Here is a 144,179-nt window from a genome sequence, read left to right as displayed (position 1 = left end):
ATTTACCTGTCAGTTGTCAGACCTTTAGTAGACATCCGGGGATGCCTGTGTACATGCATGCACCACTTTCCGCCCAGAAACTGGCTGACATTCCATTAGGAAGCTAAATACGTTTTGCCTGTTGGGTTCGAACTGGTGGTAGAAGAACAAAAAGGTATCAAACATATACCTGTATGAATGTTCCCTAGTAAAGGAGAGAGACACACTGTTACTAATGTTAATTGCACGTGTTTACTGGACATTATAAGTGTAGTCATGGTGACTTTCCTAGTATTTACTGATTAGCGAGCTTGTGTCGAAACAATATTCCTTCTGTGCGAGATGTGTTTCAGATAGTATGGTCTGTGTTTGTCATGGAAAATATGATTTGTAACAATTGGGATTCAGCTCAGATTTATTTGATAGGAAATGGTATATCAAATCGTACAAAACTTTAACTGGAAGTGACTTAAAATATACATGAGAATGTACAATATTACTTGCTCACTTTTAATATAATTTACAAAGTGCTCAATGTTCAAAATCAAAATCTACTACCCTATCATTAGCAGTAAACAATAGAGGGCAACATGTTGTGCAGTCCCCTGAGAACATTGTGTTTGTCATCCATCAGCTGTCTGCATTTTCAACAACACGATATAAGACTACATTTTCGTCAATAAAATGCCGTATTGCCTCAGTTACTGCAGTCAACTGGGAGGAATTACAACCATGCGCTACCTTTGTTGCCCGCTTGCCTCGGGTTGACTGCTGCTGCAGCTAACATTAACACCATCAGCCCTCACTTGCACTGCAACACCCACTAAAGTGACATATAATCAAATATATCCGGTAACAAGTTCTACGCCAGCACAGTAGGAGTGTGTGGTTATGATTCGAAAGAACACACAGCTTCAAGCTTCACTAAGAAATGCCGTTGATTAGGATTGTTCACATGAAAAAGTAAAGAGAAAAGGAGCAAAAATAGAGACACAGAAATTGTGCGGAAAGTCACTCAGAAAGACGTATTAAAGCACAACGTTTCAAGAATTTGTTTTAGAACATCCACAAATTGAACACTTTGAAACACCTGCCAGCGATTCAGAACTTCTGCCTGGGGGAATCAGACTCGGAGTCTGGAGCTGTATTTCTGACATTAAGAGGCTGTGTTCGACATTGTGCACTGGCAGCACAGGCAGACTCGTGAAGGCAAGGAGTAGCGCGGGCAACAAACAGTGTGATGTACAAAAAGCAGCTTGTTGACACATGTACAGCCTCAACCTGAGGCATGTTTATCAGCGGGTACAAAAGTAAGTTGTCACGACGGGATTAATTAGCATTTCTTTGCCGCATGTCATGTTTTTTTTACTTTCTGCATAGAAGCTGACGCCCGAACCCACCGCACACTGTAAACCGATGTTTTCAAGTGGAGCATATACCGCTAGGGCGCTTATTTTCAGCTGTTATGAATGAGTTATTAACTAAGTTTGGAGCCATGCCTCTCTATATGATTGAGATCCTCCGGCCCTGTGCATTCTGTGGGAAGCGGGGCATCATGGGGCTGCCTCGACAGGCTCATCTATCAGCACAGCATGTTGCAGTCCCCATCAAAAGCCCTGCACCGCTCCATAAAGTGGAGGCGGAGACGTGTCACTCCCTAAACAGGATATATGGTCTCTCACTGAGACACAAATTAGACAGTAAATACATTACAGTGGAAGTAGCCTCTCCCCCGCCAACATGTTTGCACTGCCGCTGTGCCAGAATCAACACTGCCAGGGATTTGAGAGGAGGCTGCTCGGCTGCCAACGAGACGTACACATTTGCGCAAATATTTGCGTTAGAATACCTGGGCATCACACTCACGTCAGACTAGCGCATTGACGTAGTGACAGCTTTAACGGGAGTCCAACATAAACTCGTGATTCAATTATTTGCATTTCATATTCAAATTCAGTCCACATATTATTACCACCGTGACATTCAAATAAAATGTGTATTACATTTTTGTTTGGTAGCATAATTATCATCACTTTCAACCTTAACTGACCATTATTCAAAGCATGTTATACTGGAGACACAGGTGGAATACAGCCCAGTCACACATTTTGATTTGGCACGCACATGGCACAAATCCGTGTCCGTTCATTCTGGCACTTCTCTTTGGAATAGTTGTCCCACTCATATAGCACAGTGCACAAAGACCGAGCTGTGACTCTGTCCAACAGACTTAATTAATTTTCCCTCCCTCTGTTTTTGTGCTTCCCAGTTTGGTGTGTCCAACTCCCAGCAGCTCCCTCCCCTGTTGGCCGTGAGAGGAGGTCACTTTTTGGACAACAAGGACGTTACACCTCCTTGTCGAAGAGCATTTTGCGAGAAACAAAAACATAAGAAGAAATATGTGTCTCCCCGTAACAATGTAAAAAGTACATCTGTTGCCGGATATTGATAATTGGCACGGCGCATGAGAAAGGAGAGCATGGAGAAGTCAGCTTTGGGATGACAAGCAAAGCTCAGATACTGTGGAGATGTGTGAGGAAATTACTAGTTTCACAGGCGGCAAGAGAATGTTGTTGTAGAGCTTGAGGATGAAAACGGAGGTGACTCGTCTTTGCTGTGTGAGTATTCCAACGCGCCGAATGACTGAATGTGAAACTGCAAGGACACAAACCAGGCATTCATGAATATGCATGCTGCGGTAAGAGGCAATTCAAAGAAATATGCATTCACTTGGCATGCCGTAATGCAACAGGAAAAGTAAAAATTTAGGACAAGCGTTACGATTCACACAAAGAGAGTTTTAAAAGTTACACAAATACATTCGCAGTTTGATGCGGGGACTTTTCCAACATACTGACACATAGAGCTGAATTAATTACAGTGGATCCGCCGACAGAGGGCCAAGTTGGAATCTCTAGAGGCAAAAAGAGTTTGCCCCTTTCATCTCAGACACAATTGCACAACTCCGCCTTGAGGCTGCCTGTGCGCCAAATATGTTTGGAAGCATTTATTTCTGTAAACAAATGCTCTCCGCGATGCGGCACAACGATCATCTCACAAGCCAACCTCACAAAAGAGGAAGAGGTGTCTGTTTGTATTTTTTTTCTTTTCAAAGTCTTGTGCCGTCAGACGAACATGGATATTATTTCAGAAACAAGCTTTCCAAATTTCTTGGCTTTTGTCTACAAATGAGTGATCACAGTCTAGTTCCCCGCAATCAAACTAGAAGGGCAGCTGCATAATGACTATCAAAACAATCAGAAAGAGTGTTTGTATCAAAGATAGAAGGAGACCATCACAAAAAAAGGCAGGCAGTCTTTTTGAATTGATGCAGATTGGATAATGCCGTACAGCGAGAGAGGCTTTGTGGGGCTTAATTTGCAAAGAAATATACAGAGCTGTACAAATTAAACAAAATATTGACATTATGAGGCCTCTGTCTGTCAGAATGTGTGGAATGATGGAAAGGTCAAAAACATGATTTGGTTGTACATGTTCGACAAAAGGTTAGTGACTGTGTCAGAATGGTTACTGGCTGTCAGTCTATAACAAAGGAAATGTCAAAAGCAGATTTTATTACCCACTGAGATGAAAAATGTGCACTCTGTGAATCTAAAATATAGGCTACATTACAGTATATATATATATATATATATATATATATATACACACACACATATATAATATACATTTTGACTATACAAGTAGATTTTTCATGATATATTCAGTTGATAGTACATCGTTTGACAGTACTTTCTGGTCTGGTGTGTCAGTCGAGTCTAACATGAATATTCTGAACAATCAGGATGACAGTGTGTCTCATCATTCAAAGCAGCTGGAAAGAAACAAGCATAGCCATATGAAGACAAATTAAAAACGTCCAAGCGCATGTAAAACATAGGACACTACAACCTCTTTCACTCGTTCATTTGTCATTCATCCATTCAACGGTTTACGAATGGACACATTGAATGTGTTCACGAAACGCATTTATAAAGAAATCCACTTTGTTGCAGCAAAAACCAGAGAACCTCTGTCTTTTTAATGCATCCTTGTTCCTGGAAGAAAAAAAAGCTCAACTGCCGCCTACGATCCCCACCATTTTGGATGAGGAGTGGGCTACACAGGTCGGGTAAGGCCTTTCTATTCTAACTCCTTCACGCCATTTTTAATTTTTTGTAATCTTCAAACTTCATTCAAATCACTTGAATTGTTTTTCCGACTTCTCTGGACTCATTGCAGACTTGAACCATTCTCACCGTTAACACAGAAACAGCGTGGTCCTGAAACAGCAGCTCGGTTCCCCTTTAACCCTTGTGTTGCCTTCGGGTCAATTTGACCCGATTCAATGTTTCACCCTCCTGTCGCCTTCGGGTCAATATGACCCGATTCAATGTTTAACCCTCCTGTTACCTATATATTTACTAACATATTTTACCCTCGAGGTCAATATGACCCCAGCTATTCAAATCTCCAGAAAATTATTAGAATTAATATTCTTTTCCAAGTTTAAGTGTGAGGTACTTTATGTTTGTTTGTTGACTCCCGAAAGAACACCGACATTAAACATTGAATCGGGTCAAATTGACCCGAAGGCGACAGGAGGGTTAAATATTGAATCGGGTCAAAATGACCCGAAGGCAACACAAGGGTTAAGTCGGGTGGACAGGAGTACTGGGCTTTTCTTTCCCTGACCTGCTCTTCACCTGGTAACCTGGAGCGAGGACCGCCGACACAGCAACACAAGGAGCATAATTGAAGCATATACAGGACTGTCTCAGAAAATTAGAATATTGTGATGAAGTTCTTTATTTTCTGTAATGCAATTAAAAAAACAAAAATGTCATGCATTCTGGATTCATTACAAATCAACTGAAATATTGCAAGCCTTTTATTCTGATTTATTGCTGATTATGGCTTACAGCTTAAGAAAACTCAAATATCCTATCTCTAAATATTAGAATATCATGAAAAAGTATACTAGTAGGGTATTAAACAAATCACTTGAATTGTCTAATTAACTCGAAACACCTGCAAGGGTTTCCTGAGCCTTGACAAACACTCAGCTGTTATAAATCTTTTTTTTTACTTGGTCTGAGGAAATATTAAAATTTTATGAGATAGGATTTTAGAGTTTTCTTAAGCTGTAAGCCATAATCAGCAATATTAAAAGAATAAAAGGCTTGCAATATTTCAGTTGATTTGTAATGAATCCAGAATGCATGACATTTTTGTTTTTTTAATTGCATTACAGAAAATAAAGAACTTTATCACAATATTCTAATTTTCTGAGACAGTCCTGTACACACAAAAGGAGAGGCAGACGCAAATAGAGAGGCTGAATTTTCCAAGACGGCCGATGGTCCAGCACAGAGAAGAGAATAATTGATAACCATATGATAACAACATCCAAAATCCTGATCCTAAGGGACAAAGGCATGACCTTCTGACCTATGAGCATTTACTGTATGTCGATGTTTTTTCTTGAAGATAATTCAGTTTTAAATCCAACATCTACGATTGAAAGGATTTTAGTGATCACCTTCTCTCTTTTTTTAGGGCTTATGAGGTCTTTGCTACTTGATCATAAGTTTGACAGGCCAGCGGGGAGAATTGGAAATTAAAGTGACAAACTGCATGACAGTCTGATTGAAAAGAGAATAGACTGTAACTTCATTAGTGCCACCCATCAATCAAATCGAGCAAAGTGTTACAGGCATATTTATGAGAGAACAGACATCATGATCTTACTTTGATGATTCACTAGACTGGACTATGTGCAGCTGGACTTTTTTACACAGGACACTTTCATCAGTCTCATTGCTCATGAAGAAAGGTGATAAGACCTTCACCCTCCAAGGGCTTTTTTTCAATTTTATATAATTTCTTAAATTCACTTTTTAAAAAGGCACTTGTCTTTAATACATATCTGTGTGTGTTACATAACAAATTGCAGAACAAACTCAGCTATCTATATTATGAAGCACCATTGTCTTTCGGAACAATGTAAAGCGGTAATTTGTGTGAAATGACTTCATACTACAGATCAAGTACCATCGGATGTATGCAAATAAATAATTACCCTTACAACAGTTTTGATTTTCAAACATAATATTTACTAAATATTTTAGTCTGTTTTTCAACAATTTTCCAAACAAGAATGTGTCCTATGAATAAAAACAAACGACTTACTGAATGAAAACGGCAATGTTTTTCAAAGCGTAAGGTGTGTAGGTTCTTAGTGATTTACTAAGTGTTAATTGGTTAGTTTCTCACAGAATATTGATGGATACAATTCCACAATTCACGCTGCAGGGTGGAGCTCGACACAAACATCACACACAACCAAGCGCTCGGCTCGCTGTGTGAATCACGTACAATTGTGTGAGAAGAAGGAGACAAAAGTAAAACGCAGATATATACATATGAATATAAGCAACACGTAAACACCGAAGGACGTGTCCAGGGACTCCAGAGTTTTTTAACACATACATGACATCAATAGATTAACACGTCTTTCTTTTTAATCTCTTAAAACTCATTTAAACATACATTAGAACTATAGCATGGCACATCATCATATATATGTAATGTAACTATAGCACAAATATGGTATGAAATAACAAATTTTCGCTGCTGTGAAATAGTTGTGTAAACTCAAAATGCATTAATGGGAATATGTCAAAAATGCTTGGCATAAGAGGGAAGTTTCAGTTGGTTGCAATCTGCAACCTCGCCACTAGGTGGTGCCAAATCTGTCGCATGTCACCAATAAGGTGAGGTGGAGACCGTCTCTCTCCAATGGCTTCTAAGCGACGACTTACTGATCGAAATATTTAGCAGTCTTCAGTTAATCATATTAGTAATCAAACAATACCTGAAAATTACATTTAAAAAAGTAAGAATTTAGAAATGTGTTTATTTAGCAGAAATGTGTTTGCCCTTTAATGATGAATATTAGTGGCAGGTAAAAACGCAGAGTATGACATGAGTCTATGTGTATGGGAATTAATTATGTCTCATGCACCCAATGAAACTCTACACCTGTGTAATATTGTTTTGTCTGTGGTCTGAAGACATGACTAATAAAACTGATCAGAGGTTGGATCACTGGTACACAGGAGAACAGCAAGACCAAGGAGCTGGGACTACAGGAAGCGGAGGAAAAACGCCTGTATTTCATCCTCAGAACATTCTCCAGTACCATCGAGAGTGTTCTGACAGGTTGCATCACCCCAAACGGATGCTGAAAGACAATAACCCGTATCAAGTTCAGTCAGGCCATCAGGCTGCTGAACAAGGACTGAGACCCATTAACACTACAGAACATATTCTGTGAATATTTATATATATATATATATATATATTATATATATATATATAGTCTCAAAAAGTATATTTTATATATATATATTGTCATGATGTATATTCTATTATAGTTTATTCTCATTCTTATTCTTTTTTAGTCTGCTACTGCTGTCGGGTGTTTTGCACATAAGAATTTCACGAACCGATTATACTTGTATAAAAGGGGATGTGACAATAAAAACTTGAAACTTGAAACTTGAATCATGTCAGAACGGTGGCTCCGTTACCATACAAGTGTGTTCTGCTCGGCAGTAGAAAAAATGTAAAGAGCGAACCTAAAAAACTCTGAAATATAGAGAAGGCGACGTATACATTGTAAGATAATATGAATGGACATTGGTGGACAGCTAATTTGTATTTGTATAGAAGGCCATCAAGACCTAAACATGAATACATGATATGTTCTGTTGGCTGGTATGTGAGCTCACTTGTTTCAAGACATAAGGAGCCCACCTGTTACGAATAACTAGAGTTTCTGAAGATAACCTTTCAGTGCAGAAAATAAGTGGTAAAGAGATGATTAGAAGAACAAATATGTTGAAGCACTTGTCAAGAGGGTTGTGATTTTGTTCCACTTATTTTCCCTTACATGTGCTATTGATTTTCTTTCTTCCTGTTTGAGCATCTGTATATTTTTTTCTTTCTTTTGGCAGTGAGATCAGTCCCATCGAGGCCTGTTATCTTGTATTATATATATATATATAAATATATATACACACCACTTAAGGCAAAGCATATCATTCAATATGTGTTCAGCAGTACAGCACCTGTATCTATTAAAACAAGATCGTAGTAAAATGTACACACTATAAAGTCAGTTCTCAGACTCAATGTCATACTATCAAACAAATAAGCATATGTTAAGAAACATTATCTGTAAAGAATAATTTGTTTATTTATTTGCCACTTACTAATTGAAAAATCAAGTATTCATTGTGTACTTTGATCTTACCAGAGCAATTATCCACCTTTTAGAAGACAATTTCATCTTGGGAGCACTTTGACATCAGTAAATTGTTTGAGGCACAGCCATAATTTTCTTAACACAACCATGAGAGGCTGTTTGCTGATGATATGCAACCTGCTCTGCCTCCTCTTTTCTTTCACTGCATCCCCTCTGGCTACTTCCATAACACACCTCCACACACAAATGGGAAAGGGCCATTTTAACTTGAACCCTCTGACAAAGACCTTGAAGTAGAACATTTCATTACGACGCAAAGAGGATTATTTGTCCAACTGCTTGTAGAAATGTAAAACAAGTGAATCAATGTAGTCAAGGATATGCTTTAATATCACTTAAATATATTGATAACATTTATGATTGATGTAAGTTAATACCTAAATAAACAACGATATTAACAACATTTACATAATTTGTTTTTATCTCTGTGTTAAATGAGTGGATCCTGCAGGAATAGGTAACTTTTCCCAGATAAATGGAACATCTTTTTCTTGGTCGTTTTCTTCACATTATGATCGCAGTTAACTGGCACAAATACATATTATTTAACATTTTTGTGGATATTTTCGTACTACTCAGCGCTGCCTTTTCAGAAAGCAGCTATTCACTCTTGATATGAATATCATTTTGGCAGAGACGCAGCACAGCTTTGCATGATTGGCTGTATTGCGGTCCTCTCACACTCCCACAGACATGCATTTGATTTGTCACCAGCATCCAAAGTCTTATCTAAACACTGCGAAGAATCTGTGAGTAAATGTTCCCCGTTGGCACACTTCAGCAGCACAGAAACAAGCTATTCTAGAAAAGGATCTTCTCAGTACCTTTTTCTTTTGTTTTTTTTCTACAAAGGGAGATTAGAATGCACTGCTAAATAAACAGAATAAATTATGTGAAGATTACTTGGCACATAAAAACATGCAGGCCATGGTACATTATTACCAGATGATAAGAGGTCTGTAGGAAGTTTGCATTCAATCCTTTCTCATGAGAGGAGAATGAAAGAAAACAGGCCAAACTTAAGTAATTGGCTTCAGAAGTTGCAGCACTCTCATCCTCCATTGCTGGGCTGAGAGGGAGAAACCTGCCATGCTTGTCAAATCTTCTTGACTGCTACTGTGATGGCAAAAGAGAGTATAAATGACATCCATCTAGGAAGAGTAAGGGGGAAATATAGGTTTAGTGATGTGTAAAAGAACGTTTTGTTATGAAAGTGAAATATGTCATATTGGCAGATACCAAATGGACATTTTTAAGATTATATTTTTTATTTCACTACACTGTTAAACAATTGAGAACTTTTAAGATCACTAATTATTGCAACCAAGAAGAGTTGGACATCAGAACGTGCATCTGTGCCAAGGGCTTGCATTACGACTTGTTTCAACACTGCCGTATTAAGACCATTGGAGGTAAAAAATATATAACATCATTTAGGAGACTGGAAAGATGGTAATATTCTGTGAAATTTTTCAGAATAAAGTCATTATAATTATGAGGAACAAAGACTTGGCTATTCTAAATTCAAGGATATTATAAAGTCATGACTTTACAAGAAAACAACATGGTGCAAAACCGTGGTGATGAAACAAATAGTGTGAGATTTTCTTAAGAAACAACATTACTTTGTCTTTGCAAGGTTGGATCAACCTCATCACACCTCATCTAACAGGTAACGTGAGCCGCCGAGTGAAAACACATTATATTGTATCGTACTCTCCGTCCATCCATCCTCATGCACTTAACTGGGTGTGGGAGCACCCAGACGTCCCTCTCCCCAGCAAACTGAAACATAATTCACTATAATCTGTGGTTCAACACCAGCAGTTATGTTATGTGCCTTTTCTGTGTCGTTTTCCCTTCACACTGAAACAGTGACAGTTGGGTTGGTCCCTTAAATGTGTGTAACTATGGTAACGCAGTGTGTTCTAAATAGCATCTTCACAATGTTTTTTTTGTGTGTGTTCGTTATAGCTGTGCTGAAATAAGAGACAAGTCTTTGTGTCGTCAATGTTTTTTCTCTTTACTTTCATGTGACTTACCTACTATACTAGTATAACATAAAGAATATGAAATGATTCAGATGTGTGTGTATCATTCATGACCTTCGTCTGGCTCAGAGACCATGCTTACCATAACAACAACGACATTCAGACGGCTGGCGTTTGAAAGGGTTTTTATTCATACATAAAATGCCCATAATATGACATTTTCAAACCTTTGCAAAGGACATTATTGACGATACAGTACTGCCTCAAGGTGCTTTTATAATACGGTTGCATGCAGCACTATGAATAGTAAGTAAATAGTAAGCTGCCTTTCAGCACAAATTAGTTGTCGCCACCACACGTTGTGTATCACATTTCACTTCACATGTTTGGTAACTGTCAAGCTTGAACTATCTAACTAACGTTACGGTTATTTTGAGTGCGCACTGATATGGAACGCTCAGATAAATGCAAACAGCTGTAGGACATTATGGCTGAATAAAGTACACCTCGTGACTCACTGTCAGCCAATCAGAATGCTTGATCTCACCTACCCATATTATAAATGTATGTAAAGGAAACAGCACCAGGTGGCAATTCAAGAGTGGGCATTCTGTATTGCTAGAAAATGTGTAGTCTCCTATAGATCATCTTTCTGATTTAATGTTAATTTCTACATTCTCACTTCAGACCTCTTTTGTGTCTTTTGTATGGAAAAGAAATGCCTTTAAATGTGCATGTGGCACACATCCACATTCATGATTAATTAATTAATCCCAATTGATTTATAAACCGTTTGGACTTCAATAGCTCACTTACGCTTCAGCAAGACTCCTGCTTAAAACCTTCTGCAAATTCAATCCCACATATACCGTGTTGACTGAGAATTTGAGAATAAAGTCATACTATTTCAAGAAGCGATCTACCTGCCTGGATCCTGCAGTGCATCACGTTATTGCACTGCTGTTATTTTTGTATCCCCTTCAGACTGTCTGACAGACGCACAGAACCCTGTTTGGGACTTGGATCTCTAGATGAGACAACATTTTGTGCGCTGCTGTTCAAAAATAATAATCTAACTGAAAAAAAAAACTTCTGATGAGGCGTCTATCAGCTTCAAAACGCATATCGTCCACACAAATGCTCCAACTTCACCACCTCCGATAAAGTGCCACCCCATGCGTTTCAGGGGAATCCACCTGGAATAGGGAGACACTCCCAGACAGAGCAAGGGTGTGTCATATAACTCTCAGGAGAAGCTATATGACTCGCACATATGACTCAAAGCAAAATATTCTTAATCAAAATTTACTTTCAAGATATCATGTTTAATTTTTCTCATCATATTATGTCTCGTTTCTCAAAAAGTCAGATTATACCAGTGTTCTATTTCAGCATCAGACTGGAATTCCTACGTTTGGTTGACCTTGTTTTTCCTCTCACTGATGTGTGGTTTATTTAGAGCAGTTTTGCCGTGTTACTGTTTACTAAATGCAAGTGTTCTAAATATTGAAGGGGATATTTCCTCTGAGTCTCCCCACAGTAACCTACGCCTATATGATCTGTGCGGTAATTTTTCTTAACTCCCCGTCACAGATGATGTAATACAACAACCTGTCAGGCAATAATGTTTGTAATGTCGCCTGTCGCCTGTCTGTCTGATATTGGTACTGGTAATAATCTCATGTGGCATCCATGTATCAGGATGTAATGTATGATCCGACAACTCTAGATTTAGTGCTTTCACTGGTTTGAGATATGATCACAATGACCTCTATAGAAACAGTAATGAGCTATTATCTATTTTTTGCTCTTTCTTGTTTTTCTCTCAAGGATAAGAAGACCTTCCATGGGGTGGAGAGCCACAGGAGTTAAATGTTCAATTTCTCTGTGATGCTTTCGAGTGGCAGTGCAAAAACCCAAACCAGCAGACATCAATACATCATACATGTGGTAGCATACTGTGCAAACATGTGTTTATATGTGAAACAGCTGGACTCTCTCTAATGTATTGGCACCTTTTACTTCTACATAGGACACACTGGCTTGTGTTGGTGTGCATTCTTCTTTCCTGGCATATTTAATACAATATGTACACAACAGAATTTCTGTGGCTTGGAGGCACAAGAGTGCATCTGAGGACCTTTAACGAAATAAATGCATTTCTCAGCATTATTTATTCTGATAAAAAAAAATACTTGAGGAAAGATTTCTTGACGCCAAAACAAAAATAAATAAAATACAGTTCCCAATGACTCCAGATGAAGTCAGATTATCTTCTTATTTTTTTACAGCAAATTACCAAATACTATATCGTCTTTCAAATATATTTCTAGTTGTGTCTCCCGAATTCTCAGTGCAGGAAACTTGCTTTCTCTCAGAGCATCTGTTGGCATTTATAGACGTTTTGCTCATTTCACCAAGTTTCATGCAGGATAAGAACACAAGTGAATCCAGACAGCAAGCTGTAATCCCAGCAAACAAAAGCAGGTATTGTGTTGAAATCTCTTTAACTAAACTCACACTTTATCACTGTTTTTAAGATGGTCTCAAATACTGTGTAATGAGTTGTGATCATTGAATTGCACCGTTGCCAAGTACACACAACTTCAAAATTCTGATCTGCATTCCCAGAGATACTTGTAATCAAAGAGTCCTGATTTCCCAAAACTGATTTGCTGTTGCCTTTCAGTATTTGGCAAGCACCGTCTCCAACTGTTCGACTGTCAGTGCTGTGGCTCGTAATGACGGTTTTTGTGAGTTTGGCTTCAGACATATCATACCAAATGTTGTTTTAAAGAAAGTTATCACACCAAGTTATCCTTGGTGAGATAGGCAGCTCAAAGACACAAGCAGGAACAATGTTTGTCTCATCAGGCGACAACAAATCAAGCCTTCTTCAGAGTTCAATACCTCCTGTGGGTCCAGATGTGAAGTTAAACTCTGCACTTGGCATTCAGATAGACTACATCATGTTCCTGAGATAGGCTCCGTGCTGCTCGGTAGGAGATAAACAGCCAAGCTAGAGGACATGAGCAGGTGCTGCAGCCTAACTAACATCCCGCCCCCTACCATGCGCCCTACACCCCCTCAGCATGGAGGACAGACTTTGAGTGATTGATGTCATCTCTCAAATAAACAACCAAAACTAAGAAAGAAAAAAAAAAACTCAGATAAGTCTTTGAATAGGTTTTCAAGGCTTGGTCAGAGGTGTGCACCTATTACAGTATCAATAAAGATACGACTTATTTCATGTCAACCAACACAATAATAAACCTTGTGTGTCATAGTATTTTGTTTTTTTCCACAGTAGCAGGCAAATTCTCTACATAATATTAGATAAATATATTCCATATATGTGGAACCTATTATTGTCAATGATAATTAATCTATAAACCCCATGACTATAAAAGCTCACATGGATTTCAGCAGGATTTCTGCTCATGCTCAAAGCTCTGATTCAAAACATACCACGATATTTTGCAAAGAACAAGTTTGAACCCAATGAGGAAAAAGTTCCTGATTTCTATATGTCTTTCAGATAGTTTGCTGTTGTGCAGACATTAGGAGAAGTGTTGTCTGTGTCTGTCTGTCAGTAGAGACAATGATGTCCTCCCCAACATGTTATTAGGGACATGTCTCTCCGGTCCATATGCAAAGCCATATCCTTGTTCACAGCCCTGGTATAGCAGCACACCACTATTTGCTAAGTAAAGATATAGTGGACTAATGTCTATAGAGAACTAATTCACTCTCCCTCTGTGTGTGTTGTCATCAAAGTGTTTCCGTGCTTTGCTTACATAGCCGGGCAGGCCGTGAGTGCTTTTGGTGCACCAACGTGAACGTTCACCAGCGGCTAGCTCCCGCACTCAGCTCATCTGCCGTTCAGACCCATAGCATCGTCACCCTGCTTACCCCCTCAGGTAAACACTGTTAGCTCTGTCAGAGCTGTTGTCCTTGTTTCCCCTGTTAGCACCGTTAGCTGCCGGCTCAGCCGTAGCCATGTTGATAGTTGTCTGACATGCCCTGAATGTCATACTTCAAGTGTTTTAGCAGTAGCAAGTTTGTTCCATACTATTTTCATATGTATACACGCGACATGAAACATTAAGCAAATGAAAAAAGTTAATTTCCATAACCCCACTGCCAAACATCATTTCACAACAAATAGTAGGCTCTGGGAAGAACAATGCATTCTGCATTCATTCTTTCATTCTTTTGTTGTGCAGGCTGTACAACAGGGGTAGAGGGGAGGGGGACTATGGAGGAGATCAAATGTGCTTCAGCTTCCCTCATTGAACATATTTGCATCCCATATGTCAAGGGCAACAAGAGAGAAGCTCCTGAGAGGCAACCACAACCTTCAGAAGTAATACAGGAAACAGATGAGATGTTTGGATGTTAAAGATGTAAAAGAATGGGCTCAAATCGAAGACAAGAGCTTTAGAGGTGCACGGAGGAACTCTTTTGCCAGAGAATAGAGGTGAGGGGTGTGCTGAGAGAGCAGGCAGAATGCTTGAAGCCAAAGGATGGAGACAGCGTTATTCAGTTCGGGATTTTCTAATATACTAAAGACGTGAATTCAGAGGGAAAGAAGAGTGAGTTTATTTAGTTGGTAGCGGAAAGAAAAGGGAAAGAGTGAGACCTTTGTCTGACGGGTAGCAGACACACGAGGTGAGGGGGAGAATGAGAGACTTTTAATTAGACAAGATCGACAGTGAGAGGTTGTGAAGTCTAATTAGGTGTATTTGAAAAAAACCGTTTTGAAAGCGAGGTCGCTCAACTGAACGAGAGACTTAATTATAGCCGAACGAAAGCGAGAGATGGACGATGTATTTTTTAAAACTCTATGGGCGACATTTCAGATAACAAGTGCTTAGTTCTTTTGTCTGTTTCATTTGCGAATGAATTTCCTGTCAATTAAATGTTCATGATACAGAGGGCTCTCATTTTGTACCAGAGCAGATCAAGCTCAGTGACCTTGTAAGTGATAGTCTCATTGGGCACGAGCAGGTATTTTCCTGCCTGCCCCCATTTGGTAATTTCATGGCTCTCCGTGACATCAGCTGGGAGCAGACTACGGGGAAATGAATATAAAAGGCAATTTGGCAATTAATATTTTGCTTTCCAATGTCTTAGCACAATGGCTGCCGATCTGTGATGTTTCCTCAGATTTAACTGTCTAAAAACCGGCCACACTCAGTCATCAAAAAGGTTTTTACTGATTATTTTATCCATTGAAAGTTTAAGTTTTCTCGAGTTGAATAAACATCAAACTACCTCTCATCTCCTCTAATCATGATAGCCTATAAATGCATATCATTGAGCTTTTCCGATGAAGTATTCATTTAAAAAAAGAAAGGCTAATGACAGTACTAGAGGAATCGCAGCGGTTCATCAAATCCTTTTTGTTCATAAACAATCAGCAGTTAATTATCTTGTTCGGAATTGCCCTCGGCGTATACTTTTTACAATTATTTTTCGATTTTATTCACAGTGTGTAATTCATAACTTGAAACAATCAATACCATCATTGAGGAGGTTGGTGTGATTTACCTACAATGATGTATTTTCTCGGACAGTAACAAGCTGTGAACACAGTTTGGACATATTAATACATTTTAGGGTGATCACAGCAGCAAATATGGAGCAAGATAAGCTTTCAATTGAGTTCATTTATATTTCTCACCACCTGATGATTTTTAACAGCAATATCCACCCACCGTTTTCCGCTTCGTTTTTGGTCTCCAATAACTCCTGAGGGAAATATCTGGCTCTTTAGCATCTAAATGTTTCACTATGTTCACCAATCGGGCCTGGTGACATGGAAAATAATCCGATATCACAATATCTTTCACCAAATACCTTTATATTGATATTGTAGGGTTGAGAATTGGTGCTTTGGCAAAATATTTCAACAATGAGATTTCAGATACAGTACATCATCAACAGAATATAATGAGATAATGATAAGTGAGAATGCCCTTCAAATAACAGGTATTTTCAAAAAATGACATCACTTGACTGTGATGCAGCCATTAAAAAAAGTAAAAGACAACACTTATGCCATATTCCACATCTACTGCAGTTAGATATCTAATCTCATTTCACAATATCAATATAATAATAAATAGCCGCTAACTGTTTGCCACACAGGTAGCATCCAGTGGGTTTTAGACCTTTTTACAGAGCACCTTTTTGCAGACTATGAGAGTGGTGAGCATTCAACTTCACAGCAAAGTTGTGGACGAGAAAACCAAAATAATGAGCTGAAGGGTGTTTCTCAGCAATAAAGGGAAGTGCTGTCTGGTGATAATTCTCTATCCAATTACACAGTCATAAGATCTAATATTCTTTTAAAGATATTGATATTAGCCACTTTAATGTCCAACTGACCATAAGTGCTGTCCGACCTCTGATGTGTCTGAAGTACTGAGGGGTCGGGTTACTAAACCCACAAAGAAACTGGATGAGTAGTCTGGATATTTGACACCAGCAGTTCCAACCATCTCAAAATGGTAAATAAAACCCTTATCAGAATACTATCACAGACAGAATGAGCCAAAGTACCTTCCTCACTTGGGGATTCTTCTCTCTTAAATTAAATCTAGATAGTTTTGAGGGATTACAATAGAACTGGTTAATGATTGTAAAGTGAATGAACGTTGTCCTTATCTCCATAAGAAACCATTTGGGAATTCTCATAAACTGAACCAATCATTATCTGTGAATAAAACATGGGAAATTAAAGCGGTAGGTTTAATAAACGTGTCTACTGAAAGAGAGCAATACAATATCTAGGTAGCCGTTGATCAATATTTATTTTCTCATGCAGAAGCACCCTAAATGTATTTTCTTGAAGACTGCCTTATTAGGAGTCACCTCCATCCCTGACCAACCAGCAGTTTGTATTCTTGGCAAGGACTCTCAAAAGACCTCAAGGTACAGCTGTCATATAGATCTCATATCTTTTTTCACCAGAGACATCAACCCCATCTCCAGTCAATATGTTAATAGTTACTATTTACTCTTTCTGCATTTATAGAGCTGAATCATCCTGTAACACTAGCTCTCTGCTCCCATGGCTCCATTCAACATGGTGCAAGGTGTCACACACACACACACACACACACACACACACTGCAACAACATTTCATATACATTCAACTTTTATATTTAGATTTCACACGTCTTATGCGGGCAGGAAGTTGAAGGGGCTCGCTCTGTTCAAGGAGGACATCGACATGCACATTTTCTGGCATGAGAGCAATAAAGGCACATAAATGTGAATTGGCACACACTAGGATATCACCCGTATAGCACCATCCTTTTTCAGGCAAAGGAGCAGAGTGGCGTTGAGTTGTTAAACTTGTGTCTTGAGTTTCCCTTTGCAAAGTAAATACATTTGATCCAATTTCAACAATGTGCGTTTGAAGGATACATCCAGGATGTCAAAATGATTCAGAACCATAAACAGGTTAAAAAGATAAAAGACAGAAGCTAAAGCCTTCAGATCAAAGTAAACCTCCACATAAACTTGCAATGGAGACTGATAATGACGAATTTAGGGAATATTTAGGTTCCTTTATGTCTGGGTAGTTCCATGGTGCACAGCTGATTCGTTGTCAGGCCCTGGTCGAAGCTGGCTGATGCTACGCGATAATTGAACAATCTGAGGCTAAACAAAACATGTATTTGTGAAGTCAAACACGTTCAACATTGACCACTGTCGAGGTCAATGATTCACCCAGGAGTACGGCGGAATCAGACGAAGAGAGGAGCTTCTAAGTTTAAACACAATACGTTTATTCAACAACAAATAGAATATAGTAAAACAAGCTATTACAAGCTGATCATGCTCGGTACTCTTAGGGAGTCGGAGCCGAAAAGGGTGCCGGAGCTACCTGAAGCAGCGGCGTAAATAGTTCTGGAGAGTTCTGATTGGCTGACTATTGTAGGAGGCGGCGCTTGGTTTAGACTTTGTGCGAGCCTCATTGGAGCACTGGGAAGTCCTTCCCTCTTATGGCTCACGGGTTCCTCCTCTCGTCCGTAATTCAGCGTGGGCGATATGTGCGCGCAAGCGATAGCTACCGTTAGGGCAAGTTTGTATCATGCAGCTGATAATCAGGAACTAGGAGGTTGCATCATTGTTCCCCTTTTCTGGCTCATGTTCCTCTAATGTAAAGAATGACCCCGTATCTTACTCAACTAGCCCCTCGGTACCTTTCATTTATGGACCTGTCAGATCTTAGCCCCTATGTGCCCTCCATGTATGGACCCTGACCCTTACGTCCTTCTTCCTTCCCTGACCCACTTCCCATCCGCCCTTCCACTCCATAGATAGACTCGGAACGGGCGTCGGATCGTCGGAAATGCACACACGCCGCGCGATCGGGAATAGATGCGCTGCGCTGTATATTGGCGGAACGGGGGCGCGGAGCGGGATCGCCCCGTATCCGCCAATAATACGCACTAAGCGGCTCATTTGGCAGATCAAGCTAACAAATATGCATCAATGCAGGGGGCGTACAGTAGCACGCCCCCTGGAGCTACCGGTCTGCTGCCAGGTTGAACCACCGATGGGGGTGCTTTAGAACCTGGGTCGTCAGTGGGCGCATGTGTTGAGTCTCTGTGGAGACCGAGACCGATGTGCCGCCTTCCAGAGAAGGCAGCGGGTGAACAGGATGAACAGTCCCACACCACTGCGTGGGGCCTTGCGGTCCTTGGCTGTGCAGCTCCCACATGAAATCAAATTGTTTTCATTATATATGAGTTACTACGCAGGAGCAAAGTCTTGGGCGTCATTAGTGAACATGATGCGAGGATGTTCCATGCACGCTTTTTACATCATGTCCTCGATTTGTTCCCAGGAGGAAATCTAAAATGGATAGAAAATAGATTTTAATGAGCTCGTGAGATTCTTAACTTGTGTGTGTGTTAGGTCATTTTGACCGAAATCAATATACCACCTCCCCGCCTTAGGATTAATTTGACCCCATTCAATGTTTAATGTGGTGTTTCTTCGGTAGTCAACAATGACCCTAGGCAACACAAGGGTTAAAAACAACAACTCACCACTCTCCTTCATTATAGCGTTGGCTGGATCTTTGAGCTGTTGTCGAAAAAAGGAAAAAGGTAACCATTAAGAGATTTTACATCAAATATGGAAACATCAATGTCTCGTATCCAATTTACCATCGTTAACATTGTAAAGAAAATGTATTATTTGTCATACTATAACATTGTTCTTCGGCACGGACCGCCTTGTCCACCCTTTCATCCCTGTAATAACCAAAACGCAGCCACCACCGAACTTGAAAACAATTAATAAAAACACTACGCTATACATTAATTCTCTCTCATGTGTGTCTTTAAGTTGCTGAAAACTTCCTCCAAAAGACATATCTTTTTTTATTAGCTACGCGCTAGCCTTATTAGTTATTTAGCTCTGCTTAGCTCTTATTATTAGCCTCGCTGCTAAGCGCTCTCGTTATTGCTCTAGCTTATTAGCCTCCTGCTTATTGCCGCCCCAGCTTCAGCTGGAGCTGTTGTTGCTAAGTAAGTATACTAGTAGCTCCACCAACCCAAACTAAAATTCAGCGCTAGCTGCAGAAGAGATCACACCCTAAACCTAACCTTAGATATAGAAAAAAGCCATATAATTCGACAGCAACACAACAATTCAACACCTAAGTAATATGTCTGGCGCGAAGAGCTGCAGGTTTGAAAATTCCAGTTTGAAAGTTTGGGAAGGAAGAAGCAGAACGAGGAGCAAACAATTTAGAACACCGCCCGTGTGAACGGATGCAGATGCGGGTGTGGATGACATCATGACCAAACCGGCAGTAGGCGGGGCGAGCGAGCGACCTGCGGATCGCGGCGACCATGGCGATGGCGACTGAGGAGATCTAGCGACCTGAGGGCGATCCGCCCGGAATTATTTCTCAGAAGAGGATGTACTCTCCTTTCACATCCTTCTTTCTCAGAAGAGGCCCTCTTTTCACACCTACAAGTTGTGAACACCTTATTGCAACCATAAGCAAAATGTAAGCATTTTAGACACACATTATTAACACCACTCTTTATTACAATATTTAAAAAAACAGTGGGGATAGGAATTGTGGTCCTTGAATAATAAGCCATATTTTGAGTGGTGCCTCTTATCTTTAGCCACATTTAAGGGTGCTAAATTGAAAATGCAGAGTATATTTACAATTTGAGGGATTGCCTCCACATAGCTCTCAACAGGAAGGCAGCAGAGCCGGCTGCTCGCAGCTAATAGTGCGACTAGTGCTAATAGCACGAACAGTGCAAACACCGTTAACATAGCTGGCAGAGCTAACGGTGATCACCTGGGGAGGAACCGGAGGGTGGGCATGACGACGCCGTGGGTCGGGACAGCAGTAACTGCCATAGGCTACTAGTGCGGTTCAGGGCGGCGGCAATTAGCTAGTCAGTGGGACACACACACACACACACACACACACTGGCAGTAACTCTTTGCTGCTTTACTAATATTCACAGACAGTTACCATCCCCGTGGCAGCCTTTGCAGGTGGGGACAAACAGCTGATTTGAATTGTGCTAATTAGATTGATCCCTGTGGCGTTTACTGACCACTTAACACAGGTGTTACATTTCAACAACTTTAACTGTAACTACCGTTTAACTTCTCTCATTACTAAAAACAAGTTAGAGTTTGAGTTCCGACTCTCGTGTTCAATTCTATTAATGTGGATTAATAACTGAAATCACACACACAAATGGAAAAAGCGAGTCAAAAAAACACTAAAAGATCAAATTTGATGAAATTCACACACACACACACACACACACATCATAATGTTGGGAGGCAACTGCTTTAACTTTTTGTGATCTATAGGGAAAGCTGCTATCGCTGTGTCATGTATACATGGTTCCAACCAAGCACACACAGATTTGCCAACGAAAACCCAGCAGATGAGAACAGGAGCTTTGGCGTCGGCTAGATTTTCAAAATAATAAAAAACAGACGCAAGAAAGACCTTATTGGGGACATAAAATAAGATGGATTTTCACAATTTAAGCTCCAAACGGTAACGTGAGCTTATGATAGGCTTCATGAGCACTTTCAAAATAAGAACTCTGGTGACTTTTCTTTTTCTTTTCACACACACACAGATAGAAAATCCTTCAAGTGCATGACAGTCTTTATGGGGTTTAGACCTCAGCTGATGGTTTAACCTTCCATCTAGACACTTATGACACCTCAACTGCTCCATATACTGAAGCTCATAAGGACTAACACTATGAGACTAGATTCAATACATTCCTTGATTTTTACAAAATACATTATATTGTGCCCCTCATTTTTCCTTTTTTATCCAGACTCTGCCTCTTCCTTCAGCTGCTCCTTCATACAGTTAAGCCAACAATGCAGTTTAGCTCCCAGACATTTATCAAGCAAGGCTGTGCAGCTCCCAGCTATACATGAAGCAATGTACTCCAGCTTGCACACAATGCAGTCCCTCTGCAATATCCCCAGAAATGTCCTTTTCTAGTCACTCTCTTACTCCCTCCATCAATCTCTCACACAAGACTATACGACCAAAACACAATGTTTCCACTGCATTAAATATGTCTAAAGCCAATTAATGAAATCAGGAAGAAAATGGCTGCAGCACTGCGGTTCTACTATAACGTCCTTGAAACCAGTCATAAACCACTGACCTCGGCACCAGAAATACATTTCTGATCACAGGACCAGAAGTAAACAGCTGACTACACAAATGGAAACAAACAAGCGGCAATGAGACCAGAAATAAATGACTGACCCACGGAGCTGGAACTAAACTGGTGATCACAGGAGAGTAGATAGATGACCAATTATCATGCGGTGAACAGGCAAAGCTCCAAGGGGTTTGACATCCACAGGCTGTGTGCGTATCCCCCTCAACAAGCCGGTGCCCTTTTGGCAGCCTCTTATGAGACTTGGTCGCTGTGAATTTACACTGACTGTCCCTGAGGAGATGGGCCACCAGTTCCTCCTAAAGGTTACATTATGTCACTTCAGGGGAGAGGGTCAGCCTTTTGAGGATTACAATACACTAGTGATTACTGTATAGTAAGTGTGTGTGTGTGTAGGTATGTGTGTGTTCAAGGTTCAAGGTTCAAGGTTTTTTATTTGCCATCTGTGCCTAGACCAGCAGTCCAGCACATCAGAATTATTTTTGCAGGGTTCTCCGAGTCAAGAGGTGCAAAACAAACACACTATAATAACAATAACAGTAACCGTAATAATAATAGAAATATGAAACGTATCTAAAAAAACACCGTACAAAAAACACACTGTATATAGTGTGGTAAAGTGTATGCAATATTCACAGTACTAACAGTAATTGTGTGTGCTTGTGTGCGTGTGTGTGTGTGTGTGTGTATAGAGTGATAGACCAGAGAGAAACATCTGAATTATATATAAAAATACATCAATATGTTTATGTGCTGACTGCTCTTTTGGGTTAAAGTGTACTGTAAAAAGTAAGCAAATAGAGAGGTTTCGAATAAATTCATGACATGGGCTTACACTGCGCTACTATTTAATATTGATCCCCACTGAAAGCACGCCAGCAAACATCGGGCTTGTCGATACTTTTTGGACTGCGGTTGGTAAAAGGCTCAAAAACTGTGAAATACAGAGTGGCTCTTGGACATTTAATCCAGCCTAAAATAACTAGGTATTTGAATACAACGTTAAAATGTGTCACTTTTAAACTCATCTTTGGATAATGAGCAAAATCAGCAGTCTTTAAACAGTGCAGTGTGTTATTTATGAGATTGGTAAGCGCTCACAAAACGACATGCCATAAAACATTGCTGCAACCACATAATGTAAAGTTTCACGCAGAGATAATACGCCACTCGGAGGATAAGTCAATCAATTATTTGGTCAAGTGACAGTTGGCTGTGATTATTCAGCAAAGTCAACGGCCACAAAACATCTCTGGCTCTTTCTCTTTGGCACAAGATTTCACCGTCACCTCAAACTAAGTACTCTCAGAGCGAGAAAGAAACTAAAAGGAAGTACAACATCTCCCTCCTGGAAGACAGTGAACCACAACCAATTATTCTATCACCTCGAGGCCTCGATAAAAGGTTGACGGATTGTATAAGACAGGTGATTAGTTTGGAGTGTCAGATGATTGGGTTGTGAACTCTGCACTTAACTATTACAAGGACTAATGGAAGTGAAGCTAATGTGCCTCCGAAAAACTCCCTAACAAGCTTCCTTACTTTTTTGGTTAAACCTGATTAAACCACCTCAAATGTTGAAATAGCTCTCTTTGTCAAATACCTAGCAAGCCTTTCACCTTACAGTCGATGCGCCAGGCACGATGAGCAGTGAAGGAGGGAGAACCATAGTAATTATTTTACTATAGTAAATAAGATTGACATTAAAACTAGCATTTGAAGTTACAGAAGATTACCCTGATGCTATGAATTCCTAAAGATTCAGGTAATCAGACTTAATATTTAACTACAAATCACGGCCTGTAAATTATAATAAGCCAAGACTATCTTCCAACAACAGGCTGTAAAGACCTCAGGCATTCCACACATTGTTCTTGTTTAACATTTAATTTGCTCTTATGACGAGATGCGTCATGCCATTTCACTTGTTGGTAAATCTGGAATCTTAATGAATGAACACGTTGATACTGTGACCTATTTATGTCGTTGTTATTTTTTTCTCTCATTCTCTTATCCCCATTTTTGTTGTTGTAAAAAAGCAATCATGCTTTCTTTAGCATCATTTATGGATAATATTTGTTGTATTTATCTTATTGTTTCATCTTTATTGGCGTCTTGTGTTCTTTTTTTTCTACATCTCTTTTAGTTCAGGACAAACATGCATATTTCATGGCCCCCGTCTGCCGCCGTTTGCATTGAGTTTCCGAGGAGCCTATTCTAGACCTTTTTGTGGTTCTTTACAGCAGCTTGTATTACTGGGAGCATAACGGGCCAAACACACAGCTCTTCCAATCCATCCTCCAATCATTTAGGTTTGCTTTCCGTTCCAATCTCCACCTGGTTTGAACTAGGTAACATCAGTCTCAAAAATGTTTTTTCCCTGTAATCGTACTTGACAAACAGCCAGCTGGCCCGAGTGACTGTTTAGTCTCTCTACAGATTGCTGCTGCTCCTCACGGTGCGGTGCCACCGTCGTCGTTTGAGAGGCACAAGGTGCCGGCTTGCACCCATTCCCACGCAGGTGCCACAGTGTGTAAATGTAATGATGCATTTCAAACGTGTGGACGGCTGAAGGGGAATGCCGGTGGTTATACAAACTGTCCCATAACCACAGGATCCAAACTTCTCTCCCTGCAGCTTTTCAATGGGCAAGATGCTATTTGCTCTCTCATCGCTCACATAAACTATGCCCCTCTGGCAGCACCCGCAGCTAAAAAAAGACCTGTAATAAAAAGATGAAGAGAATAGGTACTTGGGTGTGCAGTGTGTGCTCTTGCGTGCCCGTCGTCTCCAGAATAGTCCAGTTGTATGAGGCATATGATTGATATGCGCATTCATGTTTTTGGACATGTATTCACATTTAAGTCCAAATTCATGTCTCAATGAAACACCGTGTATTTTATAACATCGTATGCTTGTTTGTAATTGATTTCACTGGGGTTCTAGCGGTACATCTAAAATTCAAGTGGGCACTTGAGAGAGAAAAGGAAAATCCCATCATGACCTCCGCCTTCATGGGTTATTGCAGAGAGAAGTAGATATTGTAAATGCCCAGCTTAATGGGAATGAGCATTAGAGAAGGGAGAAACTGCTAATATATTTAGACATCTGAAGACATCTATGTATATGCTGAATGCATCTTAGACGAATGCAAACTGTGTTAATTCCATTTGGACCTGTACCGGTGGCTTATTAGATTAGTGCTTGAATGTCATGTTTGTCAGGTTTAGAGATGTAAATGGAAAGTATTAAACATATCTTTTAAGGCTACAAAGGGGTACCAAAAAAGCTCTCACGAATTTGAGGCCGATATTATCTAATAGGGATCGCTATTGGTTCGCATGGCATTGAGTGTGCGGGTGGTTTACATTCAAATGAATATGTGGTTCCACAGTCAGCCTAGAGAGTATTTGGATAACGAAATACTGTTTGATATTGCGGCTCCATTGTCTCTCTACTTCATGTGTTCAACGAAATAATGCTAATGAGGTTAGTTGGTTTTAATTTTTAGAGTGTCTTCAGATTCATATTCATATTCAATGAAGCGCTTGGTCTTTTCTTTTTTTGTTCTTTTTTTATTCCACTGTTAAGAGTCATTATGTGCATGCGCGGTCGTCTGGAGATACAAGTGGCTCTCAGTGAACAAGGGGCTTGTTGTGAACAGAGGCCAGCAGTGCTCACCTGCTCTGCTCCGGCCTGCCAAGCTACACCACAACCAGCTGGTGGCAATCTTCAATTACAACACCTGTGCCGCATTAACTCGTCAGCCTCGACTCTGAGAGCCAGCAGGTGCGAGAGGGAGAGGTACAGAGGGCTCGCTGGTACCTGCGGACATGCCTTGGCTCATGTCAAAGGAAATACAAGATGTTTTATTAATTTGCTGCAGTGTCGATGTCTCTTCCCTTTATGTGGCGATTGCACATTTCTGGTGAATAATGGAGCTACTGGTACCTGTAGTGTAGTATAGGTGCCTTTAATGTAGTGGTTAGCATCGGAGTGTCAAAAATAGAATACAAGATTATATTTGTGTTGAGCCCTCTTTTGAAACTGTTCCCATCTAACCCTTCATTTCACGTTTCACGAATTTGACGTTTATGCTATACTGATAATTTGTACATGTTGTTGCAGAAATGTAATACAATACAATACTTATAAGTATGATACTTAGAATTGTTGTGTTTTCATGACCTTAGAATAAGCCGTGTGTATCTATACACTTCACAAAGGGCTGCCCTGTTTCTACAGTAGCCCAGAACGGACAAACTAAACACGAGGGCCGTTCGCGAGAAGATGGAGCAAAGATTGTGTGTGTGTGTGTTTGTGTGTGTGTAAAAAAATCTTCCAAATGAGCAGCCATGTATCACGTACCACCTTCTAGTAACCAAAAGCCAAAGATTAATTCCCATAAGAATTATTTGAAAAGCAACACGCTTGGGGTTCCACAGCTGAGTAATTGCACAAGAAGATTTCTGACTTGTTATCTGACTAATTACTTTTGACATAATTAAATGTAGCCAGCCACTGTGTACTGCAGACATGTTTTCTTTTTTTAAATATATTATCCTTGATTAAAGTAGACCTTCTGTCCTCTCATCTCAAAGTCTTATGTCTTTTACTTGTAAAACAAATCATGACAACAAACCAAAATTCAATCTCACTCAGTGCCATCGCATCATAACAAGCCCTCGATCTCGGCGGCAGTGCGCCTCATTGTGTGAATTAATTCTGAAACACTCTCCGCCACTGGCTCTATTGAGACAACGATTTACTCAGGTGAAGATATTAGCACTGAAACGTATTTGTTGATATTTTTCGAGAGTAGCAGAGTGAAAGCTAAATCTGAGTATTGAGTGGAACTGTTAACTCTTTTTTCGCCTGTGCGGCAGATTTGGCTGGAGTTAAATCTGAATTCTGGTTACGACAAATAAATGTAGTCACTCGATAGCGACAGTTGGTCAACCTCTTCAACTGATAGGCGGAGTTAATTATCTCTAAGATTGATCTTATGATACTGTTATACAATAAACTCCTTCATTAAACTGTTCTGAAATCAGCAATCATGCTTGACCCGACTCCGTTGGAGGGCTAGTCCCTCGAGGACAAGCGGTCTGTCAATGCAGAAGAATAGCTTGTAGGTAATTCAGTAATGACAGAGCGTGTGCTCAGGTGGTAGGTCATGGAATGTTGAATGAGTAGTGCACAGCATGCTTTCAATGCAGGTTGATGCACATACAGTATGTTCCTTGCAACTCTTTTGTATGTGTGAAAGCGACCGACGGGCAATATTAAATTAATGATGATGTTGCATACGAAACATACCAAGTGCACTCCTCAAGTACTTATTCACTTAGAGCAAATGTCCTGTAATGATGATTCACTTACATTTACTTCATCAATTTTAATGCCGTAATAACATCGTCAGTTAATCAAAGTAAAAATGTCGGGCAGTAATATAAATTGCTGAGTGTGATCAGACTTAAAGACTTGTAGCCGCCATTCCTTCCACTCATATTTCTGATATTAATCATTTATATAGAAATGGCCTTGAACGGATGAGCAAAAGAAGAAAAAAAAAACGCTCAGATTTTCCTTTTAAATTGCAGTGCACAGACAAGGATGCAGATTTGGATTGATCACTGAGGCATTTTTCTCCACCTTTGGAAATAACCGTGACAATGTCTGGAACATTGTTTTGCTGTTTCGAGCGCAGAGCGAGCTTGAAAAAGCATCGGTGTAACAAGGCATTGTCTGATCCGCGTTGCATGTGTATTCACGTAACTAAAAGACATGAATGTTAAAGTCGTTCATCGGTATTTGAAACTATAGTGCAGGCTTTTGGAAGCATAGCTCCAAGGTGCATGTTGGATTATATAGAGAGCAGATGCAGTTTGAAAAAACACTGCGGTTTGAAAGTGTGTAATTGCAGACTGCATTTCCAGACAGCCTTCCCTGCCGCTGGTTTTATTCTAATTGCCAGCAGCAACGCACTTAATGAAGCGAGTGGTGAAGAGTGTGGGGTAAAAGAGTGAGAGTGACCAGGTTTCCACGGCAACAGCAGCAGTAGCCGAGTAGTGTTTTCATCTTAAGGAAAAGGCTACAGGAGAGCAGTATTTCCCTGCAGTGGTTTCTGGAGCTCTAATATGAGCTGTAGCGTCAGCGTGACTCATCGGACGAAGACTCGGAGGACAAAGACATAGGAGTCTTGCGTTGGAGTCTTCGTGGGTGGCTGAGTATTTCACCATTTGTGAATATGTGTGTATTTTCCATACCTGTGCATATCTCTACTCGTAGTTACTATAGGACTCGTTCATTCATGGACCGGAACCCCTCCTCTGTTATCCTTCCTACCCGTTCTACTCACACCCAGCACCTTGTCACAGGAGGCCTCTGGAACTGTCAGTCAGCCAACCGCAAGGCCGGTTTCATCTCTGGCTTTGCTATGGAGCAGTCGCTTGACTTCCTGGCTCTCACTGAGACCTGGATCACAGCAGACAACACGTCTACCCCGGCTGCTCTCTCCTCGGCCTTCTCCTTTAGCCACACACCCAGACCCTCTGGTCGGGGTGGAGGTGCAGGTTTACTCATCTCACCCACATGGTGTTTCTGTCCCTACCCGCTTCCACTCTTTATCCCACTGACTTTTGAGTTTCATGCTGTGACGGTTACTCATCCGGTTCAACGACACATTGTTGTTCTCTACCGTCCCCCTGGTTCTTTGGGAGATTTCTTGGAAGAGCTTGACGTCCTCCTATCGAACTTCTCGGAACACGGTCCCCCGCTCCTCCTCCTGGGTGACTTCAACATCCAGACAGAGAAGTCATGTGATCTTTTACTCTTACTGTCTTCCTTTAACCTCTCCCTCAGTCCGTCCCCTCCCACTCACAAAGCCGGCAACCACCTTGACTATATTTTCACTAGAACCTGCTCTACCTCTAACCTCACTGTAACTCCTCTCCATGTCTCTGATCACTTCTTCATCTCTTACTCTCTCTCACTCTCTGGTACTGATGACCCACACATATCTACAGATTCTGCACCTGTACGCCGCAACATTCGCACACTCTGTCCCTCCTCCCTGGCCTCCTCTGTCCTATCTGCTCTCCCCTCGACTGACTGCTTCTCACTCATGCAGCCTAACTCTGCCACAGACACTCTCCTCTCTTCCCTGTCTTCATCTCTTGATTCTCTTTGTCCTTTTAAGACACGACCGGTTCGGAAATCCTCTCCGGCTCCGTGGTTGTCGGACTCGGTGCGCGCCGAGAGAGCCACCCTGCGAGCGACGGAAAGGAAATGGCGCAAATCGAATCAAGCGGAAGACCTGCTCTTCTATCAATCTCTCCTCTCCTCATTCTCTACCTATATCTCTGCAGCCAAAAGCTCGTTCTACCTGACCAAAATTCAGTCTTCCTTCTCTAACCCCAAAAAACTCTTCTCGATCTTTTCCAACCTCCTTGATCCCCCCTGTCCCCCTCCTCCTTCCACCCTTTTGCCGAGCCACTTTGTCGACTACTTTACAAACAAGATAGACGACATACGCTCCTCCTTTACTAATCCATCTACTATCACCTCACCAACACGAACTTCTTCATCCCCCTCTCTTTCCTCTTTCACCCCCCTGTCTCCAAATCAAGTTCTTAGCTTGGTGACCTCCGCTCGACCGACCACCTGCGCCCTTGACCCCGTCCCGTCTCCCATTCTCCAGGCTATTGCTCCTGACCTTCTGACCTTTCTCACCCATCTTATTAACAGCTCCCTCTCAACTGGCTGTTTCCCCAACTCTCTGAAGGAGGCGAGAGTCAACCCTCTTCTGAAGAAACCCACGCTCGACCCGTCTGAAGTCAGCAACTACAGACCGGTCTCTCTTCTTCCTTTTCTCTCCAAAACTCTGGAGCGAGCTATCTTTAACCAAGTGTCCTCCTATCTCCACAGTAACAACCTTCTTGACCCTCACCAGTCTGGATTCAAGGCCGGCCACTCAACAGAGACTGCCCTCCTTGCTGTCTCTGAGCAGCTTCACACTGCTAGAGCAGCCTCTCTCTCCTCTGTCCTTATCCTTCTAGACCTTTCTGCAGCATTTGACACCGTGAACTAGGGCTGCAACTAACGATTATTTTGATAATCGATTAATCGGTTGATTATTCTATCGATTAATCGATTAACCCTCCTGTTGCCTTAGGGGCATTTTGACCCGATTAAATATGTAACCCTCCTACTGCCTTAGGGTCATTTTGACCCGATTCAATGTTTCACCCTCCTGTTACCTTTATATTTACTAACATATTTTACCCTTTGGGTTAAATTTGACGCCAGCAATTAAAACCTCCAGAAAATTATTAGAATTAATATTGTTTTCCAAGTTTAAGTGTGAGGCACTTTATGTTTGTTTGTTGACTACCAAAAGAACACTGACATTAAACATTGAATTAACCCTAAGGCGGCAGGAGGGTGTAATATTTATTCGGGTCAAATTGACCCTAAGGCAACACAAGGGTTAATCGGATAAAAAAACAAAACAACTTTAATTTTCAACCCTTTATTCAAAACAGGGTCCGTAAGGTCATGGAAAACCTGGAAAAGTCATGGAATTTTTAAATGGCTATTAGCAGGCCTAGAAAAGTAATTGAAAAAAATAAAATCCCAAAATATTTGGAAAAGTAATGCAAATTTGTTTTATTCCAATTTTAATTTACACGGTATATATACGGTATGCTTCGGAATTCTCATTGTTAGTTTAAATACTACATCTTCTTTTACTTGTCGAGACAGAGTTTTCACAAATGTTTATTCATTATAATATGGCGGGCTGTGCATAGACGCCCGAGGAAGCTCCGATGGAGATTGATTATTTTTTTTTTTTTTTTTTTTTTTTTTTTTTTTTTTTTTGCACAACTCACACAGCATACTTAAGCACTAGCACACACACACTTTTGACATAAAACTTTGCAAAAAAAGGGTTTTTGTTTTTTTCCATCGATCCAGCGCGTGTCGGTAGAGATCACGACGAGCGAACCACAACAACAACAGTGGAGCCGCTACTACGGAGAGTTTTCACAAAACATCGAGGGAAACGGAGCTGGAATTCGGAACAGACTGAGAGTTCAAGCCCACCGTCCACCTCTGCCCAGCATCCTTCTTGCTAACGTCCAGTCTCTGGAAAATAAGATGGATGATGTTTAGCAAGGATCAGATTCCAACGGGACATGAGGGACTGTAACATCTTTTGTCTGACGGAAACATGGCTGACCCGCTGGTGCCGGATCGAGTCATATGCCCAACCGAGTCCTTCTCTGTTTTCCGTGCAGACAGAACGGAAGAGTCTGGTAAATCTAAGGGTGGAGGGGTTTGCTTCATGACTAACAACAAGTGGTGCGACCCCAAGGACATTAAGACTCTTTCTCGGTCCTGCTCGAACCTGGAACATCTGACGATCTCATGCCGTCCATTCTACCTTCCCCGGGAGTTCAGCTCGGTCATCACCACAGCCGTCTACATACCACCACAAGCGGACACCGACGTAGCACTATCGGACCTACATGATGTGTTATGTCGGCATCAGAACAAGTATCCCGACGCGGCTGTGGTGGTGGCTGGGCGGCTGTGGTGGTGGCTGGGCAAACCTAAAAAAAGTCATGCCGAACTTTCACCAGCACATTACGTGTGCTACCAGAGGGGAAAGAACGTTGGACCACTGCTATACGCCATTCAAGAGAGGCTACAAGGCTGTCTCTCTCCCTCCGTTAGGGAAATCGGACCATGCCGCCATTTTCTTGCTTCCGGAGTACCGGCAAAAGATCGCGCGGGAAGCGGTAGTGACGAGGAACGTAAAGCGGTGGTCTGACCAATCAGAAGCTAAACTAAAGGACGCTCTGCGTGTCGTCGACAGGGACATGATCCAATCCAGTTCCAGTGACGTCAGCGAGTTTTGGAAGTAGCAATGAGCCTCATAGCAACGCTAGCGGACACCATCGTCCCCACGGTAAAAGTTAGGGTCTTTCCTAACCAAAAGCCGTGGGTTGATAGATCCATCCGTGAAGCTGTGAACGCCCGCATTGCTGCCTATAACTCCGGTCTTGTATCCGCAACATGGACGAGTACAAGGCAGCGGTCTATGGACTGAGGAGGGCGTGAAGGAAGCCAAGAGGAGGTACCGAGACAGAGTGGAATCACAGATGGAGCAGCGCGACACCAGGCGCCTATGGCAGGGGCTACGGACTATCACAGACTACCAGAGCAGACCCCGCAATGGTGAGTGCCGACGCATCCCTAGCGGATGACCTGAACTCATTTTATGCACGGTTTGAGGCTAGCAACAACAGCGCTAGCTCGCCGCTAACAACAACACCGTTAGCGTAGCCGAGGTGAGTTCTACCGCTGGGATGAACACACACTCTCTGTGACCGAGCACAGTGTGAGGAGGGCTCTGTTGAGGGTGAACACCAGGAAAGCTGCAGGTCCAGATGGCATATCTGGGCGAGTACTGAAGACCTGTGCTAACCAGCTAGCTCCAGTGTTCACCACAATATTCAACCTCTCCTGGCTGAGTCCGTGGTCCCCGCCTGCTTCAAGAGATCCACTATTGTCCCTGTGCCCAAGAATGCTTCTCCAGCATGTATGAATGACTACCGACCGTGGCCCTCACCTCGGTGGTCATGAAATGCTGAGAGGCTGATAAAGGACTACATCTGCGCCTTCCTCCTTCCTCCATGGACCCGCTGCAGTTTGCTTATCGCCCAAACAGATCCACGGATGATGCTGTCTCCCAGGTACTGCACACCACACTCTCTCATCTGGACAGCCAGAGGGGGCTATGTGAGACTGCTGTTCATTGATTATAGTTCAGCTTTCAACACCATAGTCCCTCCAGACTGGCCGGCAAGCTGATTGAGCTGGGACTGAACACCCCTGTGTGCTTGGATCCTGGACTTCCTGACCGCCAGGCCACAGGTGGTCAGGGTGGGCAGACACACCTCCAAACCCCTCACCCTGAACACAGGATCCCCCCAGGGTTGCGTCCTCAGCCCCCTACTGTACTCCCTGTACACACATGACTGTGTGGCCAGGTTCAGCTCCAACACCATCATCAAGTTTGTGGATGACACAGTGGTGGTGGGCCTGATCTCCGACAACGACGAGAAGGCCTACCTGGAGGAAGTTGCTGATCTGTCACTCTGGTGCCGGGCAACAGCCTCATCATGAATGTCACCAAAACTAAGGAGCTGATTGTGGACTTTAGGAGGGTACAACAACAGAGGACGACTCACCACTGGGGATTAACGGGACTACTGTGGAGAGGGTGAGCGGGTATAAATACCTGGGAGTCCACATCACCGAGGATCTGACATGGTCAACGAACACAGACACTCTGGTGAGAAAGGCAAGGCAGCGCCTCTACCACCTCAGGCAGCTGAGGAAATTTAAAGTTTCCCAGAGGATCCTTCAGTCCTTCTACTCTGGAGCTGTAGAGAGCGTCCTGACAGGAAGCATCACAGCCTGGTTTGGCAACTGCTCCGCTCAGGACAGGAAGGCTCTGCAGAGAGTAGTGCGTCGGCTGAACGCACTATTGAACTACACTCCCCACCCTGCAGGACTTGTACACCAGGAGGTGCAGAACCAGAGCCGGCAGGATCATGAAGGATCCTCACCACCCCAACAACAGACTGTTTCAGCTGCTGCGGTCAGGCAGGCGCCTCCGTAGTCACGCTGCAAGAACAGAGAGACTGAGACGGAGTTTCTTTCCTCAGGCCATCAGGACTGTGAACTCCGACCTCACCAGGACCCCCACATAGACCCACACAACTGCCCCTCTTAGGCACACACACACACACACACACACACACACACACACACACACACACACACACACTTACTGTAAATATTGTGTTGTTTTTTATTGTAAATAGTGTGTACTTGTTGCCCTTGCACATTCCTGCTGAGCATTGCCACTTTCATTTCACTGCACACCCTGTGTGTGTATGTGACAAATAAAACATCTTGAATCTTGAATCTTGAATCTTGAATTTGGTTCAAAGTCATGGAAAGGTCCTGGAGATCCACTGGTCAGCATGTGGATGAACCCGTCACAAACAGACTGACAGCTTTCCTCTCCTGAGCAGTGGTCCCCATGTGGACCGGCACCCTGAACAATATCAGAGACGCGTTCCGATTTATTATTTTTTTCACCTGGCCCGCTGCCGTTGAGATTGCAGTGAGACGCGGAAAAAATGTGAAGTGGTGCTCTTCGCAATAAAACATCTTTGATGGGACGTGTCGCGTCTCGGCCAATCAGCGTTCAGATGTCGACAGCGTTTGGGAAGTTAGGTTAGTTTGAATGTTAGTCCGCTACATCTGCTGCTGTCTGCATGGTGTAGCGATACTAACAAAGTACCCGTACGTTAAAAACGATGTGATTTAGCAGATTTTTAGTATCGATACTTCATTAAAAGAGCGATCAGAGCTCACGCGCTGCTCCGCTCCGTTAAATGTTGTCTGCACGCGCAGTGCAGCGCTCACAGCGAGTCGTGGCTAATCTCCGTTGCCTTTCTCCATGGAAAAATATGTTCCGCTATTCACCACGGAATAAATAACCACGTTTTCTACGTTATACTCTTGTGGAAATGCCACACACGTCGTGACATGTAGCGCCCTGGTGTCTGGGGTCATAACGTCACCCGGAGGCGCACTTCGCTCCGTGAATGTCTCCGACGACGTGAAGGACTTCCGCATCCAGCGCCAGGTGAGCAGCAGCAGCCAATTAGATTCATCAACAGAGGAGCAGCTCAGCGCTGATTGGCTCTCACAACGCAGCGTTCAGTCTCTCCTCTCCCTCTCGCTCCGCTCTTGTTTCTCCTGCGCCGCTCTGCGCTCAACTCAACTTTGTTTATACTCCGTGACTTATTGAGCGCCGTAATAATCGCGCGACACAACGAATCGATAATGAAATTCGTTGCCAACTATTTTAATAATCGATTTTTATCGATTTTATCGATTCGTTGTTGCAGCCCTACCGTGAACCACCAGATCCTTATCTCTTCTCTTCAGGACCTGGGGATCTCAGGCACTGCACTCGCTCTTTTCTCTTCCTACCTTAACGATCGCACTTACCGGGTAATTTGGAGAGGATCTGTGTCTGATCCTTGTCCTCTCACTACTGGGGTTCCTCAAGGCTCTGTCCTGGGTCCCCTCCTCTTCTCTCTGTACACAAATTCTCTCGGCTCTGTCATTCGTTCGCATGGCTTCTCCTACCATAGCTATGCTGATGACACCCAACTGATCTTCTCGTTTCCACCGTCCGAAACACAGGTGGCGGCGCGAATCTCTGCCTGTCTGACCGACATCTCTCAGTGGATGTCTGCTCACCACCTGAAAATCAACCCTGACAAGACCGAACTACTATTCCTTCCAGGGAAAGGCTCCCCCACCCATGACCTGACTACCACCTTCAACAGCTCAGTGTTGGCCCCTACCCTGACTGTCAGGAACCTCGGGGTGACACTAGACAGTCAACTCTCCCTGACGGCCAACATCACTGCGACGACGTGTTCCTGTAGGTACATGCTGCACAACATCAGGAGAATACGGCCTCTTCTTACTCAGAAGGCGGCACAGGTTCTGGTCCAGGCTCTGGTCATTTCACGCCTTGACTACTGCAACTCCCTCCTGGCTGGTCTACCCGCTAAGGCCATCCGACCTCTGCAGCTCATCCAGAATGCAGCCGCTCGACTGGTCTTCAGTCTCCCAAAATTCACCCACACCACTCCGCTCCTCCGCTCTCTTCACTGGTTACCGGTGGCTGCTCGCATCCGCTTCAAAACACTGGTTCTGGCGTACCGTGCTCTGAACGGATCGGGCCCCGTCTACATCCGGGATATGGTCACACCGTACACCCCGGCACGTTCGCTCCGCTCGGCAAAAGCCAATCGACTTGTGACTCCTCCACCTCGAGCTAACCACTCGAAATCCAGACTGTTTGCTCTCCTGGCTCCTCAGTGGTGGAATGAGCTCTCCACTGACATCAGGACAGCAGAAAGTCTCTACATCTTCCGCCGGAGACTGAAAACACACCTTTTCCGACTATATCTGGATTAAAACACAGATTTGCACTTCAGTGGCACTTAAATAGCACTTACTTATGGTACTTTTGTAGTTTGACTATGCTGAGGAAATGTTACTTCCTGTATTCTTGTTGTTCTTAGTTTGTACTCTAGGTTGAAATGCACTTATTGTAAGTCGCTTTGGATAAAAGCGTCTGCTAAATGACATGTAATGTAATGTAATGTAATATGAACTATACGGTAAAAGATATATTGGTGGTAATGCTGCAAAATGGAGCTGAGCAATGTACGCGAACCTGTAGAGCAGGGCCTCTGTTTCCCCACCAAACCTTAGGGTCAGACTTGTTTAGGCACAGTGCACCACCTTTTAAAATAACTCTGCAGGGGGACAGCTTTGCAAAGTTTTCTGTCTTAAGATCCGAACGAAGAAACCGGTTAATAATTATTTTCCCTCCTTTTCTTTCAGGTATATTATCAATGAAAGTTTTTAGAAATCCAGAGTGTGTCTATTTGCACTACTTTAACCACAGGTGCCCACGATGGATCATCATTATTAGCAATTCATTATGTGCAGACTCGATTGCTCCAACAAAATATCATGTTTGGGGTTTCATCGGCGCTCTCCAGCCTCGGGTCGAGTTCAGGTTTGGTTATTTTCACATTTTTCAGGGAATCGCTCTCTCTTTCATTTTGCCAATGGTCTGCATCTATGTGTGTCATGTGTTCCAAGTAGGACACACTATGCCCAGCAGGAAAAGAGAGAGAAAGGGGCAGAGCGTAGCCGATGTGTTGCATTAGCCTAACGGTCAGTAATGGATGAAATAAAGCAAAAGCGTAGCTAAAGGGAGTGTTTCAAAGTCCCCAATGATTCAGGGAAGGCTTCTTTACTGTTGGAACATCATGACCCGGCATGATCCACGATGTATGACGATGCCCAGAACTATCAGGTCCAGCTGGAGAAGAGGAAACAAGTTTGGATTGGGAAAAGGCAATATGGAGCTTGTTCTCAAACTTGCCTTATAATTGTCATTCAGTCTGTTTTTTTTGCCACTTCCTTCCTAATACTCAGTGGATTGTATGAATTTAGTCAATAAATCATTTGTCACAACATTATTGAGTTCAAGATGCTTCTCATTACTGGTAGTGTCAACCTCTGAAGGGATTCCACAGATGCATCCAGCTCGTTGAGTAAGTCGTAGCATTTAAACAGTCAATCATTTAACAATTCGTCCATCTTTCACCATATTATCTCATTTTTAGCTGTGATGAAAAAACACATTTCTTCATCGTTTTTGTGTTCAATGCTTATTTTTTATTGTAGTTTTCATGTCACGGTTTTGGCCGTAATAAAGGTCTTCAATACGTATTATTCCTTGTAGTTTCTATTGAAATTAACATCCTGAAGAATCCTTGAAAAGCCTGAGTATAATATTCACATTTTGAAAACTTTAAAACAAGCTCAAATGTAACCACAGTTGATGCCAACCTACTGTACGGCACTCTAAAACATATATGATCCGTAAAACTGAATTATAAGTCAGGCTGCTCATGAGATATTTACGGAGTGATTGATTCAATTTAACATCTTAAATTCATCATCTTCCCGGCCCATCTTTATTGCATTGTCAATTACCACATTGTCTCTCTTGCCCAATTCTAGATGACTCCCCTGAATAGCAAAACACTTCCATGAGTCAAAAAGCAGATAATAACCATAATACTGAGACAGCATATCCCTCAAGTAAGAGGGTCTCCAGCAGAACATCGAGACATTAATAATTGATAGACAGAAAGCCAGGCCGACACGGCAATTCTGTGAAGCCCAGTGCCTGCCACAGGAGAAATTTCCAGCAGCAAATAGGTCTTGAAGGTGCCAGTTATGTCATCTTTCACTACAACAGTAAAGTGCAATGCCGAGCAGGTCTAATAGAGTAATAAATTAGAAAATGTATCCCCATACCCTTAGTTAAAATTCACTGGAGAGCAGGAATGCGGAAATACCTCAGTACCAATCTAACCAGTGTTACAGAGTAACAAGATAACTGTCAATTCTAATAATAAAAAAAATAATAAAAAGTTCTGACAAAAGCTTTTAAAACTTGGGTACTTTAACAGTTAAGCCTTTCAGAAGGTGTCCAGGTTATGTCTCGGGTTACATGCGATTGATAATATCGGCTTCCTCTCGCTGCCTGTGAGGCAGGGGAGGCTCAAACTAGCAGCACATTAAGCATCGGAGCTGATAAAGTAAAGTTACTCATGCAGGTTCCCTTTGCAAGACGGGATTTGGAAGAAAGCCTTGGAGCGGACACTGATTTGGGATGACGTGTCTCTTCAAGCTCTTGAAATTCTTGAACCTCCGCTCTGCTTTTTGGATTGAGAGCGAAATACACTAATTATGTGAGCTGAGCTTTCTTGAAGTGATTATTATTAGTGAGTAATCGGCAGAAAGGAACAGTGATGATGGATAGAGTTGTCCTGGCAGCACATACAAACAACTTTAGAACCAAAGTATGTGGTGTATTTTGAAAACAACCTAGAATACTGTACTCAAGTATAATATAGATAAGAATATCTTGAGGTTACAAATAGATTGCCTTAGGTATCAACATATACACAAGTGGATTTATCTATATAGATAGATGGGTGTCATCCTTTATTTGGTTGAGCTCGAAGTGGCCCCGGCTCGTAAAGTCGCCGGCCCCTGAACGCAAACCGTACTAACGTTTCCTTTCCGGAGTGACACCCCTTCGCCTACGATCTACGGCATCACCTGGCCGGACGTGGATGCATCCTTTCTCCTGTCTCATTCTAACAGCGAGGGGAGTGGTTGGCAGAACAACACATACACAGAAATAAGAAAAATAATGTGTCCACATATACACACATACATAAAGCAACTGTAAATTGAGAACATTCATTGCTGGCCTATGCTGTATTTCAAAGTTGATAATGTGTTCATGGTTTTTTTTCTTGGTTGAACAGTTCTGTGATAGTGTTTATGAATCATTGTTGACATTTTATGGAGGTCCTGATGAATGTCAACTGTATGATATCTAGTTCTCTGCATTGTTGTCATATTTAACAACAATCTATTCAAAGGGATTGTGTCGTAGCTGCTGAAGTAAAAATCAATTGCAGTCTATTCTAATTAATATCTCCTCAGTTTGTTTCTGATTTTCTTCTGTAGCATAAGTATTTTCTCACCGTTTGATTTCCAGTTCCAAGTTTCAATATATTGAATTCTTCAAATTCTTTTTTTCTTCTTTTGAAATGTGACGTTATTTTCTCCCTGCAATCCTGTTGTTGCAGTTCCTCCAAGTACTGTTGGAGAGCTGTTCAAGACAGAATGCCCACTTACCTGAAGGACCTGTCAAAGTGTGGATCTCTGAGGAGGGAAACATTGCAGCGCCATCTGGAAGTCTGCACTGTGGAGAACTGAGGGGATGGCCACTATTACAATTGAAGGGATCGGTGTACCAGTGATGTCCTGTAAAACTCACTTGCTAGTGAGGGGAAAGTCAATGCTGGAGAATAAATGAAGTGGCAGTGAAAATTATAATATTCATCTCCTGTTGGATTATTTAAATGCCAACTGTCTGTCGCCATGTCCTAACTCCTCCCTGTACTGGTTTATTGTCTTGGTAGATTGCAATTTCCTGCTAGTAGCTGTTTATCTGTCCATTGTTTGGTTAAGAAATGTGTCCAAATCTCCTCCAGTGATCATTTTAAACTCTGTGAAAAGGATGTGAATAAAATCTGCTCATGTTAGGTCGAAGAAATATTTGCAGTGGTGTTGTTAAAGACAATGAATATGCCCTCTGGGTCCGCAGCGGGTGTAATCCCAGTGACTTATCTCTAGTTGTTGGGGCTTGTAGTGTGAGTTCCTTGAAGTAGGGATCTATCAGGGTTACATTTCTTTTACTGGATAAATATTATATATATTTTAGTATGGGAGCCAATCCCATGCATGATACATTTTAGGAATGTAAGTGGGGCAATGATTGCGGGTGTTTGGGATGACGTGTCCTGGTGAGTATTTGCCATGAGTAATATGTGTCTGTGTCTGATTATGCATGCTTACTATGTTGTAAGTCTGTGTGTGAGTGTGTGTGTTTGTTTGTTTGAGGTTTAACATTTCTTACTTTAACAAGCTGTCACCAATTATCATAATGACAGCTGAAAGCAACAGACAGAATACCAGCGACTAAAACCAATCAAACATGGACAGCAAACAGTGCATGAACGCAGATACGAATTTGAAGGGTTGCCGTACACATGGAAGGCTGCCTTGTCAGTCACTGATGGGTAGGCGTAACACGTAAGAGAAGCCAGACTTTGGTACACATGCTGTCACAGGAAAGCGTTCCTTCAATATATCATTTGTGCACAATTACATTTGAGTGTTGGTTGATTATAAGCTGCTTTTTCTTGAGGGAGTGCAGAACGTTGTATTGATTGCTTGTTTCAAATGGGAATTAGTCAGTGAGTCCATATTTACTGTAGTACCTTCCTGTTGTTTTGTTGAGTTTGGCATATTGTGACAAGCCGATCCAGTCTGTTGCTGGCAGATTTAAGGACACTGACGGGTTGTCAGCAGATCGCTTGTGTCTGTGGATGACATCGTCTTCTGTTTGTTTGGGATGAATGAAGTTTTGCGGTGTGTGTGTGTGACACACCCTATTATGTGTACTATTTCCTCCGAAATGCGTTAAAAGTGTTCGTAGTATATCGAAACAGTGAAATGCCCTAATTGTTCTCAAAAGTTGATCAATTAGGAATTGTTCGAAAAATGGTAAATCTCAATGCTCAACTAGTTTGAATTTGAATTGAATTGTGTCATGGTTACATATGTGTGAGTACCGCAACAGATCTGCTGGTATGAGGCAGACTTTTTAAGTGTGTGTGTTTGTGTGTGTGTGTGCGTATAATTCTTTCAAATATACTTCCGATACACTTTTTTTCAAAGGTCTTGCTTAAACAATTTGTTCAGCTTTAATCAGTGCACCCTAGTGACTAAGTGGCAGCATTGGAAAATCCAGTCCATCCACATATTTAAATATAACGTATATTTCTGCTTACATTGACACATGTGTTGGTGTTTAGAGATGAATTCCTGTTGCAGTGGTGATTGCTCGTCTCGACATCATGTAGGAGGGCGAGCGACCGTTGCTCTCTTGGTCCGCCCAGGTCACAAACTCATCAGACTGGATGGAGTTGTGACAAGCTCAGGCAGAACAATAAAAGCAAAGGGGGCTGGGGGGTCTCTCTTAGCTCCAGGGTGGTCCACTCAGATGCTTTTCACCCCAGAAAAACATACATCATAATTATGCCCCACGCTCGCCAAGCATGTTATGTGAACCGACCAGGTGCGCGGCCGGGCGATGGCCTTTCCCGGACTTGTGTGGAGGAGATCGAGGTCGGCATCCTCCAAAGTCTCTTTTTAAAGTCGGTTTTGAACTCTGGTTCGAGTGACCTATAGGCCTTTTCTTCCTGCTGGCCTATCCTCACGTGACTGGATCTGATGTTGAGCTGAATGTGAGATTGCATTTGGCATGTATTCCCTTCGTATTGAAAATCTTAACAAGATCCAATTAACGGTGTTAAGCCAATTCTTGTGAAACCCTTTTATACCCAATGCCACTTTATGCCACTGTTCACTGAGTTAATTCAAAACAAGTATTGACCTCACAGGCATCTTTATGTAACAAAGACATACATTGACTGGAGTCTCATCCGTAATGCTCACTGGCAGCCATGGCTGAGGACAATGTGCCTAATGAGTGCAGATTAACAGGGAGATTGTTACCTTTATCCATGTCCAGAAGAATAAATAGCGTTTACTCTGTATACCACAGCACTGTTGGCCAGTCCCGTTGCTTCAGGGTGCCGATAGCATATAATAATAATAATAATAATAATATTAACAATAATAATAATAAAATATAAATAATAATTAATAAATAATTAATAATGCATTTAATTTATAGAAAACTTTTCAAGGACAGACAATTTACATAACATTTTTAAAACATCCTAAAAGCTATACAGTGAAAATAACTACAATTACAATAAAAACAATATAATAAATGAAAACAATAACAACATAGAGCAGACAATCACACATTAAAAGCACAGAACAGGTGGGTTTTGATTTGTGATTTGAATATTGAAAGGTCAGTGCATATGTTTGATCTTTGAACTACATAGGATGTAGTTACAGAAGGCTGGTCCAATGTTTACAGGGCAGTGAAAGGCAATGTCAGTGTCCTCCGTGCTGCATATCCAACAATTTTAAAATATCTCTCCCTCCATAGCTGCAGGAATGGCAGTTTGTGTCAGTTGGTGGATCCGCCACTCCTCCAGATAGAAAAACAGCCATCAGGTGGATTGCCCTGTAATTTTGTACGTTGATTCATGGTGTCCAGAAGATGGATCCTGGTGACATTGACTATCGCCTGACAATTTCTCTCTGGCATCACCATTGTATCAGAGTGACATTTTTACTTGACTATTGGTCAAGATATTAACCGTTGTTGTGAACCCTGCTGATCCTCTGACTTTTGATCTATAGCACTATTATGGCTTCAAAATGTACTTTTGTACATACAGTGGGTACGTAAAGTATTCAGACCCCTTTACATTTTTCACTCTTTGTTTCATTGCAGCCATAGCTAAAATCAAAAAAGTTCTTTTTTTTCCTCAATTAATGTACACTCAGTACTCCATCTTGACAGAAAAATACAGAAATATAGACATTTTTGCACATTTATTAAAAAATAAAAACTGAAATATCACATGGTCTTTTGACTTTTGGGATTTTAACAAATGGCTGCAATGAAACAAAGAGTGAACATTTTGAAGGGGTCTGAATACTTTCTGTACCCACTGTGTGTATATACAGGACTGTCTCAGAAAATTAGAATATTGTGATAAAGTTCTTTATTTTCTGTAATGCAATTAAAAAAACAAAAATGTCATGCATTCTGGATTCATTACAAATCAACTGAAATATTGCAAGCCTTTTATTCTTTTAATATTGCTGATTATGGCTTACAGCTTAAGAAAACTCTAAAATCCTATCTCATAAAATTTTAATATTTCCTCAGACCAAGTAAAAAAAAAGATTTATAACAGCTGAGTGTTTGTCAAGGCTCAGGAAACCCTTGCAGGTGTTTCGAGTTAATTAGACAATTCAAGTGATTTGTTTAATACCCTACTAGTATACTTTTTCATGATATTCTAATATTTAGAGATAGGATATTTGAGTTTTCTTAAGCTGTAAGCCATAATCAGCAATATTAAAAGAATAAAAGGCTTGCAATATTTCAGTTGATTTGTAATGAATCCAGAATGCATGACATTTTTGTTTTTTTAATTGCATTACAGAAAATAAAGAACTTCATCACAATATTCTAATTTTCTGAGACAGTCCTGTATATATACAAAAAACAAAAGGTAAAAACTCTATTTTTTTCATCTTTCTGATTCATTCTACACACCTTTGCTCACCTAACACTAGATATGATATCTGAAAATCTCACAAGTGACTCGACATGATGACCTTTCTTCTTGCATTTCCTCTTGTCATCTTCACACCGGATTTTGGAAGTGACCATATACTCGGAGTTCTGTCCACCTTAGTGACTTTAACCTTGACTGATATATCTTTTAGGGTTTAAGAAATGCCATTTTGATAATCCTAGAGGACAAGGTATTTCATGCCAGTTGTATACCCCAAGTGTGTATAAACCGAGTGGCGGCTTAAAATCCCAACTCCTGCAGAAACTGCAAGCAGCCAGGAGTAAAAGACATCGTAGCAGATCGCACTGTATTGTCTCTGGTCATAGAAAAGAGAATATATTGTAGGACATAATTACCAAAGAGTGACTCAAGACCCGGTCTTGGATAGTGTTTGTGAAAGAGGACTGGAAATGCGTAATCACTCATGTTACATGAAGGTAGTTCACACATTATTAAATAATATACCATCAGTGCAACAATGATTACGTCAATTAAGTTCACAGCTTATGCGCTAATGATCAAACACATAAGAGACGCATAGAGTGTGAACATCAGACATAGAAAGAGTTTCGCTTTCACCGAACGCCTCCGACCGTGGATCATCGTCCAATAAATATATTCTATTCTCCCTTTAAGAAAAGGCTCACAGGCACATCAAAATTAACATCACAAGACAGCAGTCTTGTAAGCCGGGCTGTAAATGTGTAGCAATGGGCAGCTCATCAATGCTTTAAAGAACGGTTCTGTATTAAGCTAAGTACACGATGGGGATGTGTACTTTTCTGGTTGAAGGAGTGAACACAGGTCTCGCGACTCTCCTACTTGGAGCCGTGGGATGCTTTCCTCTCAACATTCTGGGGCTTCCCGGCTGAGAAATGAGGCGCCCGTCTCCACATGACAAGAATACTAGTTCTACATAATGAGCTTCGGTCCTAGAGTGAAACGCATTATACACAATGTAGCTCCAAGGCAGCAAAACCTCTTATAAAAATGTAACAGCCAAATCCTTGTTTAACACTTTAAAAGCGAGAAATAATAATAGAAGGCAAAGAAAACACTGACAGCATTCACTTTTTCCCTGAAGTGATTTTATTACAAAGTTCATGAGGACTTACAGTATTACAAGAGAATTTGTCAACATGCGAAAACAGAACGAAGCAGAACACAGGAGTTTAACAAACTGGTAAGATAAGACGATCCACTGTTCACGATAAACATAAAAACTGATTAAGTCCTCAGGAGGTGGGAGCCGGTGAATGACTACAGTGTAGGCATAGAACAGCCACATCCACACTGACTCAGCAAAGGTCAATCCATCCAAGGCAAGATGTGCACATCTCAAGAAAACATGGTACAATTTTTATATGCCATCGGCTTTTCTCAGAACTTTTAGAAAGCTTCACTTGTATGTACATAAAACTGTACAAAAACATGGCATCACAAGCATTTTTATCCTATATAAATATACCAACAATTAGGATAACAACTAGATTCTCTCTCTTGTAAAGACGTATTTTCAAGGCAATTGTCTTTGTTCTAGATGAACGGTGAGAAAACGTGAAATGTTCAGTTAATTTTGGTTCCTGTTGGGAGAGGGCCTTTTTGAATATGAACCAGCACTGATATTTCAGAAAGTAAAAGAGTAAACAGTGTCCACCAATTATCTTTGGAATTCATGCTAAAATCACCGCCTGCTTGACAGCAGACCCAGGGTTGTGGAGATCTATGTACACTACACCACCAAAAGGATTTTTTGTGTCTTTTTTTTCTTCCGCACAACCAGTCAAGAGTCTTTGATTAGTAAGAAAAGAAATCCCTTGCCTTTTTCAGTACAGTAATTTGTACATCTGTCCACAGAATTGATCACCATACAATACACACTACAGAGAGGCAAAAGATACTTAAGTGAATTCAACATTAAATCAATGTTAAGTACAAATCAAACATTATTCCACATACTTTTAAGTGTATCTAGGTGCTTCATGATGTCCTCGCATTATAATCAAGGAGAATCATTCTGTGTTTGAGAGAGAAGTAAACACAGTTCATTCAGCATGAGTTCAAAAGAAAGATCAAACCTGGTGATAAATTGTTCCAGGGGTGAGTAGCAGGAGGTCATTTTTGGCTGGAGTGAAAAAGTCCAACTCATTAAAAAAAGGGCGTGGGGGGGGGGGGAGGAGAATAGGAGCAGGCTTGTTCTCATTATTTTGCAGGGGACTTAAATCAAACTCCTGTCATTCCGCTCGGAGCAACAACAGATGATCACGACTTATCTGCTGAGAGTTACCCAATTTATTTCACGTATTGGTGATCAAAGAGACAAATCCAAAGACAGCAGATTCACTAAAGCGATAAGTGTACTTAGGCTGCAATCTGGCTAGATTTAACCCGAGAGATAAATCTGGATGCAAAGCAGTTGTGAATCTGAAGCGAGTCAAAGCGTTTCGATAGATAAAGTTGTGATTGAGGAGATGTGACACTGGTTCCGTCACTCATTGCTTCCTCACTTGTCATTAATTCCAGGTCAGTGATCTTACCCACTGCTTTGAGTTTGTGAGGCTAGCAGCAGCTCTGAGAGGGGTGTGTGGGGGTTTAATCACAGTGTGTCATGGCTGTTGTTTGAAATTTTATTTCAGTCGCTAAATGGCTTTGAAAACGGCATAATGTGCTTTCTCCCCCTCAAGGCAGGATAATCGCGAACCCTATTTAATCATGGCCATGTCCAGTAATTTCCATATGTTTTCAGTTTAATTATTTTAAACGCAGTTTCCAATGGCAGCACGATGAGGTAAGTGCTGATAAAAATACCCCTTTTAACTGATTGTAGCTCTGCGGGTGGATTTGCATTATCTAGTGGATGCCTTGTCCTGGGGGGGTGCTCATACATGCCCTCGCTCAAGACTCATTGCTCACCCTAATTAGGAAATGTCCATTCAAGGCTCTTCCACTCTTACTCAGACACACAATCTCACTATGGAAATACTCTGCAGGGGTGAAAGGTATCTTCAAATCAATGTTAAAATCAAAGACACCAGCCAGCTCTGCAATGTTGTAAGGCAGGCTAGTGTTGTCATCATTAACACCCAATTACTGACTAAAACACAGTGTCCTTCAGACGTATCCTTCAAATTCACTTGGAAATTCTTTGTAAAGATAAATGAAGCCCACGGGCATGCCCTAATTTTTGATTCTCTGTTCAGTAGCCAGAAGAGGAAAATGCTTAATAATTTATTAAGCATGTTGTCCTCAATATAGGGGAAACTATAATTAGCAGGAGTTGCAGTCCTACTATCTGAACCTATGTTTAAACTCAACAATAATCTGCATCTGCAGATATTGATCAATGACATGACATTAAATATTCCTTTTAAATTCCTCATGCTATTGACAATAATGCTTAAACTGCATCTCTTCGATAGAACTTTAAGGTCCACACTGTGCATTGAATTCCCCTCTGAAGAAGTTTATATCTAGTGAGAACTGCGACATAAACAAAAAAGAAAGAAAGTACATCGAGCACTCGTGTAGAACACGAATGCGATATTAACTTCCACGCCCGTGTGCTCAATAGCTCCCGCGGTTCTCCTCGCTCAAGTGCCCTTTAATATAAATACCTCTTTATGCATCCATTAGATCTACAGATCTTCTTATAGATCATGAGGGGAGAGGACTATGAGCTTCAGGGGAAAAGATTGTGAGAGCTTGTCTGATTGTCACGACAGAGAGGAGCTTTTTAAACTGGTCCGCTGGTGTTATTTCATCAACAGAGGGTCTCACAAGGCTTGATATGAGAAAGCCAATCAGACTGTGCCGAGCGATTGCTCTGCATTCGGTCATTGTTACTCCGGGGTACTGCGGCCAAGTCAACCGTTTTCATGATGAACCATAGGTCAGTGTTGAAACTCAGTGGAGCATGATGTCAGTTTAAATGTTGGCACACGGCTTTCTCCACCAGTGGCAGAGGTCTACAGGGAGCGGAGGTAAAGGCCATTCTCCTATGATTATGGGTCGAAGGGGTGTGTGTGTGTGTGTGTGTGTGAGATTGTGAAGAGCAGATAAATGCCTTCCACAAAATCTATAGCTCAACTTCTGGAGATGGAGATGGTTTCGATCAAGTATAAACAGCAGCAGCAACAAAGAAAAGCTCAAATATGTAAAAATTCAGAGGCCTTTTTTTTCTTTTCATCTTATGCCAGACAAAAATATATGTAGAACACACCATTGAAATGTATTTACAGCACTGTACATTAAGATAGACCGTTTCATTTGATTGTTAGTCAAAAGTGTTATGCCTTCTGATAGGGCCTGACTAGCTGTCTATTAAATGATATCTAATAATGGCACAAGAGCACTGACATCACAACTTTCAAATTCAAGAGATCACTTCACAGAATGGGACTTGGCTAACTACAACAATAATTAGTCACTACTAAAGTAGCAATTACCATCTGCATTTCCTTTTGATCTGTTAGAATCCTATCCTTCAGGATTTTGTATAAATAAATGAGTGAGTGCATCAATTAACTTTGTGGAATTCTCAATAAATATGCTAATAAATTAATAATTTAAGAAGGAAATGACATAAAGCAAGTGTTCATGCCAGTGGTTGAATGAGTCACAGCCTATTGTTACCTACAAAACGGGCATTGGCTTGAGCATGTGGACAGCCTGTTCCTCCTCCTGAAGTGGGTGTAACTTTCCTTCCTTCAGATGACGATATTCCTCACAGGTAGATTTCTCTTTTTGGAGTGTGGGCTGAAGGGGAGGTGGGCGGGAACTCCGAGGCTACGCTCAGGGGCATCTCCTCTAGGGGGCAGTCCTGACTGGCGTCATGACCGCTGTTGGAATAGGCACTGCGGGAGGGCGGAAGGCGCGACCGGTGCTCCTCGCCACCCGGCCTGGCGCTCCCGTTAGCCAGGCGACCCAGGCTCCCTCTCTCCTGGTAAGGCACGAAGGTGGAGAGTTGCGGGGGGTTCCTGGTCTTGCGTATGGGGGAGGGGTGCCCGGGCATCCAGCAGGCGTCCGAGTGGCCCAATTCGCAGCACTCGGTTGTACAGTTTCCGGTCATTGCCACATCAGGGAGGGAGCGGATATCTGTGGGCAGGAGAGAGCAAACGGCATCATCAGAGAGGGCTTCAGTCATAAACATCAACATTCATCCAAACAAATCAAAAATAAGTTTTAAAAAGGCATTTTTTAACACAAATTGTGTCATCCGAAACACGCCATGAGAGCCCCCCTCCTCCTCCTTGATGTCTTTGCAGCTGTTGCTAAGCAGTCAGCAGCAGTTGCTATGTAGCTGTTGCTATGCACTGTGTAATGAGCACTACTGTGTGTGTAGTCCACTCGCTGATGTGATGCATTCGGGAGATGGCGTCCTGTGTCTATGTCGTTTACTGCAGTGTGTCATAAATCCCTCTATTGTTAACACGTTCAATCCAGTAATTGTATTTACCTCCTATAACGTGCAATTTGTACGCCGTAAATGATGCTTCTGGTATGTGTCGACATTAAAAAAAGACGGTGAGAATGAAGAGATCCGACAGACACACATGCTCTAGACAAACAGTGTTTGGTTAAAAGGGTGATGGCTAAACTCTGAACTGAAGTCATTGATTGACAGCGCTGAAATGAGTTATATGCCCTTGATTATCATCCATTTTTTATTCAACTGTCCCTAATTAAATTAATGGGTCCACGACCCAGTGACCTCATTTAAATGTACACGCTGTGAAAGCTCTGAAATGAGTTTGCTTCAATGATCAGTCAAGAGTAGGACACGCTCTCTGAGAGCAAAGCGGCGCTGAAGAACCCATGCATTTGTTTACCAGAAATGTGCAGCTGGCAGCTAATGGACTTGTTAAGCAGCCCACCTGTTGACAAGCTAAACACACATCCCGGATTTAATGGAAATACCACTCAATTCATCTTAGTTATCCCTTCAGACTCAGACGAGGACAGACGAATCAATGTCCGTGAGGAGGACAGCAGACAGCGGAGATCTGTGAGTCTGAGACGTCAACCCTCGTGTAAACCTTTGATTGCCGTGATGACTGCATTACTGTAAAGCCCCGAAGAGCACGTCCATCACGGACGTCTAGTGTTCCCGTTGCTACGGGACGACGTGCCCGAAGACAGTGAATGTATTGGTGGTGAAATCGAAGGGCCCGGTGCTGCACACGCAGCCAGCAGGGAGGACGTGGCTGCATGCGAATGATGCGATGACTTATCGGAGGCTGTAGTGAGGGTTCACAACGAGTGGAGCGACTGCCACCTTGACGGTAAGCTGATGAGACACAGCGTCGTCTGTATTGTCCTCGTGACCAGTGGCTATAGATAATTATGCCACAAAATGTCAGACCTCTGATGCCTGGAAAAATAATTGTGCGATGGCGAGCTATGATTTAACGTTTTTAAAACACGATAATAAGAAACAGTGCAAGGTATTTGCTCTCATTTCATTTTCCTTATTTATGTCTAGAATGTTCATTTCTCGTGGGTAATCCACACACAATTTCCGCATTGTTTCTCAAACAACTCATAGCTCAATCTATTGTTGCCGTTAATCTCATTGTTCCAATAATCTGAAATTGCGAGATGTTTAGGGTTAATGTGTTTAATTTACAGTTGAGGAACACTCTGCCTTTATCTTGCAAAATTATATGATTATGCTTAAGTGGCAAATGTCTCTCTCTATTTACAATACCAACGTCAATGATTCTTTTCAAATGAATGAACAACACTTTTATGCCTGAAACCGAACGAAACCGAATTTGCAAATCAAAGAAAAAGCCCAGGCAAGAGTGTGCCTGTGTGCGCTACCTCATGCATGATGATTGGAGTTTCATTTCCTTCGCTCCGCTAAGAGCGCTGTCTGTATGCATCGCTGCAGCGAAGTGGACTCTTGATACAAAAGATGTTCATGGGAAGAGAGTTGGGGGAGAGCGTTGAGGAGTACACTTCTGAGCACAAGCACAGCCGTGCAGGCATCTACTCCAAAAGGATTTCACACTTGATTAAAACCTCTCCACAGCTTCCAGGAGGTTTATGCCACACCAAGCGCCCCAGTGGAAGAGTCTGCGTAGCTCCACGACTAACTGTGTGCGGGGGAGGGAGGAAAAGTAAAGGGTACATTTACACATGTTTTCTAAGAGACTTGTCGTCCCACAGCTGGGCATTTTTATAAATAAGACATTGCGAGTACGTGTGCAAACGAAAGGGCTTTTGCACAGAGTACATACAAGAGTTAGACAGCATTGTCCCACGCTTTGCCCATTTAATGTGTCATCTCTCTTTTAACTCAATAAAAACAATCTCACAAAAGGCGGGATGCGAGACAAAGAGGTTAATACTGGTTGCCACATCCTCACGGACTGTCAGGTTGGTAATTGACTTTGGGGCAACTGTGTTTTGAGAAAATATCTTTGGGACTTAATGTAATGAAATGGCGAATGAAATAAAGCATGTAATGCAAAATGATGCAGTGCACCACTGACAGGAGTTAAAGCACATTCTGAACCATGCTCATCATCATTAGGGGCCAGAAAATCAACAATGACAGCTGAATACGCCTTCGAGCAAAAAGTCTGCCATTTTCTTCCGACAGCGCCAAAGAGCCTATCGCTCGTCATCAACCGAGAACATAGATGCTCTAATGTCAGCTATTTGAGTAGGCCATTACCTTGTCTGTTGGTGTTTCATCAAAAGGTTATATGGTTTTATTTATAAAGTAGCTCTAACATATTGTCTGTTCTGAATACACAAGTTGTAACACCCGGTTCCGCGTCTCTTGTTCCGTGTCCTTTTCCCGTCGTCCTGTCTGTGTTCCTGATCCTGCCTGCTTCGATCCTGCTTGCCTGCCTGCCCGATCCGACCCTGCCTGCCCTGACCGATGATCCTCTGCCTGCCCCTTTTGGACCTTGTTTATTTTTCAACTGTTTTGCCTCATTAAAGAGCGCCTTTTTGTTACTTATATTTCGTCCAGCCTGTCTCTCTGCGCCTGAGCCTCACCCCGTTACACTCCCCGTGACAGAACAATCGGACCATGATTGGCTCAGCAGAGGACAGTGTGCGCTCAGCTCTCCAGACGCAAGAGGAGCGTCTTTTAAGAATTGAGCGGTTAATCTCTGGAAAGTACAAGCAGCTCCACGACCAACAGAGTTCCTTGACCGTACAGCTGAGGGATCTGCAACTCTCAAGCGAGCCGGGTCGGGCCGGCTGCGGTTCCCGGTCGCCTGATGGGTCGGCGCCGCCAGCCCTGTCTGGCTACCAGCCCAAGCCCCAGCAGCCCTCGCCGTGCCTGTCGGAGCCCCGGCCGTTCTCCACTGCCCCCTGGCAGCCGCCGGCGTTCCTGTCCGGCATTCCCTGTGTCCCGCCGGCTCCCGCTGTCGCCTCGGTGCCGCAGCCCCCGACGGTTCCCGCTGCCGCCTCGGTGCCGCAGTCGCCACCGGTTCCCACTGCCGCCTCCGCCGTGCTGCAGTCCCGGCCGATCCGACCTCCCCATGCCCAGTCCCGGTCGGCGCTAGTTCCTCCTGCCCCGTCTCCATCCCGGCCGGCCCCAGTTCTCCGTGCTCTATCTCTGTCCTGGCCGGCCCCAGTTCCCTGTGCCCCGTCTTTGCCCCGGCCGGCTCTCGTCCCTCCTGTTCCTATTCCGTCCCCTTCCCGCCTGGTGGTAGTTCCCTGTGTCCCGGCTCCTCGTGTTCCACTGCTGTCCCGGCCGTTTCCCCCGTCCCACTCTAGACTGTCCCGTCGCCGTCCCCCCCTTGCCCGCTTCCGGTTCCCAGTGTCCCGTCGCCATCTCATCCTGCTCCAGTTCCCAGTGTCCCGTCACCATCCCAGCTGGCTCCAGACCCCGGCCTCTCCTGTGCCCGGTACCCCAGCTACCCATCCCGGTACTCCGGCCCGCCCTCCGGCGCGCCTTTCGCCTGGTGATCGCCCGCCGGCCCACCCCCCGGACTGCTTCTGCCATGCCCTTGGTCCCTCCGCCGGCTCCCCTCCACCCACCCTTGTTGATCCTTTGGGACGTCTGGTATCCGTCCCTTAAGAAGGGGGTACTGTAACACCCGGTTCCGCGTCTCTTGTTCCGTGTCCTTTTCCCGTCGTCCTGTCTGTGTTCCTGATCCTGCCTGCTTCGATCCTGCTTGCCTGCTTGCCCTGGCCGATCCGACGCTGCCTGCCCTGACCGATGATCCTCTGCCTGCTCCTTTTGGACCTTGTTTATTTTTCAACTGTTTTGCCTCATTAAAGAGCGCCTTTTTGTTACTTATATTTCGTCCAGCCTGTCTCTCTGCGCCTGAGCCTCACCCCGTTACACTCCCCGTGACACAAGTTAAAAAATGAGAGGTCTATATTCAACCGCAACTTGCTAGATTAATTGTTGCTGCATGCTGTCGTTAGCGTTTCGTAGTGCATGTCATTTACAGTAATTTCCAGTCCCACAAGTCAACTCACACAAACATACAATAGTGATGAATTGGTTGTCGCGTGGCACGTGATGGGCTGTATCATTTGAGAAAGCGCATGTTTTTACATTGGCTCACACTAGAAATCAAGACTGACAAATTATACTTTTGTGTCTGCCTTTAGCCGTGGCTATGCTGTAGCTGTAGAGCCCACTGACAGTGGGGCCTAATGCAGTCTGCTCTGCACATTCAAAACGCACTCCCACATTCAGCTGAAATGACCATTGTGTGAACATTTGGTTGGACAGGAGGAAGCAAGATAAGTCAACACCGGGGTGAAAAGCAGCAGCCAAAGACACGGTGGGAAAATTGGTATTTTCTCACCCATTCAAGCCCGCTTTCTCCTGTAATGTACCAATACCTGAAATAAGTCTGCTCACAGTCTGGAACAAACCCTTTAGAGACTATAGTCGTGTATGTCATGGATGGACAGCCACAGTGGACAATGGAGGAAAGATGGGGAAACCACAGCACTATTATGCCAGTGGCTGGAAAAGGCTGACTGGATATAGAAAGCTTGTGATTTGGTTTTGAAGAGCAGTGAATCAAATACTTTTATGACTCTCTGCACAGCAGAATTCCCTTCCACTAGACTTGGAGATAGTTTGCACCTGTAGCTTTCTTTCTATATAGGGTCAGACCCATCTGCTTGCTTTAAGCAATAACCTGACAAAAAGGCGGTGTCAAATAAAAAAAATAAGTGTTATAAAAAAAAACTTCTGCCACCCTTTAATACCACATCAATGACTCACAGTGAACCTTAGCACAGCTCCACTGCAATAGCATAACATGCCCTCCACAGTGCGGTTACAGAGTCGGGGTACACACAGAGGTTAACCCAGCTGACAGATACATGTGAGGGGTGGGTTTGCGTGCTGCTTGCATCAGGGTGCCAGTGGGAGGTGTCGAGTGTTTGAGGCAGGCTTCCTGATCGTCTGATCCCCTGCCCACGGGCATGGGGGAAGCTGCCTCTTCCTGAGATTTCACACTGCTCCTCTCTGTTTGATTGCAAATGCTGCCTCTCCAGCGCGCCACGGCGCTATGATCGATGGCGAACAAATATATGAGAGACCCACAACTCATAGAGTTGGTAAAAACAGCTACTGTTGTTTGGGAGCGCTTGAGTGATATTAATGGTTTCTTTCAGCTCTCTGCAAACAGTGTATGTGGTAAATGACAAAAATGTTCCAAGAAACCAAAAGGAAAAAGAGGAAAAATCCCACATCTGAGCAGACATTAGCATCTGGTGCTGACTATCAGTGTAATAACCGGGTGTGAATGCATTCGGTGGCTGTCGCATTGTGTGAAGAAAAACAACAAGAAACCGGGATATTGTATTGCATTCCTTTAGCTACGACATGTGTTATTCAAGTCTTCTGAACAGTTTCTCACAGTAAGCAGAAGCTACCAAAAAAAATAAAAACTGTCTTTTTTTGTTTTCCTCCAGAGGGGAGCATTTTTAACACAGGGAAACTTTGCTACAAGCACGCTAACAGAGTGTCGACGTGCACATTTCCTTGCTCATTGTTATGGAAAGCAAAAGAACAATGGCGAAGCTTGTAACCTCCGACGTGCTCCTTCACATCTCACGAGCAACATTAGAATGCCTCGGCTCGGAGAATTCATCACCTCGCCTATAGAGGAAGGGACATAAGAGATAAGGCTGCACTTACAATACTGCGGCGGGATTCTGTCGATGATTGGTGCGCATGTATTTAATGCAGCGTGCTTTGAGTATGGTTCATACACAGCATCATCTGTTTTGTTGGGAAAGTTTATTTTCAACGATTAGAAGAAAAAAAACAGCCTCGCTTTGCAGCGCCACGGGGAATCATTTTGTCTCTGTCTGGTCTCTAAGTATTAATGGTTAAATGTTTCGGTTTATCAGGTTATTCAGCTCTTGTGTCCACCGAAGGCGATGCCAAGATGAGAATTGCTGCTGTGAGTTTAAGGCCCGTGTCTGCTTTTACAGATTCTGTGAGGTCTGAATCCCGGCAACTTCGTCAGCAGCGAGCCTCTGACGGACAAAGGCCGGCGAGCGGACATGTCGGCCTTCAGGAGGTGCGGCTGTCGATGGTTCAGTGGGTGACGGCACACCTCCTGTCAGTTCTCTTACCGTCCACCATATTTGTCTTACAGTTCCTTTATTTGAAGACTGCCTTTTGTACCACTGCATTTGACAAAGCCTTAGCACCTGCTGACAGATCACGTTATGCACCACCTCCTCTAATTGAGAAGTTGATATGCAGTGTGATATGTCAACCAACACTAAGGCTTTGTCAAACGGTGAGATGCAAAAGGCATCTCCAGATAAAATGGATGTAACACCTTGGTTGCAGGACAGGCAGAAAACGGCTCGCAATGATGATGATGGCGTTGCTTTTGTAAGTAATATAATCGTTCCTCCGCTGGTGCACAGAGGTGTTTGTGAAATGCTTGTGTGGAGAACAGCTTCATGCCTCTGCCCACAACAATATGTTTGGCTTGCTGGCCAATTACTGGCTGGAAATTGCATTCTGAACCTTGACAACACAATATTGATCTCCAGCAGCTGCCAATGCAAACACAAAATATATATATATATATAAAATATATATATATATAAATAAAACAATATATATAACGCACACATAATTGATTCAGGTTCATGATTATTACTCCAGTTTTTCGAGTATTCTTCAGCCTCCATATTTTAAATGGTAACTCTTTCTGGGATGGCCATGTCTCTAATTCCTCATATATGTCTTTATAATCTGCTCAAAGATATAGTTATTAGTACTTACATATTCATAATGCTTTATAACAGTAATCATAACAGATTACAAAGTATAATGATTACCTATAATGTAAAATATTACAATCATTTATAACTGCTGGAAACTAAGATTTATTTTGGAAGGATCAGAGTGTATTTGAACCCCCACAGTTGGAATGCATCATAATGTAATTAAACTTACTCCAAGTTGAAATTGTTTGCTTTCAGAAAAGTTAAAACAGTTTTATTACTTAAAGCAAACAATGACCACTTATAACATTATAATGCATTCTAACAGAGATTAGAATTTATAACAGCTCAGAGAAATATTAATAATAATACACTCTTTTAACCCTTGTGTTGCCTTAGGGTCATTTTGACCCGAATCAATATTACACCCTCCCCCCGCTTTAGGATTAATTTGACCCCATTCAATGTTTAATGTCGGTGTTCTTTCGGTAGTCAACAAACAAACATAAAGTGCCTCACACTTAAACTTGGAAAACAATATTAATTCTAATAATTTTCTGGAGGTTTTAATTGCTGGCGTCAAATTGAACCCAAAGGGTAAAATATGTTAGTAAATATAAAGGTAACAGGATGGTGAAACATTGAATCGGGTCAAAATGACCCAAAGGCGGGGGGAGGGTGTAATATTGATTCGGGTCAAAATGACCCTAAGGCAACACAAGGGTTAAAAAAATATCGTGGAGAGACCATCAATTATAAAGTAGTAAGATACTTGATCTTAAAAGTCATTATAAAATGCTTAAAGGTGTGTTATGATTAATGTGTACATGTGCTAATAATGTGTATAATTATACAGCGCTCTAAGCAGATAATAATGCATACTAAGTATAAGCAGTTTAGTTTTTGCAGTCAGTAAATGGAACCGCACATTGACTAATACATGGAGGGTTGCACCGATCCATTGCATTGCAACATGACACAACCTACGGCCCAGCATGTCTTCAACAGAGACGCATTGTTACTCAAGTCAATGTCGCCTTGAGAAGAAACGCTGCCTGCATCGTTTTGCTTGAATCTTTTATTCGAGCAGTCAGCCTGGATAATAAATAGCAGTACTCTATATGCTCTATTCAATCTCATATTCATGCCGAGAAGACTTCAGGGGAAGCACAATGTGCATGTTGAGTTTGAAAGACATTAGTTAGACATCATTGCTTCAATTTAAAAATGTGCATTTGTACTTGAGGCCAATGCAGGTATTTTATTGCTGCTCATTTGAATCTTCATTGCGGGCATCTCTGTCGTTGATTTAGGGTTTACTACTAAACACAGGGATGCTGATTAGGATTAAAATACAGACCCACTCCTCCTTACACGTGTACAGTAGGATGTAAATACAATGGAAAATGTAGTTGTTATATCATAACAACATGTAGGCGTGAATATTGAGAGATATACTGCATCGACACTTCAGCCGACAGAGGTAAAGGGTTACGAAATTCTATAATCTTATCATATGTGATCACCTGCCTGCATAATTACATTTACGCCCACTCTGCTCCCTCTTCTCTTTCTCTCACTCCTGAAATGGGAAACGACACATTTCCCATTCAGTTTTCTGTGCAATTTAATTATAAAAGCTCAAAGAAATATAGACCAAATCCCTGTGGCATGGGGGTTGTGACTGGACGCTCAATAGGGTGATGTTCTTTCTTTCTCTTCGGTGCACCAAAGTGTAACTCCATTACAAATTCTGCACAGGTCAAGGAAGCTTAACCAAAATGTTAAGAACACATTTCCAGCTTGAACGTCTTGATTGACTCTGCTCCCGCTCACCCAGGAGTCGGGCTTCTGGAGCAGATTAGTTAATAAACGTGCAAGACTTTATTTGGCTTGATGATTGGCGACAGTGCTGAGGTGGGAAGTAAAGACGCAGCTTGAGAGAAGACAAAAAAAGAATACCCAAAATAGTTTTTTTGTGAAGTTTACGACGGATTTAATGAAAACTATTGTCACGATAATTAGCCGGACCGTTTTATTGCCCAACACTCCTCTGATTACCCTGTGACATTCATTTGAAGAGTTACTTGTCTATTCCTGTCTCACACCCAAACGCTCTTTCTTCTCCATGTCTGAAAGTCTCTTTCTTGGTGCCATCCTTTGAAGTTTTCTTCCGGCTTTAGGCTTTCACATGTGCGCTCTCTGGCCTCTTCCGAGCACAGTGGCAGCGCTTCATGGCCTCGTACCGGCAGGTAGGCGATGTTTCAATTTGCAACAGCAGAAAAGGAAACACTCAGTCTTACTGTTAAAATGTCCGTTGTATTTAAACTGTTTATTTCCTTGAACCGTATTTTCCACGAAACACTTACTGTAATGGACATTTCTTCTCAGGTCGCAATATGTTACTGTTGTGTTTTATCTTTATTTGTCACCCACACAACAACCAGCCTGTAAGAGCCTCCATTTCACACACTACAGATTGGCTTTCTTTCTTGACTTTCATAGAAAGTGCTTTTTTATTTTGTATTAAGACCAGGAGAGAAGTGAGAAATGCCCCAATAAGTTCACTGAATTGAACTTTTTCTATGTTGACATAATAATTCATCTGCAATTTCCTTTTCATCAATCTGCAATTTCCTTTTCATCAATACTAAAATCAAGGTCTTTCTTGAATGTGATGTACAGCTCTGTTTATTAAAGAGGGAATTGTTTTCCTCGCAGGACAGCTGGAGTTAATTCCTATGCACCACTTTGATGTTCACTATCTTTCACTCATTAAACTCATTGACATGTAAAACAGATGTCTTCCATGATCCATTTGTAGTTGTTTTCCTTCCCCTTTCGATCAAGATGCTATCTCCTCGCTAATTCGGCCTTTGATTTCCAAAGTCAGTGTGCAATCAGAGTGCAATGCAGTCTGGGTGCATTCCAGGCAAAATGCATATATCAGCCCACATGATATGAAGAGATAACTGTATTATTTCAACCTGTGTTTAGTATTATCGCAGTTACAGAAGGCACATCGTTTTAATGCCAAGAATGGACAAACACTGTAGTAATCTCACCAAAATCGGGTCTTTAGAATCATATAAGCGGTTAAATAACAACCTTGGAGAGGCAGAGCATTATTAAAGCATATATTGTAGCTGGAGAGTCGCTGCATGACTGACAATTATCTGGAAAAGTCAAAATACTAAACCAGTCGGACAGAAAGCCCTGAACCCGCAAGTCTCTGAACAATACAGCCATGGGTTCGGAGCAGGACAATTAGAATTCGATAACATAATGAATTATGAAAATTGCCTTTTGTGTAGTAGAGGCAAAACGGAAAAGAACAGCAGCAATTTCCCAACGCTGCTCTAGTCTAAACCCTCTGCCAGGCGGTAGCTCCTCTGAGAAGGCTCTGATAAAGGCAAGTGAGGGGAAAAAAATAAAAAAATCACACACTGAATCAAGAACTTGATTGTTTATATAATTATTAAAGGAAACTGCACACGGTCTTTACATTACATTACATGTCATTTAGCAGATGCTTTTATCCAAAGTGACTTACAATAAGTGCATTCAACCACGAGTACAAACTCAGAACAACTAGAATCAAAAAGTAACATTTCTTCAAGAAAGCCAAGTAAGTGCCATTCAAGTAAGAGCCATAATCTGTTTTTATTCAAGGTATACTCAGAAAAGATGTGTTTTTAGTTTCTGGCGGAAGATGTAGAGACTTTCTGATGTCCTGATGTCAGTGGGGAGCTTGTTCCACCACTGAGGAGCCAGGACAGCAAACCGTCTTGATTTTGTTGAGTGATGAGCTCGAAGGCTTTAAATATGGACTTGAAGAGAAACCCCAAAACACCCAAGGCAGCAGGGGGTCATCATATCAGCTCTTAAGCCCAGCGTGAGTCCATCTCCCCTGTTGTTCCTCACTGATCCATTGCGTCCTGCTGCATGTGTTTGATTGACTTTTACAAGCTTCGACATGGCGAAGACGAGTCAATAGTTCATGTCCTTTGATGTTGTTGAACCCCTGCAACCAAAATAACAACCCATGCAAGAACACAGTTGACGCAATATTTGCTCGGTTGTGGGATTACGTGTGGGGGAGAGGCGGGGCCACTTGAGCACTGACTGGGATGCCAAGTATTTTTGGTTTATCAAACAAAGACCTGGTGTATCAAAGGGACACAGTTATCACATTTAAAATAACTTAAACAGACGGACATCCACTACATTATGGTCTAATAAAATAAAAATTTAATGAATGGGCAAATTGGGTCAAGTAAACATTGCAGCAGCCTGGGTTTTTGACCCTGGGTGTGCATGTGAAAAGTGGAGACTTCTCAATGAGATTTATTTATTAGAGTCAGGCATAGCCGCCATGCCTTTTGTGTATTGTGAATGTGGCTTGTGGCAAACCAAATTGGGGCTATCAAGTGCAGAGGAGCCATAGCAATAACAACAATAAAGTGGGAAAGCAGGAAGAGGAGGACAAAAAAAGAGACACCAGCCAAATGCACAACAAGAGTAAACATTGCTGTCGCTTTCTTTTATTAAAGTGGCTGCACTCGCCATCTGTTTTTTTCAGTGCCTGTGGTGGCTGCTTGTTTGATGGGTACCTCATCTCCAGGCTAGATACTGTTTCAAAGCAGACAGCTCATCAAGATGAGTGACAAGTGTTGGGACCTTGCGACATGGCCGGCTATCTGAGAGGAATATAGCCACAGGGAAAGTGAATTACATCGTATAATTGCTTAAAATAAAATGGACCTTTGGTGGTGGCCAAGGAGTTGCATTAAGACCTGTATGTCTCTGTTGTAGCTCCATAGTTTGGAACAAGCAAAGCAATCGGTCACAGTGGTACAATGACCGCCTTACAGCACGCTCTAATTAGAGCGGAGATCCTGCAGTGATGATGGAAACAAGCTCCATCATCGGGCTAAATTCTGTCACAATTACTTTTGTCTTGAGATGAGGGATGGAGAAAGCTTGTGCCAGGAAATGACATTTAAAGTGACTTTTGAAAGCCAAATGTATGTTTGTACATGTGCATGTTATGCTGGATGTCGCATGCAAAACACAGTTACATGCTTGGCCCTGAGGTTAAGCAAGACAAATTCAAGTAATTTATTTTTTAGCTGAAGGCATGTAGAATATTGACTGCATGATACACACCATGTTAACACAAAACTGCAAATTAAGAATTGATCCTTACACCTGGAGGATATTTCAATTCGTGAAAAAAAAAGAACTGCTGTTTTCCATTCAGAGCAGACATGACTTCTTCACAGTTTCTCTGGATGTAGTCCTCATTGGGTTTGCAAGGTCCTTGAACTGCAGTGAATCCTGAGATATCCTCAACTGACAGTGAGGACGCCTCAAAGCGAGCGCGACTCCATTCCTCTGTAACTCACTGGAAATAAGGAAATGCATGTCAGACCCATACAGTACAATTCCAGTACCTCAAGTGCCATCCATCATTGAAGGGCAGAACACTAGTTAGAGGGAGGTTCAGCGGCTCTCGGTCCCCATCACACTACGATGGAGCGATGACCCCCGGGGCCTTTCTCTGATGCCGACTTGAGCTGCCCGACCAACTGAGGTTGAAGTGGATCTGGCCCCGAGCCAGCATCCCCTCCCCGATGCACAGCCCTCTACCTGCTCTACGAATCACATCTGGGGTGAGACCCACCGAGAGCAACAGAGCTCTACTGCCACCTTTCTATTTCTGCCTCCGTAATTATCCTTAAAAAGTTTCAACTCAGGGTCCCGTGGACCTGCCAGTGGCACCTCAGCTAAAAGGAGTGTCTCCTATAGCCACAAGCTACACCAGGCTAATTAAGATATTTTTCTCTATGTGTCTTTATAAACTTGTACTTTCAAGCCTGCGTTCATACACAAACACACACACACACACAAACATGCACACGCACACGCAACCACCCCCAAACCTGCTGCTTCAGCATGCTGTTGCCGAGACACATTGAAGCAGGCGGCGTGCTATCCAATTTTTGCCTAAGTACAGAGAGCCATCCACTTTTGTTAGAGTAATACATGAGCACATCTAAAGCTTTGGGATACTGGCTTAGGCATACTGGCTCACTCATTCATTTTAGAAGCTTAGTGCTAAAACCGGACATTTTCAGCGGCAGCATGGTGTTAAAAGCACTATTTATTAAACCTAATGTGTGCTTGTATGCGTGGACATTTCTTTCTGCGCAGCATTCAGAACACCGATCTGTTTTTTTCATCCATGTTATATAGGCTACATGTGGATAAGAGCTGAGTAGCTTGTGCAGATCTCACTTCAAATGAAGAGGACCAGGAATCCGTTCAGAGAAAATGTTGCAGAAGTCTTCTACTAAATCACATATGATTATGGATTTCTTGTTCTTTATTATTCAAACAACATTTAGATTAACATTTGTAATATTTAAACATCAATTTCTCAGTTTTTCAGTATACAGTTTTGTTTAGTGTCATAAGTCGACCAGTTCAAATATCTCAGGTGGACACAGTGATGAAACTACAGATAAATCACTTCTATGTGTAAAAGAAGATAGTATGAAATAAAATGCAAGCGGTAGATTGATTGGAATAATGGGACTTGGATTTCACGTGTAGCTGCAATAATGAATAATATGTCAAGTTCACTCTAAAAGATATGAAGTCAATCGCATACTTTGCTAGAGTTAATGGTCAGCGCTGTGATACCATGTCCTTTCTCTCGCGTGGCCCCCCCGTTCAAAGGTCTGGCCTGTCTGCAGTCATTTGACGAACACCGTCGTGCGTCGGCCTCATTATTAGTGACCACACGGGCGAAAGCACATTTTCAGATTCAAATTGGGCGAAGGGAAATCTAGACACATTGAAAACTGTGACGGGTTGACACATCATCAGTTCCATTTTGTATTCAGCTGCATGCTCCCGTAAAGACATTCGTTAAAGGGCTGCAGTTAACTATTGTCCACAGTGTCATGGAATTTAATTCTGCTCCAGTTAGGCTCTTCCAATGACCCATTTGCTCTGAAATAGAATTACAAACAATTGTGCTATTGGAGTTAAAAAATAGCGGCGGCTGATGTGTGCTGAGCATAATGCGTGTGCTAAAGTGAGTTTGGGATTCTAAGCGTATAACTCATGACAATTTGCCTCGGGGGACAAACTTGCGCGACCCCCCCAAAGAAGCTTCCACGAAACTGCCAGTCCCATGACCTGTTCCTGCTCGGGGGTTGGTAATTCAAGCCGTGGCTGGCATAGGCCACTGTGCTGGTACAGGCAGAAATGCTCTGCTTCACTCTGTAGTACAACCGGCAGGGACTCTGACAGGGCACGATGACATCTGTCGGAGGAAACCCACACCCCTGCTTCAGCACTACTGGCACTCGGGCAGGGGCCCAAACTGACACTGACGAGACAAACCAGCCCCATCATGCTGACAATCTGCCTCGCTGTCTGTACATCGTCTTCCTCCACATCTGTCTTTGATCAAAATGTTTCCTTTGCTTTGTACACTTGCAAAGCCACACACCGGATATTCACAGGGAGCTTGTGATGTCAAAGCAGGAATGGCTAAACCTGTATGATACTGATATGGCAAGGACTGACGGGAGTTCAAAAAGAACAAATATGCGGCGCCACATGCATCAGAGGAGAGATCTAAAGACGGAAAATCAGACAGCATTACTAAAGAACCATCATGCAAACGCCTTTTTTTGTATTTGATCTCAGCCCTCAATAGCCCATATGGCAGCGAGTCCACCTAGGGGAGAATACCCAGGAAGACCTCACGCTGGGCAACCGGCCACATTACAATTCCTCCATCTGTGGTCAATGAGTTATTGTTGTGTGTGTGTGTGTGTGTGTGCTTGCTTTCGCGTGCTGGTCTTCAATCCACCTGTGTCCTATCGGTGTTAACCCTCATATCACAGCCAACATGCCTAACCACTGATCCAAGGAAGACTGATTATTGTCTAGGTTGGACTGGACATGACGGGATTGCCGGTCAAACTTGTGTCCCAGAGAGAAGAGGCCTATCGAGGGTCCAGGATGACGCACGCCTAGGGCTCTTGGGCAGGTGGAGGTCAAAGAATTCTATTTATGTAGCTCCAGGTGTGTGCTGGGGCTCAGAATGCGCTCAATGGCTTGGGTTGATGTAGATACGCAAATACATAAACTGACAATGTTTATGTTTGTTATCATGTATAATTGATGCAATGATGTGAGAGACAATGTGAAACAAAATCTGACAAAGTTAACTCAAGAATTAAAGAAAATACATTCAGCGTCAGCTAATTGGATATAAAGTAATGTTGATTGACTGTTTAATACAGTGATTGACCCTCGAGACATATCTTAAAAAAAAGAAGTATTTATAACTTGCCATTGGCAAACTAAAATATCTGAATAATGAACTGCAACGCATGAACAAGGCAGGGGGGGACCTCCCACCGGGTTTCAGGCACACTTTCAACCACGAATCAAAATCTGATCAGCAGTGTCTGAGACACGACGGAGGGACAGATGGGACAGACAGACAGAGACCAGTCCTCTGATTTCACTCCGGAGGACAAATCCGAATCCTGCACACTAGACGAGCAGTTCTCAAGACGTCTGAAGCAATCAATTTAAAAAGAATTAAAGCGCTCAGTGATTATGATGAGAGTCTATTAAAGTAAAATAGCACTGTAATCAAAGTGATTTAGAGATGGGGGGGTGTCGCCCCCCCCCCCCCCATGCAAAAAAATATACATGCACGTACGTACAGCCGATGGATAAACATCTCTGATGACATAAACCAACAGTCGAGCGATGTGCACGCCGCGCGCGAACATAAGAGTGGGAAATACACGGGGAAACGGAAATGGAGTGCACTCTAACACAGCCTGAAGACAAGAATTAGAAGAGAAAAAAAAAACGGAGCAGCTGCTCAAGCATACGGAATAAGGAACTCAAGAAATTAGTCGCTGCAGATCATAATAGCATCCACATCGTATATTAGAAATGTTAGTACCGGAGTTTGAATCTTCTCTTAATTCCAAATACTAGAACCACCAAGGAACATGTTGATGTCTACCTCGCTGAACCTGAGATGGTTACAGACAACACACTCTACTTCCTCTCTGTCACCCAATCCAATCGAGGTCATATTACTTCAGTACTCACGGATTTCCAAAAGATATAGAAAAAACATTATATATAATATAGTCAACTAGGTTAAGCAATTATTTGCTGATACACAATCGCTGGCATCAATATCCTTAATTTGAACATGTCTTAAACACAGAATATATATATAAGATATGTTGTGAAGTCACCCATTTGGCCGTCGCCATCTTGGATGGCAGCCGTCGCCATCTTGTTTTTATGCAACCCGTGAGATGATAATAACTGCTTGGACTGCAGAGGGGTGACGTAGAGATGCCATACATGGCTCTGGTAGTGACCCGTCAATATCAAGGTAGGCCCACCCTAAAGACTACCCTGCCGTATAATTTATTTTTCTCTAAATGAGACCATCATTTACACAATTAACATCATGCTGAATGGAAGAAGATTTTTGAAAACGAGCAATTGAAACCATTAAACTCATGTTCAACATTTTTACTGAGAGAATAAATCATGTGAGAAGCAGCATAATTTTCTCATAAACTTCCTGGACCATCGGTCTCCTTTTTTTAATCCAGACGTGTCGCCCCCTGCTGGCTAGGAGAGGGAACGCAGGTTTAAGACACTTCTTTCTTGGCTTCACTTTTCAGAACAGGAGGTCTGGTCTTGAGTGAAGGAACTGCATGGACTGAGTCAAGCCCAAACCAACACAAAACACATTCAGTAAAGGTGTGAGTGACACCATCATTTCCAAAAGTGGATCTAAAAATAAATCAGGAACTACGTCATTCTCCACCGCAGATCGTTGACACTATCTCGCAAGGAAGATTCCCCACTGTCAAAGTTCAACTTGTACAACAAAACACACAACCATGTTAATATTTCTGGGGCCCAGCGGTGCAAAGACAGACGGTCGTTGGGTTTGTATATTTCATTTTATCCTACTTAAATGGAGTGATACGTCATTGCAACTCCCCATTTTTAGCCTGTCAGTCATCTATGCTGCAATGAACAAAGCTCTGCACCAGTACAACCTGACATGTTGTCACTCAAATGCTTTGAAAAAAGACTTCACGCCACCATCCAGGTGGAGATAGGGAGGAATTCCTCTGTCTCGTTAGATTTTTTTTCTGTCTAATCCTTCATTTTATGTGGGCTCTCTGTTATCTCCCTGAAGTGGGAATCACATTTTAATTAGGTCTATCCTCTGTTAGCAGTTCATCTTCGCATCTCCCTGGCCTATGTGCTCATCCGATGGGCTTTGCCTCCTTGTCAGACACTGTTAGTTTCCGCTCCCTGCCACAATCTAACATCTCCCCCATCCTGTGCCATCTTTTCATTCTTTAGCTGCTCCATCTCAACTCACAATCTTGCTCTCCTGCTGCTCGCAACAAAGAACACCCTGTCTGACAAAAAAGTTTTTTTCCTGCAGACGGAGAAAGACAATAATCAGCGACAACAACAGAAAAAAAAGAAAAGAAAATGCACATATTACACATTTAAAGTGCAAAGACCAAACGGGAATAGTCAACTGTTTGGCACATGGGCTGTAAATAGCCAGCCTGTATATGGGTGACTAATTATACGTCTTAACCGGGATGCTAAGCAATCTCTGACCTCTGCAGAGCCGGAGGGAACTGCACGATACCCCCCCCCCCCCTCCTTGAATAATGGTGTCACTAATTGACATAAATAAACAATAAACATTTGCAATACAGATGAATAAGCCAGCTAATGAGATTCAACACGATTGTCAAGTTGTAGGAGGCAAGGCATCACAACGCAACTGCACTCCAACACTAAAAATAGAACTTTGTCATCTGCTGTTTTGGCTTGACGGTGACACATTTTAGCCTTTGATCCTGCAACGTTTTTCAACCCAGGAGTGCTTGAGATTGAAATAGTTTCTTTTCATTGTTTAAAAAAAAAAAAAATAATAATAATAATCTTTCTCCCTTCTGAGGATGTACAGCCCCATTGATAAAAGGCACATCTGTGTCTTTTTCCCTGACACTGTGACAAAGTGCCTGTCAATGCTGATCAACAGCTCTATCAAGTCTTTGCCGATAGATGTCTTACAAGGAGAAGGCCGAGGCCATCGCCATAAAAAAGTCTCTAATCCAGCGAGCGGTGCAATGCAAAACACTACAATGTCTGGAAACACACCATGTCAATAACTTATCATAGAGTATTACAGGAAATGGATTATGTTATGCAGCTTAAGGTGGCAAAATTAATTTACCGATACACAGCTCAGAAAATATCAGTGACAGCATTGGTTATGACTTTCTTTTTTTCTTATTTAGACCTATGCTGAGACCATCGCTGTTCAGCCTGTGGATTAATTACTGTGCCTCGAAGCGATGGCTCCTGCACACCTACAGTGAGCTGCAGTGTAACATGGGTCCAGCTCGCGGCAAGGAAAAGGCTTTGAGTAAACACAGTGTTGTCTGCACTGATGTCATGGTTCAGATTTATTTAGAGGGCAAATGCTCCATTAGTTGGGCTTTTTAATTAGCACACTTGTGAGAGTGGGTCATTAAGGATGTCAGACAGTGGACCTGCTGATGAGGAGGATGGAGGCACTGCTAACACACACACACACACACACACACACACACAGACACACTCGAATGTATGCCCACACACCCGCCTACACAAGCACAGGTCTGCACAACTGCTTAAAAACCAATAACATTTCACACAGTCATCGACAAACAAAGCAAGCCACAGTATTTCCACTTTAAAATGGCTACAGAGCAACAACAACAAATCTACCACAAATGTCTCCATCGCACAAAAAAAACCAAAAACACACACACACACACAACCACACAAAAAAAGCCTATTAAGAGTAATTTACATTGAAATGCATATTCATAGAGAAGGCGACGGAACAGAGGGGCATTGTCAGCGTACCATTTTCAGGGTGCTCGGTCTCTCCAATGCTGCCATCTGGAGTGGTCCTCTCGTAGTGGTCCTCAGGCAGGGTCAGGGGTCCAATGCGAGGACCAGAAGATGATTTACTGCTGGGAGTCTCCGATTCCTCCAAGCCGCTGTCATAGTAGCTGTGCTGAGAGGCGTCCTGCAGGTCCTGCACAGGGTTGGCGGTGGAGAAAGTCACTCGCCGATGGGGTTGCTAAAAAAACAGGGAGAAGACAGCGAATGAATATCTTCAATGCAAGTAAAGTATTTTTTCAACTCCACTCCTCCTCTGTCGTTTGATGATTCCATGGAGACACTCAGCAGGTTGTATGGAAACAGTTACAGCTCACAACATTACCATTTGAAACTCCTGTCTGAATTGTGCTGGCCTCATAAAGTTCACTGTTCAAAAGTCGAGAAAATAGCATTAAATATTAAACACTCTTCAATATTAAACAGTCTTTTGCACTTGTATTATTCTGCAGATTATATAAGGTAGAAATATATGAACAGAGTGAGGTTACAGACGTATAATGAGTGTGGAAATTAGCAGCAGCTGAATAAATACAGAATACATACACTTTTGAGATACATCATACTATACCGCAGTTTAAATATCTAAATTTATGACATGTAATTAAATATGCTATATGATGCTTTCCTGTAATTGCCTAAAATAATAAATAAGATGATATACTTTTCTAGAATTAGATTGCATGTTCTACCAAATCGCCTTTTTGCATGTTAATATTGATCGTGATGTAAAACTCGTCATCAAAGAATATTAAATAGCGTAGATTTAGACCCATGGTTCTCATTGTGAAGAATTGTGTTGTTATACATGTTGCCCTTCATAACAAGAGCTCATCATTGAGGTGTGGCACAGTATGTACAGAAATAAATCAACGATGGACAAATAACATGAATCATTGTCAACCATTTATATAATCTGACTCAGAACCTTTATAGATAATCCACCTCTGTCCATGTAGAGATATACAAAAGGGATTATGTGTCTATGGAGACGTTAGAATCACATATTCTGCACATGCTATGAAAAGTGTCATCCATTGTCATGGAGATTCAATGTGAAAATAATTCGTATTGCTGTTGTTGTTATTATTATTAGACAAAAGTTTAATTTTTTCAAATCTTCCACTGCCAAATTATTCTGATGACAATGATTGGTACACTAATCAGTAACCCCAGTGAGCTACTTTCTATCTCCATATTTTAATATTGATGTTTAACCGTGTAGAAAGACGCATACTATTTCTGCAGTTTAACTGAAAAAGGAATCACAAGAAGATATAAACACGGCTAACAAAAAGACCAAAACAGAGCTTTGGAAACACAGCCACTGTTTCGCCAGCGTTGGAATATATCATTGGATCGACATGCGTTGTTATCCTGATGAGATATTATGGAAAGAACAATAGCGTGGATGAAGGAATAAAAATCCTGATAAAATCCAAAATTCGATAGCTTGAAGAGGAGCAGAGCAGCAAATCGTAAATCATTCAACATCACACCTTTTATCAAATTGAATGGCTTGTAAATACAGTTAGGAGACCATTAAATTTCCTCTTCCAAAGATCAGTTTACTAATGGCTACTTGCCACCGATCCAAAACAGAAAGATGACTCCTTATGGTGCACGTGCAAGCGTACCACCCGTCCCCTCCCCTCCACCACCACCGCACACAAACACCTCTCGTAAAAGTCAGGAAAGCACTGATACAGCAGAATGGGGCTGCACGAGTCAGCCAGGATCAATACCACGGGTCTGTGCTTTCTACCATTCAACCACTTTTTTGGCAAACAAATCCATGCTGGAAATCATTCGAACCATCAGCCTTTTAGTACATACCCACCAGATATTGAGAGGTGCTTTTAGGGCCTAGGTAAGTGCTATCAACACTGTTCTTCATGCAGTTAGTGGGCTTCACAATGTTTCCAGAAACCTGTTCATCTCCCCGTCACATTTCTCTACTTCACAGATGCATCTCTTGGGCTTTCATCTAATATAACGATTGTTTTAAGCGGAGGGGTGCATCATATCTTTTTTTTTCTCCCCACAGTGCTACTACATCGCTACGTCAATAAATCATACATCGAATGCTTTAAGGAATCTGATTTGGATTTTTTTTTTTTATTGCTAACGTTTAATGGAAACTAAACAAAAATATGAGAACATAAAGACTTTCCACGTCTTTTATCTGTGATAGTAATTGCTTTGCTTGGTGCACAAATGGATAAAAAGAGGGCAATGAGAGCTTTTGGGTGATGAAAACATTGCACTTGTTTACTTTCTATTACACATGCTCTTTGATTGGTGAATCTAAACTGTGTGGGTAAATAACAACAAACTGTTTTGTTTCCGCTTCTCACAAAGAATGTAAATAACATTGATTCATCTGATTAAAATTCTTACAATACAACAGTACAAAGTGTGAAAGTCGACCATATGTAACAAGAAGTTTGGAGAGCGAGTTATTCTGCTATTGTTTCTGTGACTCTTCTTTGAACTTGCTATTGACTCATGTGGCTGTACCACCGGCTTGATATATTTCAATGGTGCATTCTTAAAATATAATTCGGGGTCGCTGAGGCTACACGGCTATTTCAATGTTTGGGGGTATTCAGTGTTTAAATACTGATTCTTGCTTGAACTTCTCCTTAAGGCATCACTCTGGAGAGTCAGCATGTTTTCTGGGTATGATAACTAGCTCAGGCTGCAGAGATGGGGAAATAGATTCTCCTTTTAGTCAGAGCACAAATCCTTTGCCAGGCCTTGGGGGCTGCAGGGATGCGGCAAGACAGAAGCACGGAAGGGGAGCCTGAGCAGGAGTGGGGAGTCGGTCAGGCAGACACGAACGGCGCTTTGGCTGGAGGGGACAAGCAGAAGGATTAGATTCTGGGAGACTGGAGGCGGGAGATGGAGATTGTTTGGGCATTGTCGTCGGAGTAAGAAGCTATGGGGCTGAGAATAAGAGAGGGGACATTTACGATGACATCTGAATTCATAGCCCCATTTAGATTGGACTAAAATGGCCTCATTTATATGCCTTATATTACAATCCCAATGCAGATGGAAAGATACAGCAAGTTTCTGTCTTTACAAGGCTACCAGGACACATTTCAAAGTAGCAGTACACAGCAATCATCCACTCCCTACCGAGAGCTCCGTTAACCCTTTGGAGACACTTTTTTCCTCTGTCAGCTGGCCAGAAATATTATATACAACCTACTGCCACAGAATAATTCCAAGCCCCATATGAATACAGATGAATATTTCCATCGCTGATATGCCAAAAAAGGCAGAAAGAGAAGCTGCCAGTGAGACAACACTGTCATTACTTTTGTATGAATGATATGACGAGGTACAGTGATTCACCGTCAAGTGTAAAATGAAAAGTGATCACGTACAGCAGGGGTGCTCACACTTTTTCAGCATGCGAGCTACTTATTATGTGACCAAGTCAAGGCGATCGACCGGGGGGCAGAGGACTTTTTCGCGCAAACCGGTGTCGGGAGCTCCGCGGCGCACGAGACAGCGGGCAGAGGACTGTTAACGCTACACGTAGAGACAGAAATGACATGCTTCTGCTGTAATGTGACGCTATAGAGGAAGTGACAGGGGGGCGGGCCAATTTTTTTTTATGTCATGCGATCTACCAATATTACGCCGCGATCGACTGGCAGGTCGCCGCGATCGACCGGTCGATCGCGATCGACGTATTGAGCACCCCTGACGTACAGTGTTTCGATCCATAAATTGCATCAATTCCCCTTCGTACAATTGCACATCAGCTGTCTTCAACTACATTATATATCGTAAAAGTGAGAGTGGCAGCTGCTGTATGGCCGCTTCTTTGCCTCGAGCTATTCAAAACCATAGATCTTCCGCTTATGTACACACCATCTACCCCATCACCTTAGAGCTGCCATATCGTTGCTTTACTGTCTGGAACATAACGCACATGACAAGAGAGAGCGCTGTTCCCCCAAACCGAATGACAACCTGCGCCTTTGTTTCCTGACTGCAACCTCGCGGTTACACAACAGTGATATTTTAAAAACACGGATCAGTACCTAGGCCAGTCGACTTGCAATGACGTACCACTTGCGAATCACATTTATAAACAGTTTGCATGTACACACCTTTAATATGTATGCCTCACAGACCAAAGGAAAAAAATTGTGCCGCATAAAAAAAAAAACTTCTAGTTTGGGTATTGTATTGTTTGGTATTAAAGTTTCAACCATTTAAAGTAATTTGTATCTTTTTTTTTCAAAGGTGCTGTATAAATATAAACATTCCTTATTACTCCATTCAGGGTGTTTTTCTGTGTATCCAGGTGGCAACACGTCATATTATAAAGCCTTGTTGCAGAAAATATATCAATTGATTGATTTGTATAAGCCAGTATAAAATACAGTATGTCCACACATATATAGTATACATCTAGGAGGGTAAATTAGAAAGACCATGCTTTAATTATTGTAAGATTTGACAACATATGAACTATATTTTAGATATTAAAACAAGGGAATACCACAATGTGACAAAGCTTGAACGTGGCATAATCAGATAATGATCCGCGTGAGCCCAATCAGGAGAGTGGGGCTCGAGGAATTTCGGGTTGTGTTGAGACTGAGAGCACGTATCAGCCTTTTGGCTCGGACATCAAAATAAATATTTGATTCATCAAATCAGATCCAAACCATGTTCATGTGTGGTGGGATCTCTCATTTAGAAAGTGTCCCTTCCACCACCTGACATTTCACACATGCAGTAACAGTGACGTCACATCCAGAAAAGCCCTCAGCCCTGTTAGCTGGCTGCGACTGCGGCTGCTGCTGCTGCTGCAAAAACAAAAAAACATATATCAACCACCCTTGTCACTAATGTTGTCTGGTGTGATGGAGGACTTCTGCACGGAGACTAGATATTGCTCTGGTGTGAAGAGTGAGAGGATGCATCTCCATTATTCACCCAGCCTGCGGCTTGCTGTTTAGTGTCTGTATTGGAAAAAAAGCAGCGCCAGTTTGTGAATGTGCTCACGCCTATGCCGTTCCCACAACAACGGACGCAGATGGGTTATTGTTAATGGTTATATCTAATCATTTGCAAATAACAGTCTGGAGCAGTCTGTCCTAAAGATTGTATTTGAAATAAAAAACAAGAAATAAAAAACGTGCCTGCAGCTTGAATGAAGGAATAAAAAAAGGGATTCCCGGGGCAAATAGCTGACACTGAGCAACAGGGATAGGATGTTGGTGGCGGTGAAGCATCAATATTGCCGTTGCTGATTTGCACCACTGAGCCCTGATAGGGCCGCGGATCCCAGCGCTGTCATGCTCTCTCACATAGCACCAAGTTCCCGGTCCACTGTAAAAGCCCTGCAGCTACCTGACACCACTCCGCCGCCAGGCGCCTTGTCATCCAGCCAACTCTCACTGATTGCTAGTGCACATGGCTGCCGGTGATTATGCAGATGGGGAAAAGCTTTTCCATCGTCCCTGACACATTTTGAGCAGGCTTCCAGCAGTCGCAGGTGAGTTAGATTTAGTGTTAGAAACTCTTATGCGTCCACGTTTGCATTCATGTTTTCACTGATACGTACGTGAGCATTTGGTGATCAAGCTGGCGACCGCATTTTTTTACTTTAACTACCTTGTAGAGAAGTTTCTCTTGCGTACTATATTTCACAGCAAGTAGCGGCTTAATGGTGGGTACATATGGTGGCACTAGACAATCTATATAGCGAGATATTACAGAATATTAACATAATACCAAGGCGTATTTATTGTATATATATATATATATATATATATAAACTCAAAAGATTATATTATTACAACTATTTACATATTATTTATATATTATAGTAAAATAGTACTCTGGAGATTCTTCTACAAAAGCACCTACATTTATGTGAATTTTAACAATAGTACATCCTTTAATATCGAGTCTGAGATTTAAAGCATGCGGGAGCATTTCATCTTCCAGGAATTACCTCTGAATTTAAAGTCAAGGTGGTTAATACTCCATTCATAACAATTTCATCGAAATCTCCATTTATCAATGCTACTTTGTCTGCTTGCTATAAACACATCAGGATCAAAGTCAAATATTGCATAATTTCTCATGAATTAATCATAACAAAATATTTTCAATCAATCCATTTATCCCTTGAATTCCAGAGACAAATAAAAACATGCACTTGATTGCTTATTGCAGCATTTTAAATATGTCCCTCTATATTTCATTGCTACGAAGAGAAAATCCCATATTTCCGAGAGCTGAAACAAACAAGTACTCCGACACGGTATTTAAAGAAAATACTTTTAATGTGCGATGGGTACCTACATATTTGTCCAATTCTTAAAATGTTTATGAAACACAAGTATTGTTTAAATGGAATGTGATCATGCTGAATATTCAGAATTTCGGTTGAATGCGCGAAGTACAACAAGCACCCGAGTCGCAAACCTTTGAATAAGACACATGATAATAAGCACCCAAACATAATCATTGCTATATGCAAAGCTGGTAACAGTAGGGTGCGGTATACTTTCTTGTAATAAAAGTAAACTGGTAAAGCTCCAGAGGTTATGGGATGATTATATATTTCATGGAGAGACAGGTGGAGAGAGCAATCTTTAAGGTTATGAGCAGGAGGTGAATTTCATTAAGTTTACAATGCGGTGCTCTTAACCGGTTGTGAAGCCAAACAGCTAGAGTATATTTGACTGGAATAGCTTAAACTTTTCAAACTGCAGGAAACCTATGTGGCCCTGTTTATCAATCCTGAGGTATATCATATGTGTACTGGAGCTGGAGGCCAGACTTTTCCTATTGACTCACAGCTATGTGTCTCTCAGATATTATGAAATGGGTTTTCTGCCCATGTTAAAGGAAACGGCTGATGTCTCAGTGCCCCTGTGATATGAAAAATTCAATTTAAAAGGATGAGAGAAAGAATGGTGCACGGCCTATTTTCATTCCCCCACACTGAGAGATATGAGAATGATGTTCTGTTGTGTGGAGGAAATGATGCCAATCGTACTGCAGAGAAATTCCTTCATAATTCAATTCAATTTTGTCTAAATCCCAATGGCAAGCTGCTCTGCCAAAGAGCGGACGAACGACAGAGACAAAAAGGTAGGTTCTGGAGACGGAGACGGAGGAAGAGCGACTGACGATTGAGACTGAAACAATGGAGAAACAGGGACGGAAGAGGAGGAGACAGCACAACGAAGTGGAGGGGATGTGGAGAGGAGACATAAGTAATGATTAATTTTGATTACGGTGGCATTTTAAGTATAGCCAACCTATTTCTTTTACCTCACTGCAGCGTCTGACGGAAGATTTCAAGATCCAACAAGACAAACGGATTTTTGTGAAGAGGTGTTCCTGCTGGTAGACTACAGTTTCCTACACCTACAGTTCTTTTATTTTAAGAGTAGAATTAGATACAACATGTTCATGCAGACTCTTTCATAGCCTGTGGAAAGTGTGGGACACAGACTTTCCATTTAGTTACAATATCGGAGTACATCCAGGCTCTGGCATTTTGGGCGTGTATGCAGGAATCAATGAGCTGCTGCCTCTGAAGGCAGAGAAAAAATGAGCTGCACCAACAAATATGACGATGAAGAAGTGCACCTCTCAGTGTATGCAGCAAGCATAAAACCATAAAGACTGAAGCCGTTGCAAAGGAAATGCATATGGAACTGTTTTTATTTTTCTCTCCACCATTATGTCCTCCATTCTCATCCTCTCTTCTCTCCCTCTTTCTCTACAGGCACACACACACTCACACACACACACACACACCCACACAGTTGTTTTTGTAGGTGCAATAGCTCCAAGGCAAGCAGCGTGGAATTGGAGTCTTCAAAGAGTCTTGGATTATCAAAGAGACACAGCTACCAGAAAACTAGGGGACACACTGGAGAGGGGGAGGGGGGAACATAAGCGAGAGGCGGGGAGGGGGAGAGAGTGCAGAGGAGTCAGCGTGGGTTTGGGTGGAGGATGAAGTGATCAGACAGGGGAGGGGTGGGGGTTGAGGGGTGGATAAAGAGCAGAACTCCCTTTGTTCATGGACTGTAAATGAGGAAGAAGAGAAAAAAAAGGCCGGAGTGAATGCATTAAAAAACAATCAGATATAGACCTTAATGGTCTTGATAGGCAACAATGAATTCGCATTCTTCACTGTCTGCACCGCCGCCTATTCTGGAGTATTTCCCGTTTTTCTTTCCTACACAGAGGATTTCATTTCAATTGGAGCACTGGCCTTGAAATAGCATAATGTTGTCACAGTAAAACCAAGTATTACTGCAGCAAGACCGACCATGTGTGAATATAGCTGCCACATCTAATGACACATCTGACTGTTCACGCCATTCCATATGACAGGACGTTGGGCTGCTGGTGTGAATGCATCACCCTTGGACAAAAAGCTCTCCGTCAGCCCCTCTGTCCCGCAATGAGCTATGGCCGTCTCTCTTTTTCCCATTACAAGAACACCTCTCTATAGGACACATTTCAAGTTAGTGTATGAAACTGATTCTGGCCGGTTCGCTGCTGTCGGCTGCGGGGCATCATCCGGCAATGACCCTGGCTGTCCCACTGCCACCACACATACACACACACACACCTACACAAAAATGCACACACACACAAACACAGACACACCTCCCACCCTAACTGACCTGGTTTTAACTAAATTATTCATGATTAGAGAGGAAAAATGCTCCTCACTCACAATATCAAAAACAAATTTAAAGTCCAAGAAGTAATCTTCATCTAACTGTGCAGCTCCTCTTGAAAAAAATGAGGTCTTTGTGATAGATGGGTACTTTGGGTGTGAGAAGCAAAAGTGTAACCCATCCGCCGTCATCCATTTGGTCATTTTGGGGGATGCCATGAGATCTTATTTATTCCGACAGAGGAGTGCGAGTGTGTGAGAGTTGTGTCTGTGCAGCATGAATTGTTGAACTCCCAGCCCCCCCCCCCCTCCCCCGATTGCACAGATTGTGTGCAGATGTTCTGCACTTCTTTAATGGCAACAGTTAGCGAAGGCACATAACCACAAAACCCTCGACCACACTAACATAATGGAATCTTGACTGCTGTTTCTAAGCTACAGTTCGCTGATACAATGCGAGGATAGGATGTGCCAATTTAGGAATATAAATAAATTATATTAATTCAACAACGCTTTTACTCATCTAATCATTACGTAATCATTTGTGTGTGCTGCAGTCAAATTACAATTGATCCATTACTGAACAGTCATTTGTTTAGGTGTGGGTGTGTGTGGGTGCAATATTAATGTTGTAAAGTTAATATACATAGTGAGCCACAGTTGATTAATAACACGCAATATATTTTGGTTAATTGGTATTTTCTTTTTTTTGGCCATAATACAGGAAGATGATGGAATGGGTGAACACAAATTAAATATTCTTTGGTGTCATAAGAGATTTGAAGGGGAGGGAGGAGCTTTGGGGAAATGATCAGTGGTGGAACTTAATAGGAAAGGGAACAGGATGAAAACATGTGATTGGTTTAGGGGTTAGATGGTGATGTCTTTGAACCGACACTCTCATTGTGTTAAACCATGGGGACTATATATGGTATTATGAGCTCATATGGTCCAAAGAAATGTTTTAGAATAAACACAATTTTGCACAGTTGGGTGATTGCGAGCGAGGTGCGACTAGACACTGTGGAAAGTAACGAGCGCTGCTCACGGAGAAGCAAGAAGAACGTTGGAGGAATGGAGGACATAGAAAAAAGAAGAAAAGGGAGTCAGAAGAACATTCTGTCGAGATGGAAAGGAATGACAGCAGCTTTCTTTCTGCCATAATAGAAAGCAATTAGAAAAGAATTGAAAGAAAGACAAGAAAGATGGTGAATTTAGAACAAATTTGACCAAATACTAAGATGTGACGAAGAAAGCCAACTAAATAAGTCAAAACCAGCAGGAGAGGAAAGTTCCACAAAAATAATGAGATTAATATGACGGAGGAGGAACTTAATTGAGGGTTAGTCTTTGGGCCAGTCTGAAAAGACTGAAGAGGATATTTCCACTTTTAAGAGTCCAACCTTTTGACCATTACATGTAACAGTTTTAATAATGCTCTACAAAAGTTTTTTAATACCAACTTTGGGTTTTAAACACTAAAGGGCTGTTAAATTTGACTTTGTTCCTCCGTTCCCCATCGGGGTTTAAATAATGCGTTGGTGTTTATTGAAATGTTGGTGTGTTCTGATATTATCTGATTGATAAGTTGTGGGATTGTGACCTCACATTTACATTCATACAGCTGTTCTCTGTTGTGGTTTTATGATCTAATATACTGTATAAAGCACTGTATTAGCGACATGTATTGCTTTATTTCCCCAATGTATGTATGTATAGGGGTTCATTCAGTTCAACTCATTTCGATTTAAAGTTTCATCAGCTTGCTCTTTGAGTGATTAAGCTCTATAAAACTCAGTTCATTTTAGTTGCTCCTTAGACCCCGACATTAGCACTCCCTTGGAGGCCAAAGTATATTTGCAGCCTAATTTCCAGCAACCGTAACAACAGTTGCATTTAGAGGAGGTCTGTTGTGAATTAGAGTGACTGTATTCTACTTTGGAGTCAGGCCAGCGCGATGCGGGGAGAGAGAGAAGCAGGATACTCTAGGAAGTAGAAGGATGATTAGAACCCTGAACTATTTACGGCAGACAGGCTTGTCTTTGTCCGTGTTATGGCGAGAGCTGGGCTGTGGTTCTGTGTGGAAGGTTACAGGCAACAGGCTCCTTTATGCATGCTATGTTTTCCTGATTCCATCTTAGATTCATAGACGCCATAATGTATGAGATATGACCTTCGTGATCACTTAACAATCTGCAAACTGCGTGCAAAAATAAAAGACGACAAAGACAGCAGATGTTGTTTTTATATCATGCAGTTGCAAGAATCGATGTCTCCAACCGTAACTATGGAGTCGCATCAATGACACATGAACAACATGGTGACAGTGATTTTAATACCTCCAGAAATGGGGTTTAAACTTTAAACACCTCAGCAGGATATTTTCGGTGGTATATATTTGCACCGTGTGACTCTGTACCTCTGAAGCAAAAACATCACAAGCTCCTCATGGTGAGAAACCGTCACTGCTGCACTGGTGTTGAGTCACGATTTTTTTACGGGAGTGAAAGGAGCTGATTTACTTGTTTGTGATAGAAGACCACTCTCACCGCGACTATGATATGTCACGTTTAACCTATTCTGGCCCCTATGCCTGAGCTGCAGGTTAAAAATAAAAAGATATATTTTGGTCAAACTAAATGATCTAACACTCTTAACTTGAGCCAGCATCTGGGCTTGAAGTTTGAAGTTTCTGATTTTGTATGCCAAAAGCAAGAGAAATCAAGTTTTACATAAATGTCTGGAATTGGCACGATAGTTTGTCAGATCACATCTGGTCATGCTCCATAATGCTGCAGAGCAGACGCTTTGGCAGCTTGGCAAATTGCGATATCTGTCGATGTTTTTCAGGGTTCTGAGCCCTCCAATGGTCAATTGCAACTTCATGTTCTATCTAAATACATGTTTCCAATTCAATCTCCAGCAGCTGCAAATACTTAACAAAACGGAATTAAATGCAAAACTTTAACAAAAAGAAGGGTTCCAGTCTCTCATTGAGACTAATGTGGTTGTATGCTTCTGAATAAACATCATTTTCCACCTGAAAGTCTGGCTTTTCTCGTATTTATTCACATTGCATTCAGATTGCATTGTCTGACGTGGATTGTGGCCAATATTTGCACTTTACGAAACATTTTCCATTGTTTTAGTCTGCAAGCAGTTGCTTTAAGTTCTGTGAAAGCAATCAATATTTACAGTTTTTAAGCCCAGAGCAGAAGTTGCAGTCACCACACCTTAATGGCTGTCTGTGGGCCAGTATACGCTTTGTGAGAGTACTCATGTCAGCAAAGAGCGGGAAACTCAATTGAACATGGTTTACGTCATGTACCAAATTAAATGTTAGAGTACTTCTTGAATCACATACCCATAGCAGATTGCAGATTGCCAATTAGCTTCTTTTAAAAAATGTGTTCATATATCTCTATTTCCTGCAGTATACTGTGAAATAAGCATCTACCAAACTGTCTCTCTGAAAGACATATCTGCAGTTAATAATGTCAGAAGGGAAAGATAGACAGAGAAGACGATGGGCTAATGGGGGGGAAGTAAAGGATCAGATATGAGAAAATATAATCCTCAATATCCACTCCCTGCTGGGTACCTTATTGCCTCTCAAACTTCCCATCCTCAAAATTAATATCTCTATAGCTGTAGAATCTGTCTGAGAAGCATGCATATGCTTCCATTTGTTTGAACTGGAGCATAATTGGATTGGGGAGAGGGATGAAAAAGCCTTCAACCATACTTTAAAAAAAAAGTCCCCCTCCCTCTAATATGTGCACGAGAGTGTGCGACGCAATGAGAGTGTGCGTGTGCACGCGCACGTATGTGACGCTATTAATAGCACCGCTCGTGGTCTCGCTCGTCTCGATTTGTTACCCTGCATCCGAGATGTCCCGATTGGCAATACGTTAGCAGAGCTGAATGTTTTGGGGGAGTGCATCTCGTTCTTGCACTCAAAGTAATCCTTTTCGATGCAACTGGATTGAGAGCGTTCGTGATCCTCCATCTTATCGAGGAACGGAAGAAAAAAAAATCAGGCTTGATTAGATTCATAGTGACCTTTTTCATCTCCGACAACAAGCTTCCAGTCACCGCCAAGCCAAGCTGTGTTCTCAACATTGATCTTTCTGCAGGCCCCGTGGATTGAGAAGAGCTCGGCGCAGTGAAACGAGGCAGAAAAACAACACATCAAAAATCATCAGATGAAGAGATTACTCCGTTTGAGTGCTCCGCTCTGTGTTATGAGGCCTTTAGGAGTTAGCATGTTTTTTGTGAGGAGAGCTCTGTAATCCAGCCTAGCACATCTTAATCGCAGTGCAAACAGACTCACACACAAGTATCAAGTCCCTGCACTCAGTCTCATCCGCCCATTTGACATGCACATGTAATTCTTCTGCCTTTTCTCACTCCCTGACCCGACCTCAACTTGATTCCCCCTCTTGCATCTCACCAAACCTGCTTTTCCCTCTTTTCTACTGTGGCATTCTGCAACATGCCGATGAAGCCAATGCGTTTCAGGGCTCGCTCTCACGTCTTCAACATGCAGATGTCGTCCAGCTCAAGCACGTTTTACAGGTGGTGTGGACATGTCTCCTTCCTGAGGAGCATCGCCATGCCGACATTGACTTCTTTGCATGCGGAGACGGAATATAACTGGCAGATTGGTTTTCTTCTCAGTTCAGTGTGAGATCATTTACTGTGTTTTGCTTTCATTTACAGTGGCTCTTGTTCCTCTCTTCTGTTCTCCTTTGATCACTGTGTGTGCAGAGAGAAAAAAAAGGGGGGGGGGAGAGCGGAGAGATTGGCAATCAAACACTCGGCAGTCCGCTGACTTGTTGCTCTATCTACCGGTTTTGGCTTCTATGTTTTAAAAGAAGTTGGGCTAAAAGGAATTGTGCATTCAGGTTGAAATTATATATCGTGGATTTCTGTCGAGAGATGCAATGACTTGAACCAAGGAAGAGTCGGGGAGTCATAATTAAGGAAATATCTGCTAGCCGCTAAGCTAAGTCATGCAGTGTAAAATGCCATCGGGATTCGGGATGTGCTATCTCTTAAAAACGCTGCTGTGTGAAAACCTAATTTTTTTAGACCACAGCACCCTCGTAATCAGGCTTGGGCACGATGACAAGGTTTTTCAACTGGATATTGGTTGGCCATGAAACTGGTTCTCACGTGTCCACGATGATGGAACAATATTATTACAATTATACAACGCCTGTTATGATGGCATTACCGCATTGTTCTGGCATATCACACATTTTTTTTACCAAAATGATAGATGTCTGATTTTGGTGTATTGCAGTGTTTTAAATGTAAATTAGGGCGGGGTTATAGGCATAGTCTGATTTTTTAAAACACTTTCTTCACAAAAAGATTTTGTTGAGACTGCTAGTAATAGTTGATAAAACAGTAGCCGCATAGATAATTGGATGATGCAATACATCGAGATGTATTTATAATCATTGTGCAGTTAAAATGTTGTACAGGTGAATAGTAATCAAACCATGAGGACAGTGAAGATGCACACCTCTTGTAAATAAACACCTCATATTTAGACATCAAACAAACTGCCTTGACTGATAATACGACGTAGAGATTTCTCATTTTCGAAGTCTTGAAAAATATGAGCAGATTTGAAATGCTTGTCACAGTCCTTTGGGAACTCTCATAATACTGTGGGGGGAATAGATGCCGTTGATACAGATATTGTCTGATATTGATGACAGATTTGATGAATCTGCTGATGAGATTTTGGTGTGAGTGCTCCACAATAGGCATGAGACGGCAGCATATCTAGAATGTATACTAGAATGAATATTGCCATATCTTTCAGAGCTCATTTGAGTCATATCTGACATATTATGGCTCATCATGTCATATCGTAGCCATCAGAGTACAAGCACCATGAACCATTTAAATACTTTAGGCCATGCTGTCATCTCCTGTTAGGAACATATGTCTGATAGATGCATAAGAAGAGGCACTCAACTGGATACTTTCATAGTGCTGCAGAGAATTTTGAGCCCCGACTTGGTGAATTTACTGGCAGGAATGATTTTTTAAGGAGACCCATTTAGCTGAATAAAGAGAATTGACAGCTTGATATCGGAGCCAACGCATTAGGGTCAGAGACACTGGAAGCATAGGGAAATCCAACAAAAACACAAGCCTCATCTGGATACAGAACGGTACAATATGTTCTTTAAGAAGAAGTTAACGGCTGGACCCAAGAAATCTATAATGATCCTTTATGTGCACCTTAACAGAGTTGCCTGGCAACAGGACTCGAGCGCTGCAGTGAATTTAAGTGTCAAACAAAATACATTTGTAATCCAAAGGCAAGGGATTAAATTTCAGACAGTAGGAGTGCTTCTCGGACAAGATTTCAATAGCTGAGACGGGCAAAGTGAATTGGAAAAAGGCAAACGATTTTCTGCACCTTAATAACTTTCACCGCACCGACTCCTACCTGAATATGGGGGGTCGAATGAGCGCAAAATAAGCACAACTAATTAACTGTGTCGTTTTAAAATGGTTCGTCTTAATGGACGCCATTAGTCATCCGCCTTCAACGGGACTCCATGAAATATCACGAGGGTGGACGTGAGGCTGATAAATCATGATAGCATATAGATCAGTGTCATACCTTTTTCCACTGAATTATTGATTGACTTATCCGCAGAGCTACTGCTTGAAGACACATTTCCTCTCCGCATTTGACCACTTAAAGCCGCTTGATAAACACCACTTCGGAAATGGGTTCATGGAAAAAAATACTTCTAATATGCTTCATGTATGAAAAACTCAGAAAGATCTAAAAAACCTCCCGCAGGTCCCATTATCTCGGTCTCAAATGCCCCACACACACATGCTCACATGCACACACACACACAAAAATAAACGCAAATGTTTAATAAGCAGGCTGCTTATTTTTGTGCCAAACAATGTTAAGCATTGACACAAAGGGACCCAAATGAGCCTCTGATTGAAGATAGAATCAGTGCCCCAGCGACCCATCGTAGAGCCTCTAAATCCCAAATATGCATGATTAATACATCAAACAACATCAATTCTCATTCCTTTTACACTTGTCAGTGAGCATGCACACTCATAGGCAAGCACACAAACACACACGCATACACCCACGTGCGCACAGACTGCGCATGAACACAAAGACACTGCCCCCTCTATCATGGTTAATACATCAAACAGCATTAGCTTCCTGGATTCCTGAAGCTTAGACAGACACGGTTCTGACAGCCCATGATTCCTCACTGGCTGCCTCCCCCTCTAGCTTCCCTACTTTCTTGATTTCCTATGAAGTCTGTTTGGGAGGTTACAGAACATGCTGCCAAAACAGATTCACTTACATATTTCCTTTGCTTTTTGTAAGCGTGTACAATGTCATGTTAGAAAGCCATCTCCACAATGAGATGACACTGCCGAGGAGCTTTAGAGGCTTGGGAGATGTTGCAATAATAACCGCGAGCCCTGCTCAACAAACTCTATCATTTCAGAATATTTCCGTATTATTCTGACATCAGGGGGTATTTATAGCCACATGTATCCAAGGGTTACTTGTGTAGCACCGGTTCTTGGAAATGAAATGGGGTCCCAGATCAGCATAAAGCCGACGGGCCATCAAATGCATTCAAATCTAACCTTTACAATTCAAATGTTTTATTTATTCATATTTAATGTTGTTGACATACTCTAACATCAATGAGCAGGTGGTCTATTGGATCACGTTCCAATAAAATGGACAATCATAAGTATATCTTTAGCATAAAGTACTCTATAATTACCATCGGAGGCCTGCATCCTTACAATGAAGTCCTGCATAGATCTCCATTTGATATGACGCTGCTTTCAGCGCGATATTAAATGGAAGTATTAGTCCCAATATAACTGCGCTTATATTATCGACAAACCGTCCGTTTTTGTGATGTTTTCAACATCAAATGAATAAACATGCTGTTGCCTCCAACCTCCATCTGTTTTCATCTCCCTGTGTACCAACTGTTTTATTATCACACACACTATAGCTGAATTAAATATTTGAAAGCCTTGAAAACAAAGTATGTACCTTATTCCAATGCAAACCCCGGTATACTGTTATCTGTGAACTGGCCTGGAATCTTTTGTTATCTTATCTCTTTATATTCTTCATGGGCACCAAAGACTGGCGCAGCACTGATATTTGTAATACTTTCATTGCCTTAAAGTAGTAACGTTGAGGCACTTAGCAGATTGCCTCATGATTCTGAATGGTATCCGATGAGTATAACCAAAAATCTAAATGAAAAGAGGTTGTGTGTGTGTGTTATGGATAGCTTACTGGGCAGCTGATAGTGTAGCTTAAGTGCAGGGAAACTCACATGTGGTCCGCTATACTGCAAATCCTTAAAAAGAGGATGAAGAGGCTTTAAAATCACATTTACAGCCCAGGAGCAGCATCCCGCAGATAAATACCGATCATGGTATTTGACCCTGTCCGTCAGCACGTTAAAAGGCTCGACACTGTGGACTTCACTTTGCTACGAACAGATACAAGGCAACACTTCGATGACTCTTAATAATAGCAGCAGTTTGTAAGACCAGCTGAGGGAAAGTCAACTACGACTCCCGAGCTTTCCAGAAATCCGCTGGATTATTTGACCTTTCGTTTCATCCGTCAAATGAAAAACACGGTCCTGATTTTAACTCTCTGGAAAAAGACACAATGCAGACCCGGTTGGACGGTTGGTCGTCACACAGATTGATAGGCTTCCTCAAAGCCAGCAGGCCATATTTGTTCCCTCATGACATTTAACAACAACCTTAAATGTCAATACTGATCACCATCTGCCAGACATTTTCCGTCCTACCTCAAAGGAATTAACTCCACGCCCCTCTCGCCAAGCGAGTATTGTTACTACTAAAACCAATAGCTGAAGGCATTCCTGAGGTCATATGAAACCTGTGACCTTGATTGAGCCACTGTGTCACACTTTTAAGTTAACGTTTGAAAAAAGAAAGCAACTGTGTGTTTCCTATTGCACCTAAAAAATAACCTTCAATTTAGAAGTAGAACATATTTTGTATTAATTGATATTCATGCCTCCAGGGGGCTCAACGTGTATTGTTGTTAAATCAGGCGTTCGGTTTTCTTTAAAAGGATCACAGCTGGAATGACTGTAATAAATGGACGTGGTAGAGTGTGTTAATGGTGGGTTTGTGTTTTATTACCAGGAAAGTTTCATTGATCAGAAATATTTGATTGTTGCCACAATCTAATAGGAAGAAAGGCTGTGGATCCTAACTGTCTGTCTACCCATTCACTATGCACATTATTTGATCCGATTTTGACCTAACAGCTGGAAATAATGCATGTCATGATTAAGAATTTGAAAGATGAAATGATGTAGCCTGAATATAGGGCATATTTCCAAAATCTTTTCAACAGCTGCATCTATCGAGGTTTATATCATAAATTAGCTTGCCAGGGGGGAGTTAAATAATTCAATTGAATGGGAAAACATCATACATGATCTGAAAATTCATTTAACTCTTATTCCTAGATGAACGTTTACGTTCAAATGCATTTACAGTGCAACGGAGAAAACAGCGATAGCCATAGAGGCTGTGAAAATAGAATTCTGAGGAAAGTTTCAGAAACAGTTCCAAACTATTTAAAATGGCCTCCGGTAGGAACGAGTTCTACATATACACATGCTGAATAAAGAGAATTGCCGGAGTAACTGAGCCAGTAAACCTGAGAGGTTTCACCATGTCACTGAGCACACAGAGCAGTTATATGAACATTTATGGATGCATTGAGTTTAGTGTTGCAAAGTCAACGAAGATGTAGCACTTAATGTCTTGAGAATATGGGAATAATGTGGTCTTATTGGCTCACCATGCGACATCTTTATAGTATGAGATCTGCTGACTACTGATAGTCTAAATAATCTTGATCATCGTAGAAGACGCTTGGAACAATTTACTGGCACACTAAACTAAATGCAAGGACGGGCATTGAATGATGTTAACATCATAGGATTAATAGTTCCCGATGAGGCTTGTTCATCATTTCTAGATACGAATGAGAGTCAAACATCAAGATATTTCACTTTACAGAAACCGTTTTTTCGACTGTGAAAAGCCTGTCCACAGTTAGATATGAGTTTAGAAATCATGTTGATTGGAATACAGAAGCTGCCACAATGGTATACACCACGTCTGCGGCTTATAAAAAGCTTCAGCTGCACAGACAATTAAGCAACATTTTCTTTTGAAACCAAACTTCTTTACTGCCCTTGGGATTCAAACACTGTGCATGATCAGATAGGCATGGGTTGATAGCCGCGCGATTGGAGGGAGATAATGAAGCACACGCCAACACTTCAGTTGTGTTTACTTCCCTCAGACGTTAGAGGAAAAGAAAAGATATTTCCTTGGTGGCATTTTAGTGACATTTTGATTATCTAGTGAGTTGGAAAGAAATGTTATGATACACATACAGTGTATATATATATATATATATATATATATATATATATATATAAAACACTGTATGTTCAAATAAAAAATTGCATCCGCCTGATGTAACCTCATATCATCTATCAAATCGACCGCTGGAGCTGACCAGCATGGATCAATGAGAGGAAATTAAATGTTGCTTCTTTATTTAATCTTCGTAGCGCTCCTCTCATATCTAAAGCATGTTTTCACATTGTGCTGGGGGCCACTGCTGATCATGCGCTGATGGCAGCAGGGGGCATGGAGGTTAAGTTTTACAGTAAATACAGCCATGGAAGCTTTTCATGAGTGTTAGAGGTGGTTTGCCATCGTTTCCCCCTCCACCAAAACTGAATGAGAGCAGACCTGGATGACTCATTGACACTATACAGTCGAAGGTTCCTGCTTTATTTATGAGAGCTGGTGGTTTTCTCCTGTGTGTCTCCTAGGCCCAGTGATTCATGAATGGACTAGACAGTCTGCGACTGCAATTGTGTAGGTGCATTGGGAGCAGTGGATATTGAGGATTAATTTCTTTTGTGTCAGACTGTTATTCCCAAGCCCCATCAAATCCATCTCTCTCCTGCTCTCTATCTACAATGACTTTCCCATTTCTTAGTTTAATAGAGTGAAGCAAAATCATTTGTCCAATGCCTGACAAATGGTCTGAATATTACGATAGAAAAACCCTATGATATACCGTATTATGTTGTCGTTGGTGGTAATGATTTAGACACCGCCGGTCCAATTGTAGCCTGTTTTCCAAGCTCCAAAAGGGCTTCATTACTTGCATACAGCACTATAGCAGAAAGAACACTTGGCCTATTATTCTGCGCTATGTTGCATTCGAAGGTTCAAAGAGTGAATGAAACAGTATATTTGCCAGTGGTAAACCGAATATGCTAGATTATGGCCAGGATCTGAGCATTTTTCCTACAAAAATGTCTAAACTGCATTGTCTTGTGATCAAATGGGAAATGCCCACTCGTTTGATTGGCTTACATGACAAAAATCATGCCACCTCTTGTCACATTCGGAATCGTGAGACAGTGAACTTGAAATGTAGCCCGTGCCTCCAGTTTTAGTCACACAGTAGGTGTCCAAAGGCATCTTTGAAATAGATGAATATGTCCTGGTTTCAACAGTACGTGTCCCCAGATATTCAGTTTTGGCAGATTCTTAAATATTCCTTTCTATGTAATGTTCCTTCTGCATCCTGACCTTCAAAAATCAAACCATAAAACAAACAGCCATAACCCCATGTGGGGTTAATTCTGCAGCTGTTGATGGTTGCTCTGCCGCTGACATGCAAGTCAATCACAACAGAAATAGTTTAAACCGTTCGCACAACATTGATTCTGAAGAAAACTCCTGCTGTCTGACAGAAGAGTTTGCTGACATTTTGCATTTCTCCCCACCAAAGACAAATTGTTCAACAAAGATCTCAAGCACGAATTCCTCTGTCTTTGGTTCATATTCAGAAATCAGAATCAGAATTGTATTTATTGCCAAGTAGGTTTACACCTACCTGGAATTTGTTCTGGTGTATAGGTGCATACAGTGAACATAAAATGAACATAAAACATAAAACATACAAACACAATAAGTACTATAAATAACTGTGACTATATCTCTGTTGCAAATAATGATACTTTTTGTTGGTAGATAAATCTGTCACCTTTACTTTGACCTGCATCAACAGTTATGCATACAGGTATACAACTATTTCATGTTGGACTCAACCTGTGAGATCTACGAGCACAAAGGATTTCTAAGCCCCAAAGCATATTTACACCAACTACAAAAGGAGCAAGTGGTGCAGCCTTCGAAAGACTGATGACACTATTTTCTACTGGCTGACTCAGTGTTGTTATGAGACAGAATCTTGGCCGATCAATGTGTTAATTTGATTTCTAAAGAACAAGATGGATTGAACTTACTAAGGGACGTGCAAAACGACTGCAGAGAACCTCCAAGCACACCCACAAAAAAACCTTCAGTGTAGCTCTGATCTGTGGGAAATCAGATGCAGATCGGCGCGCATCTTTTTCATTCTAATCCAATTATGGGCCTTAAAATGTTCTCTCGAAGTCAACAGCCAAGTCAAGTCTTGCTATTTTGATTCAAGACCACGGCATATGGGGAGTTTCACCCATGCTTCACGTTATCATTTGTTTCTTTTAAACGCTAAAAATGATTTCCTTGAAAAAAGTAGTGAGGATTTAAAACTCAGTTGAAATGGAGTTTCCAGGCATTGTTAATATTACAAGATAAGCTACTGGCTTGCAGGAAGCTGAAGCTAACAACCCTCGAAACAATGCATGATGTGCCTCTTTTCTTATGCTGCCATGGTGCAAAGAGACTGGCCAGTATGTCACTATGTTTTATGATCAATAAGCACAAAGGCAATACCGCTCACAGAGATAGAAACCGTAAGAAAGAACCCTGAAATGATGTGGTAGTTGCAAACTCTTTTACCAGATAGGATTATTATGGCTGGTGGTTAGTAGGCAGATAACAGCCCTTTCAAACTGTCGCAGACCACCGATGTAATGTACATTTCTATACCTGGACACATTGTGTAATACATATGATATTTTGCTGATGGTGAAAAGATGGCGGGACTCAGTAGAACTGCGGTCAAGTCAAAGAGTTTGGCTTTATTTGACAGTAATAAATGAAAAAAACACATTATCACTGTTGTAGTTACCAAATCACAGCTTCAGATATGGAGTGACGTGTTGCTACTACAGCTCTGTCAGATGAGTATCTTTTAAAAATGGCTTTTTCATTCGAGAAAGATAACTCCCACTGGAAAGAATGAGAGCGACTTTACTCAGTCTGCAGTCAGACCGAACTACACAGCCAGGATGAGAACATAACCAACAGGACTCGGTTAGCCCTGGAGCTAACAGTGGGTTTATCAGAAGATAAATATTAGAAGAAAGAGATGGAATTATTCCATGCAGCTTGATGGCAGCCAAACAACATGAACCAAGCCACTGTTTCCCGTCGTGAAATCTTCTTTTCTACAGCCAAGCAAATAATAAGACAGAATTTCCTTTCCGCTTCTTTCCATGTCTCACTTCCTTGCCCTGGTGCTCCGTCACTCAATGTCTGCGGTCTGCTGGGTGTAAGAGCATCTCTGACACATTTCCATTAGTGGGGAGACTATTCAATTACCATATATAGCTCAAGATATTTAAACCTTGCCAATTACTGAACATCTCCCCTTTAAATTATGCATACACAGAGCTGATAAGGTTGTGTGTAGTGATTTCTCCTTTTGACACATTGCAGTGTGTTCTGCTGTGTCAGACTTGCTTCTTATTCGTCAGAAAGAGAGAGAGAGAGAGAAAGTTACATATTTGTGTCATTCACACACCCATTCAGTTGGATGTTTAGAGTCACACTGTAGCTCGTGTTGATGAAGCTGAAAGGGGTTTCTTTCTGTGTGAAAAGTGCAAGGGTGGTCCAATTTGCAAGGCTTTCCAATGTACAGTACATGGTTTTTTTTCAGATGGTAAAGTGCTGATTTCGCAAGCGGGCCTTGCGATCACACAATTGGCAACGCTCGGTAAGTTTTCTCTCACACAAGTAAGAATCATTGGCTCTAATTTTTTTGATGACAAACCCAGTCGACAAATTGTGCGCGCTCTCCAAGAGCCTTCCCGCGTATCCTAGCAACCCCCTCCGTATTAAACAATACAGTGACATTCACACTTCCTCCTACTCAGTGATCCCGCATACCTCTCCCTGCCCCCGTCTCTGCACCCAACCCAATCCCCAGGTGAGCAGCTACATCCATCAACACAATTATTTCACCTTCACCCCAACCCACTCGTTGTTACACTTGTTTTCTTCTTTTTGCAGAGACACATAAATAAAGATCAAAACACAAACCTCAATGCCCGCCTGGGTTTCTCTCTGTGCGCTGCATGTATATGTTGCGTACACATTGACACAAACATTGCCGTCCTGAAAGCTGCTGCTCAGCTCCCATTCACTGCTCCCACTCAAAGACACACCACACCTGCTTTAGGAAGACTTTCCTTCTATTCATACTCAAGAAGGAATGACCATGCTCTCCTTAAATCATGTGATGAGAGTGACTTGAGAAATACTGGTTTATATGCAGAATCCACCCACTGGAATGAGTTCAAGGGAGAATTAAGACACCGGGTGTGCTGTGGCAATGAAAATAGCTATATAAGGGGTGATGGTTTGGCCAAACGTTGTCGAGGATCTGCTGAAGAGTGCACATAATACATTTGATTAAGAGATTTCAGTGGTAGCGGAGACTTTCTAGCTCGATGCTCAATGGATTGCCTCGTTTAAATGGGTCTATGGATTATGCTTAGGGGTAATATGAAACAGGTCTCTCTAATATTTGTTCTAAATTATCAATTGCACTTGACATATTATGCTTTGCGTGTGTGTCAGTGCTGAAACAAATTGTCTACATACCTTCCAATGTCATCAATCATCAGTAACTTATCACCTATAATGCCATTTGAGACAGCTCCGTTGCAGGTGTGTCTGAATGGTGAAATATAGGCAACATTTTGAATAAATTCCATATTATGTATTATTTATCTCCGTCCCCATAGCCTTCATGGAGCAACCGTCTTTCCAAAAAGCATTTTCCCTCACAGATGTACACATATCTCTCCAGACACATAAACAGCCCGTGTACCCTTGAAGAAACCATTTAAAAAATAAAAATGAATAATGTCATCAACAGGTCTAATTATACTAACACTAATTCTAGATTTAACTAGAGACAATTTTAATCTATAATAGGCACTTTAAAAAATTTGATCAATAATGCAAATATACAGTAATTGGTACTCAGTGAAAAGCTTGGTTAGATTATATATATTTGTCCGCCTAGAGTCAGAACAGACAAAAAAAACAAAAAACAGATGATTTGTGCCATTTGCTCATTAGTCTTCATGAAACAACCGTATTGATAAAATATCAGTGAAGCTAAAAGCCTCTACTTTCAGAACAAAGTTCATGAGGAGACATTGCAGCAGCAGCAGCGTACTGCCACTCAGAAATGAGCTTCACGTACAATTGATGAGCCCTGACTGGATCAGGCGTGTTTCAAAATGTCAAACATGTTCAATGCGTCGCTGCCTCATTGCTTTGCTATAGCCAAAAGAACAAAAAGGAGATCACCTTTTGGGTAATTCCTTCTTGATCCCTTTGTTTCTGTGAGATCTCTACATCTCCTCAAGCACTGGGTGCAGTATAAGCTTAACCTAACTGCTGAAAACATTACAGAGACCCTTCATTATCTGAGGAAGAGACTAGCCCCAAGGAAGAAGTGGAATCAGTCCCAACATGCTCAAGGATAGAGAACAATTAGGAATCCTCTGCAGAATTATTTCCAACGAGAACATGCTCGATAGCGAAACTGAACAAAACCGGGGGGCATCATCACCTCAGCTCGGATCTTATCCTGAAAAAAATGACATACCAAAAGACCATTTTGATGAGAGGAAAAGGAAGATTTCAGGGAGGGGAAGAGAGAGCCGATGGGAATGTTTTTTTTGCATCACGTCAAACACTATCACAGAGCCCTGAATAGCATTGTTTTATATATACACTTATTATAATATTCAGGTGGTATAGGGATCTTGACATAACAGGAAATGTCATCTAGATGTAGATTAGAGGTGTCAAGTTGTCTGCAATGGGGTTGTGGGGTATTATTAAACACGTGTCGAATTTAAACAGGATGTGTGAGGCGCTTTCCTCCACCCATTCAATCATCACTATTGTGAATGGCAGCAGAAAACACTTGAAAGGGTGGAGAGACAGGGAAAGAGGGCGAACACATGCGGAGACTCGGAGGGCGTTCATTTTGTCTTGCCGCTCTTCACTGGACATTTTGATAAACAAAGTAAAGCCTCACCACAAACCCATAAATCATCTCAAATGAGTGGAGAAGATTAAGGACTTTCATGGAACTGCGTGTCCAAGAAAGCAGAAAAATAGAAGCCAAAGGCAACGGTATTCTCTTGTGAAAACAATGTGTCTTTCATAGCAACTCTGTTACGCGTTATTACTTGTGAAATGAAGGAAATTAATTGAATTATATTCTAATTGTTTCTGAGTCAATGACTGTTTCCGACAGTGAGGCAGACAAGCCGAAAGACACAAACAAGCTCCCAGCTGGAGAGATACATGCACAGATTCACAGGCAAATTGCAAATGGCTTTTATCAAATGCATACCCTGGCGGCATTAAAAACACGCTGATCTCCAACTATCTGCGTGCTTTTATGTGATAACGTCATTTCATCTAAACCATGAACCAAATGAAATAATCCGGACCCTGTTATCACGACCAGACATCGTGAACACCTGTGCAGCTAGTTGACATTTTGGCTCAACCAGATATAAATACACCGAGAATGGAAAAGCAAAAGTTTAAAAACGTAGCTTTTCCCTTAAGAGAATAAAACGTCCAGTTTGCAATGCTGAGCCAAGTGGGAACAACTTTCTGCAATTTGAGGGGGCTCGTCATCGCAGGTGTCAGAGAGAGCCGGCCTGCTTGGAAAAAAAATGTGCCGAGGTGCAATGCTTTACGCCACATGGGGGGTGGCTGGGGGGCGGGGGGTTCAGCACCTCAGTACAAAGCACAGTCATGATACTCTGCGACAAATAATAACCCATGAGCCAAAATAAATGTACACAGAGTTAGGATGACAAACATGTTAAATGCACGGAGGACACACGATAGAAGGCACCGGCTGTATCGAGAGCTCCAGCCAAATGTGAGGCTTATCGCACACTTGCAGCGCTTTGATTTGAGATTTATGCTGATCAAGAACACAATGAAACACTATTCAACGCATGAAGTCTTTCCGGCCGGGGCTTTCTCAAACAGCCCCCTGCAATGTTCAGGTTTCTGATATATTGTATTCAACCTTATCCATCTCTGCAGAAGGGCTGCTACCCAGTTAACAAGGTGGAAATAGTCAAAGGAAGCGCACAACTGAGTGAGGATTTAAGAAGCGCCCTGCCAGATAACAAATACGCCGGGGTGAGTGTGTATTCTTCACATAGAGTATATATCACCTGTACACATCGAGTAATCATTGGTTTTTCATTTATTTATGTGTATTCTCAACAAGCCCAAGAGCAGAATACTTGGTTTCAAGCATTTCTGGCTTCAACAAGCCGCACGGAGAGAACAGCAATACCTGCCATTGTGTTCTGCTGCAGGTAGTAGAACCTCTCTATAGCTTTTTTGGAATCATCAAAGCGTTGATTGAAACTGCCCCAGGTGGGGTACTGTAACTTAGCACCTGATGACTGGTGATACCTTCAAGCGCTCAGTAAAACTACTGCCTGCATTCAACATGAATGGTCACACAAAGACCTGGCTTTTTGTTTTTCATGTCGTTTTTTCGTCTCCTTTTTTTTCATGCTATGTCTTAAAGTTCTATGTTTGGGGGTTGATGTAAAGGCACATGGAGCCTTTCTTTTCTTTCACCTGTAGCAGGCATGAGCAAAATCTGTCTGGTGATAATTGTGTTTGCTTTCATAATGGTGCAAACAATTATTAGAAAAAATATCAGTTTTTCCAAACATTTGAAGGCTGTTTTTGTTGGTAGTTTGACCAGATCTAGAACATATCAAATTGTATTAGTTAATTCATTATTTAGGTTGCATTCAAACATAAGGGAACATAACCTGACAGACACTTACTTCACCATTTGTAATTAAACAGAACAATGAATACGTTATTTTGAGGTAATACTGTGTGATATTTAAATATGCAGCGCCTTTAACCAGAGCATGGCCCACAGTGCTTTGCTATGCATAACGTGGGCCCACAGACACAAGCATTCATGCAGCGGTGCCGGAGCTGCCATGCCAGGTGTTGGCCCGCTCTCCCACCTGAGCCACTGTCGCCTCACAAAGGAGTGCATCCTGAAAGAAAATGGTGAATGACAACATTCAGTGCGTCAACAAATGTGAGATTGACATAAAAAAAGCCAAATTTTTCGACTGCTGTGTGTGTGTGAGTGTGTGTGTGAGTGTGTGTGTTTCCCTGGAACTCTCCATGTTTGATTAGAGAAGAATAAGGGAAGCTGCTTCCGACTCTTCACTCCATTACCACTGTCATGGTGGGAGAGCTCTGCTTTTAAAGGGTGATGCAGGCGCCAAGGAGCAGACTATTTTCCTTGCGCCGTGACTCGTAAAATTAGCGCCCATGGTCCTTTTGACCGACCGCCTGTAAAGCCTGAACCTATAAGTAAAGATAAGATGGATAGATTCGCATTGCAGATTCCAACCTTCATCACAATTGGACACATTATCCTACTTTAGCCCCTGCATGCTGATGCAACACGTACAACAAAGTGGAAACAGAACGTTAAGGCTAAAGCCCCTTTCTTTTCCTTGTGATTAATGGTTGAGCTAATGAAAATGTAACTCGGCCATGCCCCAGCGTAATGCTTCTGGAATATCTCCGAGAACGATGGAGCACTCTTTCAGTGAAGCATCATTGATAGGACAAAAGTCAATTCGGAATATATCTGTATATATTTGGTCTGTCAAGATTAAAAGTGTGAGGCACATTTATTTCTATCAATTATGTTTATATCTTCATCTCACTCGACATCTGTTTTCCTCTCAAAGGGCCGTGGGGCTACTTTGATGGGAAGGGATTCACTGTGTAAGCCTTTCCAAATGATCAGTTTCTACAATGCAGGGTGAGACAGTCCCGTAAACATGCCGCAGTAGAGGGCAAAGAGAAGTAAACTTATCTGTTCATGGTCACATAATATGCACTCTTTATTCTGGCTAATCATGTACTGAATATACCAATCGGCATAATGTGCCAAAAGTTCAGTTCACATCCTGAATGGAGTGAAAGTGAGATTTTTCTTTTGCAGCACCAATACGAAAGAAGTAGAAAACTGCTGATGTGGCAAGCTGTTTTGTGGTAGAATTTATTTTCCCTGGTGAGTCTCCATTTAACTTGAATTTTGGTAAACGTAAGATGCCTGAATACATTCTGATGGCGTAATGCACCAGTATGCTTCCCGTATTAACCACATGCTAGACCCACCCACACACACACACACACACACACACAAACATATACTGACAGTATAGGCGTGCAATGTCAGTAGAATCTCAAATTGACAAAGTGAGCTGCATATTTATCTGATTATGCCGGAAATATTCACAAATGTATCTTTCAGTTCGCAACAGTGACTGCAGTTGCATTGGATGCATATTGTTTGAACTAAAGTGGAAGCTGGACAATCGTCCTGCTGTCGAATGCCCTGGAGCTCGAACTGTGCAACCATGGAAATGTCAATGCGCTGGGCAAAAGAAGCCTTTAGATGCAAACCCACTCCAGCTGTGCCACCGAACCTCTCCACAGCTGGAACCCAACGCTCGAGCCGAGACTGGCCTGCTTTTTATGTGTGTTTTTTTGTGTGCCTATTTACCGCTGTATATACCAGGTCTTCTCAGAACCGGGATAGTTTGTGAACGCATGTTGAAGACAATATTTAAACACATGCAATGAAATAATAAAACATTAATGGTTTGAACACTGGAAACTATTGATCTGTGGTCTGTGAACTTTGAAGAGAATGCTCCAGATGCATGTATCAAAGAAATAAGGAGAAATGATATGATAAGTGATCAGGGCTCAAGCTCCTGCTCAAATGTAAAGCACAAATGTGAGCAAGACTTCAAAAGAGAAAAAAGGAACGTTTCACCATTGTAGTTGTTGGGTAACTCTAATGAGATTGAACCACAGCTCGCCTGCAGTAGCAACAGGGATGGAAGAGAATGGACAAGTCAAAGCTACTGATCCTTTTTCTTTTGAAAAGGTACAAACTAATTACAAAATACAGAATCTAGCTCAAGTTAGAGTAACTTTTATACTGGAGAGTCTTTCTTTAATCTTTGCGTCATATTGGTTGCTTTTGGAGCCTAAGGGAGTGCTCTCAAAAGACTTGCAACCAAAACATGAGCCAGATGTGTGCAAAGCCATGATAACTGAATCAATTAATGTGCAGATGTGTGAAGAAAAGGGCCATGTGGATTAAGTGGAAGGATGTTTCATGTTAAGCTCTTCAAGGGTCAAAATAACAGAGTTATAAGACGTTATAATCTTGGTCCTTATGTGTTGATAGTTTACAATAAACACACCAGAGGAGAATTCTACGAATGAAATCTTTAAATGTTTAAATATTTGACAATTTAGAGCTGATGAAAGAAAATGTCCGTTATCAACTTAAGCAACTATAACGGCGCAAATGATTGGCCAGTGACGCAGTATAAACTGTTTTACAGTATGCAAAGGCCACCAGCTATTCTGACCTCGGGACAGCACACTGCCCACAATAATTCTTTGTCAAATAATTTGCTTTATCGCACAAGAACACGGGTCACCCGTAAAGGCTTTATTGTAACTAGAGAACAATATAAGAAAATGTGCGGTTCAGTGGTGCCCTCAAAAGGGATTGCTTCTTCATATCTTGTCAAATTCCAGATGACATTTCAAACGACTGCAAACCAGAAAGAACGCCTCCCTGTATGAGCCGCTTCAGCCTCGGACAGTCATTACGCTGAGAGCTGAAATTCCACACTGCAACGCTTTAGTCCCCCGCTCTAAGTGCTTTGTTTGTGCTGACACTTAGAGAGAGGAAGAGGAAGACAGAAATCAGATTTTTAAATGAATGTTGTCTGCGAGATTTTCTGGAATAAAATAGGCACATATGATATAAACATAGAAACAAAATATAGAAATAGTGTAACGGTATTGAGGGCAGCGTTGTTTGCTATTACTCCTTACTTCTAACTGATTGACAGTACTTATTTGTGGTTGTATAATTCATCACAGATTCCATTACCCGTGGCGAGCTGTTCTCTTAATGGCGCCGCATACTGTGCGTGCCCAAAGGAAATGGTGTGGCAAACATGCACATTTTACTTTTATTTCTCCTCTCCAATCGCTATGGCATTGACCATATGTTGAATAATACAGCCTACTATTTGTTATTCCAATTACATTCGGTACACAGTATTTTTTAGCTCTGCCTGATGGATTTGCACACATCTAATGTGCGCAGTGTACTGCTGCTTTACAGACTCAGAATTTGCATTATAATGATTTAGAACACCAATGCATTTGTAATGCTCATAAACAAGAGTGTGCACTGTGGCTTTTTTCACGAAATATGTTTACTCCAGCATTTAGCGGTGTGTATGGTCGAGACATTCGTAGCATCTCCTCGGTATAAACTTGTCCTTGTGTGACACCAATCATTATGAAAAGTGTCTTTACTGAAACACAAGGACATTTCCCTAGAATTTGAATGATTTTTGTTTTTCATGCTCAATATCTCAGATTCCACTGACATTTTTAGATTTTTACAAAACTTAAGGAAATGCTGCATGTCATCAATGCATTTGAGAATGTTTAAAACAAATATGTGGACAGATTGTCCCAAAGGGGGGTGCTATGCTTTCCATTTGGTTATCCATATATTAATAACCTGTCACTGAAGCACATTTATAGAGATTGCACAAGGAAGGACAGAGCATGCATGATACATTCACCCCAATATCAATGTTGTGCACTTCTTCCTATATTAATATTCAGAACTGAATTCATGTGCACTGAGCAGAAAAGACACACAACCCAGCCGGTCATATATATTCTTATAGCAAATGGATATAGCCCCATAAAAAAGATATTTCTTGAAATCGTGATTGTGTAAAGTAAATCTCCACATGAAAGTACACAATGGCTATTCAATAAATGTTCTTCTTCTTTTCTGCTCGCTATCAATGAAAAGTGCACCTGACAGGAGACCTCAAATACCGACGAAAGGCAACTTAACTCACACAACGCATCCACAACAAATGCATGAACGTCACACAAGTCTCTCAAGGTATTAGGGTGGCCCTAAGCCTTTATCTTATCAGGTTTCAGTCCAATACACAGGAGGATGGGGGCGGGGACAAAAGGAAGCAAAGCAATTAATTGTCTTCTCTGCTTGGCATCTCATTTCAACACCCCAGAAGGTCTATAACAGGAGCAAGACAGTCATTAAACCTCAACAATAATCACTGCTGAGCTATGCCTCTGTCCTCCGTGCTACTTCAGTGTCTCCTGCTTAATGGCATCCGGCTATGACAATTCCACTCAAAAGCGATAAAATGTTGAAACATGCGAGCCAATTTATAGTATTTAAATGCCATGTCAGTCGCATCGTTGACATGAAACAGAAGCAGGGAAGTAATATCCTTGCATGCTTGAATCAGTCTGTTAAACAGACTGAACAATCCACTACAATGACCTTATAATTGAATGCAGCAGGACCTCTTCGGATGCAAAAACATCCAACACTCTCACGCCACCAGAGCACGGAAGAGAAGAGGAGAAGGAAAAGGAAAGTGGAAATGTAGGATAGGGCACAGTGAGGCTGAAAAAAGAGCATGGTCGGTAGAAAGGAAGAAGATCGGGGTTGAGAAAGGAGTTTGAGAGGAACACAACTGGCAGTTGGGGAAGAGGAGATGGTTCATTTGTCACTGTCAGATCAGTTTGTTTCTCCTTCATAACTGCAAGGACGAGATCTGGCCCACAACCCAGCTCCCATAGCTCCCTGTTCTTTCGCCAAGCACCCATCAGCATCTATCCTCCAACCTCGCCCACCACCTGCCCTCCCTCCAATCGCTGGAGATGTGCATGCAAACCATGCTACAGGGCACTGCGTACACACACAATTGTGTCTGCCTGCGTGGGCATGCTCACTGAGCTTAATGGAATGTATGTCCCAGTAAGAGTGGCAACCTGTAGCCTGGAGGAAAATAATCTATCCAAAAGGCATGTCTGAATGATATTAGGCTAAATTAATAAGGCATATCCAAGCAAATGTTTTTTTACAAAGCTTGAATTGTAGATATATTAATAGATTAATCTATGATTTTGCCTGAATATCGTATGAATGCAGAACAGCTGCCCATAGCTCAGTTTGACCATTGCCCCTCTTTCTTCTCTACCTGTACCTCCTGCAATGAAGCGGAGGCAGCATGCTGATATAGCATTCCTGGATGCATCACAGGCAGAATTCAACAAACTTCCATTGGCTGAGTGTCTACCCCAACCTGAGCTCTGAAATGAGTACCGTGGCGGTGCTTCCTCAGTAAAAAAAAAAGCTCTCAGTTGGAGGTTAAAAAACACTTTCTTTGGCTCAGGAAGCACGGCGTGGTGGGCATTCATATTGTTCAGTCCCTGGTGGGTAATGTGTCTACGCATCCTTCACCAGGTGTAATTAACCTGAATTGTCCATGGTGTGTCGGTAAATCGGCAATTACTGCGCTTAAATGGGAGATGCTTCTGCTTGCTCATGCACTTATTTGACGAGCAATTCAGTTTCACAACAGTGAGGAGACACGTTCTTACTTTGGAGTCTTTTCCTTTACTGGAACGGTTTCCAGCCATGTTGGGTTCATTCCTTGGTTTCCTGCTGCATATTATCTGCCATCTGAGATTCCTTATTTGTAATAAAAATATGTTTTCTATGGTGCAATTCATCCGTCTTCAGCTTTTATTTTCTATGACAGAGAATGACTGAAGCTATAGTTAACAATGCCAAAGCCGTTATCAATCAGAACATATTGCGTATTTAAAGGAATATGGACTATTTTCAGACATTTGCTATTGTGAGTTAGATTAGAAGATCAATAATATTCAGGGATTATACTCTGTCTCTGATCAATACGGCGAGTATATAGGTGTCCATGGTGTATGCAATGTATCCGATTTTCATAGATCTGTTTTTTTGCAGCTGTTGTTGATCAATAAATAGTTCCAGTCTCTGCTCAACAAACTTTCTATTTACTGTCTCTACACATGTTAGATAAATCATTGTACCGGGCCACAGTAACACCTCCTCGAGCTTCCTAAGTAATAAACGCATGGAAGTGACACATTTATTTTGAAATGTGTCACTTGCTGGAGCATGTTAGAATGATCACAGGGCATCCGCTGGCTGTTGTTACGAGTCAAACGCTGGCAGACGTGCAACATGTGTCAACAAGTTCCAATTAAAGGAACATTTGCCATATTGTAATTGTCTTACAACATAAGAAATGTTCATAGAAATCTTGACTATTTTAACTATCAAAGTAAAATCCTTCTCTTAATTCGCGATTGTTACCTTTTTGATTCAAAATGAAACCGTTGAACACATCAAACCTAATGAGATTATTACCATTTGACACCGTTCTTTTCTTCCTGTGAGCATTGAGGTCTGTAATCAGAACTGTAAATGGCATGGCCACATTTCTTTTGTCTTAGCCCCATTCATTTGGCTTTCACAAGTTTACAATGCATTTCAAAATCTTTTTCATAACACTAAGTGCTCGTCTTTTTTCATTAGACACTGATGTGTAGTCAAACTTGTCAACACCCTTGTCACCGAGCCATCCTCGTGATTTTTACTTCTTACTTTGAATCCCAAGGCAAAGCTCATCATTCCTTTATTATTAGGTCTGTTTTACACAACACAAGATATGCTGTTAAACGCTTTTGTGAAGGTAAGAAACACAACATTGCAGGTTTATAACAATTTAAATGAAAAGGGAATTTGTTTCATTTTCACGTGATCATCCATCAGCGTCTCTTTTTAAACAATTAAGTTAAAGCAAATAAAGAAAACATGCACTTGTGAGTGAAGCTTAATACAAAAATGCATATACTTGCTGCTATTAAATAAAATAAAAAACATGCAACATTAATCATAATCCCACAAGGGTTTGTCACAAGAAGAAATATTCCCCCAAGCCTCATTAAAAACATTCATTCGGCAGTGCTTCCACAACTTTGGCAAACTTTTGGTTTGACGGGAGTGTGTGGTTTTGACACTTCGGATTGCTTAAAAACCTGAAGTACACATTTGTAGCCTTCGACGATGTTTATTAAACGCCGTGAATATGTCCCGAAATACCAAATGGTGTGTGGGGATCTTACAGCTCCAAAGAAATGCCCCAGAAATGGCAATTTATGGCCAAGTCAGGGATTCACCTTTGACTTGATCTAGGATTTAGAATTTTAAACTCGCTGTGAAAAATGAGTCTGCCACTGGAAGATTTGGGTCAGGCTCATCAAACGTAATAAGCAGGGCTCTGATCACATGAGAGGCGGTCCGCTCAATCCTCTCAGCTGTGTGCAATTGTTCCAATCGAAGGATGGTGAAAGAGCCGCTATTTGCTGAAGAGCGTGTTCAGGCAGGCTACAAAAGACTGAGCGGAATCTCAGCTGGGATCCGTTTTGGCTCAATAACGCTTACACCAATTCATATTTATTGTGGTCATTTGCATTATGAGCTAGTTTGCTCCCCTGAATAATGAGGCGATAACTGCAAAGGTGAAATGGCTGTCACCAAACGTCCCGACATGTGAAGGAATGATTAACACTGACACATGGCAATTGCAGTTAAATGTCTGAAGCTTTTTAACTATGTTGCATAAAGGCCCAACATCAATGCCTTTTTTTGTGTAACAATACGTGACACATGACTCTGAATGACAAATCAAATAAGTTTTACACCATCTGTAACTGTGCACCTTTGTGGCTGACTGGCCTTTAAGGTGTCTGTGGGCCGGAGCACTACCCTAATGGACCTTAATGGGTTTTATGGTGCACTGCAGGCTTCTAATGGGGTAGTATGTCTGATGGGGATGCTGCACTCTGTCCCTCCTGGGCCCTGTCTAGGTTTCTAATATGACCTGAAGTGAAGAATACATAATGTATCACTGTCTCTCTAAGTCAGAGGTTAATACCCAGAGTTAAAGAAAGTGGAGAATTTCTTGGGGGGGGGTGGGGGGGAAACAGGGAACTATGAGATTGTGAGAATGTGCAAGAGAAAAAGACACAACAAGAGAAGCCTAGGAGTCAAAGCAGTGGGAGAAAAAAATAGCATGGCATATTATTGAGGGACACTTTGATGCTAAGCTGCTTATCGATAAAAGCACTAATCTGTCTGGCAGAAGGTAAGGAGGCTGGGTTGTGTGGTGATATAATATCTCAGCTAAAGGCAATGCCATCAGGGAGCTGAGCCTCCACACAGCTTTACCTAAAAGAGTTACTCATTTTATTTAATTTTTTACATAAAAGACGGAAGCTGACCATGTGTCACTCGCAGAGAGAATATGCGACGGGGGAAAAATGAGAGCAACCACTGGCTTTTCATCAGACATTTCATCAGACTTGATCAACAGGGAGAGACCATCACTTTTTCATATGAATATAGATCGCGAGCGTCACTTTAATTATTTTCCCTCTCCATCAAAGAGCAAGTCAGCATTGCCGGGCATTTTGATGACATCAAGAGGGCTGGCAGTCAGGGGCGAGCTGCACAGAAAGTTCAATCACCGTCGCCATTCATCAGGAAGGCTCGTGTTACGGGTCCTTTGCCCTTAAATCAATACATTGTTACATTATTAAAAACATGTTTAATGCATAATCACTGCATTAAAGCTGACATGATGAAACAGTATTCATGAAGAGTATCATTAACTGGAAATACGGGGGGGGGGGGGGGATACCAATCTACCATGGTTACCAGGGATATTCGTTGAGCTGAAAGTGCCATTGGCCAAAAAAACACAAATGGGGCAATTACCTTGGTTTAGGTTTGCATCCTGGAGCCACGGATACCTTAAACCTCCGACACTAACGCATTCTCTTATCGCTCCATGTTATTTTTGTGGAAACCAATGTTAAAACATCGTGCAAGTGTCGTCGGGAGGTTTCTCTTCTATAGCCGCCACTGACCGTTGCTTTGGTGTGTAGCTTAATGAACGCTCTCCAACCGCTGACTGATCAGCCCAATATGTGTTTGTGAGTGAGGAAAACCCCCAAAAACTCTCTGTAAATGCGAGTGAAGCGTGTTTCTGGATAGCCTCACAGAGTGGTGTCAATATGCCTACGTTGATCAACAAATCAAGTTTTGAATCAGTTTGAACTTCCATTATTTAATAATATTAATAGTATTAATCAACATTTCGTATCTTCTGCTGCTCACCACATTTTCAGGTTGTGGAAATCAATTATTTTTGAGACTTTCCTATTTAATGTGAATGTTGATAATCTACGAGCCACCAGTAAAAACTAAAATGTCTAGCTTTCTCGCACAACAACATCGACACTGAGTTGCAGTTATTCATAAATTTATGAAAGCTTAACTAGCAACCGAGCATGATGAAAACTAAAACGCTCGGTGGGAGGCACCGTCTCTATCCTGCTGTTGAAAGTGTTGATCACCCTGTTGTTACTGCCCCACTTATGGCGTACATCGCAAAGCAAACCTGCTCACAACAACAGGCAAATTGGAAGTAACAAGTTTGTCACTGTTACTAATTCTATGCACCAAAATCATAAACATAAGTCCAGTGGTATCACACTTCGTTAGCACGAGTCACGTCTTGCCACTGCGGGGAAACAATGTATGGAAAAGTTCCAGACTCCAGCAACGATCTGAGCGAGAAGACTCTACGGACAAATGAAGGACGTATACGTTAATTATGCTTTATAGACGGAGGGGTGTACTATTCCCTCCTGTGCGTGGTCTCAGCCCGTTATCTACACCCGTCAGTCTTGCCACACTGTGGCCGGGGCGGCCGATCTCAGAGGGCCAAATCTAATCATCCGATCTAGAGTGAGGTGCAATGGAATCAATCCTCATGTCTGAGTTCAGAGGAAGGTTCTCTCATTAGGGCAAGCTTGTTAATTGAAGTAATTTGCCTCTCTGCTGTCTCTCTTGCCCTCACCATGTTGATCAACCCTCCAGTTAGAGGCAATTCTATCGCATGCTGAATCAATACCTCTTCTCTTACCTAGCATGGAGATGGGGATCTCTAAATAGCATCTGATTTGTCTGCTAGTGCTACTGTTTGACAATAATATCTTCAATTTTTTCGGGAGAACACAATTGATTAGAATAGGTACTTTAGTTCAAATTGATTGAAATTTCCTAAAGCAAAAAAACTTAAATACAGACGATAGTAGACATACTGCATTGTGTTACAAGTACGACAAGTGTTAGTCTACTACTTTGCTACTGACGTTGATGAATCCTGTCACACATCCCCAAACACGAGCACTCCTGAAAGGCCTTTGTGCCTAAAGAGAGTTAAACAGATTAAACACATTAAACAATATAACACAAATAGACTATATGAAGCATATATACACGCCCTTCATTCCAGTGCAGACGATTTAGTCAATTAGCGACTTATAATGTTACTTAATCTAATTCTAATTTAAATATCATTGACAACTTGTGTTTTTTAAATGAGAAACCCAATTTATAATAAGCACATGTGGTGGTGAACATGTATACCCAAGTGTGTCCAACTTCACATCGGAATCCATGGATTCTGACTTTGAGCAAAGTCAATTTTTAATCTTCTACCTGGAACCCACCAATAAGTCTGGCACTCCAACTCGCCTGCTGGTGGAAAACCAGAAATCTGCATTCTAATGAGAATCACGTGCATCAAATAGGACTCGACTTGTTCCGTCACAAGAACTTAAAGGAACTCTGTTGGGACACCTCAGAATAATTAAGATGCATCCCGATATTGAGGCGCTCCAATATTTAAGTGAACTTGAGACCAGACGGCATCAAGAGTACACTGTTGTCGTGAATGTGCTGAGTATAGCAGGACGCCGGTGCACCCAGCGTTTCCGCATAAGCCTTGATTATTGAGCTGTGCCATCGTTTATATAGTGCGCAGCCAGATCGCACAGCTGACATCCATCTACTGTAACTCAAGGTAACGCACTCCCTCTCTACCCAGGCAAGATACTTCAAAGGATGTCTGGGTATGTCATGTGAATATTTTTGGCCTCAATCTCCACCTGCCGAGCACAGTTTTTAATAGCAATGAGCAGACACACCAAAGAAGATACGAAGGGGTGGAGTTTATGGATGTTTCGGCTCTAGCACGCTAGATTTATGCAGAGGAATTACTAGAGCAGTGGTTTATTCATTTTAATTTAGTCATTGGCTTAAATACTTGGCCCTTTCATGTCTGTTGTCTTGTGTGTATATTATGCAGAACCAAAGATTGTACACATAGTCTTTCCCATGGCTTCCACAATCCGAATGCACACTAAGTCTTTTTTCTTCATTCATGGTAGAGGACTGTTTCTTTTCCAGAAGTAGTGGTGTGTGCGTTGTGTGTGTGTGTGTTTTTTTGTGTGTGTGTGCTTATGTGGGCGTGTTTGTGTGTGTGTATTTAAGAAATAAATACATCTAGGTTGTGGAGGAGATTTGTTTGTCGTGCTGTTTTTTTGGCATTGTTTTATTGGCTAGCTATGAGCTAAATGTCTAAAAAGATGGCCGCCTGTCTGTAATGCAGCTGCAGGAGCTTGGCTGTCGGAGCGACGGCAGCCGTTCCAATGGGCAGGGAAAGACCCTGTGAAAAATGTAGAACACAAACGTATTTGACATGCTAAATACATTTTGTAGTAGATTACTATAAGTAAATTAGTGTGGCTTCCTAACTAGGAGATGAAATAATGTTCAGAAAACATTTGGGCTACTAACCTGACGCCTAATCTACAGACCACTGGCACAAAGATGATTGCAAAGACACTTTCTCTTGCTATTGATCTATCAACCTAAATCACAAACATCATCTAAACGTGACTCCGATGGATGTCTACCCAGGTGACAGTTTAGGGCTAACACTGACATGGTTCTACTTGAGATTAGTCTATTGCTCAATAAATCCTCAGGGTTTCTCTGGTGGGTTAGCTCCTACCGACAGACCACCACACGGTCAAACCGTTATCGAGCCAACTCGCTGCATGTCAACTGACGTCCCTCTTCCATTGCAGTATCCAGCAACCTTCACAATTTACTCTAAATTACATGCTATCTATTCACAAAAGGAGTTTAATCTGGTTTGTGTTCCCTTTAAAGTTCAGAGAAACTTGAGGTAGCTGACTAAAGGACAGATTCATCATGTTGATTGCCATTGTTTTCTTGTGAATATTCCCTTGGTGGTTGACGAAGGTTCGCTAATATGGAACGGTTGCATTCTGCCTATAATGCCGAAAATATAGTAGCAGTTACTTGATGAGCAACATCATTAGGAGGACAGACGAGTTGTTCCCTATAATATGGACATGTTTTTCGATGCAACTTTTCAAATTAATTAACTCATTCATTTCATGAACACGTTTGTGTGAATATTGCTTTGTGTAGGGTTGCCTACATCATTTGTGGGAGTATAAAGAATATTGTATTATGCTTTCGCTTAATTATTGTCTCAAGGGGAAGTTGCCAGTTCAGTGTTCCTGTTCAGCCATCCTAAACAAAATGAAATTAGAAGTGCACAGTATTTAAAGGCGATGCTTCAGCAGAAAATAATGAAAAGTCTCCGGAGTCTTTGGCTTCATTTTCTTGTGTGGATGTAATTCAACAGTGTAATGCAGGGCTGTTGGTATTTTCTGTTTTCTCACGGACAACTTGTGGTTGACGCTCGGCGTATTGTTGTCCTGAAAATCTAAGCAACGCGGTCTTGTTAAGACACATGTACATACTGTTCTACTTCGCACTTAACTCCTCTACTATATGACTGGGAGTACTTCACCAGCAACTCAATACACATTTAATTTCCACCCAGACCAATTTCTCCATTATTATGCTTTTATCTTATTTTGAATGCTGACAGCAATCTCAACACACACACACACACACACACAGACACACACACATGCGCGTGCCATTACATATACCGAGAGTCCTGGTACTCTCTACATCACCCTTCTCTTTTTCCTTTCCCGTTCACATTCAGACAAAGCCTCAGACTGTCTCAGTGAACTCAAGTTTTTCCTTTTCCTGTCAGTCCTCCCTTGCACACAGTTGCCCTGCACTGTAGATAACCTGACCCTATCATCTGTCTAGCGCTCTGCTCCTCATCCTCAATTAGTCCCTGTATTCATGGGGGGCTGCTAACTACAAAGCTACGTTACCGCTCATCACGGCCATTTCTCTTGTTACACGAATGTCCGACTTGCAGTTGTTGATATGGTGCCTATCCGACAATTATTTTTAAACTGGCCTTGGACCACTCTGCTGTGCATTAGTGTCCGCATTTGATGTGTCAGTTACCTCAAATCTGGCCAAACTATGGACCTAGCAGTATTTACCATAGATGTGTGGGCGGGTTAGTGGCGTGAAGCATCAGGATAAACACACCCACTTCTTATTTTGTACCCTTGAGTTCTGTGCTTTCTCCTCTGGTGCCAGATTCCCAATTTTAAAAAAATACTCAAACCTACGAAAGCGTCCTCCTGAGAGTCTACTCCCGTCATCTTTTTGTCTACGTTTGATCCAGCAATGCCTTTGCTCCATCAGGTATGGATCAAAGTACCATCCATTCATTACTGGTTTCTGCACTTAAAACAGCCTCTCTGTGTTTGTTTCCATGTCAGAAGCTTCCACATATCGAAATAAAATAAAGATTTTTTCCAACAATCTTTTGGGTTGACGTTTTAAAATAAATTGTAGCTCTCCGATCATATAAACCTACTTCATTATAAAATATATTACAATGTAAGATATTTTACAATAAATTAAATGACATTGTGTTTAAAAACTTAGGAAATAGACAATATCCCATCATGACAGCAACAACCATGGAGTGTAGAGTCTTTAGCTGGTTTTATCAATGTGTTGTGTTTCAGTACATCTATATATTAATTACAAAAGCAGCACTTGTAATTATTTGTAAAAGATGCATTGATTTGAGGTCTTGTCTTCGTTCGAGTAGGTCAACACACATACTACAGTTTGAGCAAACATTTGGAAATAGTGCTGTTAAGATGAAATGGAAGCAGTATTGATGACTAAACAATATAAAGTACTTTCAATACAATGCAGTGTACAACACGATGTATTGAATCACGCTTTAACACAGAAACAGGAAGAAAAACATTCAGTACCGGCTGGGTAAATTATTCCAGCAACTAAAATGCTTTTTACCCCTCTTTCCCTCCAGCCTTCCTTTTCTGGGTAATCAGCCAGGGCGATATACACAAAGACCTGTGTGTGTGTGTGTGTTTGTTTGTATATATCTCTGCGCCGGGCCTGTTTGAAAATACTGGAAGGCAGATTGGAAATCGAGATAGGAAAACATCAGGAGAGTAAGTCAGGTGTACTATTTACCAAAATGCAGAAGACATATTTTTGGATGAATTCCAGGTTTCACTAGTCTTGAGTACAGGTAAGAGACAACAATGTGTCAGAGTGTTGGAGAACAATTGCATATTTATTTTGCCTACGGCCTCGACTGCAACACACCTTTGCTGAGTTCAAACAGCAGTTTTGGGATAAATTGGGCTAATCCCGGCTCAACGGGATGCCTAAAGTTCACAAAGTGTGGGCCATGCTTATCAAAGATGCAGGTTAATTAAGACTCACAGTGACTCACTCTTCCCACTTTTCTGCTCTCAGGAATCCACTTGGCCTTAAGTGTCAGGAGACAGAAATGGAAATGAACGAGTGGCCCACAGAGGGTCAACACTCAGTCATTTCCTATAAACAACGCATTTTAATATGAATAGTATATAAAGGATGAATTTACAGCTTTTCAGGCTGTCGTGATTTCATACCACTTACCTCATGGTGGGCCTCATGCAAGAACGACTCGTACTAAAAGATTATGTTTTGAGTGACTTGTACACGTGATGATGTCGGAGAACTTACTGCTGTCATCTATTTCCTTATATTTTGAATGTTCTCTTGGGTACAAGCACAATTTCCGAACGGTCCAGACCTGTCGTAAGAGTCATGTGCAATTAGCCTGCTGTTATCGAAGTTGCTCTCTAAAAGATTGAATATTTAATTACTTTGATGCAATTGTGTTAAATGTTTCATGAATAATATCACATTATCATATTGACATTACCCTGTTTGACTCTGAAATTAAAATAACGGGTTAATATATTTCTACATTTATTCCTATAACCTAACGCTATGGACATTAGTTTAAACTGGCTATCGATGCTATTGTATAACAGTGCAATATCTATGTGAGCATCATAAAATGGTTTACCCCGTGCCCTTGCAGTCATTGATCGCTTTTCTGTGGTGAGGCATTTTTCGAATAAAACCATTTCTTTTTTTTGGATTACAGTGACGCTGCGACCCTCAGGTGAAACAGCATTAACGGCACTCATTATTCTTAAGCTTTCCTTTAGCGGGTCCCTTAATTTCCGCTGCTGAAGCCGTTACAAATTATAGGCTTTCCTTTATGGATCTCCGAAAGCAGGACTTCAATATTGGACATATGGGGCAGAACGCGCTGCCTTCCATGGCGTCATCGAGCCCTTAATTGTGGCAATGTGCAGATCTCAAGAACGGACGCTCAATTGTGCTCAGGTGGCGTTCATCACGTTTACGCTGGTCCTTTACGTGCTTAGTTAGGACTGTTTGCTACATCTGAGGTGGCACACTCCTACAAGCCCTTTGAATGGAAAACAAAGAGAGTTGAAGGAACTAAATATGAGATTGTGGGGCAGTTTTATTGCCTCTAAACACTAACTGTGTTACCTGCTCTCACAATACAGACTATGCTGTAAGTGCTGACGGAGCTAATAGTGTTTGTCTGCTATGTCTGCAAAGAGAAGCTCTGATTACCACCCCCGCCCCCCCTGCCCAGCGCAGAGATTTAAACAAACACACACACACACACATACACACACACGCCTTCATTCTCTTTTCAAGTAGACAGTACTCCCCAATATATATCGTTGTTTGCTTCTTTATTAATGCTCTGAATCACGTATATATTGCACCTTTAAGGTGAGGACATGAACATGTTCCTGCATACGACCCGATGTGTTTTGCTCAAACGCAGGATTCTCATTAAGCGATGTGTGAAGAAAGGTGCCAGCTCTTGGACCCAAAAGGGCTAATTACCAGTTATAATGGCTAATGTGAGTCACTGGTTTCTCCAGCAACCACCATGCAATATCACACATCCAAAGGTGAGGAAAGGGGGGGGGTTGTCCTGGCACACAAACCCACATAATTCTTGTCTTGGAAATGTAAAGCTAAATGAGTAAAGGAGAGTGCACATTTGTGTTCAAATATAGATTTAATGTTATGATATATATTTACATATAAAAAAATAAAATATTCTCGAATAAAGTGATATTATTTGCCATGTCTACTTGAATCGTCTACACTGCACATGTCATGCTCGGCACCATGCATACATATATTCATACATTCCCTTATTTATAATGATTAATTTGAAATGTCTGTACTTTCCTGGATAAAAATGCCTTCCCCGGCTCAATAACTACATCGTGTTAAACACCTGAGAGAGGTGCAACTTGCCAAGACCGTGAGAAAAATCCCCAATGTCCCCCCTTTAATTATAATATTACCCATACAAGCCTTATGAAAGTAACTGTAAGGACCGAAGTTCAGCACCAGGAAGCTCCGGCATTCATACAGCTCACAGCTCATGGTTTGATGGAAACATTGTGGGTTTGTTTGTTGGTGCATATGCACTTGTTACGGTATGTTTCATACCAAAAGACAGTGTTTTTCATATCATAGAGTAAAATCCACACTTTTATAAATAGTATTGCAAACATTTAACTCAACTACTGTCTATTTCAGCCTCCCACGGGCCGACCATCTTTCGCTCTGCGCATGATGCAATGGTACTCCAACTGCACAGAGGCTTTGGAACACTTCATAGCAAAAGATCACTGTCCATGGTTCTGAATTCCATTGGCTCTTGACACAGACAGTACATGTAAACCATTGGCTGCTCACAGTTGGGGTTCGGGGTTTCGGATGTCTGCATCTGTTCCTGACATTTACTGTTTTTTTCTTCTTTTTCGAACAAGCATTTTATTGAAAAAAATGATTTGTTTTGAATTCTCTGTGAGGCAATGGTGTTTTTTGTTTCTCCTCCAACTGTTTTAAGAGGCAGTATGTCTGTTACAATATACTACGATCCCGGAAACCCCCGGCATTTCAGGAATTCTTTGCCAAAGTGGGTTAATTTAAAGCAATTAAAAGCTGAACGAAATCTCCACAGAGTCTTGGGAGAAGATCAAAATGTTTCTGAATTGAAAGCAGTTTTAGATCCTACACAACCAAACACATAATGCTTTGCATGCTAGCACATACTTCGATAATGCTGTCATCAAATTAGGACATTTGAGACATCCATTTGGGTTTTGGCACCGTCAACAACCCATTCTTGAGGAAACCGTATTTAAATATTGTGCTATTTAGCCAGGCTGTTCTCAAGGCCAGCATTTATAGGTGTTGATGTTAACATTAAATGAAAAAATCATCACTTGAAATGAATACATTAATTAGTTATATTATAATTGAGAAGTGACAAACGTTGTCTAACTGTATTGTGTCTAGATTAACATATGTTGTGGTACACAGTACAATATGTCTAACGTGTGTCTCTACGACTAGTCTATATATTTAAAATTGGGGTTGAATAATGTCTATTCACATTACTAACCTACCAATATGAAGACGAACCAAATCTACCACTTGAATACATTTTTAAAAAAACATGTATATCTTGTATATGGACTGTGTGCATGTATTCCTCTCGTACCTAATCTTATGGAATAACTTTAGGCCCTATCCTACACCCGGCACAAAGCGCCGAAGAGCACAACGTTGCAGTCGTTGCTAGTTTCAGGCCGACGCAGTTGTTATTTTCCCTTCCAGCACCGACATTGAGCAAGAAGCAATCTTGCCCTTCTGTGCGCCCTTGGGCTTGTTGGTCTTAAAATGGGAGGTCATTTTTTTCGCATTTGCTATCTTAAGGAAACAGTAAAGCACTTGACCGCCATTGACCAACGAAAGCCTGGTCGAGTGAAAAATGGTGCATGGTATGGCTTTTTGAAGAGAGTGTTATTTAAATGATAATAAGCGTGTACAGATGCGGGTCCAACCGCATTTTGAGTGTGAAACATTCAATTTCCTGCATTCTGGTGAATATTTATGCACCAATAGATGGTGGAATAGTGTGTATTATTGTTAAGGAAAAAACTAAATCCTCTGTACTACAATCAGCGTCTTCCCATGACATGTGTCCACTTGTGCTGTTTCCCACCCCGTGTGGACAGCGGTCTCCTCTCCTCAACCCTCTGTGTGTGCGCGTGTAGAAGTAGTCTATTCCATTAAACTCTGGCCCTTCAGTAGACAGCAGTGTTTTGAGGCTGAAGTGTCAACGTATCACGCACCTCGACTCCAGCGATGCCTGGATACAAGCCTGTGTGTATTGCAGCCTCCGAATTCAGTGCCCACCTTATCATTAAACGATATAAAACTAATCAACATAAGACAATTAGAGAGATGTATCAAATAGTTGGTTGCTTTAAAGCATCAGCTATAATGCTGTTCAAATTAGAAATCAACATTTGAATGCTGCACAGCTTTTTTTGTTTTTTGCATGCAGCATGTCTATTCATACAGTTTAACCCTCCTGTTGCCTTCGGGTCAATTTAACCCGATTCAATGTTTAACCCTCCTGTTACCTTTATATTTACTGACATATTTTACCCGTGGGGTCAATATGACCCCAGCTATTAAAATCTCCAGAAAATAATTAGAATTAATATTATTTTCCAAGTTTAAGTGTGAGGTACTTTATGTTTGTTTGTTGACTACCGAAAGAACACCGACATTAAACATTGAATCGGGTCAAATTGACCCGAAGGCAACAGGAGGGTTAAATCTAGTATTTCTGCACAGTTGGGGACACAAATTATATTAGTATTATACTATGTGTAAAATTAAATTCCAGTGGTGGCTTTGCTTCGGTCTCCTGTGATCCAAACATTTTCCAATAAGACCAAAGTCCTAGAAAAACGATGAATGCCATCTTTTCCAAAATTCACAAAAAACATGTTATGTAATGAAATACTTTGCTACAATCCACATGTATTGCATGCCTTTCAAAAGCAAGATACAAAATAAAATAATGCACCAGTCACTTTTTCCAGCTCTTTTACCCTTTGACTTACTTTGCGCCCATATAATGATTAAGGAACAAAAGTGTACACTGAATGAGCTTAAGACCATATACAACCTATACATTGGTTATATAAGGCCCTTCATGTTCAACCTAATTAGCGATGCACTGATTGCAATTGTCTTGGCTGATTCCTTTTTTTTTTAAGTCTGACCTGCCAATTCTTGCCAGTTTTTATTTGAATTCTAAGATGTATAATTGATAATTATCAAGGGTGCAGACCAAACACATTTTTAACCACCTCTTGAAAAATATATTTATATACTGTTCCTTTTCAAGTTTCTTGCCAAAAAAATGCATTTTACAAGATTATATTTAAACATGATATTATACCTTTGCCCTTTCTGGAGTAGAGCTTGAACACACTGCAAGTTATTATAACCTCCTTTAACGTTAGCTGTTTAGCTCAATGCTGTCGGCAGACAATCCAATCACTATAATTACTCTGAGCAGAATTATGGACAATAAGTGTCTGATTAACTTAGTTGTGACAAATGTTTTTAAGATTGTTCCTCCACTGCTTATTTTGGCAGTTCTGTAAAGTTCTGAACTTTGTCTTTTTCAGTCACCGACGCAGTATGTGACTATGAAGTTATTGTCTGTGCCGCTTTCTGTGTCAATGAAACATCATGCGGCAGCGGCACATGTGTTAATGTGACGGGCAAATTAAGAAATATGAAACTTCAGGCTGGTCACTGATTAGTGCCGGTAAGTTGAAAACCACACTACATTGGCAGCCAACTGATTAGTGCATCTCTAAACCTAATCTAATTCTTACCTAAATCATAAAAAAAGTCCTTTAAAGAAGTGTATTTACTATCAATGTTTTAAAGTTAAACTAGTGCTCAGTAAGACATATAAAAAGCCCCCCCCCCCCTCACACACACACACACACATGCACTCAAACTTAGTTTGTTGAATACTTCCTCAGATTTCACTCAAAAAATTATTTATCTTGAAGAAAAAGGAACCATAATGCGGCAGATAACAAAAAGAACGTATTAAATTACGCTGTAAATGTTCAGACCCAACGTCAAAACGTTTAGTACAAACTAAACACCTGACCACATTCCCAATGAAGAGCCATTGTCATGTACAGCGGAGTTAATTAAAGCAAGGGCACCACTCTACATCTGTCATATCACTTGGTAGTTACTTTAATTATATATTTTGGTCAATCTGTTCTTCCTGATGTAAGAGGGGATGCCATACATGGGACAACATCTGCTCAGGTACAGTGTGTCACATGAGCTTCAACATCTGTCCATGTTTTTACGCAGCCTGTCAATCACTTGAGTCGTGTCTCATATGCATTTATGTTATCATATTGAAGAACCACTAACACTGTGAAGTGCTTCGAGCTTACATCTGTACCGCAGTTACAATTAACACTCTTCATATTGAGCAGTAAAACTACACACACACACACACACAGATTGGCACTACACACAAATACCCAGACACACCTCGTGGCTTGCAGTCATTTCGGTCCCTTATTCTGTCCATCACAGAGACAGTGGTGTCTGTTCTCTAAACTGGCTCCACCCAAACAGGCCTGTGATCACCTAAACTGTCAGCAAACATCTGCTGAATCTACCAACCAGCCCACTGTGAAACTGGCTCTGAAGATATTTCCACAGAAAATGCGTCACCTACACATGTTCAGAACTCAGCGGCATATTTACCACTTCTATTTTTGCTAATTTTTAATTGTGAAACTTTATCTGCAGTGCCTTGGAGAATGTCAAACTGTATTGTACATATGACACTGATTTGACATTATGGAAGCGTCTTGAAAGCCAAAGTCAACTCGCCCCAGCTAAATATAAGTTGTATGCATCACTGTTGAATATTTTCAAGATCAAAATGATGGTCTTTTTTTAATACAGCTAGAGCAACAGGCACATTGCATTATTAAAGATAAAAATGTGTATTATTCAAGGAGAATGGTAGCCTGCCTTATCCCCCTGAACACACACACACACACACAGGCTTGTTTAGTCCAAGATGCACATTCACACACTTGCAGATGACACAGAAACCTAGAGACGCAATAGCTTTCTTTCCCTAGACGCTACAATTTTCCTTTCGTAATCCCCTCTGAGTCTATTAATATTTCTGTTTCCATGGCGATTGGAGCCTTGCCCAATGCTGTACAGATAAGAGGAGATAAGAGCATAAGGAGCAGGGAGATAAGAGCGAGTGACCCGGAGAGATCAGAGCACTAGAGGTCAGGCAGAAGAGCAGAAGTAAGTCACTGAGAAATGGACCGTCCTAGCTGAACTCCACTCCCCACCCCGGGAAAAGAACTAAATACAAAAGGCCATCTAAGTTCCCCAGTAGTGCAACGTTTGAACACCAACTTGGAGGGGATTTTTGCAGCAACTTTCTTTGTGTACCAAATTGAACTCTAAAGGGAAGTAACATAAGGAAAAGGCAATAGCATGTCACTGCACATAAATATTAAGAGGAATAGCGCTATAACTATCTCTAACTGGATAAATGCATCACAATTACTCACAAAGCATATTACTGTTGTCAATTTGACCATAGAAATGTATTAATGGCAACAAGAATGCTATGAATACCATGTCATTAAACAATTCATAAGCTTTGCAAGTGAGAGTTTACATTGTATCTTTCCTTAATCTGCCATCGCACTCATGTTATACTCTTCTGCAAAGCTGCAAAGAATAAAAGTGTGAAAAATAAGTTACATTTTCTTTTTTTAATTTAAATTTAAATTCAAACTGATAACAAAAAACATTAAATAACGTAACAATGTATATGTTATTGTCTTTTATGTAGATCATGCCGCATTATTGTGGGTGACAAACTAGTCATAAGAGAAGGGTTTATTCTCTCAGATGTTTTAAAACTTCTCACTGTAAGAATAATTCTACATCAGTTCTTCATCCATCTTACACTAAAATTATGAGACACACCAACCACCCACTCATAACCAAACAACAAGACAGAAGTTACATTTAGTAGGATATGACTTTACCTGTTTGTTGCTGTACTTCAGTTGACTGGTCTTGTAGCTGTAATCTGAATACTGGTCTGAGCCAGTAGAGTTGTCATCTCCCCCCGTTCCTACAAAGGTGTTGGTAGCAGGAAGGTCCTGGACACCTTGATGCTTCTGTGAAGCTGAAGGGGATTGGGCCTGCAGCTGGATGGAGGGTAAGGGGGAGTTGGAGCGGTAGTGCCTGCCTATATCTGGGCTTCCTGGTGAATATGTTAAGGGCAAGTGTATCCTAGGGCTATCATTGACTCCATCAAGGTTGAACTTTAGACTCTTCTGAAGGCTGACTTCCTCATCTTCCCCGAGTGGTTTGGGGGACTTTTGGGGTTTTCCTTTCCTTCCTCGTTTGCCTTTGGCATTCTTTGGCACCTGTTTGGGTGCATATAAGTCCTTTGTTTCCTTCTTGCCAGCCTGATACCCACTCTTCGTTTCTCTCTGGATGCGGTGTCGAACAAATACCACCACCAAGATCAGCATGACAACACCTGCCAAACCAGCAAGGCTTCCAAACAAAATGTTACTACGCTGTGCAGCCAAACCATTGTCAGGATCACCAGCAATGTCCCTGTCCAGTGGAGTGTAAAGACTGTGTCCAACTAGGGCCTCCACCAAGCTGACATTTGAAATAGTTTCATTGACATAGATGTGGATTAGGGCAATTGCATGACGGGCAGGCTTCCCGCTGTCACTCACTCGCACGACAAGACGATGTAGTCCGCCATGTTTTCGAGTCATCTCTTTTGCGAGAGTGATCTCCCCAGTGGAGGGGGAAATGCGAAATAACTGGTAAGGGTTTCCACCAGCCATGCTGAAGACCAGCTCTGCATTAGGCCCACTATCCAGGTCTTCCGCTTCCACTATCTCAACATGGCTGTCTGGGGAGGCTAGAGGTGACAAGCGCCTGAAAGAAGAATTGGAGGGCTTGGTGACTACAGGGTCATTGTCGTTTTCATCCAGTACATTGATGGTGATGCCCACATATGAAGATCGAGGTGGCTCTCCTCCATCCACTGCTTTTAGACGGAATGTATAGCTGCTTTCTTTCTCCCTGTCAAATGAGATGCTTGAAAGAATAGTGCCTGTTCCATTTTTAACAACAAACTTCCCTCCATCAGGCTCTACAGAGAGGTGAATATGAGCATTATCCCCTTTGTCCACATCCAGGACCGTCACCATGCCAACTGGACTGAGGGGAGGCATGTTTTCTAAAACTGAAAAGCTGTAGCCACTAAGCATGAACTTGGGGTCATTGTCATTGCGGTCAAGTACATTTATCACAACAGTTGCTGTTCCTTTGTGAACAGGTGAACCTTTATCTGCTGCGGTGACCCGGAACTCATAGCGTTCTTTATGCTCACGGTCAAGTGGGCTTCGGGCTCTTACTTCGCCCGTATTTGGATCAATCTCAAACAGACCTTTGATGGATGAGTCTGCCACAATACTATAGAGGAGTTCCGCGTTGGTGCCAATGTCAGCATCCGAAGCTACAACATCCAAAACCCTCTCCCCTGGTTGGTTTTCTTCGGCAAAATCTACCTCAAACAAGGTTGGGGAGAAGATTGGAGAGTTGTCGTTCACATCAATCACCTGCACCTTGAGAGAATTTGAACTAGACAGTGCCGGATTTCCGGAATCCACAGCCACAATCTCCACTCGGTAATCCCTAATCCTTTCGTAGTCGAGGGGAGTGGTGGTCTGTAGAAAATACTTCCTCTTGTTGTCACTGGATGAGTCGCTGGCAGGGCGGAGCTGGAAGGGCACATCTCCTGCGACCACACATGTGACCACGGCATTCTCTCCCTCATCCCTGTCAGACACTTGCACCAAAGCAACAGCTGTTCCAACCGGCATGTCCTCTGAAATGTTAGCCACTCCTTCAATGTGTGTCACAAGACCAATGCCGCGAATCTCCACCGCTGGAGCGTTGTCATTTTGGTCAATCACCTCTATAGTTATAAATGTCTTGGAGCTTTTTGGTTGAGGACCCTTGTCCCTCGCCACCACGTAGAAGGACAAGCTGCTGATTTCTTCCCTGTCCACGGATCCTTTGACATAGATGATGCCAGTGGAGCGATCAATGCGTAAGAGTTTCGGCACTGGGTCTACTGCTTGGTGAATGGTGTACTCAATTTCTCCGTTTGGGCCCATGTCAGAGTCATTTGCTTTGACCTAAAATGAAAGGAATTCTGTGGTTAGAAGCTTGATTTATGCACAACAAATTTGGGTTGGAATTAAAGGATGCAAGTGTAGGATTTTCTCTATTAATCAATGAATGAATTAATAAAGGGATCAGCGGATGTCTGATGATTTCAAAGCACAGCGAGGGAACAGCTTTATTTAGGCTTTTTCATTATTGCATGTCCTGTCTACTTTTGATGGTTGCATCAGTCGCCTTTTTTTTCACTTCGCCCCATTTCTTTTATTACAGGAAAAAAGGTCTGGAGAAAAGGTTCACATGAAAACAAGTTGCTCTTGCTTTCATGACCGTCTGTACAGTTTCACAGGAGTATTTTACTCCTACATTACAACATTGTGAATCTCTAATTCTATTTCTGCACAACAAAAGAAATAAGCAGCTTAATGAACACGCATAATATAATAATGCTCTAATACGTCTAGTATTTTTGTTAAAGGCATATTAGAGTAATAGGAGGAAAACAAGTTCCAAATCACACATTTTGTAAAAAATATAATTGAGATATGTGAGCTCAAAAATGTAGCCCTGGTTCCCATGAGTTCTACATTAGAGGTTGAATTTTGAATATTCAGAGTTGTTAGGCTGGTTTTAAACTTCAATGGCAGAGTAAAAATATAAATCTTTGATTTATTTTTTCCATTAAGACTTTATCGGAGGAATAAGCGCTGCACAAATATGACTCACAGACTCGTTCATCATGGTAAATTGGCTCAGCTTTTTTCTGTGTTTCTTTGTTGCTGAATATAAAACTCTTAATGGTACATAAAGCAGGACAAACATGCTTGTTTACAATTTAACTATTCACTTCAGACTGCACTTTGATTTCAATGAGTTCTTATGAGACAGTATATTCACATCACAATCTTACCTGTAATACAGAGTACCCCACTGGACTATTTTCCAACACTTCTGCCTCGTAGGTGGCCCTCTCAAACTTTGGAGGGTTGTCATTGGCATCGGTGACTACCACTCTCAGCAGAGCACTGCTGTCGCGCTGAGGGTTTCCTCCGTCCACTGCTTTGATGGTGAGGTCATAGGAATCCTTTACCTCACGATCTAGGTTGCCCAGGACAATGAGCTGTGGGAGCTTACCCCCCCTGTCTTCAGCCACCTGCAAACCAAATAGGGTTGCTGCGTCTGGCCCGGCAATCAGAGCATAATCCGCCACTCCATTCCTTTCCGAGTCCCTGTCTGTAGCTAGAGGTATGGAGAACAGCGCCCCCATGTTCGTATTCTCAGGGACAGAGATGGTGAGCACAGAGGAGGGAAATTGTGGGGTGTTGTCATTGATGTCCTGTACCTCAATGCGTCCTTCAATGAGTCGTGGGCTCTGGTTCTGTATCAGATCCGTCACCGATACTTCAAATTCCAGGTAGCAGGGCTTACCCTTAGTAATGGATCGACAGTCCCTCAGAGTCTCCCTGTCTATGGGAATCTCTGTGGTGAAAATGTCTCCCGTCTTTCCATCGACACGAAGGTAAGGGGCACCCACCTCCAGCTTGTAGAGGTGACCAGAGTCTGGCAGGCCCTGGTCTGCTGCCAGGCTACCAATTAGAGTGTTGGGAGGCTGCTCCTCCTGCACCCGGTACAGGATACTGCCTTCAGCAGAGCCACAGTGCAGCACCAGGACCCAGAACAGCACTACCTGTAAGTTTAGTTCCATTAGGTCATCAGAAGATCTTCCTGCAAAATAACAGAATAATTGTGTCAAAATGTGGTTTCTATTCAAAATCATATGTGCAGATTTAGCAATAAAATGCCTGACAGCTGCACAGAGCTCCAGAGGCAACAACTGCTTCACTCTTATTAAAAAGAAAACACATAACTCATAATAACAACTGGAGTGATACAGTATAGAAGATTAAAAACTCAGTGTATATCTCTTAAAAATGAATGATTTGTTTTGTTAATAAGTAACAGGTCTAGAAGCCCAATATAATAATTAGACAATAACAACACAGGGAAAAGAGGCTTCTTTTTATTTTTAAAGCGAAATTGGAACTATTTCCCGGCTTGGATTCTCTTCAGTCCCAGGGCTTCAATATCTTCAATGAATGTCTCAGTTTCACACATTTTATGTAGAATTTATTGTAGGAACAAGAAATTGTATCTCGTGAGCTCAGACACAAAACAAATTTAAGGCCTGGTGTGGATTGCACTGTTTCAGCTTCGTAATCAAGTAAAAGTGGAATACAAAATCAGATTGCCCAAGAGACTCATTATATTGATATTACACTACTAGACATTGAGTGGTAAAGCAAAGCAGCTCAAAAGTAACCTGTAGAAAACACAGCCTATGACATCAATTCTTACAAAACCTGCCAAGCTGGTGTCCAAAATCAGACTGATCTGTTTCATTACTGGAGAGGCCTCTAACAAGCGCCTGCATACTAAAGGTTGCGGAGGCAATGAGATCATCGTGCAGATTATGCAACTTGGCCATTATTATGATATGCAGCTTCAAACAATGCACAATGCGGAAATGTCCACCCATGTTTCATTGCTACTGGTGAGCTCAAACATTGTCATCATTGTGTTTGATTTGGAACCTCTCAACTCTGTAATTAGGACCCATTACGTTAGTGTCTGCTTTGATCTGTATTCCCTCTAGCTAAAGAATTCTGTCTTTTTTCATTCTACAATGATTTTAGACAATTATTTCCTTTGTGTGTATGTGTCGAGTATTGGTAATTCAAATGAGAGGTTAAGTATTAAGGTCCAGTGCTCGGGAAAACTTATTGGTGGCAATATGTTACCAGTTTTGTGTGTATGGTATCTGTGAGTCTCTCCAAGGGCCCCATTTTTCTTGTTAAAAGGTGTTCTGTAGTTAAAGCATGTGTTACCTTACAGATAGAAATAAAAAGAAGAAGAGTACAGGTACTGGATCTAATCTCGGCTGGCACCCTGAGGGACCCTCGGGGGGAAATAAGTGAGATCAGTGCAGCCTTAGTTTGTGTGCTTGTGAGAAAGACGAACATGGTCAAATTGTGTTATACTCAGCTCAAATCCCTACATTTTGCATCTCAAAGGAAACAATGTTCCAGAGAAGAGCAAGGCAAATATGTATTAAGCGAGACAGCAGAACACAAATATACAGAAATCCAATGAAAAATCCAATTCCTTTTGAATACATTAAATTTGAAAGTGCAGGTTATTGATGCACTAATTGCTCAGTTATCGATGTGTCCCTTTTTACCTTTGCAAGTGGGAGGCTCGAGTCAATGTGGCGTGAACGGTGAATGGGCATTTTGTGTGTCCATGTGGGACAGGGGAGAAATAGGGAAGCAGGAGTAAAAACATAATCAGCGGGTAGATTGCAAAAGGCATTTCTTTTACCGACAGATGACAGTTCAATTTGAAAAATCATAATTTGCGGAATAATTATAAGCGGTCGTTCTCAACCAAATTGTAAATCGTTCATGTGTCAAACCCTGCTTAAACACAAGAGCTTGTAAAAAGGTCAGATGACGACAATAGATTGTTTTACATTGTCATTTAGTTAACGTGACCATGCTCTTACAGAATGAGTCTGTATATGAACATGTCCAGAATGTTACCGTCACATGATGTGTGCTTTAGCTCTCCTGACCCTTGTGTCATCTTTCCTTAGTCTGTTAAAAAATAAAAATAAATGCTTTTGAATTTAATTTTACAAATGGCCATTTCAAAAATGAAAACCGGAATTAATGTCATAATGTTTTGTCTGGCTGTAACTGTCCCCCTGCCATTACAGCCACTTCTAGAATGAACAGGCGTGCTTTGATAGTGACATGATTGTTATGGTTGATGACACACTCGTGACTTAATGTCTTCCAGTTGGCCTCATGCCTGTCTTCCAGATGGCACCGTGCCTGCCAGCCACGGCGAATTGGTGTTCTTTTTCTTTTGTTTACGTTGGCATTAAAATTCATGTTTTTTGTGAAACATGCGTTCTGCCATCACTCAGTGAGAGTTTCATATCCATTGAATATTATTGACACCATGCCTTCGGGCTTCTATTTCATATTTCTCAGCTCTCTCACAAATATTTGATCAAAAGCTTGACAGCAACCTTTTTTATTGATTTTTTGCTTTTACCCCTAAACTTAAAACACTTTGAGGTGGTGGCGAAAAGGGGAACAATGGCTACCATTGAGTTTACAAGTGGGTGATCGCACGTCATGGTGCACTACCTGAGCAGCAACACGGATAAACTAGAGCTGCTGAACACAACTAGGCGTGACATTTCCTGCATCTCAGCGCTCTGAAAAAACGTGGGTTATCATCTGCCACCCCAGATGGTGTGGTAGACCCACAAGACTACAAGCTGATTCAGGCAGATCGCGATCCATAACTCAGCAGAAAGTCAAAGGGAAGAACAAGTAGTTAGTTCTTCCAGCGTGTTCAAATGTGTCGCATTACAGTTCTGGTCGACGACTCTAACCACTGCTTCTGAAAGGACTGCATTTTACGGCGTGGGGCAGATGCTCAAACTGGATCAGGCATCAAAACGCTGAAATCTTCAGGAAGCGCCAGGCTCAGAAAGTCAAATCCTCTTTGTCTGTTGAAGTTCACCCCAGAACAACCGAGAAGGTGGCAGCACAGTGGTGGTAAACTGAGAGACTTGCTGCAGAAGCTATCTTTATCCTTGGCTACCCATTATGAGTACAAAACTGCAGCTACTTTGTGGGAGAGATGCCACAGGACAACTTGGAGTTGGCTTCTGTTTGGGTGACCCCTACTGTAAGTTGCAGTGCACACTGTGCATCCTTAACAGAGCTGTTAGGGCTATGTATGGCCTTCAGGGCCCATACTTAAATTCCCTTTGGCACAGTGTGCTGCAAAATGCGTTCTGCAGAAATAGACAAACCAACAAACACATTGCGCCAGACACCTAGAGGAGCAACTATCAAAATATCTTTCCAAATTCAATCAAGGCCTTCACTGTCTTACTGTGGAGAGAACTTTCACTCTACCAGCGAAGCAGCATTCAGCACATCGCCTCACGCTGTGCTCATGCATGGTCCAGATGGTTCCAACATGGAGGAAAACTGAAGGCAGCCTGTACCACAGTTTGAAGGTGGACCTTCAAAGACGGTTTCAAACTGCCAGATGGGTTTCCCGTGTTTTGCTTTGCAACATGGCAAAACTGCTTAGCAATGGAGTTCAAGACATCCAGGACCACCAGAGAGTAGACCTGACACACGCAAGAACACTGACTGGCCAAAAATCCAGCGTATTAAGACCATCAGGGGAGTCAGGTCTAAGTACAAGACTGGACTAGAAAGTCTGTGTTTTATGACTCAGTCTCAGCATGGCCATCACACCACACTCACAAGCTGCAGGAAAACTCACCCAAGCAAGCCCCTTCACCGGCCAATGACCTCTATAGATAAGAGTGGCTCTCAGAGAGGGGAGAGTGATTCTCACTCGGCCCACTGTGTCACTTGGGAGTCAGCTGTCACTTCTTGAAGTTTCATTGAAATGTAGAAGTGTTGTGATTGACACATGACTGCATGGCTGTCCTAGCTTAGGGTAAATAAAACATATTCACAACCGTTTTTATGTATATTATTTGCATATTTTGAAAAAGAAATTAAAATAATATGTATAAATGCATGCCAGAATGACCTTTTGTATGAAAATGTGACTTTTGAAAACGGTCTTTACACCTTTCTTTACAACCAGTGCACACATATCGGATCCAAGAAGTGCAGGGATATACATTATCTATATTTATACGACCAGATATTTTTAATAATGAAAGAAAATAGGATTTGTTTTGTTCAAAAAAGAAAATGTGGTACAGAGCAAGGAGCAAAACGCATTCACAATGAGAATGTCGGAATAGTTGGAACAACAACTTCAAAAGGAAACTTGGATTTCACCAGCGGATGCAGAAGTGAAGGGATGTCTCTTCAGAGTGTTACTGCTTTCCTTCAGATCTCTCCCTTGCCTCATGGATCTACCCATTTCCTCCACTGCCGTTTCGAATAACAGTGAATTCCCAAATTCCTCCTAGCAACTGCCTCCAGCCCTCCAACCCTCCATCCCTCCATCCCTCCACCTCTCCTTCAGGGCTCAGTGCCGCTAGGCTCCTCGCAGACGAGAAGGGGAGAGACTTCTCGGGAAGCTAAACATCAGTCAAACCGCAACGTCTGATTGAGTCTCACCTAAAGCCCTCACACAGTGCACCAGCCAGCTGACCCCACGGGGGAAGAGAACATTTCAACTTCTACATGACTACAATCAACCTTGCCCACACGGTTGCTCTCATTCCTCAGGGGGATTTAGTTGTATGCCTTAATGAGGCCAGGGGTGCTGAACCAAGCATAACCATGGAATGTGAATAATTGCATGGCACCATCCTCGGTTACCCACTCCTCCACCACCTGCAGTTTTGTTGATCGGTGGAGAGAATTCAGAAATTTCCGCACCTATAGGGTCTTTTTAATTTGCTCCAACATAAAAAAAACATCATATTAAAACTGCTCGGTGTGTTTTGCCAAAAAGCCGTTTGCACCACAGGCAGTTGTCAAGCTGTCTTTGTGAATGTTGACATTTTATATTTGGGAAGAAAAACAGATATAAGGTTAATGTTCCACTCTACCCTCAGTGTTATGGCTTTCAATTTGAGGACGGAAGTTGTTGGGCACAACACATCCATATTTATTGTTTATTAGCGGTGTGATGATGAGGGAGAGGACACATATTTGCAGTCTGGACCGTCCAGCATATCCTGTTTTTATATTATATCCATTACTCATGTTAATGGTTATAAGGAACTATATAGAGTGAGAAATATATATATATATATATTCTTTTTTTATTCATGGACATAAATCCTGTGTAGGAGATACATTTGATACATACAAGTAACAAAGCAATACCAAAGTACACAAAATATTAAAAGTGAGTAACGTGTGTATTTAATCAGTTACTTATCTTAAAATTGATTAAGATCATCAATCCATCCTAACTATTTCCTATGTGAAATGAAGATTTCATCTTTTTTTTGTCAAATCATTTCTAATCAGTTTACTTAGCTGTTGTTTTTTTTAAATAAAGATGCAACACATATTTGGTTTGACGAAGAAGTAAATGAAGATACGGCATAGCACATGTGAGCATTGTCATAATTTAATTTAATTTTGTTTGAGGTATGGAAAAAATGAAAAAATATAATTGTGTTGCAGAGCATGTACGCCTGTCCTGGTTACCATAGAGACAGACTATCTACCGACTGAGTCAACACAGTGACTGACTGGGTGACACTTGCTCTTTAAATTGACCGTTCCACAGGTCCAGCAGAGATGACTCATGTGTAGAATCAACTGAGGTATAATTTTATATTAATACAATGTCAAAGGTGTGGAGTTGTGTCTGGGGTAAAAAGCATTCCTGTCATCACCAGGCATACAGGAATGAAGATTATAATCCAGCAGCACCCCCGGTCCTCCTGTTCCTCTGCAGAGTCGGCTTGTTCACCTGTTACTCTGCACAAATCAAGCTCATGAACGTCTACTATAAGATGTGATCTCCACGGCTTTGCTCGAGTGTGGAAAGATAGCGGATGATGTAATGATTTTCTCAACTGAGGTGATTTGATATATTGGCTGACTCTGCGCCTTTAGCTAGTATAACAGGTAAAACCCATTACCCTCCCACCAGCATGATTTATGATGGGTAGTATCACAGTTTAGGCCTCCCTACAGCTGTTCCACCAATAAGAATTTACTGCAAAATGTTACTCTGCACACATCCAGAGACAGTAAACCATGGCTCTTGGTAATGGAAGAGAACTGGCCTTTGGTGGGAAACACTCCTGCTAAGTGTTTGGCTATTCATAGGCTGACCCGGACCATTACATTCTCAAACCACCACAACAAGCGGTGGCATTCGCACATTGTTTAACGGGACTTACGTTGATACTAACAGGTTGGGAACTTTAAAGTCCTCGTTAGCTTGTAATTGTGTCTAAAACCAGATTTCCTCAAGCTCTGAAAAACGAATGTCGGTCTGAGCGGTCAGTCAGAAAGCCCCGCTTGAGCCCTTTCGATGATTTACCGGGTGGCAAACAGGTAGCCTTCCTCCAGCAACTCCATTACATGACACACTGCATGATATTGCACAGTATTCAGAGGGGAGCGGAGAACATGTCTAAAGTTCACCATTAATCGTTATGGCAATATAATGATGAGAGTGAAACAATGGAGGGAATTAAGCTCGCAGCCTTTCCTTTTGCTCCTATCATTGTATAGATAGATAGATAGAGGCTACTTGTTCACACAAATTATTAGCAGAACTAATAACTGAATGTATTTTTCCAAACTCCCATCTCAACTGGTTCATAATCGACAGGCAGATCATGATCACATTCCTCAGGTGGATGTCTTTGGGGTAGAACTGGGCTATTAGGCCTGTTTGTATGGCCTTTTAGCCCACAGTATGTGTGGGAACTTCGACCGACGTGACAACGTGGAGCAGACTATTAAAATGTGCCCGGTGGTCGGTGGAGTGGAGAGAAACAACACCCCAGACTCTCGCTGGAGAAGAGGGGAGATTACCCGTTCATGCGGATGCTCTGATCAAAGGTTTTTTTTTTCTTCTTCTTTTTTTCCCCCTCCAATTAATTGCATGAATCTCTCCATCGAAAAAAACTGCGAAATAGTTCTTAACATGGCAGGCAATATTTGCACACAAAAAATATATATATAATAGTCGTTACGCGTGAGTAAACCGCTCCACATAAAGATCCACTAATGAAGGCAATTAGTGTGATATGTGCAGCTAGTATAAAAGAAATGGCGAGGAAGGGATGATGCTGAATGGATTACATTTTCTGCTTGACATAATCCTAATGGTATTAGAAGATGCAATAAACCGATCGCCAGCATATACATATATATTTATATATGCACGTATGTGCGGACTATATAATGACTCACGTAGGCGAGAGCACTGCGCTCGAGTGTGTTTTAATTGCGATGCCTCGTCTCCCCATGTCCGATACGTGCGCGTCATTATCGCGGCTGACATATGTGCGGGTCCACCGCCGCGTCCTGGTCAACCTGTAACACCGACCTGCTGCTCCATCGGCTCGTCGATGGAGTGCCTCGAGGACAACTTGTTGAAGGCTACGAAACAGTCCATGAAGGACCCCGGCCCGCGCTCTTAGACCGCCACTTCAAGTCGGAAACTTCTCGGACACACGCACACACAACCACCAACAGCATCGGGCTATCACAACAACTTTCTCGGGGTTAAATCTTCCAGTCGTGTCAGTACCTGAGCCAGAGACTTTTCCGCTAGCGCCTGTCGCGTCGCCAGTCTGTCCGACAGCTGATGCGCGTCCGCCGGTGATCCCAGAGGCAGGTGTCTAACCCTCAAACCTCAGCCACAGTACCGACGTCACGACAACTTCAGCAGGGCTCCGCGAAAAAAATAAAAAATAGATTTTTAAAAATCCGCTCACAGCGTTTTTGCAACTTTTCCGCACCGAATGAAACGCAGGACTCGGGCTCCTGCGTCGTCCGTCGGTCTCGCCGAAAAGATACAAGGCTCGTGTCCGTGAAAAATGTGAGAAGTTTTTTTTGTGTGTGATGCTTTTATGAAAGAGCCGGGAAACGAGGAGTACTCTCACTCCACAGGGACGGACAACTGTGTGCCATTTCCCGAATCCTCAACAACTGATCCCTGCCAAGATATGCACTCGCTGGCGCATTCCATTTGGTCCAAGTTACTCGAGCGCTTCAGCCGGGTACAAGTGGGCTGGGACGCACTCTTGAGGACGCGCTGGATGTCTAAGCGACGGCAACATGCATATGGCACTCAACGTGGAATACGACAGCTAACCGGTCCTAAAGCCACGAGCCCTTCTGAAGCCTTTCCAGAGAGCAAGTGGTGAGATACTGTGGGTAGGAGTTGCTCCCCTCTCTCCCTCTTTCTCTCTCCCTCTCTCTGCGCTCATCGGAGCGTGGGAGGAGGTGGGGCTCCCATCCACCGCAGCGCACAGCAACTTCACACTCACCATCACATTACACCTGGGCTGCCCACCAGGAGATTGTGTGATTTCGACAGTTTGAGATCTCATCAAACTGGGTCACCTAAAATATGTGTGTGTGTGTGGGGGGGGGGGGGGCACCTTTATAGAATGCGCGCACACCATACAGTCATGTGTTGGACTCGTTTCGCTCCTTGCTGCGACGGGACAGCTGCTTCCGTTGACACAAAATGCACCGATTGTACAACATGTCATGCGGCTGTAACAGGTAGGCTGCACAGACAGTTTACTTGTTGATATGTATTCCATGTAGCAAAAAAAAAAAAAGGATGGCTTAAAATGGAAGCTGCTTGTATTCTGTTTATGCATCTGGCGCCACCCTCAGGCGGATATAACAGGGAAGGGAAATAATACAGGCGACGTCAGCTGAGGAAATTAGAAGAATCCAATGAGAACTGTGCTTTATGTTGCTGTAAAGCAGATTATAGCGTTGCTTTTTTTTGTTCTCCCACTACATAGGCTACAATGAAAAATGCTGTTGGTGTTTATTGTACACATTTAGTTGTGTCTAACCGTCATCTGTTACATTTGCAACAGTGCATTTCAAAAAGAATACAAAAACACAATCCTTTCGCTCTGGGCTGTAAATCAGCATTGCTCAGCAGGGAGTAGGATCCATCCCACCCCACAGTTGCCTTCCTTTCTTCCCCAGCCCTGATGTCAGTGATCATAGCTGCTTAAGCATTAGCAATGGACCAGGAGCAATGAGTCAACCATGGGTTTTGTCACAAAGGAAAGACTTTAGCAATCACCTCCGGAGACAAACTGGATGTTCTATCTCCCCCAGCCATTCTGGGGCAAGAGTTTATCAGAGTGTTTCCAGTCTGTGATCCTTCACTCCTCCCCCATCTCTCATTAGCTGCAAACACACAGCTGTTGGGTTACCTCTCCAGGGCTCCCATTAAGGGCTGCCACTCAGGTTTACAGTGTCCCCGAGCCAATCATATTAGAGCTCCCGCCCACGCACTGCCACTCCTATGCTGCTCTTCACCAGCCATACTAATACCGTTTAAGTATTTTCACAGGTGGCCCATAAGTCATCTGAGAAGAAAACATGTTCGGAGAGACGGAAATAATGCTGGAGGAGCAGAGCATGGCATATCGACACAAACAGAAAAGGTCACATCATTATGAAAATCAGTGGGTGACTAATCATTTGAGCAAAATCAAAAGTCCCTTTAATAGTATTAAAAACAATTTAAATGTTTCCGTTTTGTCAGTTAACAGAGTTTTGATGATAAAGTCAGGCTATTTAAAAATGTGAAGAAAAAAACCAAATGGCAACGTAAGGCAGCATTTCAGGATACTACACTTAAACTGACATGTATTGTCAACTTATTAGCATTAAAGTTACGTCACATTTATAGAATACATTATTTTGTGAAATCTGTGTCTTTCTTACACCAAGCAGTGGAGACGTACTGAGGACATGTTCAAACAGTATGTGGTTCGTCTCAGGTATAACTGAGTGTGGGCTCAAATACTGCGTCACTTGATGTCATTACTCGGTTTAAAGAGCGCAGGGCCTGTTGGATTCCCACTCACCTTTTCCTTGTGCACCTTCCGCCAAAAAAAGTTCCTCGTTTGTTTGTGAAAACATTCTTGGCAATAAACCTGTTTCTGATTCTGATTTCTTTCTGAAAATGAGGACAAAGCAAGGGTAATCAGTGCATCAGAACAAAAGGCACAGAATGCCCTCGAACTCTCCCAAAATCCCCAAGAGTATTCCCACCGAGCAGAATGTAGCCTTGAATATTACAGCCTGATACTTTAAAGAGGAACAGATTTTGTCCACGTCTGATTGAGTCATATAAACACATTCAACAAGCACCAATTAAGCATTTGGCAGGTTTTCCTTAAAAATATAAAATAAAGTCTTAGGTCCCATCCTGATTTACATCAATTGATGCTGAAAACTTAGAAGCTGGGCATGCTCGAAAACTCTGTCGGAAGAGAGAATGTTCTCATTCTGAGCTCATGGTTTGTTAGCTACCGCGAGTGTATGTGATTTGTATACATTTACATCTCTTCTCTTATCACTTACCACACCTGGAGCACCTATCCTCCCCCACAAACAGGGGGTGTATACACACACAGGAGGCTGACACAGACGTCACAACAGACAGACGCAAAGATAAACACACACACACTCACTCACTCACTCACTCATACGGTATGCAACAAAAATGGGGATAGATCTAAAAAGAGAACTATATATATATATATATATAATAAAATACTGCAGCAAAAGTCCTCAGTGTTCACTTTGTGGGGTAAATCCACAAAGATGTTCTGCTGCGCTGCTCTCTATTGGTACAAATGTTTATGCAGGCCAGTGACCGTGTTTACATGCATTCGAATAACTGGCTTAGTCGGACTGAAATCGAATTATCCGTTTCATGTAAACACCTTTGTTCGACTATGTGCGGTCCGACTACGATCCGATTAACACCCCTGGATAACTCGATACGATCCGGTTGATAATTCAACTATCGCGGCATGTAACGGTGAATTGGATTAGGAACTGGACTTTGCGTCTTTGCGCATGCTTGAGATCCCGCCCGCCCTCCTCCCCCCCCCCCCTCCCATGTCGTGACCCGGAAGTCGAAAGAGACGATAAGTTGTCACTGCCGGGAGCCTGGCCGGCAGAAAACAAACAAACAACGCTATGGAGAACACAAGAGCCACCACACATTTCTGGACCGAAGAGCAGACAGAATTTATGCTTAACCTTGCTCTCTGTTCGCCATCTTTCTCGAAATGTTGATGTTGTTGTTGTTGGTTGTTGTTGGTGGTGGTGAAGAGGTCAAGCGGAAATGGCTGTATCACCACGAGTTGTCATGAAAACAGCGCCACCTATCGTATCGGATATGACATGCTTTCGGCCAATGATTCGAATTACTCACTGCCATGTATATTGGGATAACAGCAGATCCCCCAAAAGATAGCATAGTCCGACTAAAGCAAGATTCGAATTATACCATCATGTAAACGCACTGTGTGATGTCAAAGTGGGTGTTTTGTCTTTGACAGTTGATTTAAAAACACCCACTGTGACATCAAGGGGTGTGGCCAGAAATTAAAAAACAAACAGCATGTAAGCCCACAGGCGGTCAAACGAGGCAGCGGCACCTTTCTGTCATGTGTGATGTGTCGTGGATTCCCTCTTTAGCGATTACATTCTGGGATGTACGGGCGCATCCAAAGCTGTGAGGAGAAACAGACAATTGGAAAATGTATCGCAAATTTGTAGCGCATCCACCTGGAGCAGGAGCAGTTACAGATGGGTCAACCGAGGTATGGAGGGAGCAGTGAGGCGAAAAGGAAAACTTTATTGTGGAAGCGCTCAGCCCCGAGGCAAAGCCCAGCGACGCGGCGTCAGCGCTTTATGGAATAAAGTTGGCAATCATGTACTTTAAATCTGATTCATGAATAGTCCCCATCACTACTTAAGACAGGTTTCTATATACTTGTGGATCTCTAATATCTAATATTATAATATTTCTGAGTTCAGGCATTAATTCAGTAATGGGAGTCGTCCGAAATGAAGGCATTCAGGGAATACTGTACACAGTGAAATAAATGCTGATAATTTGCAATAAATGCAAGTTTATAGTTGAACTCAAATGAAACACAGTGATTTGACCCCCATGGAGTATTTTCACTGTTGCCAGAGGTTACGTGGAAAGATTGTAGAGTACTCCAACTAGTTTAAAAATGTAAATTCATATGGATAAAAACATGTTTAAAACATCTATATATTGAGAAAACTCTTAACACCTGAACCCTATGTGTTGTGACTGGGTGTGGGAAAACTAGCTGGTAGGCGAGCAGCCGAGAGGGCAACAGCATAGCAGTTCCACCTAAGAGTTGAACTCCTCTGCTGATCTGAGTGGGAGACGGCTACACATAAAAACTGATTTTTTTTCATTTTAAAATGAAAAACGCATTCATCAGCATGTGTTAAAGGTTTCTTTCGTCTCTCTCTACGGATCCCAACATGGCCACGGTTGAGCCGGCGGATCACAGCCACACGGCCGCCCCAGCTAAGTGGACAGAGCAAGGAGGAGCTCGGGTTACACTACACAAAGGGAGAGTGACCTCATTCTCTGCTCAGGTAGACATTACTGCTATGTCTCTACATAGAAAATCATTGTTTGCTGCTGTATTCATTCTCTGAATCCTGCACGTTTAAGATTTGTTTGCGAAAAAACTACTTGTTTTACATTTCCCAATTTCAGTATATATGACACATTTCTGCTTTACTCTCATATCCTGCAGCGCAATTTATAACACTTCCTAATCATGTGATCTACAGTGTAATGGTAGCAAGAAAACCTTCTTAATGAAGATGTTGATATAGCAGTCGATCCTTTAATGCCACTGTAAACAGAAAACACAAAACAGTACATTTAGCCAGAAACGGGGCATAGGCTATTAGTCTCTACTGTTTCCAGTTTCTAGACATTCAATCAAACTTCTACTTTTATTCTCAGGTGATGTTAACGCGTATCAGAGGTAGTTGTAGTTGGCATGTTCTAACATCTTACGTTTCTTTTTTAATCCCGTGATTCTGATGTTTTTTTCAGGTCAATAAGAAAATTAGAAAGTGTGTTTGTGTGTGTGTGGGGGGGGGGGGGCGAGGGGGGGGGACATCACTCGCTGGCAAAACCGGATTAATGGACAGCTGATTTCCTAATGGACCTGGCATCTGAGGAGATGTAAAAGAGGTGAGTTTATAAAGCCGTCAGCACCACATGGACTACTCGCTGTCATATCTGCCACAATGTAGCTTCGGTGTGTGTATATGCAGGTTTCTGATTGGCAGTTACAAAGGCTGAACAATTTACCCGCTACCTCCACGAGCAGCTGTCCTTTCTGGTTATCACTTCACCTCATGAACACCTGTTTGTCTTTTCCAAACAATATCAGGCACCAGGAAGGTGGGGGCTCAGCAGTAATGCAGGCACTGATGTGTTATTAAAAGAGAAGACAGTCAGTGAGCTGACAAAGGAGTACGACGACAAGGGTGGTTATACTAAGTCTATACTTGGAGCGGCACATTTGCTTTTTCTCTATGAGGACTGACCCTCAACTCCCCTCGGCATCCCACACACGCATGTATACGTGAGATGTATTCTGCACGCAGCCGCTGCGTCTTGCTCTTGTTCACCCGGAGAGTATACAGTGAACTTAATCAAAACAAGTGAACATTTGGACTTGTGTTTGGCCCCGTGTGGTTTGGTTAATTAACAGAATGGTTTCTCGAATGGTTTCTTAACTTTGAAAAAACAAGATGCTTTGGAAATATGTCCTCCATTCTCACATCACCGGACTTCAATAGAGCATGCCATGAATAAAATATTTATTTTAATTAATATTCAAACTGGATGGGTATATTGCAGGGGGTAGGTAATCCTGTTACTGCCATGTAAACATGTCTATATGTCTTACACCCATGCCTCCTTATCATATTCAGAGCATTCTAGATTCTAGATAGATGCAGCAGTGCTGGCTGTCTCTGTCTCTTAAAGGGTTGGGGGGAGGGGAGGGGTCGTAGTGTGGTTGAACATGCCAGGAGCTACAATAGATTTACTTCTTCTTTTTTTTGGTTCATTGTTTATGTTTGCCACTGGGTTAAGATTATACCCCCATCATCCTGACAGTTAGACACGCAACAGCGGCAACAATAATATTTCAGATAGGGAAACAGTGTGCTTTAAACACTCCTGCAGTCATTTGCTGCACAGCACAGCTGCAAACCCCACACGGTATAAAGAAAGAGAGTGTGTGTGTGTGTGTGTATGTGTGTGTGTGAGTGAGTGAGAGCGAGCGAGAGCGCAAATTAAGCTACTTAGCATGTTGTGCTTGTTTTTAAAAAGATTAAATTATGCACAAAGTCATAAATAAATTGTTTAGATTGGAATGGATTAGCAAGTGGTATCATTCATCTGGTTTGCTGTGTGAATCAGTGGCAGAAGTGAATTGTTGATCTGTGGAATCAACAATGTTTTTGTTGCACTTATTTACTGTGTATTGTGCCAAAAACCATTCAGCTGATTACAGACTCAATCTAATGGCACTGTAGAGGTTTCAAGATGTTTATCTACAAGTTGCTGCAATTTTAAATAAATTACAACGTTTTCTAAGCTCTAGCTATTATATTTAATGTAAGTGTATCATCATCTGCTTGGCTAGATTCTCACTGGGTATCTGCACAGCCTAAAAAAAAAAGATGGAGTAAAGACAACAACCAAAAGTCCAAGTGTAACCATGTGGTTGAAAGACTTGCCATCCGGCTGCAGATGTCTATTTGCTCATGCCGGTCCGACCCAAACGAGACAAATAGAGCACGGTAGCACAATAATACAATAAGACAGCAGAAAATAGTCTGGGATTCAAACGTATCGCAAGGTCTCGGGACAAAAATGTGTTTGCATATAAATTCATATTCAAGTAAGTAATATATGAATGAAAATGCTTTTAATATTTAAAATGTCAACATATCCTGGCCTCAAATCCAATATGAAAATGACAATTCGATGGGTAAAAGTTTCATGTGGTGCAACATGCGTATTATTTCATATAAAACTTTAAAATATCTGAGAAATACAGGACTGTCTCAGAAAATTAGAATATTGTGATAAAGTTCTTTATTTTCTGTAATGCAATTCAAAAAACAAAAATGTCATGCATTCTGGATTCATTACAAATCAACTGAAATATTGCAAGCCTTTTATTCTTTTAATATTGCTGATTATGGCTTACAGCTTAAGAAAACTCTAAAATCCTATCTCATAAAATTTTAATATTTCCTCAGACCAAGTTAAAAAAAAGATTTATAACAGCTGAGTGTTTGTCAAGGCTCAGGAAACCCTTGCAGGTGTTTCGAGTTAATTAGACAATTCAAGTGATTTGTTTAATACCCTACTAGTATACTTTTTCATGATATTCTAATATTTAGAGATAGGATATTTGAGTTTTCTTAAGCTGTAAGCCATAATCAGCAATATTAAAAGAATAAAAGGCTTGCAATATTTCAGTTGATTTGTAATGAATCCAGAATGCATGACATTTTTGTTTTTTGAATTGCGTTACAGAAAATAAAGAACTTCATCACAATATTCTAATTTTCTGAGACAGTCCTGTATATGAGTTTGAAAGCAAAAGACTCCAGTGGCCACGTGAAATGCCTCTGTATTCACTGTATTATAAATTCCATTATTAGATGTTGAAAAAAATGGAATCTCTTCACCATGAGTTTAATAATGTTCAAAATCAGATTCAGGCCTCTGAAGAACTTATGGCATAGGCTACAGCAGGAAATCACTCTTTTTTATCATTTTCAAATGATTAAAGTTGACTTAATGAGCAACAGACAACAACACTATGTGCGAGTGTGTGCGTGCATGTGTGTGTGCGAGTGCCTGTGAGTCACTATCAGTCAGCCTGTCACACAGACTCTGTAAAACAGAAATAGATGAGGTTTTTCTGTCTGGATAGCAGCCTCAGACCTCGCCCTCCAGCGACAGAAGTTGACCCATTCACTGGTTCACTGGTTTTGAAAATGCTACATCCACTAATTGCCTTAGCGAGATGTGGATATTGGCTCAAGCGAGAACTCATTATCTGATGATTGTTGAAGCTTAACCACTCCACATTATTCAAATGTATGGTCGACAGGTAAAGGCAACATTCCTTCTTTCTTTTTTTTTTACTACATTGATTTTTTTATTTTGTTTCTATACTTGAGCCTGACCTATCAAGCCACAAACTGCTTTTGAAATTCTAAAGAACCTTTTAAAGAATATAAATCCCGCAGGTCTTGCACATTGAAGTATATATTTTTTGATGACACAAAAGCCGTGAAAATCAATATTCTTTAGAAGCACATGCCACTAACAACCATCCTACTGAAATATGCAGCGAGTTTGCAGCGAGGTCGATATACTTAGTTTGTATCTGTATTATTTTAGCCTTTCAAATAATAAACTAATGCAATTGTAGAGATGAGAACAATTGTTAGTCAAACATATAAAAGGCATTTCATAGGCACTGATATATAACACATTGTCATCCCATAAGAAATTAATGTATGCGTAAACTAGATTAAAAAAAGTATACAACTGTAAATGTTGTGTCCAGCACTTCCAATGAAAGTATCTAAATATCAGCAGCTTAAAAAGTTCCTCACACCCCACAGTGTTCCCAACAGGATTGTGTGAGACCATCGTCGGTGGACCTATGACCCTCTAAGAGAATCCTGGCGCATGGTCCTCCAACATAAAACATGAACATTGTAAAGTTAAATGCATCCGTCTGGTGCTCTTTGAGTCAAAATAAAGTGTTGTGCTCTTCAAGCAATGGTAGAATTTTAAAAAAGCACATTTTTCAAGTAGTGTACAATTTGTTGGTACTTGTAGCCTACTTGAGTGTTTCCATTTTATGCAAATTAATTTACTCCCTTTTCACAAATCTCAGAGGGAAACATTGTACTTACAACTTCACACATTTATTTGACAATGGTTAAGCAACTTTGCAGATCTAGATTTTTAACGCAAAACATAAATCAACTGATACACTATGATGTAATAATTAATAGTATAAAGCCTAATCATTAAGCATATACAGTCGTTACATTTAGCTCCAGTTTTATTAGCTGCAACATTGAAGTGATGAACCCATGAATGCATCAATAACTATAATACAATAAATTAATGGGAAACACCAGCCAATGTTTTATGGCCTCCCGCCAATGCCACTCCCCCAGAATGATCAATATGAACGTCAACAGCTAACATTGCGATCGTAAGAACTCAGACTGCAGTGAGCACTGAGTGGATGGGCAGATATTCGTCTTGTCTCGGCCTCGGATAAAGAATACTATGGATGTTATATCACTGGTCAAGCTGTAGGGATGTCACCAAATTGCATGGTGTCGTCTGCTTTATTTGATACCATCATTACTCTGGTTGGTTGTTCATAGAAAACAAAGATAAATGTCTGCACATAAAATGCACCTCTGCATTAGACATTCATACATACACACATGTACAATAAAAATGTAGATTGTATTGCCATACAGGAGGAACATTCAGAGGAATTTTTATTTGTTTTCTGTGAGTGATTTTATGGGAACGTGGATCATGGTTATATCTTGAAAAAACATGTAATTTGCTATACATATAGAGAGTTGGACTTGCTTTTTACAGTTGAATCTTGGTGCTACTTCAGTTGCTTTCTAGACAGAGCAAAGTGGCAAGGATGTTTAGCAAGTAATCATTATTTGTACTGAACAATTAAGAGGGTTGTGTATACAAGTTTTCATCTGTCAGTCCTATAAAGTCATATCTGTCAAATCTAGAGCAATTATCAATGCGATCCAATTGCATTACCTTGGTAAATCTTACACTAATGTCTTGTTTAAGGGAGGTGGTGATTCGACTGTGTGGGCATTATGAGGCTATTGTTTTCCCAAAAAGTAATGGAAGCTCAGCAAGTCTTGACCTTTAATGTGTGGAAGTCTTTACGATTGCGAAAAGGCCAAACATAATAGCTCCAGCTATTCCTAAACACCATAGCTCAATGAACTAAAGCCTTGGTGTGTTATCTTGTGAAACTAATGGTTAGAGCATTGAAAGAAATTATTGGTTTCCTCTTCACAATGGGGACCAACACGGTCGATATCCTAGAGAAGAGAAACAAATCCAGGGTTTTTATTTGTCTTGACCGTGTTGGTAATAAAGCAAAAGTAAGTAATATGACGGCAAACCTTTAACAGTGTATACCCTCATATGGGTCTTTTTGATGAAAAACATTCAGCAAATGACGAATATCCACTGGCTGAAAATGAAAGACATTTTTCTTGCTTTATTGTGCATCCAAAAAGCTTCTTGAAAAATACACAGGCTGTAAGCTGCCAATAGAATACATTGGGGAAAAGAGAGAAGGCAAAACATCTGGCCTCCAAATTTTAATTAGACTAACCAATGGGATTTCTTAAATTGTACGGACTGGGGTATTTTTTTCCTTGAGGAATACTTGACAACATGATATGACATAAAATAATAAAAATATAAACTATTTATATAACATTTACTTCGGAATCCATGTTGATATATAACTTGTATTGGAGCAGAAGAACAATCGAGAACAGCTATTCTAAAAATCTCCACATGCTGCAATTTGTTGCAAGGATCTTCGTCCGGTGCGTTGCTTCAAAACCCAGGACTAAGACTACAGCATTATCATGATTGCTGAAGCTACCATGTAAACAAGCCAAAGTCAGTTTTGTTTGTTTGGATTAGAGACCGTATACGCTCAACTTAGACACGTTCAACTGAAGTGCAACAGGCATTAAAGCAGAACATTAACGCAATGTTATCTTTAGAGAATAGTGGGCTTTTATTTCTCAGGCTGACAAACTGCTGCTTCACGGCTCTTCATGGGTTAAACTTCTGAAACATTGATCTTTCTCCAAGCATTTGGGTAGTCACTCTTTCAGCATTGTATACTGCATGTCAAGACGTGCCTTTGCATAAGCTAGAGTGGGGCATACCTTCTTTTTTTTTATGGGAGTACCTGGTACAGAAAGCTTTGATATGTTAGTTATAATGCTCAACTCGATAGAGCTAAGTCCTGTGAGGATTTTTTTCTGCTGACTTAAGCCTGGACACACAGTAACAAGATCCTTCATCAGCTCTCTTCCCTGTTCCATAGCCCACTGAAATACATGAAATGTGAGTGACAGTAAGTGCATTTAAAGCAGCTGTGTGTACCATGTAAAAAAGATGCTTTAATGAGCTGAACTTGTTAAAGTTTGAAACACATAATACATAAACAATTTTGCGAAATCAACATATACATGTTTACATAAATGTATATTTATTGTGTTAATTTTCTTTTAAAAATGGTATAAATGTAAATGTTATCAATTTGCAGGGTCAGCCTCTCTTATATTTCTGATACCTGTAGCTTGTGAATGTTTGGCTCCACCTGACAGTGTTGGTACTGGAAATGTGATTTATGTTATATGTGGGCAGGCACTAAAAATAGTTTGTAATATCATATCCAATAGCCACACACATAGTTAATCAGCTGGGGGGCTGACGTCTCTAACCATTGCCTCGTCCCATCTGTGATTTGAGCACTCCCTGCATTACTCCATGTCGGGATCCCTATCAGCAGGTAACTTATAGTGAGTGGAGGTCACAGCATTACTGGCTGCAGTCAGTTGTGATATGTCGCCATCACAATGTCTGGACTCAAAGTAACACGGAGAAGAGGAAACCAGTGATTATGTCACAAATTCCCCACCTTCCTAGTTAAATTCATCCTGCTTCCATGTTTAATTTTCTCTCCTGTCATTCCAGATCCTGTCATCCTCACCTGATTGTCCCTCATTCCTTTCACCTGGTCCTCACGCCCTTCTCACCTGCAGCCCATCCCCTCATTAGTCCCTCACTATTTCGCTCCCTCACTTCCACTTGTCCTCTGCCAGATTGTCTTGTGTGTCACCGCCAAACTTTCCAGCGAATTCATAGTACTAGTTCTGATCTGCTTGTTACGACCCTGTTTGCCTGTTCACCCGATTTGAGATTTTTGCCTGCCCCTTTTGGATTTGTTGCCCTGTTTAACGGACCACCTGGTTTTGACCCATGCCTGAAACATTCAGTAAACAGCCTCCTCCTGCATTCCTGTGTTTGTTGTGCTTTTGGGTTCCAGTACTTGTAACCATTACAGCTTAAGTTTGCAAACTAGCTGAAATTACACTTCCAGTGTGAGTGTGATACAAACTTAAAAGCACAATGGGTCCCAATGGGTCTGCCAAAATGACAGACATCTTAAATTCCCAATGGAGTAAAACAAACGTGTTGGTTTGTTGAAAATAGGAAACATCATGTTTGTAGACTATACAAGGATGAGCATCAGTTGGTAGCATGCTCCTTCACAGAACCCTGAAGCTCACACTTTAAACCGGGCTTTGTCTTTGTTTCTTAATTTAATCAATTATTAATACCGTAAATGCCAAATTACAGAATTACAGAATGTTATACAAATTATCAAATGTAATAAAGGCTTTCCCTGTGCATAACCATGGAACAAAGGAAACAATTAGATGCACTGACCTCACTAGGTAGGATATTCTAAGAGCCTGAGGGCCGGGAAAGTGTCTTTAGTCTTTAGAATGGTCAATGATTGTGTTGGGTTACACACTTGCTTTGGTTAGAATATCAGAGAACGCTTCACTCAGACATACCAGAGTAATCGGGAACTCTAACGGAGAGAAAACAGACACATAATGTTCCCAGATATCTGGACCGGAGAAGCTCAAATAAAGGTAGTATGTTCTGACCTGTGTCGTCTTCTTCAACAGCTCCTATTTTTAGATGAAGAATGAAAGGATGATTGGATCAAATGAATGTGAATGAAAAGTGAACTCTCGAATGGTGTATTTTCTTATAATGAAAAAATATCCATTTTAATGACTTTGTGAATACAGATGAGGAATTAAGATGTTTGTGTAATGTGTGCAGATAATTATGCAAGGAAGACCGAGACATATGGAGTGAAGTATAGCAGTTTAAAAAAAATGAGAATTGTTGGGGCCTTCAGTGTAAAAGTGACAGACTGGACATATCCTTGCTTTTTCATTTGGCTCTACACATTCTACTACTTGTCTTTGTTCTGCTGTCACTTTTCTTTCATTTCTTGCAGACTTTAAGTGCAAATGCGGTGAGAAAACCTTTTAAAAGAAGCAACGTATTTTCCAAAGTTCCAGTGTATGAGACGAAAAAATTAACCTCAAGTTTAGTCTGAAAGGTCTTCAGTTGGAACTGTGAGGGAAATACAGGTAGGAAAACATTTTGATTATGATGAGAGAGAGAGAGAGAGAACAAATTAATTTGCATGTCATCGACAAACTTCCGTGGATGGGGTTATCCAAATTGTGCCTCGTTTTGCATACGGTGACGAATGAATTTCATGTCATCGACACAGGCAAAAAAGAGCTTTGTGATACATGCCGTGACTCGTGGAAATGAAACACAAGACAAGATGACACAGTAGGAACTGTTGGTACTGTGCACACACCTCGAGTTAGATCAATGAACAGGAGGAGCATCTCTGCCATATATTCAGTGCTCTTTCCCTTTGTCTAGTTGGATTTATGTCGGGATATTTTTAGAGATAATTTTTGACAAAATGGTTGCCAAATTGAAAATGCTGGTTTGCATATAGATTGCAAAGACTGACATCATCAGCACAATGAGTCATATTTAAAGTGGCAAGGAAACAAACTGTTTGCTGAAACCAAGGCCAGCTCTTTGCCGGTATGCCAGATGGGCTCGAGAACTGTAACTCCACACGATTTACAGGATTTACAAGATGGTTTAAGACGCTTTTCTTTGTAAAGGTAAGGATGATGGCACTTCAGCTTTTGACTGATAGTGAATAAGCACAACACACTGAGCTATGTGGCGAACCTCAAGGATAAAGACAGCTTCAGATGTACTCAGACATGTCGTATCATGAACAGACATTTTGTGGTATTTTTTTCGCTCAAGTATTCAAGCATTGCTCGGATCATATTTTGAGGCACCGGATATCATGATGGAGATTATCATTACCATGAAAAATGTCACTCTGTGCTGGATTGAAGTCGACGCCAAGATACAGAGGAAATGAGTACCTTTTCATGTTTAATTAATAATGCTAATGAAACTTAATTAGAGCAGCTTATGAAAAATGCATTCAAATGAGAGATGAGCTTTATCCTTAAATAACAAGCCTCCTGTGCTGGATTTGGTGTCCTATTACATGCTAATGACTGCACTAGGGACTGTTAATGAGCATAGATCATTTAAATCTTTAGCAAGGAAGGGCCCCCCACCAACTGCTTATGACCAAATATATGAACATCTCTTTTCACATGTATGTATATGGAATGTTTTTATTTAGTTTTGTTCAAATAAAAGACTTAGAATAGAATAGAATCAACTAGCCTTGGTATCTTTGATGCTAAATCTTTTGTAATCTATTCTAATTGTAATGACTTACATTTGCTGCACTGAAAACAAACCGAGACTGAAGAGTGCATCATACATCGCCTCAGAGCATTTGGGCGTTCTATAATCCTTTGGGAGTGTCTAGTAAAAAGACCAAGCAGTCTGCAGGCTATCGGTTCAAAGTTTACAGGTCTGGGAAAAAAAATGTCTTCAAACAACCCAACGCTGTTCATCTGGTGTTGACTCAACCACATCCAAAAGTACATCTCTTAAAAGTGTATTTTGTATTTTTGGATGCAATGTTGTGCGTTAGTCAAGTGAATTATCCACATTTGATTTCTCTGCTCTTTCATCTGAATGCAAAATGTCAAAGATAATAGATGTGTGATGCTATAAAGCATATCTCCTGATGCAAGTATATGGATGGTGCTTATGTAGTGAGACAGTGCTGAACTGCCACAGTGTGCGTGTCATCTCCAGCTTTCTAACATTACAGCTCAATTGTTGAAAATGCCTGTATACCCTGCAGGTAAGGGTCTATTAAATCCTCCTACACGGATCCTGCTCCTACGCCTGATTCCATCTCAACCTGTAAGGCTTTTGGTCAGCAGCGCCTATTGGAATGCACTTCTCCCTGAAAGAAAAGGAACAAAGCAATCATTGATTGTAGGGCTTACATGTGACAGTTTATAGCAGTTGATGAATGATCTGTATGATACGTATACATAAACTGATTAACTATATAACCGGTGTCTCTGTGGAAAAGAAAGAGAGG

General features: G+C 41.6%; 1 protein-coding gene across 1 annotated transcript; it reads right to left on the bottom strand.

The window, feature by feature from the left end:
* Positions 1–44,664: 44,664 nt before the first annotated feature.
* pcdh1a (protocadherin 1a) lies at positions 44,665–121,019 on the bottom strand. Its single transcript, XM_056411817.1, has 4 exons — positions 120,225–121,019; positions 117,142–119,328; positions 67,806–68,025; positions 44,665–48,692 (listed from the first exon to the last, which is right to left on the bottom strand). The coding sequence occupies exons 1-4, from the start codon at positions 121,017–121,019 to the stop codon at positions 48,322–48,324; spliced, it is 3,573 nt and encodes a 1,190-aa protein (XP_056267792.1). The 3' UTR covers positions 44,665–48,321.
* Between the last annotated feature and the right edge of the window lie 23,160 nt (positions 121,020–144,179).

Source organism: Pseudoliparis swirei, chromosome 3 (assembly GCF_029220125.1).
Source record: "Pseudoliparis swirei isolate HS2019 ecotype Mariana Trench chromosome 3, NWPU_hadal_v1, whole genome shotgun sequence".
NCBI classification, from domain to species: domain Eukaryota; kingdom Metazoa; phylum Chordata; class Actinopteri; order Perciformes; family Liparidae; genus Pseudoliparis; species Pseudoliparis swirei.
This window is presented reverse-complemented; position numbering and strand designations above follow the sequence as displayed.

Excerpts from the sequence above, each read along its gene's own strand:
- pcdh1a (XM_056411817.1), bottom strand. The coding sequence starts at position 121,019 with ATGGAACTAAACTTACAGGTAGTGCTGTTCTGGGTCCTGGTGCTGCAC. Across the intron at positions 119,329-120,224 it reads TGGGGTACTCTGTATTACAG|GTCAAAGCAAATGACTCTGA; the intron begins GTAAGATTGTGA and ends CTTTCATTTTAG. Across the intron at positions 48,693-67,805 it reads GACCGAGCACCCTGAAAATG|ATATCCGCTCCCTCCCTGAT; the intron begins GTACGCTGACAA and ends TCCTGCCCACAG.